A 110,117-nucleotide genomic window follows, 5' to 3' on the forward strand; every position below is an offset into this window, starting at 1 on the left:
GACGGCCCCTGCAAGACCTGTCCACGACAGGTCGTTCCAGCGGAGACCTGGATGTTGGGGAGCCGTCCGACGAGGCCCTGGAGGGTTGTCATCAGCCCAGTGGCTGCGGAGCCAGAGCCCCCCGGACCCGGCCAGGGCGCTCCCAGAGCCCGTGGAGGCGCGGCGGGCGCGGGCTTTGTCTCCCCTGGTTCTCTCCACAGCCTCTCCGACCCCCAGCGCTGTTCCTTCTTTGACCCCGAATAACTTGTTGGTCCCCCCCGGGCTTTGTTTCCGGGGGTCAACGCCCCCGAGACGCCAGGCAGCCGCCCCGGGCCCTCGTGGGTCCTGCATCTGACACCCCTGCTGGCCCCCGCCCCCTACCCGCTCGGAGACCGGGGTCAAAGGCAGCCCCGCGTCACGTGGTCGCGGAGCAGCACCGACTCGGCCGGGAGAGCCGAGGGAGAATCCGGGTGGAAGCCGAGAAATCCAACCCCGATAGCAGCTCGGGGGCCCGCCCCGGCCCCCGCCCCGGGGCGCTCGCCTCTCGCGGACCGCCGCCCGGGCCTCGGAGCCGCTCTCGGGCTGGCACCCACGCCGCATCACGGGATCGAGCCCCGCTCCCACGGCCGCGATTCGGGGCGGTAGGCGCCGCAGCCAGCGGGGGTAAGGGGAGATGGGGGGGCTCCGCCCGCGGACTCGCCCCTTTGTGCTCCGCGGGCCCGCAGGCGGCGACGCGGCGCGCCCCAGCTTCCAGGCTGCAGGGAGACCCCCACCTCGCGGCCGCGGGAGGGGGGAGCCTGCGAGCTGCCCCAGGGCAGCACCGGGGGCCGCCGGGACTGGGGGCTGGGCGCCGGCAGGGAGGGCCGGGGAGGAGAGCGAGCCGGGGGCGGGGCGGGCGGCGGCGCCGGGGTGGGAGCGGCGGCGGCGACCGCGAAAGGGTTAACCCGGTCCCGGCCGGAGCAGCGGCGCACGCCCCGCCGAGGGACCCAGGCGTCCGGCGGCCCGCAGGGAGCGCCCCCTCCCCCGCGTAGCGCCCATCCGTGGCAGGTAAGAGGCGGGCAGGGCCGAGGCCGGCCAGTCCCCTGTCGCGGAGCCGGCGGGGCCCGAGCCCGGCGTGCAGGCCGCGCGGGGCCCAGGCGGCCGCCGGCGCAAGTTTGGTGCGGGCGGGCGCCGGGCGGGCGAGGAGAGTCTGCCGGGCCCCGCGCTGGGGGTGGGAGGACAAAGGGGTGGGGGACCGCGCGCGGGCCGGGGGCAGGCCGGGGTGCGGGCGAGGGCAGCGCGGCAGCTGTAGGTCACGGATAATGTCACTCACGAGGAATGCCCCCTCCCCCTCCCCACTCCCGAACAGGGGAAACTTTTGTCTGGCGAGGGAGGGGGTTAGAGGCCGGTCCCCGCTTCGGGTAGGGTAAGGCAGCCGGACCGGTTTTCTCCCTGCTGAGAGCGGCCTGGCCTATAGCTCCCCTCCTCCCTCAGGTTCTCGGGAGCCAGAACCCCTGCTTTGAACGCTGCCCTTTAAGCCCCTGGGACAGGGTGAGGAGGGGGCGCCCATGGACTCGTGGGTCTGGGGCAGGCTGGGAATCCGGGGACTGGCCTCCTGGCTCTTTCTCAGATTCAAACACCTGGGTCAGCCAGGAGCTATGCCAGGGCCAGGGGATACAGAACCCCAGCTCCCTTCATGCCCTAGTGCTGCTACGCCCCCCACACCCCCCAAAAAGCATAGGGAATGGCCTGGGGCAGTATTGGCTCCTGGTCTGAGGTTCAGACTGACCTGGGCGTCTGTCACTTTCCAGCTGGCTGACCTTGGACTGATTCTTTACCTTCTAGCCTCAGTTTCCTCACCTGTGAAATGGGCAAAATATAATATCTGCCAGAATAAGGATGAAATGAGAACCCGTGGGACCTCAGTAAACAGTGGCATGTTTGTATTGAGCAAGTATTTATTGCATGTTTACTATGGGCCAGGCACTGAGCTAATTGCTTTACATATACGATTTCATTTAATTCTTCGACGTTACTGTTAACCACATTTTACAGAGGGGGAAGCTGAGGCAAAGAATAGCAAAGGTCACACAGGTGGGAAGTGGATTTGACTCCCTCCCCCAGCCTGAGTTTCAACTAACAGGGCTCTACAAGATCCTGTTGTGACTAAGCTCACAATTTCATGTTCAGTTGAAATTATGAGGACACCTGCCCCCTCTCCCCAGTACCCTTACCCCCAAGTGATGCTCCTGCCTGGCACTGGTGCCAGTCACGTCTTGTGCCCTGGCTCTTGTTGTGGGAGGCTGGAGCAGGAGGGGACGTCGGTTGGAGCCTGGGCCTGGAGCTCTGTGATGGTCCAATTTCTGTTGCTGGCTGGGCCCATGGCAGAAACGCTCTCCCAGTGCGGGTGGTACAGGGAGGAGCCCGTCTCCCTGGCTTCAGCTAGGGACAGCTGGTGGCTTTGTCAACAGACCTCTCCCCAGCACCCAGGGGAGGACAGTGCCTTGCATCTCCATTAGACCAGGTCACTTTCAGATTAGCAGGGAGCAGAGGTAGGGCCCAGAAGCAGAGCCCGTGGGGTGATGAGAGATCTAAGGCCACGGGATTGCTCTCTCAGCTGTCCTCTTGTGTGACTCATCAGCAGGGTCCTCTGTGCTAAGCTTACAGGTGGCTCTAGGTGCCCCAGCCCCAAAGGTCCTTGAGGATCCTAATGGGGGGTGGGCTTGGAGCCAGCATCAGGCCTGCAGAATCCTGATGGAAAATGCATGCGTGTGTGGGTTTCTGAACCTAGAGCACACTACGGGCTCTCCGTAAATAACCTGCGAGTGAATGTGGCGTGGGCCAGACTTGCACTGGCGTGGGTGCCCTGTGCTGGCCCAGTCTCTTGGTGGAGGTACCATCTCATGGCTGTTGATCAAGCTTTCATTGGGGGCTTTGAGTAATTTTTTTTAAGGAATAGAGAGCAAATTATTGGCTCATAAATCCCATCTTAAAACAATGGAGTGGAGTAGATAATGAATGAAAGAAGTACGTACTTGGGAGAGGAAAGTTTGTGCATTGCTGTTCTAACTGCTCTGAGGGCTGTTCCAGCCCTGCACCTGGGATTTGCAGGGTCTGGAGGCTTTTCCTGAGCCCTGGGAATAGGGGCCTCATGCGCCGACAGTTCACTTTCAGCTTGTAGGAATATGAGTGGAAATTCCACTAGCTGGATTTTGACGGAACTCAGGAGTGTGGGGGAATGAGCAGAGGGAGCAGAAGGCAGAAAGGAGTGTTAAGGGATGGGGATGACCCTTAGCATGTGGTCATACTGTCCTTGTCATCATGATCAGAGTAGGGGGGAGGCCTCAGGGAACATCAACAGGTGAAGGGAAGGAGCCAGAAAGCAAGACAAGATGGGTAGTGAGCCTCCTGTCAACAAGAGGTATGCAAGAACAGTTTTACAATCACAAGTGGAAGTCGAGAATATGAAATCATAGGTTGCCAGTTGGCCTACGGGCCACCTGAGAAAGTCTACATCTGAGAAACTTAGAAATGGGCCCTGGTCTCTGTCCTGGGCTGTGGACCTGCTTGACCCATCTTCCATACTTAGGGACCAAAGCCAGACCTGAAGGTCCCTAGAGACTGGGCAGCCTTCTGCTGGTTTAGAATTTGCTTTGGGGTATGGCTTGAAATATCCGGAGTGTTTTGAGGACTTGGACATTCTTTACTTGAAATGGAACGTTAGGGTAATTTGTTAAATATGTATGGAAAATGTGGACAGGGGTGATGTACACGAAATGGGCTAAAGGTGCTGCTGGTTTCTGACTGGAGAGGCTGCAGATCTGATGGGGGAGGGAAGAGGAGGATCAAGTGATTGTGAAGAGGCAGGATGTGATCAGTGATAGATGGGCTTTGGAAGGTCGGTGGAGGGGAAAGCTCCTCGGTTATTAATGTCGGTTGTTAATGTCGGCAGGGTTTCCTGGGGGAGGAAGTGTTGGTGGGGCTGCAGGCTGTGGTAAGAGGGGCAGGGGGAGACAAGATCTGTTGTGGGGAGCTCGCCGTATCTGCTCAGGAGTTTGGATTTTATCCTGCAGCCAGTGGAGAGGACAGAGGGTTGTAAGCAGCTCATTGAGTCCATGCCTGTTACTGTGCCTTGTGCCAGGCTTCTCACAGACGCTCCATTGAAATCGTACAATACCCCTGCAAAGTAGCTGCTGGTGCTGGTAACCCCACCCCCGCCCCATTTTCAGATGGGGAAATGGAGGCTCAGAGTGCTCAAGTCACTTACAGAGCTGTGTTTGAACGCAGGCCCAAACTGCTTCTGCCCTATGGTGTTGCTCTTCGCAGGTCATTTGGCCAAAGATGGTGGCAAGGCGGGCTGGGTTGCAACCAGCTCAGAGATGATGCTCATTGTGCTCCAGCAGAGAGCTGACCAAAGTCTGACTCAGGCCATGGGACTGAGAGGGAAGAAGAGAGGGGCTGCAGGACTTGGTAGCTGCCTTGGGGAATCAAGGTCGTCACAGGTGGCCTAAGACTTGGGGAAGGACCCTTCAGTGGCAGTGTCACTACTTTCAAGTCCCTGCAGGGCTCTCTATAGGCAGAGGGCATAGTCATGTCCTGTGTGGCTTTTGAGGGCAGAGACAGCACCAAGGGTTACAGGGAAGCTAACGGGAATAAACTACTTGGCCAGGAAGCAAGGGCCCCATTACTGAAGGAATGCAAAAAGGCTGGAGAGTTGGAGAGGGTGTCGAGGGTCTGTACCAGGAGGGGCAGGCCTGGGTGAACTCTGTCAGTTCTCATTCTACCCTAGAATCTCAGCATTTGGTGTCGGGGGGTGGTGCCTGGCCCACTTCCACCCTGTTTTTCTCATAGCTTTTTGGAACTTCCCCTTCTTGTACATCTTGGGAAGTTCCCCTTACATGCCAGGGTCCGCCTGGGAGTGTCCTTGCCCCATGGACTACACTCAGCCCAGCTGACCTTCAAGGGGCCCCTTCGGATGTCTGGATCAGCCACCAGAACCTGGGCTGCTGGGAGCTGTGGTTTGACAGAGGACTGGAGCCTTCTTCCATTTCGCAGTCTGTGAAATGGGTTCGGCCTCTCTTTCCTCAAATAGGAGGAAATAAGGCTGAATCGTGAATCAGGCTGAGTCAGTAGGGGTTGGAGGAAAGGGCTGGTGGGTTTAAAAGTGAGGAGTGGGAGGGGTGGGATGAGTGGGAGGGCAGGGTAATCTCCTTCCTTCCCCAAAGTAGAGGTTAAAGCAGGGTCTCCTGGTGTTGGGGTCCACCAGCAAAGGCGCTTTCTCCCGCCTGCGGGGCTGATAACAAAGCTCTGTTCATCAGCTTTCGCTTAGAGGTTTAGAGCTTGGTAAAAGGAGTGGACCTGAATGCCTGGGACTGTGGCCTCAGGGCTAGAGCCAGTCTGTCACCAAGGGAGTCACAGAGGTGACGAAGCTCTTATCTAGATGGAAGAGAGTGTGTGTTAAGTTGTTCATGGCCCTTTTGATTCCTACCTGTTTTATTTCTTAATACGGATTGGAGTAATCTAATTTTAAAACATTAATGAACATTCGTTTTTTGGAGAGCAAGGTATGGAAGGTGGCTGGCTATGTGACTGCAGGGCCCTTTTCTATTTCCCCTCAGCCGTCAAACAGAGCCTGCCACTTTTCCCTCCCTGTGGGCGTCCCATCCCTTCCTGCCTCCACATCTGCTCATGGCAAGGACACTGCATCCCAGAGACAGCCCCTCACCTGCCCCCAAATCCTCTCCCCTGCCCCGCCAGTGCCCAGCTTCAGTGGCATTCTTAATTCCTCAGAGCTGGTGTTGCCTCCTCCCTGCTTTATGTGTGCAGAGCCTATTATCTGGCCCTTTCACGGGCCCTTCACACACCTGACTTTGAATTTTGGTTTCTTAAGCATATATCTCATCTCCCCCAGAATCTGTGCCCCAGAAACAGGGGCTGCGTGTGGCCCCTTTTTGCACCAGTGGAGGTAGGCAACATTGCAGAGCAGAGTCAAAAGTCCTGGGTTCAAATCTCAGCTCTGCCACCATTGGCTGTGGGAGCCAGAGCAAGTTACCTAACTCTCTCTGGGCACCAATTTCCTCAACTGACAAAGGAAGAGAGTAAGAATCCTATTTTGCTAGGGAGATTGAGTAGATCATAGTAAGAGCCCAGTAAGCAGGAACTTTTCAAGGATACCATGGGTATTATTGTTGTTTATGCCTGGGAGGTGATCTGTCCTTTCAGAGATGGAGGGAAGAAGACTCTGGGGAGTTTGAGTTCCTGAACTTCCTGTCTCATGGCCTCTGAAGGCTTGTTCAGATGATGAAACTGAGGCCGAGAGATAGGGCAATTGGCATGGGGTGCAGGAGCTGCTGGTCTTATCCAGGAAGCCTGGCAGGATTTCCTCTCGTTGTTACACCTGTTTTTCCTCTTCCCTTCTTTCATCAAGGTTAAGGTGCTCAAGTTCTGTAGACCCAGCCTGGCAGCCATGTTGGGCAGTATCTAAAACATGTGCCAGATAAGATGGCTTGGCTGGCAGGCCCTGTGGCTGCCCTCACGACCAGGGACCCAAGGCCCAGACTGTGTGCACTGTGGCCTGGATCCTCCAGAGGCTTCCTGGCCAGCCTCCCTGTGCCCTGGGAAGGGGGAGAGGACGATGGCAGGGAGAAGTGACCTGGGCCAGGGCTTGGGGCAGGTGGCTAGGACACAGAGCAGGGGCTGGGAGGCAGGCTCTGGAGCCAGACTATCTGGGTTCAAATCCCTGCTGAGCCACTTCCTACTTGGGGGACCTTGGGCAAGCTGTTTAGTTTCTTCATCTGTACAAAAAGGATCATGATTGTCCCCATCTCACAGCATTTAGAGCGTAACGCAGGGAAGGTGCTTAACGACAAGCTCCTTGGCAATTGTTACAGTCGGTGATGTTATTGACTAAGGTGCTCATCTCACCCTCCCACCAGCAGATGGAGATAGATACGTATCATCCCCGTTTAGCAGATGCGGTAACTGAGGCTTGGCGAGGTGTACAGCTTTGCCCAGAGAGGTTCCGACTCGGGGGAAGAGGGGTCTCCTGATTTCTGAGGGGCTGCTCCGGCCAGATGAAGCACCAGAAATGAGGAAACTTCATCAGAAGTATCCAAGAGGGAGGGGCTGTGTCCGGAGGTGTGGACCAGCATCCTGGCGCTCACGTGGCTGACATGTGGTGAGGACTCTGGCCTCCTTCAGACCTGAGGTCTGGCTTCATGAGGCAGGGCGTGGATTCCCATCACCCTCAGGCTGGCCAAGGATCAGCCTGTCCAGGCAGGTCCAGGGTGGCATTCGGTGAAGGTTTGCTATAGTCATTGCGCAGGGCACCTCTGGTTTACCCTACCTGCCCAGGCAGAGGCCAGGTGAGGAAAAAGGAATGTCGTCATCGCAGGGCCTTCACTCACGCTGCACACTCTGCCCGGATCCCTTCCTCCTCTCCTCACACCTGGGCAGCTCCTGCTTTTACAGGAGTGTCAGCATCACCTGTTCACGGAAGCTCTTCCTGATTCACCTGGAGGTGAACCACCCCAGATACACTGAGTCAGAAACGGGGGTAGGGGTTTGGTGGAGGAATGGGAGCTAGCAGTCTGTTTTAAGAAGCCCTCCAGGTAATGTCAATGCATGCTTAAGTTTGAGAAACACTCGGTTAGGTATGCATAATTAAAAAAAAAAATGATGCTTCTCTCCTTGGGCTGTCAGCATATCCAGACATCCAGCAAACGTGGGGGAGCCAGAGGAAAGCCCAGTTTCTCTCCATCCTATCTTCAAGGAGCCACCATCTTGTAACAGCTTTCTAACCCCAGGGAACAATCTTGTGATACAGTGATGGGGTTCAATAGAACCGCAACTGGATTACAGGAGACAGTGCTGGGGCTACTTGAGGGAGGCAGTATTAGGTGCTGGGGGGGCTGTACAGGTGACAAGGATGGGTGCCAGGAGCAAGCCAGCTGTGTTCTGGGGCTGGGGCCAGGGCTGGGGTCCTGCTGCAGAGAAGGGTATGTTCTAGATGTGCGGGTGCATGGGTGGGTGATTACAGTGGCCAAATGTCATCTGAGAGGGCCCAGTGGTTTCGAGCATCGATAATTTTAATGAAGATGATCATATAACTGCCACTTCCACTTACTGGGAGCTTAGAGATGCTTGTTAGACACTTCTGTGTCATCCCCAGAATAATCCTGTAAAGGAGGCACTAGTATTGTCCCCATTTGTAGGTGAAACCACTGAGGCCATACAGCCCTAAGGTGATTGATCTAGGAATTCTATAGGATTCTGTAGGAGGGACTAGAAGCGTGATCTCATTGGAAAAGGGCAGCAGGGGGTAGTCCTGGAGTGTTTGTGTAGCAGGCACAACTGAGACTGGCTTTCTAAAGATGCAGAAATGTACATTTTCTCTAATGCGTGACTACGGCTTTGGACGGCGGCAGTGACGGGATTGTGTTGGGGTGGTTAGGGCTCAGGCCCCCAAGTTAGGGCTTTTACTGCAGTCGCTGCTACTCTCCCTGTCTTATGGATGGGCCACTCGAGGCACAGATAATCAGTGCTACGTTCCAGGTCCCACAACGAGGGCAAGAGGTACAATCAGAGAGACAAAAGGGGGGTTTCCTCTAGTTCTAGCACAAGGGATGGAGGTCAGGATCGGAGCCCACTGTCTACCCTGCTGTTCTTTTCTGCCTCAGTGTCCCCAAGGTACTGCCCAGGAGCTCAAGGGCTTTCCTGACGCAGCGTTCCCTATATTTCTCAGTGGGAAACCGAGAGCTGGGGAGGACCAGGGACTTGCCCGCACAGGCCCACACACTGACAGCGGAGACCAGATCCCAGAGCTGTCTCTGTTCTGACCAGGGAAGGCTTTGTTTCCCGCAAACGGCCCCCCCTCACCTTTGGCAGGCTGGGTAGCTGGAGCCCTGAGGCTGGCCCAGAGCAATGCTGGGGGGCAGAGATGGGTGTGTGCTGGGGAGAAAGCTGCCAAGGAGGGGTGGGGCAGCTTCCAAGGGGAAGAATGCCGAGAAGCCCAAACCCCAGACGGAAACCAAATGTATTTTCTAGGTCCTGAGAGGATATTTAGAACAATGGAAGTAGGATGGGGGAAGTTGGACTACAAAAAAGTCTTCTTGATATCCTTAAAAAAAAAGAAAAAAAAAAGTAAAGTCTTTAGGTTTGACTTTTGTTTTTCTGAAGGATGTTTATGTAACTTCCTGAAGCAGGATCCCAGGGCCCCTCAAAGTTTGTCAGATGCGGTTGTGTCTCGACTCAGGCCTTTGGAGCTAGGAAGGACTTGATTGGGTAGTTTCCCCATTTTAGAGTTGGTGGAACTGAGGCCCTCAGAGGAGGGAGGTGCCTGCTTGAGGTTGCACAGTGAGGCAGCAGAAGACTTGGGACTAGAGTGTGGGTCTTCCAGTGCCTTGCAAGGGGCTGTTGGCTTGACTTACCTCTCCCAGGGTCCCAGCTGGCATGGAGGTTGGACAGGAGCTGTGGTGGGGTCCCCCTTGGAAACACTGAGAGCTGCTGGATTCGGGACAAGGCCAGGTCTGGTCTGGAATGAGCTGGGCCCACTGGATGGTGTCTCGCATGGTTGGGAGGAGGCTGGGATGGTTTGCATGGTGATGCCACCCCTGTCCAGATGCTGGGCCCAGCTGTGCGCCTTCTGCCCAGCAGCTGGGAGCTGTGAGTCATACCCAGTGGGTGCCGAGGCGAGGGTTATTGTATGTCGTGATTCATTCCGTTCTCCCAGCCCTGAAGGGATGACTAGGCCCTGAGCCTGATTCATGCTCAGGCCTGTGGACTTAAGCGCCTATGCGTTTGGGCTCCACATTTACAGATATGAGGGGGACCAGAGGGACTGGGGAAGCCCCTGTCCTCTGCCACCTCCTATCTCTGGATCCCATGTATCCCACGATCTTGACCCATCCGTTCTCATTGATGCAGGCATCTATAAGTCCCCGAAATCATAAGCAACGTTTTGGAGGCATTTCTGTGTATTCTTTTTCTGCAGAGAGGAGTCCACAGGTTTCATCAGGTTGTCAGAGGACTCAGCGTCCCCTGCAGTGCTGACAAGAGGGCAAGGGGCTGCATCGTGCACCGCAGGCTTGAGAGAAGGCCGGTGAAGAAGCAGTGTGTAGTAGAAAGTAGCCTGTGGGCAGTGCAGGTTCAGAGTGGTCTCAGAGGCCACGGACAGTACCTCTAAGCCGGTACTGTCACTTGTGAGCTGCATGACTATGAGTGAGTTACTGTGTCTGCTTCAGTTCCCCAGTTATACAACGGGAAGAATAAGAATAGTTATCTCACGGTGTGATAGGCTTTTAAATAAGATAATGCACATAAAGAACCTATCCCAGTGCCTGGTACAAAGCAATCACTTGGTAAAAGTTTGCTATCATTATCAGTTCCAGTTCTCTGTTAATTTGCGGTGTGATCCTGTTAAGTGTCTTGTTTTGGGGTCTTAGTCTCCCCATCCAGCTCTGCACTCTGTGTTGGGCTTTCCAGGACTCTCTGTAGAACAAGGTTGGAGAGTGGGGTGGATGGGAGGGAGGGGGAACCCCTCTGCATTCTGGGATTCCCTAGCCCAAACCCCTTCCCTCCACCCTGCCTTTGTCCTGAAGCAGGGTTATGTAACCAGCCGGGCCTGGCCAGGCAAGACACGGTTCTCAACCTTATTTTTTTTTTTTTTTGTCTCCATTGTCTCTTCCTCTCCCTTCCCCCAATGGAGCTGTTGCATTAACTGACCTGTTCTTCAAGCTCTGGGGATGAAATCGAACCTGTGCTATTCTGCCACCAATTGATTTAGTCCGGAGGTTTGCTGGGCAGGTGGCCCCTCCTGGGGACAGACAGAGCTGATGCCTTTGTGCCTGCTTTGGGGACAGAGACAGGGATTCCTTTATAGGAGGAAAGGCAGGTCATAGGCAGGGGGTGGGGGACTTGTTCCAGCAAGTACACCCACCCCCTCCCCCTGACTCCCTCCCCAGGCGTGCTCTCCCTATCCTTTCAGCCCAGCACCAATGCCTCCTCTTCCAGGAAGCCTTCCCTGGTATCACAGCTGCAGGGAAATCGACCTCTGCTGAGTTCCACAGCATGTTCTCTGTCCCTTTTAAGCAAACAGAGGCCACAAACTGGCAGGCCACATCCGCCCCACAGGCACATTTTGCTTGGCCCATGCCAAAAGTTGCCTACAGGAGATTTTACATAAATAACCCTATTTCTGGCTTTACTTCAAAAATTGGAAGATCAGAAAACTTTGAGCTTCCATTCTCCAGTGGTCACTACTAGAGATGAAGCACACACCCTCCACTTTGCCCCAGCCCCACCTGCCACTTTGCACATGATCTTTCTGGCCCTCTAGGCATGAATTTGCAATCCTGCTCTGATGGCAGGGACTGCTTTCTCTCCTGCGCTGTAGTGTGGTACCTCTTCTGTCTGCTCTGTAGGCATTTTGAGGGTGGTGCAGGGTGAGGGACTGACTCATCTCTGCATCCCTTAAAGCACTGTGCGCAGGCTCAGGGCCGTGTATACAGCAGGAGGATAATAAGTGCTCCCTTTATGAACGAAGGGGTGGCAGTGGTGCTCCCCACCTGCTGTGAAGGTTCCATTTAATACAGGCTCTGGATCTGCCTGCCCCGTGGCCTTTGAATCCTCTCCCACATAAGCTGTGGCTGCTTAGCCACTGACCCAGACACCTTCTTAAGCTGCGGATAAACAGTCACTGAAAGTGTCCCCAAGCTGCAATACGACCAAGGAGAGGAACATTTCACCTGCAGCTGTCCCCACGGTTCACTGTCCCAGAGGAATTGGAGGAGTGCTCAGGGAGAAGGGAGGACCTCTGCATCCTGCGGGGATGGGGGACAGGGACGAGAGGGTCATTTCAGGTGTTTGCTAGACTGGGCTTCCTCTCCTTGGGGCCTTTCTCTGCTTTGTTCTCCTTCTGGAGTAGTGCTTTATCCATTAGCTCCTTTATCCAGCTGTCTGTCCAGCTAAGGTTTATTTCACTCTTTTAATTGAAATCCTAACCATCCCCTGAGGCCAGCTAAGACATCTCCTCCTGGAAGAGGTCTTAGTTGAAAGGCTGCAATTGCTCTGGGTACAAGAAAAACCTGGGAAGCTTCTAAAAAAATGCATATAGATTTCTGTCCCCTGTCTTTGATCGCTTCAGTTTTGGGAATAGTCTCCCTCTCCTTTCAGACATGAGGGTCCGTAGATACGCTTTGAGGACCCCCAGGGCTGCTAGGGAGGACCCCTGGGTGGCAGTTGTACTCTGTGACATCTACATGCCCCTTTCCCTCTCTGGGCTCCTCCTTCACCTCGGCACTAACATGCTGGGCTCTTCGTGATGGCTGAAAGTTCCTTGTGAGCCACGAAAAGGGATGGAGCAGGTGCCAGTGTCTGGGTGGGGTGAGGACCCCACTCCTGGCCCCACCCTGGCCAGGCTGAGGAGGATTTCAGAGTCTTCAGGCACCAGCTCAGGAGAAGAATCACCTGACGTCAGGGGAGGAGGCAGGCTGAGAGCCAGGGTCAGAGTGGGCAGGGACTGGGTCCCTGGTGTCAGGCCCCGCAGGGAGGGCCTGAGCCCGGGGAGGGTGGAGGACTGACCTGGCCACAGGCCGAAGGGCATTGTGTTATGTGATTCTGTGGCAGGTAGGCTGAGGCTTCAAGTGCAGGCCTGGACAAGCCGTTTACAGATGGGTAAACTGAGGTACATAGAGGAAGGGACCCTCCGAACGTCACCTATGAGTACATGGGAAGTCGGGCCTGGACTCCAAGTCTTCTGACTCCCAGGCAAGGCCACACGCCTTTGTTTCCACCCCCCTCTGCAGGGTCAGTGCCCGATCACTCAGCTGGGATAATCATCTGATTGTCTATGATGACCTCGAGGCTCGGGCCTGGAAAAGTGAAGCCACCACCCTCACAGCTTCCCTGGAGGCATGAAACCAGTTGGGTGTGCAAATTACCCCTCAAACAGCATCCATTCCCCCCTCCTTTTTTCCCCGTAAACTGTTGCCGATGGGCCAGCTGCCTCTGTGCCCATTTCCGCCTGGCACTGGGCTTCACACTCTTTATTCGGAGAACAAAGCTTCCTTCTGATGGTCCTGCTGACAACAGGAAAAGGGCAGGCGTGGCACTGGGCCTCCCTCCTCCACCTCCTCTTGCTGGGAGCATGGGGCAGCCTTCGTCCAGGGGGCTGGGAGAGAGGAGAGCAGCAGCCCAGTCTGTGTTTCTGCTAGTGGCTGCAGCTGCCGTGTGGGCCCAGCTGTCAGGCCCAGAAGTTCTCCTTCAGTGGCCAAAAGGGTGGGCAAAGGCATCGGACAGGGACCAATGTAATTGCCCTGTTCTGATCTAAGCCGTCAATGGTCCCAAGACAGGATGGGGATTTGGCCGGGCACAGTTCCTATGACAACCCTCTGGGTTTCAGCCAGCGTAGGTGGGGTACCAAATTGGCTTCAAGTCACCCAGGTATCTTAGGGGGCTGCAGAAACTGTAAGGTGTGTCCAAATGAGGAAGGCAGTGGTTGCTCATGCAATGGTCCTTTAAAACATCTCTCTTGTTCCAGGCACTGGGGCACAGCCGTGAACAAAACAGACCGAGTCCCTGTTTTGGATGTGGGACTGACTTTCTAGTAGTGGGGATAGAATCAACAAACCAACAAATACTAACTCAGCACTAGCTATTTGTCAGGTCGTGAGAAGTACCTGCAAGCACGGTAAAACTAGTTGGGGGTTAAAAGTGTGACTTGAGGGAGTGGCTCTGCTGTGTTGGGTGGTGGTCTTGGAAAGTCTGGTAAGTAGACTTCAGGAGGGAGAGGGGGAGCCATGGGTTACCTGGGGAAGAACATTCCAGGTAGAGGGAACAGCATCCCAAAGACTCTGAGGCAGGAGGGTACGGGATGTGCTTGAGAAATGTCAAGGAGGTTGGTGTGGCTGGGGCGGGAAGACTAAGCGCCATCCTGGTGGGAGATGGGCCTCCTGACCCACCAAGAAGACTTGACTGTTTCGTCTGAGTAAAGGGGAAGATGCTGAGGGGTTGGGCCAAGGTCAGACTTGTTTCAACCTCCATTTGAGAGGGATGGTGTGGGCTGTTGCATGGGGAAGAGACTGGAGGTGGAAGCTGGAATCTGACCAGGAGACTGCTGCTGTCATGTGGATGAGGGAGAAACGCAGCGTGGGGTTGGTCAGGGAGGCAACCCGGGGTTGGCTTCTGGATTGATTTTGCAGGATGAACCGATGGATTCGATGGGGGTGTGAGAGAAAGAGGGTGTCAGTGGCAAGGTTTCTGGCCTGAGGACAGTTGTTGGCCTTTATTAAGGCAGGGAAGGTTGCAGGGCAGCCGGCTTGGGGAGAGAAATGGAGATTCCGGGTCAGAGGTGTTAGGTTGGCGCTTATACGGTGGTGGGGGCACATGGGTAGAGACTGGTCCTGTGCCTTGGTTTCCCCTCTTGTACATAGAAGTGTTGAGCTGGCCCAGGGTTCTGAGGGTGGCAGGGAGCACTTCAGGAGGCTGCACGTAGCACAGTGCTTAACCTCCTGCATTTGGAGCTCAGGCGTAGAGGCGAATCCTTTCTCTGCCAGTGGCGTAACCTCTTGGCCGTGGGACTCTGGGCGACCTAACCTCTCTGAGCCTCAATTTTCTCATCTGTGAAGATGGGCAAACCATAGTACCTGCATCACATCATGGGGTTCCTGTGAGGGTTCAATGAGAAAATGTGCACAAAGCACTTAGGAAAGGCCCTGTGCACATACCGCATCCAGTTAACGGGCTGTTAGTAACAGACCTGTGTAATGGGTCAGGTTAAGGGGTTTTGCCTGGTGGGTGGCAGGAGCCATGGAAGATTGTTGAGTGGGAGCATGTTACACATGTGGTTTGAAGGGACAGCTGTGAGTGTGGAGACTTGGGCTGGGTCCTCTTGGCAAGTCCCTGAGCCCCTTCCACTGAGGGCTGGCCCTGATGGACTCCATCACCCTTCCCCACCCGAGGGTCTTCACTGACTTGGTGTGGGTAGCCTCTGCCTTGCACAGGTCCCTCAGGATGGGTCATTTTCCCTAAGGTTTCCTACAGGGCCCCTTGTCTCTGCGTCCCAGTGGCTGACCTGAGGGGCATTGAGGGGCAGATGACGTTGAGGGGACTTGAGTTGCATGTAGGGCTCTGGACAGGGCTGGCAGGGGCAGGGCAGGCGTGTTGTGGCATTCCACTGGGCACTTGCATATGACCTCGGCTCCTGATCTGGGTCCAGGCTGGATGGCGCTTGCTGCTGTGGAGCCATGGAGAGGTTGACAGAGGCGGAATGTGGCCTCCTGAGGACCCACACTTCAGTGGTGCCCAGGCATGCCAGCCCGGCCCTGTGCTTTTGCAAGCCCGTTTCCCAGCAGTTGAGTCGTGCCAGGACAGCCAAGGACATTTTAGAGTCCCCCAGGGCTCCCAGCCAGGCTGTCACCGAGCATTGCTTGTTTTCCCAGGATCCCAGCATTTTTAGGGATGGACGGGGCTCTGGAGATATTCCAGGGACTTTTCTCAACAGCTGGGTAAATTGAGAGAGAGAGCAAGGCACTTGACCAAGGTCTCACAAGGCCGCCTTCCTCCTATCTGTCACCTCCCTGTGTTCCCCTGTCCCTTGCTCAGACTCCTGGCTTCCTGCCCGGACCTTTGTACCAACCTCCGTCTTGTGGGCTCTCCGAGAGCTTTGTTTGTCCTGCTATTATCATAATCTTCCTATAACCTGCCAGGCACTCACACTATTTGAGTGAGTCTGGTCTCCTGGCCCCTCTCGTCCCAGACAGAGCAGTGCAGCACAGAGGTTCTGAGCTCAGCCCCCAGAGCCAGACTGATCTCGGTTCCAATCTCAGCTCTGCCCCTTCATAGCTTGGCGACCTGGGGCAAGATGCATCACGTTTCTGAGCCTCAGTGTGAAATGAAAACAGTAGCAATACTTAATTTAGGAGGACAGTCTGATGGTTAAATGAGATAACATCTGAAGTCCTGGGTATAATACCCGGCCCAGAGTGAAGCTCTCAACAATGGCCATTGTTGTTATAATATAAAGGCCCATCAATGCCGATTTCACTGGAAAGATAAGGGCCTGGAGGGAAGACAAAGCCCTGGGCCAGGAGGCAGGAGATGTGGGTTCTAACTTCACTCTGCAACACCGTCTCACTGTGTGCTTTTTGGGAAGTCACTCCTCCGCTGGGAACGCCACTTTCCTCATTTGAGAAAGAAGTCCCTGTTATGTTCCTATAAAGTTGTCATGTGATGCCCAAGCAACGTCTGTGAAAAAGCTTTGCAACTGTGTAGTGATTTAAAAACGGCATGGCGGTGGCTGTGGTGTGCTGGTGGTGATGAGGACGTTGTAGCCACAGCAGTGGATAACTGGCTTGGCTGGAGGCTGGTCAGCCTGCCAATGCTCAACGCCCACACAGGCGTCCCATCCCCGCCTGCTGCAGACCTCCGCCAGCCTGCCTTTCCCATCAGCCCCAGCATTGGACATTCAAAGATGTGGGAGGTGCAAAGACCCGAGGGCTCCCTCCAGGCTCGAGTGGGTTTTGGGTGACCTGTGGCTGATGAAATGTAGGGATTAAAGCCAGACCCAGGTTTGAATCTCAGCTAAGCCCTTCCCAACCGGGAGCTTGAGCAAGTTGCTAAATTTCCACGAGCCTCAGTTTCCACATTTGTAAGATGAGGCCCTGCTGACGCGGAGCCTAGTATTTAGCACAGGGCCCAGCATCAGTTACGTAGTTGAGGTTGTATAATATGTTTTCCGCCTGGAGTGTAGTGACTGATGGATTTATGGATGTGGGGAGTTGGGGGCCATTGTGCTTGGGATGAGCTATGGTGGTTGGTTATGCTCCCTATGGAACTGCCCAGCTTAGAGTGAGGAGGACCCTTGGAGCACCTGGCACTCTTCCATTTTACAGGTGAGCAAAGCAAGACCCAGAAAGGAGCAGTGAGAGGGGCTTGCCTGAAGTCACTTGCAGGTGGGATTAGGTTGTTGGGACTAGGGTGACACTAGTGAGGCTCTTGGAGCCACCTTGGAGGAGAGTTCGCCCTCAGGTGCTGCTGTGGGGTGGCACTCGGGCCCAGCCTCATGCAGCTATAATAGCACCTGAGAGGGTTAGCATCGTGCCTGCGGCCTTGCTTGCCTTACTGGAGCCTGTCTAGGACTAGAAGTGTGATGTTCTGATCCCATGGACTGTTCTCTGATCCTTGGGGTGCTGGGACACCTGCGAGGCTCACCAAGGAACCTGCAATCCGTAGACCACCCGCACTGTCTCTGCTCTCTAACTGTCTGTGCTCCAGAGAAAGCAAGGACCTCCTGCCCACTGCCCCCGCCTCCCGCTCCTTCCCCGCCGGCAGTGCTTCCGTGGAAGCTTATTGAGCCCCTCACTGCCGAGGCATGTTGGCGGTGACTCCTGTGGCAGGGACAAGCATCAGGGAGTCTGGAGGGACGAGGCTACTTTCTCATGGACCTTGGGTCTCAGCAGGCCCCCGTGTGGTGCCCTCCAGGCCTCCAGAAGATTAGGGGGCTTCTGCAGCTCCAAGGGCCTCAAAGCTTTCCCTCTCTCTGCATCGCCCCCAGCACACCTGGCTTCCCTCCACCCTTCACGGGGCCTGGAGCTTTTCAGTTTCCTCCAAGGCTTTCGTGTCTTCCTGGCAGCCTGGTCTTGGGTCATCCATGTGGGTCAGTCTCTCCATCACCACCCTCGGGCCTGCTGGCTGGGCCTCAGGGGACTTGTTAAGAGGTGGCCAAGGCTGCATGCTCATCCCTGCAGAGGTTCCTAGGATTTACCTGGGGCTGACAGCATCCTAGGCCACCCTCATGGTGTGACGTGAGGGGGCCTGGGACAGTCGCCCCAGTCTTCATACCCCACCCCCATGCCTACAGGCATACCATCTTTTGTTTCTCCTGCTGCTCTTGGGGCCTGACATTCTGCCCTTAGCAAGCTGCCTTGTGCTCTTGTTGGCGTCCTCTAAAAAGGCAAATACCCTTGCAGGTGGACACTCCTCCATGTTTGCTGCTGAGAAGTGAAGCCAGGTCAGCCTGGCCCTTTTCCAGACGCCTGTGTGACCGTGGCCAGGTTGCTTCTTCTCTCTGGGCTGTGGAAGGCCCTTTTTAGCTCTAAGCCCGGACTCTCTGGCATGGATCCTGCCCCCTCCACACTGGCAGTCCCCCTCCTTCCTCCTGTGCAGGTGTGGAGGGGGCCGGAGCTGAGGCAATGGGAACGGCCTGGCAGCTGGGCTGTAGTGGGGTGGGAGCCAAAAGCTAGTGTCACAGATGCCTTGATCACCGGCTGGCCCCAATAAGTCCCTCTTCCTCCTTGTCTCAGGACAGGTGGGGAAACTGAGGCCAGGAGTGGGGGAGGGACTTGCTTAAGATCACTTAGGAAGTCAGGCAGAATTGCAGCCAGAGCCAGGTTACGGTTGCTGCCAGTGAGGTTTCCTCCACTCCCGGCTGCTGTCATCTTGAGGGGAACCAGGGCCCCGTCGGCAGGAGGGTTGGGGACATGCTTTCTCTTCTGTGGAAGACGCCGCCAAGGCAGGAGTCCCTGCCTGTTGTGGGGATCCCTGGGCGGAGGGCTGAAGTGGACAGGACATTCTCTTCCTGATATCCTGGAGGTAGAGGCTGCTGACCTCTGACAAGGGACATGGGGTGGGGGCTGGAAGCTTCCAGGAATGTGGTTGGTGGCTCAGGGTGCCCTAGGGCCACCTCCTCTCCTTTCCTCCCGGGGAGAGGGCTGGGCCAACAGTAATGCCATTTGTCCTGGCTCTGGGATTAGGTGCGGCCGTGCTAAGTGAGGAGTGTGGAGCCATGGAGAGGACGCGGTGAAGTGAAGCGGAGCTGAGCGGCTGCTGCCTGGAGCTCTGGTGGGTCTTGGCATTGTCTCCCCAGCGTCCCCGTCCCTCTGACCGCAGCCCCTGCGGCTCTCCCTCCTGTCCAGTCCTCCCGGGTCTGTCTGCATGTACGCATACAGGCAGTGTACGCGCGTTCATACCCACGCAGGCAGGGCCCGGGGCGCAGAGGTGGGGCAGGCTGGCCCGGAGCCTGGTGTGGGATCCTGTCTGCCTTCAGGACCAGAAGTGGGTTCCTCCAGTGTTCCCCGGGGCCACCCCAGGCTGACCTGGCAGATTGGAGGAGAAGGAGGCTGTGGCTGAGGGATGGAAGGAAGGAAGAGCTCAGTGTCTTTTGCAGCTTCTCCTGACAGCTCGGCAAGTCCACCAATCTGCCTGAAGCCAACAGGTCTGAAGTTAGAGATTTACGGCAGGACCGTAGGGAGAGTTGGAATGGTAAGGTCCCCAGGTGCTCAGATGTTACATTCGTGGCCTCAGTGCTGTCTAGACCTTGAGCACCACCCTGAGCACCTTGAGCACCTCCCTGGAGCCGGAGGGTCCTCTAGAGGGTTTCCATGTCTGTAACTTGGGGACTAGTCCCAATCACCCTGAATTTGGCACCTGTCTGGGGTAGAGTCCACTAGCAGCCTTCATTGTATTCTCAAAGGGTTCTGTAACCCCAGGAGGTCACAAACGCCCGGTCTAGTCCACTCCCCTTATTGTCCAGTTGAGGAAACGGAGGCTCAGAGACGGGAAGGATCGCGCTCAGAGGCGCACAGTGAACGAGTTGGAGGCACTGGGAAGCTGATATGGGCTTCAGACCCACGTAGATTTTGGTTTCTGCATCCGTCAGAGGAGGCCCCCAAATATGCCTGCTTCTCAGAATCTCTCAGGGGGCTTCTGGCGACTTGGGTGGGCGTGTGGGAAGGCAGGCGCTGGGTCTGACTGGTGTTTTGCGGCTCCTCTGCAGGGGTGTCAGACCGGTGAGAAGTTCCGGGCATGATAAACTTGTTTCTACTTCATTAGGAATACATGGCAAATAAATGAGGTCATCAGGGGGAAGTGCTTGCTATAATACCTGGTGTGCAGCAGACACGTGAGGCAGGCTGCTCAACATTGCCCTTCTTGTCGGCTCTTACCTGAGATCTCCTGTTTCTGACCCCCACTCCTGTATCTCTTTGCTCTTCCTTAGCACAGAGGCAGCCCCCCTTTCTCATGTGGGGTACCTGCCTGCCTGCCTGCCTGGGATGACAGAGGCCCCTGGGTCAGGGGAAGGTGAGGATCTGCTGGCTGAGGTCCTGCCTTCCTGGGGACCTGGGGCGCCGCTTGTGCCAGTGCAGGCTTTCCGGTTGCAAGAGAAGCTGGGCCAACCTGCCTTTAGCAGCCGGGGCTGGTCACCTGCAGGAAGCTTCTCTCTGGATACTGTCTGGGCTGCAGAACTAGCTTAAGAATGGTGTGGAACGCTGGACAGCAGGTCCCTATAAGGGTTACAAGAAGCCTGGGCTCCAAGGTAGGCTGGCTTGGGGCTCTCCTAGCTCCACCTCTGCCCAGCTGTGTGACTCTGAGTCAGTTGTACATCCTCTCTGAGCCTACGTTTCCTCATCTGTCATGTGCACACATCAGTGACACCACCTTCTCAGGCATGAGGAGTGGGTGTAATAAGGGAAAGCTCTTAGCATAGCCGGGGTGTGGGGCTGGTCACTGCTGGCTGCTATCAGTGAGGGCGGTTGTGATATTTGTAAGGAAATATCATCCTCTTCTTTTCAAGTGCCTAGGATCTGAGCCTAAGAAAAACAGAGATGGATTTGGCTATGTTCATAGGCAGGTTTGGGGGTTGGGTGGAGAGAGCCCTATTCTGGGAAACTGCATGAGCTAATGAGGAGCGTGCCCTGTGATGGGCCTGCCCAGCTAGGTCTGTGTTGGGAGCTTCAGGGACAGGAGGGCAGCTGGTCCTGATCTGCTTGTTCCCCGCTCCTTTCCCCTCCCCCAAGCTGTCTTGTTTGTTTACTCGGTCAACCCTTTCTTCAGAGCTGGTGCAAAGGTAAACTCTCAACTCGAGCAGTGCCCGCCCATTGGAAGAAAGACAGATTCTCAACAAGCGGGTCTAAGTTCCTGAGGTTTCTTGCTGGGCATCCCCTGTGGGGGGGAACCCACAACAAATCCCGGGTTGAGAACCTGGGAGTGAATCAGGGCTTTATGCTTTGTTTGCTTGTTGATTGATGGATGATTTGTGGGTCTGCTTCCAAGAAGGATCTTTAGAAGCTGCTTTTATGTTAAAATACACATAAAATGGATAAAAACAAAAGCAGAAAGAACACCATTCAAAGGGAGCCATGAATGGGATGTGTGGGGCACTGCTGTGCCCTGGGAGAGCACGGAGGACCCGTGGTCCAGAAGGATGATTGAGCCCTAGCTGCTGAGCTAGGAGGGTCTGTGCTGAGATTCCAGTCATCCCCTCGTAAGCCTTGATCACTGTGGCACCTCATGGCCTCCTCTGGGCCTCAGTTTCCTCATCGGTAGAGTGAGTGAAAAGTAGGTCATGGTGCTGTCATAAGGGTGAAATAATCACATGCAGTACAAGCGTATCAGGTCTAATAAAAGGAAGTTCATATTATTAATGCGTTTAGCTTGGAGATACTTCATAGCAGATTCAAAAAGGGAAGGTGATTGGCAAGGGCACATGGCTCCTGGGCACCTACTATGGGTAGGAAAGCACTTCTGCCTTGGAAAGCTTCTGGTGAAATTGGGGGACCTGTGTTCTAGTTGCGAGAGCAGCTGTCATGTGGCAGCGCAAATCCGGCATTGCACGGTGGGATGCAGAGCAGCAGAGCTCCTGGAGGACTTTTGAAATCCAGGCTGGCCGAATCCAACTCCCGGCTGAGGCTGACCTTGCAGTGGGATGGGCAGGGTTTTCATGGACAAGAAAATGGGCCAAGGTAGGTGGTGGTGGGGCAGGCCTGGCCGGCACAACCCTCGGGGTTCCTTTTCTCTCCCTGGGCCTCAGTGTTCCTGTGTGCCCATTGCAGGGTGGACTGCACACTCTGTGTCCCTGAGACTCTGGGCCAGACTGCTGACAGTCCCTTGGTGGCGGCCCTGGACTCCAGGGTGACTGATGGGCAGCAGCTTGGCCCCCAGCCAGGCAGCACTGCAGAGCTGTGGGGGATGGGGTGTGCAGCACATTCCAGCAGAGGAGGGATTTGCTTCTGGCCTGGCCTCCCAGGAGTGTAATTGCGCTGGAGAAACTCCCGCACAGCTGGGAAGCAAATGTGGAGGATTTTCTAGGCTGTGCTATCTATACTTGCTGGGTGGGACAGGCTGGGGCAGGGTGGCTGGGTAGCTATGAGGTGTGGCTGGGTAGTGGGTGGTAGCATGACTGTGCTGGGGGTGTGACAGGCTGGGAGGGGCTGGGTCAGCTGTGGGGAGTGGCCCTGGGTTTGCATGTGGGGCTACCAGAGCCTGGCGTGCAAGCACCTCTCCTCCCCCAAGCCCAGTGCCCATTTACATACTTTCTAGCCTGCTTGCAGGGCTCTCCCTGCACTTCCTCTCAGCTCCCCAACCCGTACTTCTGCCTGTGGTCCAGATGCCTGTGATGGTACCATGTGGACATGTCAGCACCATGTGAGTTTGCCTGTGCATTCGTGTGCATGTACTACGTTCAGGGGACATTGTCAGGAATGATCCCGGAAATCAAATCTGGGCTGGGTGAGCATGCAAGGCTGTGGCAATCTTCCTCCATTCACCCACCTGCAGCAAGATCACACCTGAGACAAAAACCTGCAGAGGCCTGCATTTTCAGTGCCCAGGGCCAAGCTTGTCCTCCTAGCGGTCATCTGCTTGTCCCTGAATCCCAGGGTGCTCCCAAACCCGACCATCCTTCCTCTTTTTCTGGATTTTTAGTTTGATATGTGTCCTTGGGCCAGTTCCTTCCTGAGCCTCAATTTCCAAATCTGTTAAATGGATCATCATTTTATTAACCTATAACACTGTGTGCCGGGCCCTGAGCTGTTTTATACATATCCTCTCAGTCTTGGCAGCAGCCCTTTGAGATAGATAAGTAGTATAAACCCTATTTTATACTTGGGCAAACTGAGGCTCGGAGAGGTTGAGAGATTTGCTCAAAGGTCACAGGGCTAGTAAATAATGGAGGCCAGATTCAAGCCCAGGCAGGCTGAGCCCAGTCTGAGCCCTTCACTGCCATGTTAGCAGCCGCTGCATTGCTGTGTCAGATTGTTGGGGTGAAATGACATGAGGCATACAGCCTGTCACAGGGGGCCTGCTGCACATCGCAATAACCAAGTATATGCAAGTTACACATTAGCTGCACTTCACCACACAAAGCACAGAAAGTGCAGTCTCAGGGAGCTCTTGGTTGCATTTCTGGAGCCCACCTGTCCATCCAGGGCAGAGCTGGACCCCCTCCCCTCCCCTGATCTCCAGACAGCTGGGTCTCTGAGAAGACCCATGCACCTCTGCCTCCTTTCTCTTTGGGTCCCAGAGACTCACGGGGCAACCAGAGCATTTTTGAATGGGGGGTGGGGTAAGGAGTGACTTTCAACTCCAGAGCAGTGGCCACGGTTACTGTGGTATTTCCCGAAAGTGCGGCGTTGCCATGGAGTCTCCATGACGACCAGAGCATCTCATTCATTATCCCCAGCACCTTGGCAGGGAAAGCTGGGCCTAGGGCTGGGAAAGCTCAATGGGAGTCTGGCTGAGGGCTGGAGACCTCTGGTGGCTGAGGCCCCTCATGCTGTTCCCCATCCCAGCCAAAGTTCCCCTGAAGGAGGAGAAGGAGAAGGCGGCTCCTTCTCATGGGGTCTGGGTTCAAATTTCAGCTCTGCTACTGACTAGCTGTGTGATTTGGGGCAAGTGACTTAATGTCTCTGAGCCTCATTTTTCTCACAATTGTAAATGTGAATAATGACAGTATTGGTTGTATGGAATAAATGAGATAAGGTATGTAAAAGTGCTTAGCCCAGGGCCCGGCTCATGGTAAATTCTCTCAATATGTGATAGCAATTAAAATAACAATGATGATAATTAAATGGTATTATTGATGTGATTTTTATTATAGAAACCCCTGAGTTTCATGGAGGAATGACAGACCAAATTTGAAGTTAGGAAGGAAACCTGTTTAAGATTTAGCGGTTTCCTATGTGACTGTGGCAAGTCATTTTACCTTGGAACCTCAGTCTCCTTATCTGTAAATTGGGAATAATAATATGTGCTCATTCATTCATCTCTTAAGGACTTAATAAGGACCTATGCCTGGGGAAAGTCATGGGAGCTTCCAGGATACATCAGACTTGTCCCCGGCCTTCAGGACACCCAGGCATGTGGAGAAGGGGAAGAAAGGAAATGGGTATTTGGGGAGGGCCTCTGTGTGCCAGCTGCCAGGCAGGGCCTGCCCACGCAGAGGGCAGTAAGTCTTGATCCAGCTCTGGGATCTCCAGGCAACAGGCCCCAGGGCCGTGTGTAGGGATGTCCCGAGTCCACTGTGCATGGACCACACACTCAGGTGCGCCCAGGGGCTGGGTAGGAAGCCAGCTGAGGGAAGGAGGTGGCCTGTGGCACTGTATTAACTAGAGAATACACCGGTGAGAGCTGTAAGTGCCTCAGCTGATGGTGGCCGGTGGGGATGCGTGCCCCGTGTCACCAGAGCATGATCTTTTTTTAAAAAAAAGTTAGAAGCTCTGACTTTTATGTGAAATCTCCCGGTTTTAAAATGTTGATAAGTAACCTCAGATGAAAGAAAAATGGTGTGCAAGTCAAAAAACCACACCTCTCTGTCCTGTTCGGGCCTGAGGGTGCTGGTTTTCAGCCTCATCTATGGAATGGGAATGGGGCAGGAGCCTGAGGAATGGGACGTGGGGGCAGGAAGGGTGGCGGTGCATGGGGATGGCTTCGGAGAGGTGATGACACTGGAGCTAGGGTCTTGAAGGGTGAGTAAGTGTCCCAAGGGGCAAGGGGGGGGGCATTCCAGGCAACGGGAACTCATTAGAAAGGCCTAGATGCATGACCAAGATTGATGGCTGGTTGGGTGAGGCTGGAGTTTGGGTGATGCCTGCAAGTCCCACACAGGCCCAGGGTGCTAGGGGTTGTTGGGGCCTCAGCCCCCCACCTGCTGTCCTTGAGGCCTTGGTGGCTGTAGGGGGATTAGAAGCCCCCCAGTTCCCCATGTCTTGATCCACAGAGGTTCTGCAATGCAGACGGGTATGAGGGCATTGAAGGGGTAGCAGCACCCGGCCTTTGAGGGGATTGTGGTGGGGGCAGTGCTGGAGGCCCCCCTAGGCAGCACACTGGTGGCCAGCGCTTTGTTTATAAAGCAACTGGCTCTCCCCCCACCCCCACCCTAGGGTATTTGGACTTCTTTGGATTCAGAGGCTGGTTGGCTCACTCTCTTGCTCCCTTTACCCTCTCTCAGACCTGGGTTTGGGCTTTGCTATGACCTCCCTAGCCTTCTGGCCTCTAACCATCTGGACCCATCCAGTTCCTGGGAAAGGCCACAACTTCTGAAAATGGGGATTCAGGATTCCAAGGGCTATTAGAGACGAGAGAGAGAGAGAGAGAGAGAGAGAGAGAGAGAGAGAGAGAGAGAGAGAGAGAGAGAAAAACAGAGCGCCAGTGTCTTGCGGGCTCAGTTACCCACATGGTGAGTACATTAAATAAACAGAACTGCATGATAATAGAGCTGACCCTTACTCAGCGTTGCGTGGCAGGCATGATTCTGAGTGCTTATATCAACTCATTTAATTTTCACAACTTTGGAAAGTATGTCAAGTTTTCCCATTTTACAGATTAGGAAACTGGGGGCACTGAGAAGTTAAATAACTTGCCCAGGATTATACAACTACCGAGTGATGGGGATAGGTTTGAACGAAGCCACCTGGCTCCAGTTTGAACATGTAACCATTAGGCTGTATTGGTCTAAGACTTTAGTTCCATGGATGGGTTTGGGGACATGGGGTCTGGACTTCTCAAAATCGTTACAATATTTTCTAGTGTATGTGCATTTTTCTGATGGGAAAATGTTATCAGATTCCCACAAGGGTCCATGACCCCCAATGCCTGACTCTGCTGGTTGCATCATTACCACATATGCAGGAAGGCTGTTAGTACAATAGATGAAGAGCCAATGACCACAGCACCCAGAACTGCAGGGGAAGGGGGGTTGGCTGGTCGGATTGCGCAGGTGCCCTCAGGCGTCAGTGGCAGCAGGGCACCACCCTCAGGGCAGCTCGACCTCTGAACCCCACTGTGCTCCTATCCTGGCCCCTGGCCAACGGGTGGGGCTCGCTGTGGCTGAAGGGCAGAGGGCTGCTCTTATCAGTGGGAAACGGGACACAAATGCAGCCTGGGTACAAACAGGACCCCAGCCCTCCTGCCTCCACCCCGGAAACTTGCTCCTTTTTGGCTGCTCTCAGCTGGAGCTGTGGAGTCCCTGGGAAGCTCTGCACGCTCCTTCTTCTCCAAACTTGGTATATGCCCCTCCCTCTTCCTACCCTTGGTCAATCTTGTTCTTCTGGTCAGTGCAGGTACCACACTTCCTCCAGGAAACTTTCCTCTGTTCTCCCCACTTCAGGGGTGTTAGGTGTCCTCAGGTCTCTCAAACACCCTCCTCTCCCCACTGTCACAATTGTCCCCCTGTATCATAGGTGTCTGTTTTCTTGGTGGACTCGGGTTCCCCATGGTGCTGGCACATAGGAGGTACTGGATTGTACACTATCAGAGGTGGAAGAGCCCCCAGGGATCATCTGGCCCCAACCCCCCCTCTAACAGGCAGGAAGCCCAGAGAGGGGCAGGGTATGCTGGGGGGTCACACAGCATGTCATGGCAGAACTGGGAGCAGACCTGGTGTCCAAAACTTGTTCTCATTTTACACCTCTGCCTCTTGCTTCTGAGCACATCTTTTAATGACATTTATTTTCTTATTTTTCACAAAAATAATAAATGATGATTATAGAAACTTTAGGAAACAAACAAAACAAGAAAATAAAAGTCACTCTGAGATAATCATTAACTTTTTTTGTTCTGTTTTTGGATTTATGGCCTGTTGCTGGCCTATGCATAAAAATTTTTACCAAAAATATGACCATGCCCACTGTTTTATACAAGTTTTCCGCTTTAACAATCTATATGGTAATTCTATTTCTGTGTCAGTAACCGTTCTTCTTAGACGTACTGTAAATGACTGCCTGGGACGCCATCACATGCGTGCATTATAATTGCTAAAGACAGTCCCCTATTGTTGGGCCTTTGCTGTTGTAAGCTCCTCTGCTGTTATAAATAGCAGTGGAGTTCAGCACTGGGGTTGTCTTTTTGTGGGGAAATCTTTACGCACTTCTGCAATTACTACCTCTAGGGTAAGTTCCTAGAAGTGTAATTGTTGGGTCTCTGGTGTGTCCTCGCGCTAAACACACCATAGAGTCTTGGAGCTGAGAGGGACTGGGAAGGTCTTCACCTCCAAGTCCAGGTCTGAGGCTTCTATTTCCTCCCTGGCTTCACCACCCGAGTCCCTCACACCGGCTGTCCCATCCCCAGCGCCATCGCCCTCGCCCTGGGGAGCCCACCTGCTACCGTGTTTCCTGGAAAATAAGCCCCGGTCTTATATTAAGGTTTGCTCTACAAGACGCATTTGGGCTTATGGTCAGGGGATGTCATCCTGCAAAATCATGCCAGGGCTTATTTTCCGGTTAGGTCTTATTTTGGGGAAACACGGTAACTTTCAGCAGCTGCTTTCACTCATGTTGAAGGGAGATGGCAGGGCAGTGGTAGGGCTGCGATTTGGAGTGAGGATATTGGGGCTTTGGTGTTGTAGGTGTGGGTGTATGGTCTTCGTTCACTCTCCAGGAGACCAACACAGGTGGCATGCTCTGGGCTGGGGTCAGCTGAGGGAGAGGCGGGAATCCAGAGTGTGTGGGCACGTGGCCAGTGAGGGAGGTGCCGCCCCACCTGCTGGGCCCTCCACAGGCTCAGGATCCCAGGGTGTGCACCTGTGGGCGGGTGCCCTGAAGATGAGAGATGCCTCTTATGTTGGGGCAGATCGTGACAGCTGCCATTTCTTAAGTGTTGCTTGTGCTAAGCTCCTTGGACTGATTCACTCAGTTGTCCCTCAGCCCTAACCCTATGCTATCAGGGTGGTTATTTCACAGATAAGGTCACTGATGTGTGAGAGGGGCATCCTAGGACAGCCATACCACAGGCGCCTCACAGCCCTAGGTTTGAATCCTGGCTTGTCTGCTCTGCCTGAGCCTTAGTCTTTTCATCTGTCAGATGGGGCTCTGGACGCATTCAGAAAGAGAAACGGGTGAGGAAGTACTGCGAGTAAGTGAGGGGAAGACGGGCGAGGACATGGTGTTCAGGCATGATATAGAATTCCACCTCCAGCTCTCAGGCCTTGTAAATGTTTACTGTGTCACTTCTTCCTGCTTCCGGAAGTTTTCTTCGTCTAGTCTTGGAGTCTAATAATTATAATAAATAGCAACTGTCATTGAAGACACCAGATGCTATGTGCTACTCTAAGCGATTTATACACATTACTGGACTTAATCACCCAGCCTTTCTTGTGTGGTAGGTACTGTTGTCAGCCCCATTTCACAAATGGGGAAACCGAGGCTCGGAGAGATTAAGGAGCTTGCCCCAAATAACGCAACCGGGTCGGGCAGCAGTACTTGAACTTGAGCCTACTTAGGTCAGGTCCTATGCAGCCAGTCAGCAGACACCCGAAGCCCACACTCTGACTGTTTCCCTTCTGACTCTTCTCTCCACAGCCTTGGTCCCAGGGGCCCCACCAAGCAAGCGGCATGCGGCACCCCCGGACCTGCCCAGTGTCATCTGGTCCGCTGCCCGGCCCCCGCAGGAGGCCCTGACGCCCTGGGGCACTTCTGTTGTGCACAGGACCACGTGGGGGTTTGCCATGGTGACATAAAGGGGCGCGGAGGAAGGAAGGAGCGCAACCAGCCTGTGGACTGCGCCCCTGGCTGGGAGGAAGGGCCGGTGGCCCGGAACCTCCGCTCCTGCTGCCCACTGAAGGCCTCGCCTGCTACGTGTCTGTGAATTTGTTGGTCAGCGGACGACTGCAGTGTTTCCTCCTGTGTGGGGCCTTGGGGTGGCCAGGGCAGGCAGGGCCTCTGGTGGCCGAGGTCTTGGGGACCAGGATGCCCACCCTGGCGCGCCTCCGCAGGCTGTGTCGGCACGTGTCCCCACAGGCTGTGCTTTTCCTGCTGTTTGTCTTCTGCCTGTTCAGCGTTTTTGTCTCCGCCTACTACCTATATGGCTGGAAGCGGGGCCTGGAGCCCTCAGCGGATGTCCCCGAGCCTGACTGTGGGGATCCACCGCCCATGGCCCCCAGCCGCCTGCTACCGCTCAAGCCCATGCAGGCAGCCGCCCCTTCCCGCACGGACCCGCTGGTGCTGGTGTTTGTGGAGAGCCTCTACTCGCAGCTGGGCCAGGAGGTGGTGGCCATCCTGGAGTCCAGCCGCTTTAAGTACCGCACGGAGATTGCACCGGGCAAGGGGGATATGCCCACGCTCACCGACAAGGGCCGTGGCCGCTTTGCTCTCATCATCTATGAGAACATCCTCAAGTATGTCAACCTGGACGCCTGGAACCGGGAGCTGCTGGACAAGTACTGTGTGGCCTATGGCGTGGGTATCATCGGTTTCTTTAAGGTACGCAGGGAGCAGGGCTTCTGAGCAGTTAAGAGCTCCACTTAAGTTTGAATCCCATCTCCACCCTCGTTAGCTGAGTGCCCGACTTTTCTTATCTGTAAAATGGGTGTAATGGTAGCACCTACTTCCCAGAGTTGTTGTGAAGGTTAAATGGGTGAGTATATATAAAGCACCATACCTGGTGCCTAAAGGATTAGCTTTTATTAGGAGCACATGGCAGGGGATTGCTTGCCATGCATGGGACCTGGAACACAGCAGGCACTTGCCTGAAGGAGGCCCCGGGGATGGGTGCGAGGAAGGAGAGGATATGCTCTGCTAGGTCTCTCAAAACTTGTCATGGCAGTCCTCCTAAGGGACGGGGTGTGTCCCCATTTTGCAGATGGAAAAACCAAAGCTCAGGAGAGTTAAGTTATGTATATGAAACTGAGCAGCCTATAAGTGGGAGAGCCAGGATTTGAACCCAGACTTAGCTAGTTTGGGCTCTGAATCCTGTGCTCTTTCTTGTTGGCTGTGGTGGGGTGTGGAATGCACGTGCCTGCCGAATCAACCAGTTTGCATTGGAAGAGAGAGGAGAAAGAAAGAGAGGAGAAAGAAATCCCAGTGGGCAGGTGAGCTGCTCTGGGCTCTGTGGGGCAGCCAGAACGACTACTTGGATCAGAGTCTTCTCTGAATGTCATAGAGAAGCTGTCTTTGGAGAGGGGAGGTTGGGGACAGCTGGCTCAGGGATCCAGAGGCTCTGGCCAGAGAACTCTGACCTGCCAGATGAAAGCTGGTTGACACTCCAGTTGGGTGCTTGGGGAGCATTTGTTCCTTTATTCAGCAAATATTTACTGAGCGCTTACTACGTTCCAGGTCCTGTGCTAGGCAGTGGGGACACAGTGATGATCGAAATGTGCAAAGTCTCTTCTGTCATGGAGCTGACATTTCAGTGCTGTGGGCTAGGGTTGGTGACAAACAATGAACAAATAAACATGCAATGTGTGTCACATGGTGGTAACTTCAAAAAGAAATAAAGCAGGGAAAAGACACAGGGGGAGTTGGTGTGGCAGTTGAGGCTGTTTGAATGGCCAGTGGCGTCGTTTTTTGATGAAAGTGACTGAAAGGAAGTGAGGGAAGGAGTTGCGGGGCTCTCTGTGCTAAGGGCCTTCTGGGCAGAAGGGACAGTAGAGTGCACAGGTCCTGAAGCACGTTTTTGCTTGGCCCGAGCAAGGAGAGGAGCAGGAGGTAAGTCAGAAGTGGCCCATGTCCACTGTTGGGTGACCATTCACCCCAGGCACTCAGTGAGCATCTGTGTGCCCTGGCCCTTTGCTTGGTGCTGGGAGGAACCTAGTCTAGTGATGGGTCTCCCACAGGGTGTTCTTTCATGTGCTAATGCAGCAGGAGGCCCTGCCAATCAGAAAGGTTCTGTGGGCCGAGGAATTGAAGGCCCTTAGAAGTCCTGCACTAGAGCAACCTGGTGAGATTTGTTCTCCAACTGGCTTGATCACAAAACCCTTTACTTCACAGAGCACCCCTCTGGGAAACACTGGCCTGGTTTATGGCTTTATAGTGGCATAAAGTAGACTGTCTTCATTGTCTGTTTTTTCTTTCCTCCTGGACTCTGGTCCCTTTCCTGCCATGAACTTCATTAAGTTCGACTCAGAGCCCCAGGCCTGAAAAACATCAGAATGGCTGACATTTATTGAGTGCTCACCCAGCGCCGTGCCCTGTCCTATATATTTTATATGAATTAACTCATTTAACACTCATAAAGCATCCTCCAATGCAGGTAGATATCCTGATTTAAGAGAGAAGGAGAAAGGGGCAAAGGGGGGGTGAAGGAACGTGCCCATACTCACATTAAGTACCAATCTAGGAGTTAAACCCAAGCAGTCTGGCTCTCGAGGCCTAGTTGTGACCATTGTGCAATGAGTCCAGGAGCCTCAGATGCCATTTATGTAGTAGAATGTAGCATCAGAGGCCACATCCAGTGCACAGCTCCCATCTCTGAAAACTGGGCAGTGGGCTGGGGTCATGGGACACAATGGGTACAACAGAGCTTAGACCTTAGCTAGCCCCAATTCCTTGCTCTACAGAAGGTGAACACGAGGCGCAGGGAGGGGTAGAGGTCTGCTCAGTCTCCCTGTGGGGTGGCAATTCCAGGCCTTCGTTCTCTTCCTACCCTATTGCATAAGACAAGACCCCTCTTTGGTTTTGAGCAGAAAGGCCTGTGACTTTCTGCTCTTACGGGTGCCCCCTGGCGGTCAACCTGCACTTTTGCGCTCTTTCTGCAAGGCCAGCTTGTGTGCTGTGCATTGGCTTTGCTAAACCCAGAGGACTGTGAACCCCAGGGATTTGGAGACTCATTTTCCAATTCCTACTGGTGCTGGATTCCTAGGTCAGTGTGAGAGTGAGATCAGGGGCTGAAAAGACCAGATCCAGGTTCAAATATTTCTGTCACTTAAAAGCAGTGACCTTGGACAGGGTATTCAACTATCTGTAAAGTGGGGCCAATCACAGCTCCTGCTTCAGTGGGCCATGTTGCAGATAGAAAAAGGCAGTCGCTGGGAAGCACTAGCACAGTGCCTGGTACCTGTAGCTACCTAATAAATGGCAGTTGCCATGCTTTGTCATCTCTGTGTCCAGCAAACAGCTGGTGGTAACACATAGTCTTGTGGCTCTGACCAAGATGTGGTCATGTGAGGTCCTCGAGGGTGAGAGCTGGTCTTTATTAGTAGCCCTGCTTCCTGGCACTGTCATGCCTCAATCTTGCACCTCCAGGAGCCTTGGGGCTGAACACATCCTGGCAGAGGACTGACAAGGGCTACCCGACTTCTTTTTTTGCACATTTACTATGTGCCAGGTAACTGAGCTCATTGCTTTGCAAGCCTTACCCTGTGTAATTCTCATAACTACCCTGTGAAGTAGCTTTCTTTACAGGGAAGGACATAAGGCTCCAACGTTAAATGGTGGTCTAAGGTGACATAGCTAATAAGACAGAGTCAAGATTTGACAACCACACTCATGGGTTCTAACCCATCCATAGGTGAGCAAGCTGACCTGCGGCCTGGACAGGAGATGTGGGGTCCCCAAGGTCATCAGCTAGTCACTGTCTCAATCTGTGCTGGGCCTTCCAGTTCCCAGATCAGGGCTTCCTTCCTCTGCCTGGATGACCCCACTGGAAGATTTGGTGTCTCCTGAGTGAGTCCTCAGTGCTGAGGAATGGGGGGGGTTCCCTTCTCATGGGGGTCAGCCTCTGTGAGACTGAGGCTTACTCTCCATTCCCTTCCCCAGCGGTTTCTTTTATTGCGGCCTGGAATGGACGGCCAGCAACTTGGCTTTCTCCCTTCCTCAATGTCTCCCAGCTGAGCAACTGGCTGAACTGCCAACGCCTGGCAGTCAGCTCGGAGTCGGGGCTTTGAAATGGGATCCCCGAGTACCTGTGGTCCAGCGTGGCCTCCCAGGCCACAGCAGATGATGGACAGGGCCTGAAATGTCGCCGGCCTCCACCGTCTTTGCAGTTCTAATCCTTGGCCAGTGCTGGCTTAGGGGAATGGGGAACCTGGCGCTGAGAGAAGTGGCCTCAGGATGAGGCTCTGCCTTGTGGCTGGGTCAGGACTGAGTGCGGAGTTGGCAGGGACGCCTAGGGAATCGAATGTGGGCTCCTTATCACAGTTTACAAGGTCAGGGCCCTGCAGAACCTTAGGAAAATTAGTAAAAACCACTTCTGCATGGAGGATAAAAGGCACCCTTCTGGGCAGATGCAGCCCCACCTTGGGGCACAGCTGAGAGTGCTTTTGTGCAGTGCTTACCTGGCCAGCTTTCCAGGGTGGCCTTGTACACCACCTTGCCTCCTTCTCTAACCTCATTTGGTCCCCTTTGTCCCCTGTTGCTTTGCCCCACCCTATCCATTCTCTGCACTGCAGCCAGATGGGTCTTTTAAAAATACAAATTGGAACCTGTCATGCCTCCATGCAGAACTCTTTGATGGAGTCTTTGATGGCTTCCCACAGCCACTTCAAGCCTCCAGGGTTCTGCAGGTCTGGCCCCAGCTAACCTTTCTGCCTCATCACCTCTCTCTCTCTCTCTCACTCTGCTAGCCTCTTGCTGTTCCTTGACTGTGCTGAGCCCTCTCCTACCTCAGGGCCTTTGCACTTGCTGTTCTTTGAACTTGACCTCTACCTCTCTCCTAGTTGATGCTTACTCATTCTTTAAGTCCCTTTCCCTCAGAAAGTCCCTTTCTCCAGGAAGCCTTTCCTGAGCCAACTGACTATGCCCAGTTATCTACTGTTCGAGAACTACGAACCTCTTCTGTGGAAGTTTTATGTTTATCTCCGCACTTTTGATTGCTGTCTCTCTTCCTTGCTCAACTTGAAGATTCACGAGGGCAGGGACCCTTTTTACTCACCGTATCCCTAACTCAAAACAATGCCTGATGTGGTGAATAGGTGTGAAATGAACCAGTGAAACCTGTGTTGAACAGCTGTGCAGTGCCAGGTGATGGAGAGCTGTCTGTTCCTCTTTCATTCTTTCAAAAAATCCGCTTACTCATCTCAAATACAGAGCGTGCCAAAAAAATGTGTACACATTTTAAGAAAGGAAAAAACTGTATTAATTGTAATACTCAATATATACTGATAACAAAAGATGAATACCAGTCACGTTTGACTTCTGCAATGACAAGAGGTGCTCAAAGTGGTTCCTGTCAGCATCCAGACACTTCTGATTATGGTGAACTACTGCTTGAGCATAGATAACATCTCTTAAAATGTGTATAGATTTTTTTGGTACCCCCGGTATGTATTTGCTCCCATATGGTGTCAAGCCTATGCTGGGCGCCAGGAATCCAGAGGTGAAAATGACAGAGCCTCTGCCCTCAAGGGGGTGCAGACTGGTGAGAGAGAGACCTTGAACAGAGGTGTAGCAGCCAAGGTAAAAAGTGCTATAGCTGCTGAGGCTTAAATGGCCTCCCTCCTAGGGAGGCCAGTGCAGAGAAGAGGATATATGCAATGGGTTTTGAAGGATGAGCAGGAGTTTGCCAAGCCAAGAAGACAGAATGGAATTGGCACAGAGAGTAGGCCACATTATACCATATCCAAAGGCAGGTGGCTGGGTGGGTAAGGGATGGTATGACGGAGTAGGGGCTGTGAGCCTAGGGGAGAGGAGAAGCGGAAGCTGTGGGTACTGTTTGTGGATCGCAGGGAGCTGGGCAGTAGCAGACCCTGGGAGGAGAAGGGTGATACAGGGAGCTGGATTTCTGTGAGGGGGTGACCTTGGAGGTGTCTGGGGGTTGGGAACGCCGTGGGGTGGAGTGTCTCTCATCTATACTGGTGTCACTTCACATTTCTCCTGAAAAAAGGGTGGTGTGGCAAAAACAGTTTGAAAACCCGAGGCAATAGAGCCTGGTGTGTGGGCCCCAGAGCCAGACCGCCTGGCTGCAAATGGTGGCTCCTCTTAACCTCTGTGCAACTGAGGGCCACACTCCCTTCAAAACCTCAGTTTCCTCACCTGTGAAGTGGGATAACAAAGGAACCTGCCTCCTAAGGCTGATGTGTGGACTGAGTGAGCAATGCGTGATGCCACTGGCCCTCTTCCAAACACTTTGCCAGCATCAGCTCCCATCATCTTCTACCTCCCCTTGAGGTATTTACCAAATTCTCAGCCACAATGTACAGCAGAGGGAACTGAGGCACAGAAAATTTTCATAACTTGCTCAAGGCCAGCCAATCTGGTGGTGGAGTCCATGCTCTCATTGACAAGTGTGATTTCAGGCAAGTTATCTACTTCTCTGGGCCTCATTTTCCTCATCTATAAAATGGGAATGATAGCAATGCCTCCATCCCAGGGTCACTGTGAAGCTTAACAGCACCCTGCAGGCCAAGTGCATGAACCCGGTAAGTACGTCTTACGTGTTAACTCATATAGGTGACGCTAAGTTTGCGAGGCCAGGTTAGCACAGGGCCAGGGACGCAGCACGTCCTTCACGAAGGCTAGTGAATCTGTTGACACTGCTGTTATCAGTGCACACACGATATTCCATGATCCCTTGGGGTTCTGGATCTGACGGATCTGTTCTTCCCTCCCTGCCTCCCCGCCGCTGCAGGCCAATGAGAACAGCCTGCTGAGTGCACAGCTCAAAGGCTTCCCCCTGTTCCTGCACTCGAACCTGGGCCTGAAGGACTGCAGCATTAACCCCAGGTCCCCGCTGCTCTACGTGACGCGGCCCAGCGAGGTGGAGAAGGGGGTGCTGCCCGGCGAGGACTGGACCGTGTTCCAGTCCAACCACTCCACCTACGAGCCAGTGCTGCTGGCCAAGACGCGCTCGTCTGAGTCCATCTCACACCTGGGCGCCGACGCCGGCCTGCATGCCGCGCTGCACGCCACCGTGGTCCAGGACCTGGGCCTCCACGACGGCATCCAGCGCGTGCTGTTCGGAAACAACCTCAACTTCTGGCTGCACAAGCTCGTCTTTGTGGACGCTGTGGCCTTCCTCACTGGCAAGCGCCTCTCGCTGCCTTTGGACCGCTATATCCTGGTGGATATTGATGACATCTTCGTGGGCAAGGAGGGCACGCGCATGAAGGTGGAGGACGTGAAGGTAGGGCCGGGGCCCCAGACTGGGTGGGGCGGGGTCGCCCCACCTTCAGATCTTCCTGTACCCCATCAGGACTGTGCTGTCTGCATCTCCTCTGCGCTGAGTCCCCCTCCCTCAGCCAGCCGATTTTATTCATTGCCTTATTAGAAGCCACTGTCATTTAAAATTCCAGTCAAGTATTCAATCTAGAGGAATTTTGCGTCTGGAGTGTGGAGCTCAGGAATGTATGTATGGAGGCAGAGACCCATTCACCGAAATACAGACATGGGAGCTATGCCGGGGTTGTTTCCCCGCCTTTTAATCTAGAAATGATTTTTAACTCTCAAAAATGTTTATGTCAGTACTAGAGCACCTACAAAACACTTGAAACAAGACCTAGAGCTTCAACCATACACAAGACACATTTTAACTAAGATTTATATAGATGGTTATGTGTTTACCAAACTAAACTCCGTGTAAAAACTTTTTGCATACTATGAAATTTTACACATGTCTCATTACTAAAGAGAAGCCTGCACATTAAGACCATTAAGCCATCTTTAAAATACAGTTTTCATCTATGTACTGTTTTTACTCAGTCATTTGCAAAGGAAGCGACCTCACTAGTGTAAGTGGGGAAATCAGTATCCATAAATACAGGGCAACCTAACAATAGCTTTAGGGAAAACAAAACCGAGGGATTAAATTCTAAAAGCAGCAGATACTGCTGCTTCTGATCACCGGTCCTCTCTTCTACAGGATTAGCAAGTGTCAAAAACATATTAGAACCAAACCAAGACTTCTTTTTGATGTTAGGAGGATTGAAAACGAGAGTCCCAGAGGAATGCTTTCTCCCCCAGTGCCTCAGTGTCTGTGCTGTGCCTCCATCCTCCTGAAATCACTGTTGGGACTGGCCCTGGGACCTGGAAGGAAGGCTGGGGGGCTGGCGTTCACGCGCCGCCTTAGTCAAGAGTGAATTCTCTCCTCTTTCTCACACTTCCCAAGGAGAAGGGCAGACCGGATGGTGTTGGGGAGCAGGCACTATCTGGCGAGTTAAGATTTGGGTTCAAGTTGCAATTTGCCCCTCACTGGGTGACTTGGGCAAGTCCCTTCCCAGCTCTGAGGCTCAGCTGTAGAATGACAAGATGGGGTGGATGGGAGGATTTCAGGCGACTTCCTGATATCCCAGGGTTTCACAGAGGTGCCCTGGATAGCTGATGTGAGGGATGAGGGGGGCGTGTGCCGATAGGCAGGCTCTGAGCCCTCTTGGGCTGTGATCTGCTTTACCCACTGTGTCTCCTCCTGAAGTTTCATTTAGGACCGTCTTCTTGTAGCCCAGCCTAACTCTCTCCTGCTGTAACCTACATCTTTGCTGCCAATCCAAAATTAACCCCAGGAGGAAACCACTGCATACCCCATGAGCCCTGGGGTTGCCCTTCTTGGTTCTTACCTTCCCCATTTTTAGAGTGAGAGGAATGCTAGCAGGTTGGAGCCATTTCTGGAGAAGAATAATGGAGGCGCCCTCTGTGTATACTCAGCTCAGCGCAGACTGCAGAGTGCCTACCGGCCAGGGTCCTATTTGCCTTAAATGTCCTTGTGAGTCAAAAAAGGCAGAGTTTTTTTTTCCTCTCTTTTTTTTCCCCCCTTTAATCCCAAGCACAGGCTACAACTGAGCCTTTCTTTCGGAGACATGAATGTCGCCTCATTCACTGGTACAGGACTGGCTGTGCAGTGCAATTTAAATAATACCAACAGCAGCTGCTTATTCAGGGCTTGGCAAGGGCCAGGCTCTGTGCTCAGCCCTTTCTGTGTGTTGCCTCATCTAATCCTCGCAGCAGCCCTGCGAAGTGGGTATTGTCGTGAGTCCCATTTTATAGAGCAGGGCACTGAGGCTCAGAGAGAGCTGAAGTCACTTGCCCGAGGCCACACAACCGGCATGCGTGTCTATCAGTTAGTCTATCATCAGGCCTTGGGAAGATGCTAGTGGTGGCTCCAATATGTTCAGAGAGCAGGTTTCTTAGCAGCCTTATGCGTCCTGCTGGGATGTTTTTGAGTCTTGACCCCAGAGTACAACTGTACATTTGTTTTCACAAGTGTCAACATCCCTTGATTGATTTGCAAAGCACTGGGTGTGCCATGCATGGGAACATTGCATTGCTGGGTGCCGAGTACATCTTTGGAAAGGTCATGGTCCTTTGACATCAGCCTTGCCTTCATCTATGAGGAGAAATCTTCCGTATTTGACAGGTGGCGACATGAAACTCACAGTGGCAGTGACCACAGACATAGGACACCACCATTTTCATCACTTACCAAATGTCAGGCCATTCAACGTGCAATATCTTATTTAATTCCCCAAGAGCCCTATTTTTTTGCTCATCTCACCATGAGGGAGATAATATTAGCCCCATTTTACACGTAGGGAAACTGAGGCCTAGAAAAGTTACACAGCCCTCTCAAGGACACGCAGCAGAGCCAGGCTAGGGTCTAGGACTTCTCTTGTCAGAGGCCTGGTGGAGGTGGCCTCCCAGTGCTGGCTTCATACATGTGGTACCTATGCAGTCACACAGGGTCCCATGCTCAGAACAGCCCATATGAGGTTTAACACTCTGCTATTGCTTTCTTGACAGTCTTAATTTTGGGGCCGAGGTCCCACACTTTTCACTGGGCCCCACAATCTTTGTAGCTGGTCCTGTAGTAGCAGGACACTTCCGGGCCCTCAGTGGGAGGAGTGGAGCTCCTGGCTTTCCCCTCACCCCTTTTTCCTCTGCCCATCCTAGGCCCTGTTTGATACACAGAATGAACTACGCACACATATCCCAAACTTCACCTTCAACCTGGGCTACTCAGGGAAATTCTTCCACACAGGTAAGTGGGCCTGGCTCTGCCCCCACTAGCAACTTCCCGAGGCCCTCACATCCAAACCCTCAGAGCACTGTGCCACGGGGGCATCAGGTGGGCTGGGGGGCTGCATTAGGGGTCACTGGACCCCTGTGACACTTCTGAGCCAAGAGCCCGCATAGAAGACAGCCCCAGGCAGAGGACATTTGGGGACAGCAATAGCACGATGACAGCTCCCACTCGCATCTCCCTGACCTGTAGGCTGTGTTATCCTGGGGAGACATCTTCTCCCTCTCATTACCCTCTCATACTCACCTTTTACAATTATTTGTACTCTTTTTGCTTTAAAAAGTAACTGAATTTTAAGGAATTATAGAACTCTCTGAGTTTATTTTTAAGTTCTAAGGGTTGAGGTTGAGGGCCGAGGGCTGCCTGCTTGTTGCCTTCCCTCCTCTTTCCGGCTCTCACATTCCTCCCATGCTGCCCTTTGGGGACGGGGCCAGAGGAAATACCCCTGAGTGTCACCTGCCCTGAGCATTTTCTCTGGCTGCCTTCTGCTTGGGCTGCAGTAAGGACAGCCTCTCCTGAACTCTGGGCCAAACCCGATTAGTCTGCGATTCTGGGGGAGAAGTATACAGGATAGCCCCAAAGCCACAGAAGAGTGAGACTGGGTTGTCTGTCTGCACTTTTGATATTCTCAATCCTTAGCATAGCAGAGATTGTTGTCGTAATACACATGAGACAGAGAATTAAACATTTGGCAGATATACAAAGAGCTTCTACAAATCAATAATAAGTAAAAGACGAATGGCTCGATAGAAAAATAGGAATAGGATTGGAGCAGACATGTCAGAGCTGGAAGAAGCCCTTGGGATCATGGCCTCGGAACCCTGCGTTTCACAAAGAGTTAGAAGGACTTGGCCAAGGTCACAAATTGCATCAGAGCCGCAGTCTAGACTAGGGCTCCGTCTGCTCCTGTGCTGTACCTCAGACACCTGTTCCAGGCAGCTCTTGGCGGGCCATGGCCGTGTGCTCCCATCCCTGTGCCCCAACCCAGCGTGGAGGACGTCATGGCGGGTGGGCCAGGCTGAGCTGCCTGTGCTTGGGCTGCAGGTACTGATGCTGAGGACGCTGGGGACGACCTGCTGCTGTCGTACGTGAAGGAGTTCTGGTGGTTCCCCCACATGTGGAGCCACATGCAGCCCCACCTTTTCCACAACCAGTCTGTGCTGGCCGAGCAGATGGCCCTGAACAAGAAGTTCGCTGTCGTGAGTAAGATTGCCTACGGGGCAGAGCCGGGCGGGCTAGGGGCTGGGCTGGGGGTCCAACCGCGGGCCTCTGGCTGCTTTCACGGTTCAGTCTGACAACTTTTTGTTAACATCTTTGTAGCGCATTGAATCCTCACAGAGACCCCCAAAGGCAGGTGTTGCTAGCATAGCGTTTAGACAAGACACCGGAGCTCGGGGAGGCCACATCAGCTAATGAGAGGCCAGCCGGCACTTACACGTGGACCTGTTTTCTCCTTGAGCCCAAGCTCTTCTCTTCGGGCTAGACTGGGAGCTCCAGACAGCTGGAGAGGGTGCTTAGCTCCTGGGGAATGAGGCCTGGTGCTACCTCAGCCTAGGCCCACCAGCCACTTAGAGGCCCCAAAAGGCAGGAAGAGCCCTGTCTTGCTCCTCACTCTTGGCTGCTAGAGGGCATGACACAGAGCCAAGAGTTAGAGTCCCAGCTCAGCCAGTGCCTCACATGGAGACTGGGTATGTCCCCTTCCCTCCCGGGCCTCAGCTGCCCCGTCTGTACCCCGAGGGCCTGGACCCACGGCCCTGCCGATCCAGCCTCTGATTTCTCTCTCCCGTTGTTCAAAGGGGAAATAAGGCTCAGCGGGGAAGGAGCCCCGTGCTCACGCTGCGCTGGCCCTCCTCTCCCCAGGAGCATGGCATTCCCACGGACATGGGGTATGCGGTGGCGCCCCACCACTCGGGCGTGTACCCTGTGCACGTGCAGCTGTATGAGGCCTGGAAGCAGGTGTGGAGCATTCGCGTGACCAGCACGGAGGAGTACCCGCACCTGAAGCCGGCCCGCTACCGCCGAGGCTTCATCCACAATGGCATCATGGTGAGTGGGCCCCCGGCAGGCGGGACCCGGCTGTGCATATGCTGTCCTGGGAAGCGTGGCTTCGGTGAGCTGGTTAAGGGTTTCAGGCCAGTTTCTGCCGCCCCCTCTGGCATCTGAGGCTCTCCATCCCCCGGAAGGTGGGCTGCCAGTCTGCTCCTTTCATGAGCTCCTAACCTTACCTTTCATGTTAGGGGATCAAGGGTGAACATTCTTCAAAGGGACCTCTCCTGAGGCCTCGGGACAGGCCTCTGTCTTATTCATTTGTTTGCACATTTAAAATTCTCTGATGAGTTTTTCATGAGCTTCATGAGAGTATATAATGGTCAGATGGTGGTAAGTGCTGTGGAGAAAAGTCAGGCAGGACAGGGACGTAGGGAGTGCTAGGGGAGAGGAGAAGAGAAGCTGGTTTAAAGAAGGTGGTTAGAGAGCGCCTTCCTGGGCATGAGCATGGCTGGAAGAACGTTCAAGGCAGAGAAAGCAACAGGTGCACAGGCCCTGGAGCAGGTTTGTGTGCGGTGTGTTTGAGGACCAACGAGGAGGCCAGTGTGGCTGAAGGGGAGCGAGCGAGGGGCAGGGGGGAAGAGATGAGGTCAGAGGGGTGATGGCCCTTACATGTAGGGCCATGTGAGGCCATTGGATGCACTTTAGCGTTTAGTCTGAGATGGCAAGGTTTTGAATGGGGTGCTACTAGCATCTGACTCATATTTTACAAGGATTTCCATCTTTCTGGCTGCTGTGTGGAGCAGAGACTGTTGGAGACAAAGTGGGAAGCAGGAGACCAGTTAGGGGGCTACTGTAGTCTTCCAGACAAGAAATGGTGGTGGCTTGGATCAGGATGCAATGTGGGGACGTGATCAGATTCTGGACTTATTTGGAAGTTAGAGCCAGCAGGATCTGCTGCTGAGTTGGATGTAGGGGGTGGGAGACAGAGATGAGTCAAGGATGATTAGAGGGTTTTTGGCCTGAGCCACTGGAAGAATGACTTGTCAGCACAGATGGGGCAGCTGTGGGAAGGCCAGGTTCATGCATCCATCCATCCATCCACCTGTCCATCCATCCATCCACCCGTCCATCCATCCATCCACCCATCCATCCATCCATCCATCCACCCGTCCATCCATCCATCCATCCATCCATCCACCCGTCCATCCATCCATCCATCCATCCATCCACCCGTCCATCCATCCATCCATCCATCCACCCGTCCATCCATCCATCCATCCATCCATCCATCCATCCATCCATCCATCCACCCGTCCATCCATCCATCCATCCATCCATCCATCCATCCATCCATCCATCCACCCGTCCATCCATCCATCCATCCACCCATCCATCCATCCATCCATCCATCCATCCATCCATCCATCCATCCATCCATCCATCCACCCGTCCATCCATCCGTCCATCCATCCATCCATCCATCCATCCATCCATCCATCCATCCACCCGTCCATCCGTCCGTCCATCCGTCCACCCGTCCATCCATCCATCCATCCATCCACCCATCCGTCCGTCCGTCCGTCCATCCATCCATCCATCCATCCATCCATCCATCCATCCATCCATCCATCCACCCGTCCATCCATCCATCCATCCATCCATCCATCCATCCATCCATCCATCCATCCATCCACCCGTCCATCCATCCATACATACACCAAATTCTTCGGTACCAGGCACTCATATTAACTCCAGGATGAGGTGGTGACAAGACAGGCAAGTTCTCTGCTGTCTTGGAGCCCAGAGTTTCACAAGGAGAGACAGATAATAAACAGTTAAACCAATGCAGGACCAGTACCAGGCAGGTTCTCATGCTGCGAGACGAGTTGCAGAGTGTGCCTGGGAGAGCTGCTCTAGAGAGGGTCAGGGTCCCTCGCGGGGCAGACGGTCCACGTCTCCAGAAACATTCTCACTCGCCCCTCTCTGTTACTTTTGGGTCTGCTCATCTCATACAGAGAAGTAGCCAGGGCCAGTGGGCTCACTTGGGGAAGGGTCGCAGGCTATAGAAGGTCTTGGCAGCAGAAGACTCTCAAGGGTGTGAGGGGCTGTGAGGTCACACAGGAGGCTGCCTTTCCCAGGAGACACACTGGCTGTTCTGAGGAAAGGTCCTTGCACCACCATCCATGCCTGGAGACACCACGGCTCCTCTCTTCCCCCATCCCCAGGTCCTCCCACGGCAGACCTGCGGCCTCTTCACGCACACCATCTTCTATAATGAGTACCCTGGTGGCTCCAGCGAGCTGGACAAGATCATCAACGGAGGCGAGCTCTTCCTCACTGTGCTCCTCAATCCTGTGAGTGGCCCACAGTCCTCGGCTGGTGGTGAGGAGGGGTGGCCAGCCAGCCTGCGTGTCCCGGGGCAGGCCTCCCTGGGAAGTGGGAGGAGGGCATAGAGCAGGTGTGAGGGCTGGGAATTGGGAAACCCACTGTGCAGCCCTGGCTCTGTTCCAGCCATGCTGCGTAACCCTGGGCAGAGAATCCGAGCTGTCTTCTATTTCCCTTTTTTCATCTTGTGCTTTAGTACAGTAGTATTAGCATTTTTGTCCATGTTCTCTTTCCAGTCTTTGCATGTGTGTATAAATATGTGAATATATGTTAATGTACAGAAACTATTAATATATATAATTATAAATATAGCATATGTATTTTAAGCTATTCACCTGAGCTTTCTGAGTCTCTCTTTCCTTATCTATAAAATGGAAATAATCACTCATGTTTTAATATAGATATCAAGTGGTGGTGTTGTTTAGCTTTGTGGGATAACCGAGTGCTCCTTCTCTTCTATGCACCCCCTTCCCCAGAAAAAATACAACAGAGCACCCAAATAACTGCACAGTAGGTCAGCCTCCCATTTCAGGGCCGTGATAGTTGGTGGTCAGTCAGACCTGCATTCACCCGGCTGTGCCCAGCCCAAGGTCACACAGCGAGTTTGTTGACGACCTCGGTGAACCTGTCAGTTGAAGCAAGACCAGAGGGTCAGGAGTGGGGTGAAGGCGGCTCAGAGGCTGACCGGCCTGTTCCCACCTCCTTCCTCTGGAACAGATCAGCATCTTCATGACGCACCTGTCCAACTATGGGAATGACCGCCTGGGCCTGTACACCTTCAAGCACCTGGTGCGCTTCCTGCACTCCTGGACCAACCTCCGGCTGCAGACACTGCCCCCTGTTCAGCTGGCCCAGAAGTACTTCCAGATCTTCTCTGAGGAGAAGGACCCACTCTGGCAGGTGGGTGGGGGGAATAGGGGCCTGGAGGCCTTGTTGCAGGGATGGAATGCCCACGGCTCACAGGCACATGCTCCAGACGTGGGCTCCGGGTCTCAGCCCTCATGCCCTCTGAGTCTCCCTTGAGTGGAAACTCAGGTGCACACTTGCTGACCAGTGTGGGCACACTCGCTTGTTCTCGTGTGTACATATGTACACACCTCCCTCCTAGACTTGCAGGCATGTACTCTCATACACAGCCTCTGTTAAAACCTCAGTACAGAACTGTAAGTGAACATGGTGTAGATGAAGTGTAGAAAGCAGCGGCCTGGACTGCTTACCCTCAGAGAGCCTTTATGCCCTTTTCATTCCAGCAGGCCCTGAGCCACAGGGAAGGGGGCTAATGGGAGAGTTTTGGGGAAGAGTTCTTAGGGAAGTTTGCCACTGGGGCTGTCAGAAACTGGAAGCAGAAGCTGGAATTGATGGCAATCTTCATAGTTTAAACCAGAGGTCCACAAACCATGGCTCATGGGCCAAATCTGGCCTGCAGTCTGTTTTTGTAAATAAAGTTTTATTGAAACCCAGCCATGCTCATTCTTGTATGGACTGTCTGCAGCTGTTTTCAAGCTGCAACAACAGAGTTAAGTAGTTGTGACAGAGACCAGAGAGTACCCATGCCTAAAATATTTACTAAAAATTTCAAAAGATTTACTACAGAAAAAGTTTTCTGACCCTCTGATTCAGACACAGCCCAGCCAGTTAATTTCAACAGGCACTCGTGAGCTCCTGTTACGGGCCAAGCCCTGGGCTATTTTGCTAGGATTGACCAGAAATGGCCCCTGCCTGCCAGCGTCCAGTGTCCCGAGATGGGGATGTGACAGTAAAGTCTATCAGTCAGGGCTATAAGAGCCACATATCAATGTGCAATGGGAGTCCACTCCCCGGGTTCTTGGGCCCACCTAACATCCTGTCCACTGTTGTTTCAGGACCCTTGTGAGGACAAACGCCACAAAGACATCTGGTCCAAGGAGAAGACATGTGACCGCTTCCCAAAGCTCCTCATCATTGGTCCCCAGAAAACAGGCAGGTCTTTCCACTCTTGACCAGCCTCCCCCAACCCCTGCTGTCTCAGCCACAGAATTCTGGGGACACCTTACCCTGGCCCCACTCCCCAATAATCTGCCCCCTCTTTCCCAGGAAGTAGAGATGAAGTTGGGGTGAACATGAATTGCCTATCAATGTGGAAGTGGGAACTGGGTGGAGGGTGGGAATGGAATTCTTCATTCTGTCCTGAACCATCGCCTCAGGGAGCTCTTCCTGTGTTCTCCTGGGAGCCTCCAAGTCGAGGCAGAGAAGCCCAGATCAGCTACTCTGCAAGTTTGAGCAGTGCCAGGCAAAAAGCGGACTACGACAGTTAGTCATGTCTGCCAGACATGCAGGAAAGAGCAGTGATGAAATAATTGCTAAGTATTTGCCATCCACAGTCTATAAGGCACTAATGGGTACTCCCATTTCATAGCAAAAAACTCGAGGCTCAGAGAAGTTAAATGACTTCCTCTAACACATTCAGTTGGGAAATGGCAGATCTAGGTCTTGAACCCTGGTCTCTGTAACCCTAAAACTTACACTCTTAAGCATCAAACTCTATGGTCCCCTTCCCTGCTGGGACCTGTCATGGTGTATCAACCATAGACTCACACGAAAGAAAGGAATGAGCTCTCTGAAGGAGGAGGGGGTATGAGTGAGGGAAGGGCACCCAGAAGAAGAGGCAGATTTCTTAGCCTTTCAAGAATTTCGCAAAAACAGACTAGAGGGTCTGGAGCTCCATTTTCTCTGAGCTCCTCCCGAGTGTCAGAGAGGACAGAGGCCCAAGGCTAGAGGGGCCCAGCAGAAACCATCTAGCTCTAGGACTTTCAGGTGACAGTAATCAGTTGGATGTAGCTGTTGGAGTACAGTGGTAAGAAGGATTCTGAGGCTAAGGCCTTATTTAGTGGGGAAGAATGCTGTGATGGATTAGTGATGTCTGCAATGGGTACAGGAGTTGGGTGCTCACATGCCTGCCATGTATTTCCTTCATTGTATAGATGTGGAAACTACGTCCCAGAGAAGAGAAGGGACTTTCCCAGGATCTCGCAGTGAAAAATGGGAGCTAGGACCAGAACCTAGGATTGTAGGCTCCATCTTCATGTTGGGGGCTGGGCGCTGGTCTCAGCTGCCTTCTGTCTCCATAGGTACGACGGCCCTCTACCTGTTCCTGGGCATGCACCCGGACCTCAGCAGCAACTATCCCAGCTCGGAGACCTTTGAGGAGATCCAGTTTTTTAACGGCCACAACTATCACAAAGGCATCGACTGGTGAGTGGACCTTTCTGTCCACAGTGGGACAGCAAGGCTGTCATAGAGCCTTGCCCAAGAGAAGGTCTGCTGTGGCCGCAGCAGGAAGCAGCTGGCGCTTGCTGACATGCAGCTAAAGTTCCTGTAAACAGGGACAAAGTGCAGTGACCCTGGAGTCATGGTGTTGGAGCCTTGTCACAGATGGGACACTCGATGAGGAAGCCCTTTGCCCCTTTGCATTATTGCCCCCGTTCAGAGGCTGTCCCTCCTTTGGTTGCACAGAAACATCCTGATTCCCAGAGGAGGACAGGGACTCGCCAGAGGTCCTGAGAGCGAGGGACAGAGAAGAGGCTAAAATCCAAGTCTTCTGACCCAAGAGCTGGCCCTCCCTGCTGTGTTTTGCTGACAATGGAGCAGGAGGTCTTCTTTGGGCCCTTCAGAGGCAGCTAGCTTTCAAGGAGTCGCCCGGGGAGGTGGTTGACATTGTAGCTTCCCACCAGAACCTGTCACCAGAGGTTACCTTGGAGTGTGGGGGTCGCATGGGGATGTTTTTACGCTCCGATTTTTCAATTTACATCATTCTCTATTGCTTTCTTACATATTAGGCCTTTTTCTGTGTCTCTCTCTCTCTCTCTCTCTCTCTCTCTCTCTCTCTCTCTCTCTCTCTCTAATAAACTGAAAACATAGACTTGATTGGAAGTCTGTTTTTTTAATTGGGAATATTGGGGAACAGTGTGTTTCTCCAGGGCCCATCAGCTCCAAGTCGTTGTCCTTCAATCTTGTTGTGGAGGGCGCAGCTCAGCTCCAAGTCCAGTCGCCGTTTTCAATCTTAGTTGCAGGGGGCGCAGCCCACCATCCCATGTGGGAATTGAACAGGCAGCTCTGTTGTTCAGAGCTCGTGTGCTAACCAACTGAGCCATCCGGCCGCCCCTCTCTTTCTCTTTTGTCTGTCTATTGTCTCTCTGTCTGTCTGCCTATCTACCTACCTACCTTCCTCCCTCCTTTCCTGTCTGTCTATCTATCTTGCTGTCATGTCCACCACCTCTTATCTAAAACCCATTGTAGCCAGATGTATTATGGGAAGTCAGCATTTTTCAGATTGCAGAGAGGTAATGTACTGTGACACCATATATGTAACGACATCTTCAGCAGGGTTTCAGACAGCACCCCATTAGCAAATACATCAATATGTCTGTAGCAAAGTATGGGAATATTTACACTAAGTAAAATTCATAAGTCAGGTTTTGCTGCCAAGTGGCTTTGCTACAAACTTAGGGGAAAAAGCTTCTGTTGTCAGAGCTTTCTCAATTTAGGTATTACAATGGATTGTGGACAGATAGATGCATTTTATAAAGAAAATTCAGAAAGATGAGAGAGAGAGAGAGAGAGAGAGAGATTCCTCAGCTCCATTCCCAAGATTTGGATTTTGTAGGGAGGTGCAGGAATCTCACAAGCCCCAAGTGGTTCTGATAAAGGGGCCCCTGGAACCCCCCTGGAGAGCCCCTGTCTCACAGGACAGAGTGGGGATCCTACACCTTAACTAGGATGGACCTTGTAGGCTTTGGTTCCCACGAACCCCCGAAGTTGTGCCTCTATTTTGCATGAGTAGGAGTCCCTGGGGGTAGAGGGGATCTGGTGTGTTCATTTAGTTATCGGAGGGGTCCTCAATCTAGAAGTGGTCCCAAAGGACTGGTATGGGTGGTCCCCCCGGTGGGATATGGGAGGTTCATGTGGAAAGCTTGAGTCTCAGATTGCCCCTAGAGGCGTGAGAATGAGAGCTTGGTCAGTTTCATGCTGGGAGCATTGGTTTAGGATGGATAGAAAGACACCGGGCCCCGCACGTCTTCACACCCGTAAGTCTTCAGATCCTCCTGACCCCAAGGTCTCCCATGAAAAAGGATGAGTTCTAAAAAAGGAGTCTGTGAAGTGGCTATTTGTGTAGAATCCTTGCCAGAAGTGAGTCCTTATTTGTCTGGGAGTGATATGCTGTGCTTGCTTTCAGAAGTCCTACCCCCAGCAACCCTTGCCCTCTCATGCTGCATCCCTCAGGCCCCTTCCTCAGGAATCTTGTTTGTGAGCCTCCCCTCTGGGTTTCCTGCAGGTACATGGAGTTCTTCCCCATCCCCTCCAACACCACCTCCGACTTCTACTTTGAAAAAAGCGCCAACTACTTTGATTCGGAAGTGGCACCCCGGCGAGCAGCTGCCCTGTTGCCTAAGGCCAAGGTCCTAACCATCCTCATCAACCCAGCGGACCGGGCCTATTCCTGGTACCAGGTGAGCTGGGCTGGGGCAGGTGCCCGGGGGTGCAGGGCTCTGTCTCCCACTCGGCTACTCAACCATTCATTCCGCAGATATCTACTAAACACCTACTATGTGCCAGCCCCAAGCTAGGCTCCTGGGATGGTAGGTAAGAATAGAGTCCCACCTCTATAGCACTTCTAGCCTGGTGGGGAGACCGCCAACAGTTCCTTGCCCACCCTCCTAGCTTTGCCTGGGGTCCTGCCACTCATTCTGACATCAGTAAGTGGTGGAGGCTGGTTCCACTTTGATGTGGGAGAGATCTGGGCTGACACTGACTCTGGCAGTGGGTGGCGTGGGGTGGGAATTCAGAAGGACAAGACATAAGCCCTGCCATTCTTAGGGGAGCATGCAAAGCCTGCTCAGAAGGAAGGTACCTGGACTGCATCCATGCCAGACAATGTATGACTCCTAGTCCCTACTTGGCTAAGTAAGAACTAGAACTTTCTTTAATTTCGATGACCTGGCACTGTCTTCTAAGCACCCTTCTCCTGGGCTTGCAGGAATGCTTAGGCTCAGGTCTTTCAGGGGGGTTTCTTTCCCTGCCTGCCACGTGCTGGGGTGTTGGGGATACCTGGCCTACTGGCTAGTCCAGGAAGGCCTCGTCAGGCCACTTTTGACAGCTCCCTGACACCCTATGAACCTGTTCACTGAGGTGCCATCTCCCCCCTGGGGCCTCATTGTATCCACAGTATTGGCCGGGGGTAGTAGACCCCCTTTACTCTCTTCTGCCAAGACCTCTCCCCTCCCTGCGCTGTATGTGATCCTTCGTGGAAATATGGGGGCTGTTGAGTGTTACCCCATGGTCGGCAGGTTCCTGAGCTCTGGACTGTGGGCATTCTGCGGATGCCGACAGCCCATGGCATTATGTTAGGTGGTTCAAACCTGGGGTTTTCCCCTTTCCAATTCTTTCCAAGTCCTGTTCTAGTTCGCTCGGGCTGCCATAACCAGGTGGCTTCTACAACAGACTTTTATTTCTCACAGTTCTGGAGGCTAGAAGGGCAGGCTCAAGGTGCCGTCAATACAGTTCCTGGTGAGAGTGCTTCCTGGTGTTTAGACAATTGCCTTTTCACTGCGTCCTCACATGGCAGAGAGACAGTGAGAGAGAGCCAGTGTACTCTCTGGTGTCTCTTCTTAGAGACACGGCCCCACTCTCATGACCTCACCTAAACCTTATTACCTCTTAAAGACCCCATCTCAAATGTCGTCGCATTGCGGGGGTTAAGGCTTCAACATGTGAATTTGCAACACAGGCTGGCACTCTTTTGGAGAAGGCATTCTAAGTGCACTTGCATTGGGTTCTGAATGCATGGGATTATTAGCCATTGAAAATACTTTTCAAAAAAAAAAAGAAAAAAGAAAATACTTTTCCTGAAATTATAGTTAAGTCATAATCTAATGCTGAGAAACGCTTGTGGGAATTGGGGCTGTTCATTATTGGTCTACAGCACCTTCTGATTTCTGTAAAGGAGAAATTCTTAATTTGACATAATGGCACTTAAGTCCTTTCTAACACTGCTAAACTCTGTTTTCAACAAAGAGAGTGCAAGCTTTGGGTTCAGGCCTGTAGCAAACGTTTGTATCTGGCTGGCATTTGAAAACATTGTTTTATTTTTATTGTATTTATGAACAATTACCTTCTATATGTGACAACTATTCTAGTTTTCCATTTATGGAGGTGATAGTGAGTTTCATTTTGAAATAAATTTATGTGACTAAGAAAGATGGGTCAATGTACAGAAAAGTAGGTTGACATTGGCACATGCACTCTTATACTCTTAAGCGCCAAACTCTACGGTTTGTGGATATTACAGAAATCGCAGAGATGGTGTGCAGATGACCAACATTTGGAAACGCTGATCTTGCCCAACTAACGTCTTGCAAGATGGGGAACCTAGGCTCAGAGGGGCCAGTGACTTCCCTGAGGTGAGACGATAATGTGAGACAGAGCCAGGACTTGAACGCAGGACTCCTTATTTCAACCCAGGGCCTTCTGGCCACCTTGTGGCTGCTGTTCCACAAAAGCATCTTCCTTTGTGCCCTCCGGGTGACATGCTGACCCTCTCCCCTTGCCCACAGCACCAGCGAGCCCATGACGACCCAGTGGCCCTGAAGTACACCTTCCACGAGGTGATCACAGCTGGGCCTGACGCTTCCTTGAAGCTGCGTGCTCTCCAGAACCGCTGCCTGGTCCCAGGCTGGTACGCCATCCACATTGAGCACTGGCTCAGCGCCTTTCACGCCAACCAGGTAGCTACCTGTCCTTGACCCGTGGGAGGGCAATTGTAGTACTGCCTTGTTGCAGTTAGCAAAGAGGCTCAAAGTCTCTTTCACTAGTCATGGGGCTGGAAATGCTGTCGCTGGAGTGTTAGACCTTTGAAGTCTTCAAAGGTTTCAATCAAATTTACCCAAGGGTTGATGTGTAAGAATTCCCCAAGCTATTGTCCCATCACAACAGGCTCTGTGTCCCTAAGGGGACCCAGAAAGCTCTGGGGTAGGACCCTGGAAAGGGGTGGTGGTGGAGGGAGAGCTTGGCTGGAGAGATAGGCAGCACCAGATTGCACAAGGAGTTTTAGGAAAACTTTGAAGATTGAGACAGGAGAGTGACCAGAAGGCTGGGGAGAGGCCAGAGAGGAATGTTGTTGAAGTAGGAAGATTAGGCCGGGTTTGGTGATAGCTTGCATTCTAGGAAAGGATGACATCAGTCAGGGGAAGGTGGCAGAGAGCAGGCAGTTAGGCAGCAGAGGGTTGAGATTTGAGGTCACCTGCCATTCAAACGTGGAGGAGGAAGCAGATTCCACAGAGTGCAGGGACCCCACTTTGTCACGTGGCTGCTGACCAAGAAGACGGGGGACTGCTTGCCCCTGGAATGAAAATAGGTTCAGATCACGCTTCTCTCTTTTCTTTTTTTCCAGATTCTGGTCTTGGATGGCAAATTGCTGCGAACAGAACCTGCCAAAGTGATGGACACAGTGCAAAAATTCCTTGGGGTGACCAACACCATTGACTACCATAAAACCTTGGCGTGAGTGTCGCATTGGCCTTTCAACAGGGGGATTTCCTGAGCAGGCACCTGGCCCAAAAGCCAGTCTTGGATGATTATAGGAGAGACATGGACTAATTAGCATCAGCAAGTGTGAGAAAGTATGCATGTCCCTGATGGCAGGTTAGCAGAAAAGCTAATATTAATATGACTTGAGTCATATTTATAAAGGTATCAACTGAAGAAAAAGGGAGATGATGAATCTGCTGTACTCTGGTCAGTCCCACTCCTGGAGTGCTTTTTTTCAGTCTGGGCTGAATACTTTCAGAGTGTTTTATCTTACAGTAAGTTAGACCAACAATGAGAAGCCCCAATGCCCACAAGAGTTTCTTAGCATTAGATTATGACTTAACTATAATTTCAGGAAAAATATTTCAATGGCTAATAATCTCACTCACTCAGAAGCCAATGCAAGTGCACTGAGAATGCCCTCCCCAAATGAGTAAGTGCCAGCCTGTGCTGCAGGCACGTAAGGCTGGGGAAAGGCTGTCTCCCAGGGCTATGTCACAGCCAAGTGACACACTCAGTTGGTGGAGGGGGTCTCAAGAGAAGGAAGACTAAGGCCAGCTTTCCTGGCTACCTTCTTAGGAAAGTCTCGCAGCAAAAATGATCCCTTCTCACTGTCTTGGCAGTTGAAGGTGGGAAAGGGACTTCGGTCCTTTACTTGGAGACAGAAAGGAGCAGCAGCTGAGGGTGTGGGCTGTGGCATCAGAGATTCCTAGGTTAGGAGCCCAGAGCCATGACTTCTTTGGCTGTGTGACCTTGGACCAATGTCTTACCTCCTTCAAGCCTCCCTTTCCTCATCTGGAAGTTGGGGAGAAAGGTAACAATTCCTACCTCCCGAGGGTCACTGTGTTGAATGAAAGCACGCATGTGGATCTCTCAGCTCAGTGCCTGGCATGTACTCTAAACAGTAGCTGCTATCATTGTCATCATCTATGCCCACCCTGTGGCCCATTCAGAAACCCGTTTCCCTCACCTGCCAACTGTGAATCCTGTTTTCCTACCATTCTCATGCCCAATAATCCCCTAAGGGTTCCTGATCTGGGGCTGAATTCTGATGCCAACATTCCGCCCCTCCCCATGACAGCTTCAGATCTCATCGCCCAAAAATGCCCTTGAAGGCCCAGCGTGATTTTGAATCCCCAAAGCGGTTCTCTGTCATTTCTGAAAGTTACTCCAAAACATAAAACTTTCCAGTGATTGACATGCTTAAGTGCTATGGCAGATACTGCATTTCTTAATAAAAATACAATGTATTAAAAACCAAAAGAACTTCACTGAACTTTCCCCCCCCCAATTGGGTTCTTGGGTAAAAAAAAAAAAAAAAAAAAAAAAAGTTGCTCACCCCTGAGTTGGAGAATGCTCAGAAGAGGTTTCCCGGAACCATGAAGGTGGGAAGTGTCATGGATTGCCTTAGGAACTGGGGCTGCCAGCCAAGAGAAGAGGCGGCTCAGGGCATGTGAACCTCCCTCTGCTGGGAAGAAGGGGCAGGCGGGTCTAGGGGAGGCCAGGGACAAAACATGGGCCAACACATGCAAATATCAGCCCACGCCATCTGTGTGCTCCAGAGTGTGCATAGGGGAGAGGATTCTGTAGTCTCCTAGGCTCTGCCATTCCTGGGGTCTGTGAACACTGCCTTAAAGTTAGAAGGACGTGGGCTGGGCCAGCTCCCACCCACAGGCTTTCCCCACCTCCACAGGTTTGATCCAAAGAAAGGATTTTGGTGCCAACTGCTCGAAGGAGGAAAAACCAAGTGTCTGGGCAAAAGCAAAGGCCGAAAATACCCAGAGATGGACTTGGATGTAAGTGGTGGACATGCTGCCTGTGGCAGCTGGGTAAATAATCCCTGTATCAGAGGGAACCTTCTCTCCCCTTTACCTCCCACCCAGCACGTTAGTAGTGACCTTGGTGCTTTTTGGACAGTGCTCTTAAGAGGAGCACATGTGGGCTGGGATATGGTGAGTCAGAACTGACTCAGTCAGATGAGTATTCATTACCCTCTACTGGGGGCTGAATGCTGGGGGGCTTTGAGGATGAATCAGACTTGTTCTTTGCCTTCAAGGAACTCCTAGTCTAGGAGGGAAATGAGTCACACACACACCCCTAAGGAGAATACAAGGCAGGAAGTGCTTTGTGTAGTAGGAGAAGTGTGCACCCAAGTGCCATGGGAATTCAGAACAAGAAGACGGCACTTGAAGTTGGGAGAGGGAAACAGGTTTCTCAAAGTAGGGGAGAGGTCTCTGGAGTTGGGCCTGGAAGGAGGGGGCATATTTGCAAGAGAGAAGGGCGTGTACAGAGTATATAGGGGAAAGGTCACACACTGTGACTTTTGGTATGTTTGCCTTTTCCTGTTCACCCTGGTTTTGATTAATTCTCTCTCTTTTCTGTCTATCACAAGAATTTTGACCTTGTGTGCTATATTTTGGTACTCTTATTATATAGGAGCTTTCTTTTGGAGGCTACCATTTTGAAGAAGACTGTGAATAAATTATAGGCCTATGGGATGGTGCCAACAGAATGGTGGTTTTAAAGAGGAGGGGTCACTCTTGAGTCAACCCATCACCAAGATCTGAGCTTTCCTTCCTGTTACAGTCCCGTGTCTTCCTGAAGAACTATTATCGGGATCACAACATCGAGCTTTCCAAGCTGCTGTACAAGATGGGCCAGACACTGCCCACGTGGCTGCGGGAGGACCTCCAGAACACCAGGTAGCCGTGGCCACCACAGCCAGACTGAACGTTTCTGACGGCAGGGGTGTCCCGCCACACGCTGAGCCAGACTGACCTGCAGAATGGGGAGCTGGGCCCGGGCTGGCCAAGCACTTATGAGCAATATTCTGCCGAGGCCCAGGCAGAGCCGGGAGAAGAGCCCAGGCAAGCCCACAAGCGCCTCAGAGCACCCAGTGCTGCTGGGTCTGTGGCCTCTGGGACCGCCCTAACCACCCGAGGTTCATTCCGCTCACAGCCTTTCATGGGGAGGCCACTTCCTGTTGGTGGAAGGCCACTTCCTGGTAGGAGAGAGTCCATGAGACTCTTTTCTGTCCCTCACTGTGTTCTACCAACCATACCCTCTCCTTCATCCCATTACTCCCTGCCCCAGCAGGGTATCCCCTCAGTATTAGCTGTCATATTTTCCCTGTCCTCCAGACAATGAGGGAGAAGTGCCCAGCTGGACCTTTTGCCAAACCAGGGAGAGAGACTGGATGCTTCCCTGACTATTTCGAGCCAGGCCCTTCAGAGGGGTCAGCTGGGTCCCCAGAGTTGGTTACTAGGCTGGATGTGAGGGTGGCGCCTCGAGAGAGTGCTCAAGTTCCACACATTCTGGTTAATACCTTCACATCTCACCTTCCCTATTTGGGGAAAGGATCGCTGGGTCCTACAGTGTCCCCCCAGGCCTGAACGCCTCCTCCAGGGCCCTGGGGCACTGGCATGCCATTTGGACCTGGAGACCCAGGCCTCAATCCCACCCCCTTTGTTCACCCTGGGATATGACATGTGTGGTGTTTCCTGTGGTAAAAGACTGAGGTGGTTCAGGAGTCTGCCAGTATACATGTTCCCATGTACATACATTGTCCCCATGCCAACCCAGCCTTGGCCCCTGGCAGACACTGGGCAGAGCTGATGAGACTGCCATCCACGGCTTTGCCCCAGCGACCTGTGGCCGAGGGTTCCTAGAGACCCCTTTAACCTCCCCAATACTAAGCTAAAGTATTTTAATATTTTGTTTTTTTCTTGGTGCCAGAGTTTATACCCTGGGTGCTGGGGTCGCACTGTGTTATATATATATATATATATATATATATATATATATATATATATATATATATATAATTTGTATATATATATTATATTTTTTTTGGTTGGGTTTGTTTTTAATTCAGTCATACAAAAGGGTGGCAAGCCCCAGTCCCACAGGGTGTCCCATCTACGTGCATGAAAAAATGAGATGGAAGGGAGGGGGCAGGCATGTCTTTGTGTGTCCGGGCCTCGAGGAGACAGAATGAAGGTGCCCTGGGAGAGGTCTCCGTTCCCTCTCCCAAGTGCCTCAGCTGTCCTGGGGCTGCCCTAGGTGAACTGAGCTGGTTAGATGCACAGGGAAAACCTCCTCTCTCCAGGAAATCTGGCTTCGTGAAGCGCAGTGACCCTGGGGGAATTTTGGCCAAAGGAAACAGACGGGCTGGGGTGAGCGACCTGGGCCAAAGCCTGGCCTGTTCCCCTCCCCTCACATGGTGCTAGGTGGGGAGCTGCCCTGGGAGCAGGAGGCCCTGCAGACACTGGGTCTCTGGGCTATTTTCTGGTTGGGGTCTGCTCCTACCCTCCTTTTAACAATGTGAAGTGACTAAGCTGGGGCACTCTCCCCAGCCCCTCCCACTGCCAGTTCAGCTTTGAATTGACACCCAGGAAGTCCTTTCTGGAGAGCCTTGTCTTATTCAGAAGACTCTAGTATCTTGGGGCTGGATGGGTTCTTTGATGGGTATGGAAATAGACCTAGAGAGGGGAGGTGGACTCCTTGGCCGATGTCACATTGCTGGTTGGGCGTAGGGCCGAGATTGAACTTGGAGCTCCTGATCCTGAGTCCAGTGCTCTTCTTCCAATGCCACACTGCCTCTGAACCCCTCCTTGGAACCCTACTCTGTGCCAGGCTCCTGTCCCTCCCTCAGTCATACCCTTGGTCATTCCAGGACATAGGGACAAACCACTCCTTCCCAGCCAGGGTGCCTTTGAGTCTTCTCAGTTCCAGAACTGGATTTGCATCGCTCTCTTGCTCTCTCAACCTCGAAAAGTCCTTCCCCGCCTGCAGAGCCTGGGTCTGTCTTAGCTCTGAACTGATTCCCTTTTCCCGAGTTCTTCACTGGGATGGAGAAGATGTTGGATACTCAACAGGACCAGCTGCATGTGGTTTCATTGTCTACCCAGAGAAGCATTCCCATCCTGCTTCTCCTCGGGGCCTTTGAGCCTGGGAGCACTGGGCATTGTGAGCGCTGCAGGAGATGAAGAGCAGAGTGTCTGAGGACGGGGCATGCCTGCTTGTATGTTCCATGGAACCAGACTCCCAGAGCGGGGCAGTGGCTTCCCTCGTGCAAGTCCTAGGCCTCACGTCCCATCTGTCAGCAAAGGGCTCGGGCTCCGTGAACTGTGATGCACCCACATTCTGAAATCTACCTTCTGGGCCTGGGTGCCGGCTCCCGCCCCTTGGAGTTCTGAATGCCTGGTGGGATGGCAGCTCCACTTCTTTGTGCCTCTGGCCTGAGGAAGGAGCAGGCAGATGTGAGGTCTGTGGGAGCAGAGGAGATTCGGGATTTTGTCCAGGCCCTTCTGGTAGGCTGGGGACTTGACCTGCCACATGCTAATTCTGGTCACTGCTATGACTTCCCTTCCTACTAATGAATTTCTTGAGGACCCTCATGAGAAGAGAAAATCAGAGGTCAGTGGGTACAGGAGCATCAATTCTTCCATGTTCACTAATGTACTAAGCCTTTGCACCACCACCCCCCGCCACCCCATAAAAAAGTGAGAAATAGCCTAAATCATGTCGCTGGCTCCAGCATCTATTCTGCTGTGGGAGGCTTTGCCCCATAGGGTGGGAGCAGGTGGGAGATCAGCTGAAGCTGCCTCAGTCACTTAGGGTTCTGTGGTGTGGGCATCTTGTGCTGAGTGAATGAGTCTGAAGTTTAAAGCTAGGCCTTTTCCGAGCCCCTAAGTGGCCGCAGCCAGTGCCTCTGGGGCCCAGCCAGGGCGCAAGCGGTCTGTCCCCAGCAGCAGAAAACCGCTGGGCTGACCCACAGACAGTGGCAGTCCATGTGGAACTGACCTCATGGGTTTTTGAGTGGACAGAGCAAGTGAAAAATGGTTTTATGAACACCACTACCCACTATCTAGATTTAAAATGAACACTTTTACCACATTTGGTTTTTTTTTCTCTCAACGTAGATTTTTTTTTTATTAGTTTCAAAACAATGTAATAGTTAGACATTTATCATTTATACCCCTCACAAAGTGATAACCTCCTTCCCCCAATAGCTGTTTTTTTCTGAACTACCTTAAAAGTAAAAATCATGAGACTTCACCCCAAAATGCAGCCTGCATCTGCTAAGAGGCCATTCTCCTACGTAGTGGCCCAGTATCATACTGGAGACAACAGTAATTTTCTAACATCTGCTCTCCAATCCACATTCCGATTTCCCCCAAGTAACTTATACCTGGTTTTGGAATTTGAATCCAAATGCACACATTGCATTTTGTTATCTGTGTTTTAAAATTTCTTTGCTGAAAAGTCTTCCGTCTGCTCACTTTGATTTTTTAAATGGCATTATTTCTGAGGTCATTTGGCCTGCTGTCTTGGAGAAGTCCCATGTTCTAGATTGGTCTGTTTTCTCCTGGTATCATAGGAGAAGTTCCTCTAGGCCCTGTATTGTCAAGAATAATTTAGGCTGTATGGATTTTTGCCTTTTGTGCTGACTTGACAACTTTCCTCTAGCCTAAGGTGCTCCTCTACTGTCACCTGTATCAAGTGCCAAACCAGCAGAGGGGCTAGCTGGAGCTCCAGGAGCTCAGAGGTGGGCAATGGGAGGAGCCCTGCAGCTGGGCCTGGGAGGAAGGGCTGAGCCTCTAGGAGGAATAGGCTGCATGCATGGAGGCCGAACCGAGCAGTGTTGGGCCTGTTGGAACTGAGACGTCTCTGGCTCAAAAGAGCCTGTGCTGCTCCATTTGATCTTGGTAATGGATCATAGAACACCAAACATCTCTCTCTCTCTCTCTGTCTCTCTGTCTCTCTGTCTCTCTGTCTCTCTCTCTCTCTCTCTCTCTCTCTCTCTCTCTCTCTCTCGTGGTCTCTGGGTCTTCGCTTCCTGGAGGCCCATGGTCTGTGCACTGGAGCAGAGCCAGGCCCCTGGAATGTACCAGGGAAGGGCCTAGCTGGGGAACTGGCCTCCCCCAAGTTGTGGTGTAAGAAGAGCACTGGGCTGGAGGCAGGAGATAGGAAATTTCATCCCAACTGGGTATATTTAGTAGCTGTGTGACAGTTTTCTTCCTAGGGCCTCAATTTCCCCATTTATAGAATGAGCAGATGGGGCTACAGCAGGGGTTTTCAAATGTCAAAAAAGGAAGTAAGTCTGCTCTAGTTAAAATGAGGATGGAAAACCCAGGCATGCCCTCATCCTCACTTTCCAGGTTTGCTATCCCTGGGTTGGCTACCCCCCAGACTTACTCTTGCCAGCTCAGATGGCTGGAGATTTTTTTTAGCTCCCACAAGGGACAGGCATGGGTTTTGTGTGTGGTCAATGTCAAGGGCCTGGAGAGACTGGCTGTGTTTTGCCCTAATAAGTTCATCCCTCCCTCTCCTTCCTCTCTGTGGCCCTTGAGGAGAATGAGGGAGGAAAGGGTTTTCTATGACTGTGCTAGCTTTTATTATCAGCAAGAGGGCTCCTTTTATAATTTGTGCATGAAATTCATGTCATTTCCTAGGAAGAAAGGAGGGCTGACTGGAGAGGGTGGGGGGCAAGTTGGGGGAGCAGGCAGAGGTTTCCTTCCCTTGTGGGGGTGGGGAGAGGTGTGGAGAGGGGGTACTACCCAGCTCACCTGATCAGGGCTCTCGAACCAGCCGTTTTGGGTTGTGTTAAAAGTGGGAACCTTCCTCCATTAATGTACAATCTCGAACTAACTACTAATAAAGTGGGGTTCTGTTTGTACACATTGGTCATGTCTGTCTGTCTGACCTTCTAGCAAGGCCTGCAGGGGAGGGTAGCAATATGGACGTTTGCATGCATAACCACTCTGGCCACTTCCTCCTCCCGCCACCCCCCTAACCGCCCACCCCACATACAGTGACTTGGTAAAATCAAAGGTCATTTCCATTGGGTTGTAAACTGAAGCTTTTCTAGATAGCAGAGGCCTGTCTCAGATGAGGAAGAGCCTTCAGAACCCCCTAGATCACAGAAGTGCTGGGGATTGCGCACTGCCCTATGAGGAGACTCGGACTATAGAACCAATTCTGCCACAAATGTGTCTTGTGACTGGGGACAAGTCACTTTTTAATTTTTGATCCTGTTTCCCTCATCTTTCAGGGATGTGGAGGTGAATTGGACTCAGTGGTTGTTCCTGGAGAATTTGCTTAAAATACCAGATTCCCAGGCCACATTTCAGAGATTCCTCCCTGGCAGATGTGGGGTGGGGCCCAAGCACCTGCATTTTAACAACCTACCGGGCACACAGAGTCACCCCACATCGATAAACCCTAGCTCAGGTCATTGGTACCTATGGGCTTTAATTAATTCAGTTCCTCTGTCCAAGGAATGAAAACTTCAGGTAAAAGAAATGACTTCCTAGCCCTCCCAACCTGACTGACATTTAATGGTGAGGGTCCCCAGCCAGCTGTTGCAATGCCGGTGCCTGGACCTGCTCCCTCAAAACGCCGTGTGAAGCTTCACAGAATGCACATTTCCAGGCTCCCCCAAATCCATTCAATCAGAACCTCCGGGAGTGAGACCCAACAATTGCATTTTAACAGAGTCCCTGATACGCAGGAAGGTCTGGGGACACTGAACCAGGGCTACCAAATATGAGCCAGAGAAAGTCGCAGAAATGTGGACCACTGCCGAGGGGCATGCTGGGGCCCAGTTGGGAACACACCAAAACACCAACCCCAGTGGCACAAGGGTTGCACTTGCAGAGACCACTTTGGGGTTTGTCATCTGGGAACTCGGTACGGGTCATGGCATCGCCAACAAAAACATGGCCGGAGGCTGCACGAATGGGAGCAGACCCAGAAGGCATAATACAGAAGGGATTCCTGTGGCAGGTAAGGGGTTGGGCTACACCAGAGATCTTGAATGTTGAAACAGCCAAGATGATTAAGAAATTTAATTAGCAACAAGGTAAAGGCAGTGTCCTCTGGTTGGAGTGGAGGTGAGGGTTTGGACTCTCACCAGCTCAACTCCTCCTCCCTGTCCCGCATCCTATCTGGAGCCCTATGATTCTTGGAATACATTGTGTAAACCCAGCCCAGCTGCTCTCAGAGGTCCGAGGAGTCCTGCAATTCCAATAGGTCGAGGGAACAAAGACACATTAGACCTTCCTCATCCACTACAGTGAGGAGTCCGCGCTGGGACTCTGGTACCCTCGGAGCAGTCCAGGCTCTGGCGGTGGGCACGTCCCTTAGAAAAAGCCCTGGAATGTGTGCACAGGGCTGTGTGTTTCATTATAGCAAAGCCCTGGAAACAACCTTGAGGCCCATCCAAAGGGGATCAGCTAAATAGCCTCAAGTGTAGCCACACGCTGGAACATGATGCAATTGAAAACATTCAGTCCTGCCAGGGAAATTTCTACAAGAATGGCCTAGACAGGATGACCATTTGTGGAAGGAGACTGCTATAGAGTACATATTTTTTTCTGGGAATATAGACATATATCTTTCACACCACACTGATAACAGCAGGGGGTGAGCACAGGGAAGAAGGGATTCCCAAGAGGACTTTACCTTTGGATGAAACATTTTTTAAAAAATTAAGATAATGTATTCATGTATCATTTGTGGAATGAAAAAGTCTTAATTAAAAAAAAAATGACTAGAAATGGGTGAAGCAGAAAGGAGGGGGCCCCAGGCAGCTGGACTATTGTGGGATGATGTCCCGAAGGCAACATTGCTGTCCTTCACCCAGCCTTAGGCTCCCATCAGAGTTCAGGGCCTGAGAAGGCCCAGGGCAATGGGGAGACGTTCTTGCCTTGCTGCAGTTACTCTGCACTTGTCAAGACCCTGAGCTGAGGATCCGGACTGGCCGTGAGACTATCGGGAAGTCTCTACTCCCCTCTGGCCCTCAGAGCTGAGCTCCCACAGGTTCACAGATGGGGCACTGAGTTAACATCATCAGTCTTGGGACAAACTGACATTGTGTGAAGAGGAACCAGCCTGACCCCGGTGACATTCCTGACAAAACCAGGTAACATGAATCTAGCCAAGAGGAAACAGCAGACGCAGCCATGTTGAGGGACATTTTGCAAAACAACTGGCTTGAACTCTAAAAACGTCAAGGTCATGAAATATAAAGAAAGGCCGAGGAATGGTTCAAGATTAAAGGATAGTCAAGGGACTGGGCAATCAAATGTCACGTGTGATCCTGGAGGGGTCCTGGAACAAGAAACAATTAGTTATACAGGACACCCATGGGGCAATGGGCAAAATGTGAATATGGATTGTGTGGGTTGGATAATAGTATTGTATCGGAATTTACTTCCTGATTTTGATTATTGTACTGTTACATAAGAGTATATCATTGTTCTGAAGACGTACACGCGGAAATATTTACAAATAAATGGGAAGAAATGGAGCTGAATTTTGACTCACGCTCGTTCCCTAGTGGGTCAGACATAGCTGGTGCAGTTTAGAATATGTCCACCAGAGGGCAATATCACCCCAGCCTCTCAAGACGGGTCAGTGTGAACCTCCCCACAAAAGACCGGGCTGGTGGTTAATAGTGGTGGGGTAACAATACTATAAATAAGAATAGCAATACATTACTATGAATAATAAAAAGTATTTCTCACTCTGAGTCAGGCAGGTCCTCTGATAGTCAAGTAATATTTCTTAATCCTCGTAACAGCTCTTTAAGGTAGGTATTATCATCATTCCCATTGTACATATGCAAAACCTGGAATTCACATACAGAAGTTTGAGGTTGGACCTTTACCTCACACCATATACAAAAGGTAACTCACAATGGTTCAAAGACCTAAATTTAAGAGCTAACCTATAAAACTATTAGAAGAAAACGTAGGTGAACATCCCCGTGACCTTGAATTTAGTAATGGTTTCTTAACTCTGACACAAAAGCACAGGCAACAAAGGAATAAATAGTAAATTGGTCTTCATTAAACTTAAAAACTTTTGTTCATGAAAGGACACTATCAAGAGGGTTAAAAGACCATACACAGAATTGGAAACAATATTTGCAAACCATATGTCTGGTAAGGGTTTACTATCCAGAATATATATGAAGAACCCCAACTACTCAATTCAAAAATGGGCAAAGAATCTGAATAGACATTTCTCCATACATATACAATGGCCAAAATGAAAAGATGCCCAACATAATTAGTCATCAGGGAAATGTAAATTAAAACCACTTCATACCTATTAGGATGGCTATAATTTTTTAAAAAAGGAAAATTAGCTTCAGTGAGGATGTAGGGAAATTGGAACACTTATACATTGCTAGTGGGTCTGTAAATGGTGAAACTTCTGTGGAAAACAGTTCCTCAGAAAGTTAAACATTGGGGCCGGCCAGGTGGCTCAGGTGGTTAGAGCTCCGTGCTCCTAATTCCTAAGGCCGGTGGTTCGATTCCCACATGGGCCAGTTAGTTGGGCTCTCAATCACAATGTTGCCAGTTCAATTCCTCCAGTCCCGCAAGGGTTAGGGCCAAAGGATGGTGGGTCACGCCCCCTGCAGCTAAGATTGAACACGGCACCTTGAGCTGAGCTGCTGCTGAGCTCCCGATGGCTCAGTTGGTTGGAGCGCGTCCTCTCAACCACAAGGTTGCCAGTTCGACTCCCGCAAGGGATGGTGGGCTGCGCCCCCTGCAACTAGCAACAGCAACCTGATCTGGAACTGAGCTGTGCCCTCCACAACTAAGACTGAAAGGACAGCAACTTGACTTGGAAAAAAGTCCTAGAAGTACACACTGTTCCCCAATAAAGAACTGTTCCCCTTCCCACTCACCCCCCAAAAAAAGGATCCCCCCAAAAAAAGTTAAACATTATTCGCAATAGCCAAAACTGGGAAGAGCCTAAGTGTCCATCAGCAGATGAATGGATAAACAAAATGTGATATATACGTACATGGAGTGGAATAGTATTCAGTCAAAAAAAGTAATGACACAATATGAATTAACCTTCAAAATATTATACTAAGTGAAATAAGCCAAAAGACAAATATTGTATGATTCCACTTATATGAAATATCTAGAATAGGCAAATTCATAGAGACAGAAAGTAGATTAGAGGTTAGCAGGGGTGAGGGGGAGAGAGAGTAGGGAGTTATTGCTTAATGGGTCCAGGGTTTTTGCTTGGGGTGGTAGAAAATGTTGGAAATAGATAGTAGTGATGGTTGCACAACAATGTGAATGTACTTAACGCCACTGAATTGTACACTTAAAAATGGTTAAAATGGCACATTTTACGTTATATGTATATTTACCACAATGAAAAATACATATACAACATTAAAGGCAGCTCTGATTTTTAAAATTTGAGATATAATTCACATATTGTAAAGTAATGCTTTCAAGTGTACAATCCAGTATTGTATATTTAGTATATTCACAAAGTTATGCAACTATCACCACTATCTAATTCCAAAACATTTTATCACCTCAAAAGGAAAGCTCAGACCGATTAGCAGTCATTCCCTGTTCTTCCTTCTTCTCAGCCTCTGGTGAACTCTAAACTACTTTCTGTTTCTATGGATTGCTTATTCTGGACATGTCACATAAATGGAATCCTGCAATATGTGACCTTTTGTGTCTGGTTTCTTTCACTTACCATAATGTTTTCAAGGTTCATCCATGTTGTGGCATGAATCAGTACTTCAAACTGTGTTCCACAGTGGCCAAACCATTTTACACTCTCACCAGCAATGTAAGAAGGTTCCAATTTCTCCACATCCGTGCCAGAAGTCGTCATTTTTCATTTTTTTATTCTATCTATCCTAGTAGGTGGAGGCAGTATCTCACTGTGGTTTTTAATTTGCATTTCCCTGATAACTAATGACACTGAGCATCTTTTCATGTGTTGGTTGGCCATTTGTGTATTTTCTTTGGAGAAATGTCTATCCGGGTTCTTTGTCCATTTTTGAATTGGGTTGTTTGTCTTTTTGTTGTTGACATGTGAGAGTTCTTTATATATTCTGGATACTAGACTCTTATCAGGTAGGCCATTTAGGTCTTTGATCCATTTTGAGTTTGTTTTTGTATATACTGTGGGGTTGGGGTACAATTTCATTCTTTTTCATGTGGAAGCCAGTTGTCCCAGAATTGTTTTTTGAGAAGACTCTTCTTTCCCTCCATTGAATTGTCACGGCACCCTTGTCAAAAGACAATTGACCATAAATACAAGTATATACTTATATCTTCAATTCTGTTCCATTGATCTATATGTCAATCCTCAAGCCAGTTTCACACAGTCTTAATTACTACAACTCTGTAGTAATTATCGAAATCAGAAATGATTCCTCTAGCTTTGTTTTCTTTTCAAAATAGTTTTTGGCTATTTGGATTTACATGTACATTTTGCATTTGCATTTACATGTACATTTTAGGATCAGCTTGTCAATTTCTACAAAAAAGCTGGGTGATGATAGGGATTGTGTAGGTCATTGGGGAGCTGCCATCTTACCAATTTTAAGTTTTCACTCTCTGCCATGCCAGGTTGTGTGTTTATGTGGTGGGAGATAGGCACTGATTCCTTCCCTGGATGACCCCCACACACAACCCCACAAATCCCCTCTCCCTCAAGCCGCTCCCTTTCCCTCCATCATGACATTTTGGGAGACTGATTTCCTGTCAGATTCATAACCCTTAAGTCTCTCTTCTTACAGGAAGTTTTCCTAGCTTGCCTCTATATACTTTTTGATCACAGATATCATGGTCATTAAAAAATATAAAAATATAATATTAAAGAGTATGACAATAATATACAATATTATATATGGATTATATTACAGATAATTTTATTATAGCATATGTTTATATTATCACAAGGTATATATTTTTATCATATTACAGATAGGGATTATAGTCATTTAGTCCCAATGCATAAATTTATGAGTTAAGCATAATATGGTGGAGCTGAGAAGGCCCATCTATTCTCTTAGTTCCTATCTAACCCATTTTAGAGATAGGTAAGTTGAGGCCCAAGTACATAGGTAATGGGGCTCAAGTGACTTTGAGGATCCTTGACCTCCGTATCCCCTTCTCATTTGAATATAAGAGCACTTAAGTTTGAGTCACCCAATTCTCTAGCTGTCCAGCTAATTGCAGCTTGTGGTCTAAGGATGGGAGGCAGAGGCCAATCCTCAGTGGCCAGTCCAGCCCTCCATCCAGCCCCCAGGCAGCCCTGGGCATGAATGAGGGCTGGGCCATCTGCACAGCTGGAGGTGGTTACCCAGCTGTTTATGGGTCTTTGCCTCTGGTGTTTATAGTTCCGCCTTTGGTTCTGCTTTGTGTCCCCACTAATTAGAACAATACTCCAGGAGGCAGTGTGGGGTGGTGGGGGATCACAGGGTGGGGAGCAGTGGGCTGGACCTGCACCCTGGCTTCTGCCTTGCCTCGTTCCAAAAAGGATTTCAGGCCTTTTACAAGGACACAGGAAGGAAAGCAAGATGGCACCAATTAACAGCAGGTGAGAAAATAGGCACACAGGGGTGGGGAGCAAGTGGAGGCAAGAAAAAGGCTAAAAATATTGTCTGCTGTGACTTAGACACTTAATGTAAGGCAAAATGTTGGTCCAAACTTCTCTTTATAAGAAAAAATATATATATTTTTTATCAAAAAAGTAATAGATGTCCATTGTGGGAAATTGAGAACCCACAGACAATTGAAAAGAAAATGAAAATGTCTATGTCCCATTATTCTGGGATAACCATTTTTCATATTTTAGGACTTCTCCTTTCTGTCTGATGTATAAAGTCATTCTTATAGAAATGACATTCTATTTTGCTAACTTCTTTTTAATCATAATAAATTGTCAACATCTTTATGTGTTATTAGATAATTTTCTACTACACCAAATTATATCATTTCCATTTTTATTGTGATATAAGATTATTGTGGGGAAAATTGCAATCATCAGTGAAGTGCACAAAATCTAAAGCTCAAGTGTCCCTCTTGCCCTGGTCCCTATGGTAACATTTCTAACTCTTTAGTGGAATTTCTCAACTCGTTCTCCTATGCACATTGTACAGTGGGGTCATAGTTTATTTAAATGATCCCCTTGCATTGGACATTGAGGTTAGGTACATAGCTGTGGCTTGAAGCCCACAGGCAGCCAATGTAATCAGGAAAAAGTCCTGGTACCAAGAGCAGATTGGTTTCTCCCAGAAAAATCTCATGAGTGCGTCATACACGTAATAAGCTATGGCCTCAACAACATGCTGAGGACTGCCACATAGGAGTGCCACACTGGAGATGTGACATGTCCTCTCTCCCTCCCTTCTGTTCTCAAATACTCAGGAGCCTCCTCCTCTCTGTGCCCAAGTTCCACTGGGCTGCTTCCTTGTGAAGTCATATTTGTTTTTATTTTTAAAATTAATACAAATAATACACCTTCATTGCAGAAATTTTTTAGAAATACAAATAAGCAAACCTAAGAAAATAAACATCACTCATAACACAGGGATGAGTACTGCCCACACTTTGGTGCTTATAATCATAAAAGCTAATGCTTACTGGTTGCTTGTTCTGTGCCAATCTCACTGTGCTAAGTGCCTGGTACACATCCTAGGAGCAGTGTCCTCCCCACCTCACAGATGATGCAATGACGGAGTTTAGGACGGCGTTTAGGTTCGGTGACTTGTCTTTTATCTCCTGGCTACAGGGTGACAGAGCCTGCCTTTGGACGTGGCCCCTCTAGCTTCCGAATCTACACTCTGACAAGGCACCCCTGCTTCTTTCACCTATCTGCCTGGAGGTTTCACTCATCCAACATAATATTTTCTACTCTGCTGTTTTTTCCTCTTAAAGATAAAATTGTGACCATCTCTTGGATGTCATTAAATATTCGTTTTAGGATTCCGTTTGGTGAATGTACCACATTTCATTTAACTGTTGGACGTCTGAGTTATTTTACGTTGTTTGTTTAATAAACAAAGCCATGCTGAACATTTTTGCAGCTGATCCTGTGAACGTGTCCATAGTCATTTCCACAGGGCTGCTGTCTCTAACAGCCCATACTGACCCATCACACCAGAAGGCAAGGGGGTCCGGGTGACACCCAGTGAGATGTGCACACCCAGCTCTTGGCTGAGCTGTCTCAACTTGAGGGAGACACCCTAGTCTGTGCAAAAGACAGCAGGGATGGCGTGTTCTTTTTACGGTCCTCCAGAAATGGTTTGTCAGCGAAGCTCACTGAAAGGCTAGGAGCTAGCCCACTCAGCTAATGACTCCCATGTGGGTACAGCCCCCTTGACTCGACAGATGGTTGAGTTAGAAGACAAATAAGAGAAAATCAGTCTGAAAAGGTGGCGTCCCGTCTCCAACACAGGGAGAGAAAGCATCTCCTTCTTCCACAGACATAGATGCTGAATTTGGGGTAGTCTCAGAGAAAGGCCCACAAGGTCCCCAGGGCTCTGCTCCTGGAAGCATTGCCAGGGTTGGGGGGTGCTCTGGAGTCCAGTGGGGCAGGCAGGACATTCTGGTACATGGGGTGCTTGGCTGAGTCTTGGAGGATGCGTTAGCCAGGGTGGAAAACGAGAGGGTTCCAGACAGGTGAAAGCATGAGCAAAGCCTGGAGGTGAAGGACAGAGGACCAAGGGCTGCAGAGAACCTGGAGGCCTTAGCCTGGAGAGCGGAGGTTGGGGCAGGGGTGAGGGAAGAGGGCTGGAGATTTTGCTGGGTCCTTGCGGCCTTGTGCAAGGGGTAAGGATTCAGCCCTTTATCACGATTGTAATAGGACTGCCACACTGGAGATGTGCCATGTCCTCTCTCCCTCCCTTCTGTTCTCAAATATTCAGGAGCCCCCTCCTCTCTGTGCCAGGCTGTGCAGGGTGCTGGGAGGGAGGCAGGGAGAACGTGGGTTCTCCAGACTAGGCTTTAGGAAGCTCTGGGGGCAGGAAAATTGACCGAGCAGAGATTCTGGGGAGTACAGCTGCTCGCCAAGAGACCCGTGCACCGGAGACCCTCAGAGAAGGATGTCTTAGCTCCCTCAGGCAGGCTGACGGTGCCGACCACTCATGTAGCAGGTGGGGTAGAGGCAAGAGCTGGGCTTCAGCTGCGTCCTTCAGCTTCACACCCCAGCTCTCTCTCCCCTCAGCTGTGTGGCTTGTGACCTGGTTGCTTACCCTTTCTGAGTCATAGTTTTGTTATATGTAAAATAGAAACATTAATAGGAAGAGGAAGACTAAGAGATGGTGTGTGTAAGGCTAAGTGCAGCCCCCGCCCAGTAAGTGCTCAGCAGACATTAGTTATTACTGTCTGGTCTCACCCAAAGCTCTAGTGCTGCAATAGAGGCAAGCCCCCCTGGTCTGCCACCTTCAGGGAGCTGCGTCCTGCTGCTAAAGCTCCCTTTGTGAGGCCCCTTTGAAGTGTGAACCACAGAGTTGATGGCAACCGTATCTCCTCTTCACAAATGAAGTCACAATAAAGGTCAGCACCCCTGCTCCAAGCTGGGGGCCTCTCCCCCATTAAATTGAGTTTGTGAGCAGCCTGGGCCCCTGCCAGGCTGGGCTGGACTCTAGGTACAAAGTGCATACTGTGTGCCAGGCTCACACTACATGCTAAACATCACATTACTGAAATCTCACAGCCCCCTGAAGGGGCTGTTACGCCCCTGCACATGGAGGGTGGAGGGAGGTTCTGCAAGTTGCCCAGACAGTGCATGGCAGGGTCAGGACCCCATTCTTTTCTCTTCGCGGGCTGTGGCTCCTAACTGTTGTGCTGTCTTATCCCCCACAGCCCATCCCCCACCGGAGGTCCCCTCACACTCCTCCCTGCCAGAGGCTGCCCACCTGCCCCATCCTGTGCGGAGGTGAGCCCAGCAGCACTCTCACAAGGCACCATTCATCGGGCAGGCTGCTGATTGAAACCATGTGTGGTGAGGCCAGCCAAGGCCAAGGTGGCGGCAGCTCCGGAAGCCAGGCCTGGCCCGGGGCCTGTGGGTGCTGGGAGGATGGGGGGGGGCGGCCGCAGACCCACAGGCCTGCCGGGCTGGGGGAACCTCCAGGGCAGGATGACCTCCCCCTGCCACACGCACACACCCAGGGAACGCTGAGTTGGGGCCCCGACTCCTACGCGCAGGTTGAGGATGCAGGCGGCAGAGGCCCTCTCCAGGTACGGGCGGGGAACCGGGCCTGGAACACCTCAGGGCCCTTTCCAACGCTGTTCTTAGCAGGGTTTGGCTGCTAAGATGTGCATGTGTGTGCCTGGTGTGTGTGTGTGTGTGTGTGTGCGCACACGTGCACGCTGAACTCTATACACGGTGTCCTGAGCCCTTGGACTCCTGATCTCTGCTGGGTTTCCAAAGTACAGTTTGGTGCAGTGGTTAAGACCGTGGACTTTGGAGGCTCACAGACCTGGCTCTGAGTCCACCTCTGCTACTTTCAGTGTGTGTGACGAGGCAAGCTGCCCAACCTCCTCTCCTCCTTTACCAGATGAGGACTGAGGCCTGGTCAAAGGGCCTGAGCAAAAGTGGAGCCACATTGGCTGGGCTTGGGTTTTGGGTGCTCATGGCTGCCCTACTGGAGAGCCGTCCCTATTCCCAGCCCCAGGGCCCCTGACTCCTGACTGCTGAGTTGTGGCCTACGAGTTTGGAGGGTGCTAAGAAAGGGGTGGGTTTCCTCTGGTGCCTAAAGGTGCCAAGTAGTGGGGGAGAACAGGAGCATTAGATCCCGGCGGGTGTGAGGTGTGGCTGAATTAGCTACCCTTTCCCGGGCCAAGAACAGAGCAGGGCTTTGTTCACACGGCCGCCTCCCTGGCACTGAGGCCCCCACAGGAAGGGGTGGGCGGGCCAGGCCATGGCCAGCACTGACCACAATCTTGGCTGAGCTGGGACCCTTCAGGGGTCTGAGGCCTCAGGAGGCTTCCCAAGGAATGCACATTCTACTGGGCACCTCAGACTTTGTCCAGTCTGAGGCTGGGGAGAGAGACGCTTTGAGGGCATCTTGTCCTGCTTAGGTATCTCCGATGGGATGCCCTTGGGATATTTCCAAGGGTGGGACTAGCCTCAGAATAGCAGCTCCCTTGAGGCAGGGGTCCCCGTACTCCACCGTGGGCTCCAAGGCCAAGCCCTCTAACATCAAACCTGGAAGAGTCCTGCCCCTCCTGTTACAGAACAACGCTGAAGCTAGAAGAAGGGGGTACCCATGTCACACCGAGCGTCCAGGAGCAGAAGCTTAGCGTTTTCCTTTGGAATGAGCAGCCGAGGTAACTGGGAGCAAACAGATTGCTGTTGTGAGAAGTGGAACCTGAGCTGACGTGGAACAGCCCTCTGCTTCCTGGCTGAGTAACAAGGGCAGCCATTTACCCTCTCTGAGCCTTCACCTGCTTCTAAACCAGAGAAGAGAATCCACCACAGAGGGCTGTATGAGAGCTGACAAGGATCAGGTCGTGAAGCAGAACCTGAGAGTGGGCAAGAGCATGTCCTGGAGGCAACCTGGGCTCAAACCCCAGCTCCTCCATTCTCAGCTATGTGACCTTGGGCAAGTCACTTGTTTCTAGAAAAAAAAAGTTTAGAAAAAAGTCTTCCTCACGGAATAGTTGGAGAAGCAAACTCTCCGGTCTGTAGTCACGGGCTTGGCATCACATTTGCCCCATGCTGTGATGGTCGGTGTTATGTGCCAACTTATTCAGGCTGCAGTGTCTGTTATTCAGTCAAACACTGACCTAGGTGTTGCATGGAAGGTGTCTTGTAGATGTGATTAAAGTCCAAAATCAGTCGACTTTAAATAAGGAAGATTATCCTACATACTCGGGTGGTCCTGATTGAATCAGTTGGAAGGCCTTAAAAGCAGAGCTGAGGTTTCCCTGAGGAAGATATTCCACCTGTGCCTGAGAGTTTCTTCCTGATAGCCAGCCCTACTTTAGGCAGGGCTCTCCAGGGAAATGGAGAAATGAACCCATGGAGTGTGTGTGTGTGTGTGTGTATCTTTTCAAACACACACACACACACACACACACACACACACACACACACACACACACAGAGGATGAGTTGGCAAGCTGGATACCCAGGAGAACTGATGGTATGATTTCAGTTTGAGTCCCAAAGCCCAACAACCAGGAAAGCTGATGTTTCAGTTTGGGTCTGAAGGCAGGAAAAAGCTAATGTCTCAGTTCAGATGCATCAGGCAGAAAGAATCCTCCCTTACTCATGGAAGGATCAGCCTTTTTGTTCTATTCAGGCCTTCAGCTGATTGGATGAGGCCCACCCATATTAGGAAGGGCAATCTGTGTTACTCAATCTACTGATTCAATAGTTAATCTGATCCAAAATCACTGTCACAGACACAGCCAGAATGTTTCAGCAAATATCTGGGCACCTCGTGGCTGAGTCAAGGTGACACGTAAAATTAACCATCACCTGTGGATTTCAGTTGAGTAAGCTAATTCCTTGCAATAAATCTCTTAATGTGTATCTCCTAATGCCTTCTGTCTGAGCCCTGACAGATATACCCAGTAAGCTAAAATAAGAATAATTGGGTGGCGGTTGGCTCAGTTGGTTAGAGCGCAGTGCTCATAGCACCCAGGTCGCCGGTTCGATTCCCACATGGGCCAGTGAGCTACGCCCTCCACAACTAGATTGAAAAAAAAAAAAAACACAACGACTTGACTTGGAGCTGATGGGTCCTGAAAAAACACAGTTCCCCAATATTCCCCAATAAAATTTTTTAAAAAAGAATATCAATCATCATCATCTTCTCTGAGAAGCCCCCAGCAGTGGGCCTGCACGTAGTAAGTCCTTGACAAATGCACAGAAGCCCTGTCCTATAAGAGGGCAGAAATCATGTCAGTTTCTTATGACCCCATAGGGGTCCAAGCAGCAAGGACAAGTCCCTTCCCAAGCTCCCAGCATGGGCAGCCGCAAGGCCCCATACCATAACCTGGCGGATACCTACAGATGCCAAATAAGCAGAGGAACCATGCACATAACTACATTGCACACCAGGCCCTCCACTAAACACTTCACATATTAACTAATCTAATCCTCACAACAGCTCGCGGAATTCTCCCCATTTTACAGAAGGGGAAACTAAGTCACAGGGAAGTCACCGAAGGGTCTTGGCGCCTTTGTCGAAAGTCAGTTGAGCACAGGTGTCAGGAGTACCTTCTGGACTCAGTGCTACTCCATTGATCTGAATGTCTAGCCTTTTGCTGGTACCATGCTGCCTTGGTCAGTGGCTCTGTAGTAAGTTTTAAGGTTGGGAAGTACGGGTCCTCCTACTTCATTCTGTTATTTTTTCAATGTTGTTTTGACTATTCCAGATCCCTAGAAATTCCATATGAACTTTAGAATCAGCTTGTCAGTTTGTACAAAAAAGGCAGCTGGGATTGTGATAAGGATTGCATTGAATCTGTAGGTCAGTTTGGGGAGTACTGCCATCTTAGTCATGTTAACAGTCTTCCAATCTGTGAACATACGATGTGTTTCCATTTATTCAGCTCTTTAATTTATTTCAACACTGTTTTGTAGCTTTCAGAGATAAGGTTTGCATTTCTTTTGTTAAATTTATTCTTGTGTATTTTATTCTTTTGGATAGTGTTGTGAATGGAATTGTTCTCTTAATTTTGTTTTCAGATTGTTCATTGCACATGTATGGAAATCAACCGATTGTTGTCTATTGATCTTTTATCCTCCAGACTTGCTGAACTCATTTATTAGTCCTAAGAGTTTTGTAGTGGATTCCTTGGTATATTCTTATATAAGATCATGTCATCTGCAAGGAGAGATTAGATTTACCTCTTCCTTTTCAATCTGGATCCAGCCTTTTATATATTTTTTTTCTTGCCTAGTTATCCTGACTAGAATTTCCAGTTCAATGTTGAGAGAAGAGTTAAGTATAGATATCTTTGACTTAGCCCTTCCCTTCAACAATAAGAGAAGAGCATGGAAAGGGATCAGGCAAGAATCTGCTATCATCTTGCTGTGTGACTCTAAGCAAGTGACTTAACCTCTCTGAGCCTGAGTTTCTCATTTGTTAACATGAGGTTAATGAGAGTGGTCATGTCACAGCTATGGATACATGAGACCTGGCCTCTTGAGCAAACCCATGGACAGGGTGGAAGAACAGGATGGGATACACCAGTGAGGGTTAGAGCGTGATGCTCCTTCCAGGTCCCCCTTTTCCCCAGGAAAAGGCAGGGCTGGTGGGGCTTGAATCTGCAGACGGGGTTTGGTAGAACTCTGTGGGTTGGTAATAAATGGACAGGACAAAAGATTCCATTACGCAGGAATGTCTGGGGAGGGTGTGGGGAAGGAGCCGGCTCCCCCCCCAGCACCAGCCAGCCCTGCAGCCTTGATTGATGTGCCTTGTAGTGCAGCAGCGTCTGGGCCTGGCGGAAGGAGGCCCCTCTGCCGCTCACCCCTGCTGGAGCCAGGCCAGCAGCCAGATGTTCCTGGCCTTTGGGGAGCTGGGATGGGGGCAGGGAAGGCCGGCAGTGGGCCAGGGAGCAGCCGCCCAGATGTCAAGCCTCTACCTCCTTCTTCTCAGCAGCTGGGCTCAGGTGGCATTGGTTCTGCTGTTGACCTTGGACCAGTGGCCCATCTGCCTGAGCCTTGACTCTGTTCCGAATTGGGGATGGTGATCCTCAGCCACCCTGTCCTGATGTGGGAGGCACGGAGCTACCCAGGAAAGGGCTTTAAGCTCCAAAAAGGAAAATGTCCCACCTGCCCAAGGCTCTTGTGTTATTCTGGCCAGAGCCACAGGGAGAGGTGTGAAGAGGGCCTGAGCCTTCCATGGGGTGGGGAGAGCCAGGGGTCCCCTGGATTTGTGACTGGGGGCGGGGGTCTGTAGGCAGGTTCTGGGCAAGCACATGGTAACCCCCCAGCTCTTACTGCTCATATGCTCCTCGTAGGCCCCATGGTTGTAGCAAAGAGTTGCACAGCATCATCTCTGGGCCTTCTAATGATTTTTAACGTGAAACACATAATAATTAGAAGAGAACAGGAAAAATGTATATATGTGTGTGTGTGTATGTAAGGAACAACAAAAAAAAAGAACTAAACATCACCCCGAGATTCACCGTAGAATGACTAAGTGCTAACATGGCCGTGTACATTCTTCTGTTGTTTATATTCTGGGTCTATGGATATAAATACTTGTGGATACAGATTTTCCCCAAAGTGGGCTTATCGTGGACGTCTGGCTTTGCAGCCTGCCTTCCTCCACGCATGTTCAGAAGGGTGGACCCCCACCCAGCTTGCTGGTGCCTCCATCGTGCAGCTGGCCCATGTTGCTACCTTTTGGGGGATTTTCACAATTTCCCTAATATGGACAATGCAGAACTAAATCTCTTTGTACCTACACCTTTGTACACATGTAGATTATTTCCTTAGAATAAATTCCAAGAAGTAAAATTGGTCAAAGTTTCTTGTATGGAGGCTTTGGAGGGCACATGATCAAACTGACTTCCTAAAGGCCTGAACCGATTTAACTCGCATTTGCAGACCCTTGTTCCTTCATTCCGCCAATGCGGCTCACCTGCTTACCCTGGAGCCTGCCCACAGTGTCTATGGTGTCCTGGCCCCACCTTTGGAGGCAGGTGGTTGGTGGTGCCTGCCGTGGGCAGCTGGGGTCACTGGCCAGCACAGAAATCCTTCCCAGCACTATGAGACGGGGAAGTCCTAGACTGGAACTGAGACCTTGGGTTAAGTCCTGTCTGGGCCCACTTTGCCCATCTGCAAAATGGGGAAGCTGGCTTCATAGTTCTCTTCCAATTCATATGGTGTGAAAGACAGCGGCTTCTCTGTAACCCTAACTGCTGCCAGGGACTTCTGCAACATGTGCGGGGATTGTGGCGGACACAAGAGCGGGACATAATTTCCTGAGCCCTCCCCCGAGGCACTGGCCTGTGCAGTGACAAGCCTGCTTACCAGTGAATGGATATGGGAAGACCAGGCCCTAGTGAGCAGTGCAGCCTTAGAGGGGGCTACGAAGGAGGGCTTGGCGGCCTCCTTGGGACCTTGGGGAGAAGTGTGTGTGACAATGCAGCCAGAGCTGTGACCTCTCTAAGATGCGTCAGAGGAGGGGAATGGAGGTGACCTCACAGAGGTTCCTGGAACCCAAGAATCTGCATTCTCTTCCTTTCACCAGTGCACATATGCACACAAACTAAAGCCGACACTTTCATTGCCTCACGCACACGGTCAGACTTAGACATACAATAATGCTAATACAACAATAATAATTTTAATGCCACACTGATCGAGCATTTACTATGTGCCAAGCACGTCCCAGGCCTTGTTGAATCCTCCCCACAACGGGCGCTGTCATTAGCTCCCTTGCACAGATGAGGTGAAGTCACTTGCCTAAGGTCACAGAAGTGGAAAGCAGAACGCCTTGCCCTCCTCACCACACACATTCCTCCAGGCCTCACCCAGCCTTTGGTACACAGTTGAACAGACCCGGCTTGTCCAGACTTAGGCAGCTGGACACCCTGTGAATCCAGGCTGTAAACCACTTTCTTGGCTTCCTCACAGACCCGGAGTTTTCCCAGACCTGCTCTGAAGTGGAAGGAGGCAGCACCCCACCGCCCTCCCCACGTCCCTGAGTCCTTTGCTGAGTCCTTCACTTTTCCATATGTCCCCCTCCTTCTTCCTCCCTCCTTCTCTCTTTTGCCATCTTATTTACTCTCAAGCCAGCCTTGAGGACCTACTTACTGTGTGCCCAGCGCTGAGGTCAACACGGCAATAGAGGCGCCCATCCTGGAGAGGCTGAGAGCTCAGATAGTCATCTGAGGCCCCGAGGACCGGCTTGCTCAAGGTCACACAAGGCACAAGGACAGAGCCAGGCCCAGTGCCAAGTCTCCCTACGCCCAGGTCAGGGAAACAGCACAGGCCCACCAAGAAAACTAATGGTTGTGCTGGATTCCAAATACGCGGCTCAGCCGTGGGGTGCCGAGTTCAGGGGTTCACAGCAGCACAGACACTAACTGTAGCACCAATGTATCGGGTGCTTGTGTACACCAGGCACTTTATAGGCCTTCTCTTATTTACTCTTCTGAGGTAGATACTATTATTACCATCTTTCTCCCATTTACAGATAAAGAAAGCAAGTCTCGCAGTTCACGAGGACTCAAACCCAGGACTGTTTCTCCAAAACCCCAGCTCTCCCACCAGGTTACACTCACTGCCTCGAATGAGGAAGAGACTGGGGCACCCAACAGGTGAAGGCTTCGGCAAGAAGGCCTCTGCAAGGATGGGAGGAGAGAGGGGAGCATTCTAGGAAGGGGGCATGGCTGCAGCCAAGGTACGGAGGCTGGAATGCCCTTGTGAGCCCCAGCACCAGCAAGGGGACAGACCGATCCAAGGGGAGACTTGTGGCTAAGGGGGCCGCCGTGCTTTTGGCACTCCTCAGATCTTTTCTTGAAGGAGGGGCTGACAGGTCTGGGGTGATCCAGGGATTCTGCCAGGTTTGGCCCCAGAGGAGCCAGGGGAGGCCATCAGCTGGGCAAAGGTCTCCCTGTTGTCACTAATGAGGCCCGGTGGAGGGTGGAGCCAAGAAGCCCTAGTGGCTGTGCCACCCCAGAGAGGGACGCTGCCCGCTGGGCACAGGTACCAGGCTCTGAAGGTCCTCGAAATGCATCGGTTTCAAGCTCCCTGGCATATGGGGCAATGGCAGGCCAGTATGCCAGGCTGGCAGAGGTGAGTGCCCTGCAGAGGCTAGAAAATGGAGGAGGGAGAAATGGCACCCTAGTGGCACTGGCTGTCTCTGTCTAAGGTGAGGCAGCGGAGACCAGCATTGTGACGTGCTCAGGCAAATCCCCAAATCACAGAGGTTAGAATCAATCGCAGGGCAGCAGACCCAGTGAGGGATTCCGGCAGGAACCTCCTAAACCACAGCCCGCGGGTTCACTTTCCACCCCAATTTCCCATCTCTGAGTTAACTGCCAAGCTCAGGTTAACCCCTCCTCAGGGAAGCCGTCTCTGAGACCTGCCCCATGACTGGCATCACACACTGGGGGTGCCACCAAACTCCTCTGGAATAGCACTATTAGAAATGGGGCTTCTACAATTACAGTTTGCAGTTATGCTCTCATTTGTAGGGTTATTTGATTGATATTGTGCACCTTCTAGCTGCCAGCTCTGAGAGGGCAGGAAGAGTGTCTGTCATGTTCACCAGAGTATCTGCAGGTCCTAGCATGTAGTAAAACCCAAGATATTTGTTGAGCAGATAAATGGGTGGATGGGTAGATGTGTGTATGTATGAATAGATGGCTGGCTGGCTGGCTGGCTGGGTGGGTGGATGTATGTATGGATGAAGGAGTACTGGATGGGTAGGTAGATGAATGCGCGGTTGAGTAGATAAATCGATACGTGGATGGGTGAATGCATGAGTGGAAAGATGGATAGTTGAAACTTTGGAATGTTAGAGTGTTAAAATATTAATGATCATGAAACTCTAGATGCAGAGTCAGAAAAGTGAAGTAGATTTGTCCACGATCACATAACAAGCTAGGTGACCCCAAATCCCTGGAAATGGGGTCAGGTTCTCCTGTTTCAGTCCAGTGTCTTCCATGATTTCTGTGTGACCTGGGACAAGTCAGTGGGCCTCCATGTTCTCTTTAAAAGAAAAGGTTGTAAAATCTAGGGTTTCCCTTGCATTCTTGGGATGGCCAGCCTCACTGGGCTTTGTCAGGCCTCTTACAAATATCCTTCCCGCATTTTTCTCAAATCCCAGTGGAGGTGGATGCCAGGCCCCTGGGGTGGGAGGTGAGGCCCCAGGTCTGGAGGGGGAGGACCAGGCTCCCCCTCTCTGGAGCCAACCTGGCTGTCAGCCCCACCTTAGTGTAGGATTTCCCACTCTCAGGTGTGCCCCAGGGGTGAAGTGATGCAGGCTGTGGAAGGGCCCCTTGGGTCAGTTTCTGGCTCCACAGTTCTGCCTAGAAGTTTCTCATCTATTTGTGCAACACCAGCCCCTGAAGCTGGGGGGTGGGGAGGTGGAGGGAAGTATGTTTAAGAGGTGCGAACTCTGCTACAGTCAAGGCCAAGAAAAAGGGGCTCCACAGGTTGGCAAGCAAGGAGACTTTGTGGCAACCCCAGAAGAAAGTAGGTCCTACGTGTACTCAGAGGCCCCAGACACAGGACCGTGGGAGACACAAGAGGAAGGGCTCTCATTCTGTGTGTGTGTGTGTGTGTGTGTGTGTGTGTGTGTGAGAGAGAGAGAGAGAGAGAGAGAGAGAGAGAGAGAGAGCACGAGAGAGCAGCCCAATACCCCATGACAGATGTGTGGGGTGGGGTGCAGGAAAAAGGCAGAGAAGCAGAGTCTGGGGCAGCAGTCACAAGGGCTCCTGGGGCCATAAAGTCATGCGAGGCCTTTGGACTCTATCCTCTAGAGTAAGGAACCATTTTTTTCCAAAGACTTTCACTTTTTTTTTTTTTTGACACCAAAAAAATCATACTGCACGCTCATTGTAAGGAAAAAGAACAAATAGTACAACTGAATGCTCAATAAAAAAAATAAATTTCCCTTCTTTCCCCAGTTCCCTCCCTAGAAGACACCCCTATTGCCAGGTCTTTCATACCCTTCAAGAGATATTCTAGGCTGGAGTTATTCAGTGTGTCCAGCCCTCCTTTTGACACAGTGGGCGCATGTCCTACACACTATGTTGTTGCATTGTACGCTTTGCAGATCATTTCTTAGCATTGACGTTACCGCCACGTGCCGTCCAGCTGTATGAACGCTCTGCACTTCATTAGCGAGTTTCTCCTGATGGACAGTGACTTTTTTTTTTTCTAGCCTTTTGCTTCCACGAACAATCCTGCAATGAATATGTCCTTGTTCATCCACTTTTGAGCACATGGGTTGGTACAGATGTCAGATAAATAGCCTAGAAGTGGTACTGCCGGATCAAAGGCTACATGAACCCAACATTCACCAGACGTCACCAAATTGCCCGCTGGGAAAGTTTTGAGCAGGGGAGTGACAGGCCTGAAAGTCCTGTCAACTGCTCCTGATGCATCTGGCAGGGGCGGAGAGAGGAAGGTATCTGATGACGAGCCCCCCAGTCCTGAGGTCTGAGGCAGCTCAAGGATCTTCACATGAGGGTTCACTTAAAGTGTCTGTGAGCTCCCAGCTCTGGTGCCCCCTGGAGCACAGGTTCCTTTGCTGGAACCTGTGGGAGGAAGGGGCCCCCCATGCACAGGTTCCTTTGCTGTGGGGAGAGGCCCCAGCCCCGCAGCCATGCATAGGACCCCCATCCTCCAGGGTGGCTGCAAGCAGCCTGGAGGGGAGAGGACAGGCCGAGGCAGCTGTGAGGGACTCGAGTTCAGCCAAAGCCCGTGCAGAGGGCTGCCAAGAGATTCTTCTTTTCATTTTCCCAAGTCTTGCCTTGGGGCTGGGGCACAGTGTCATCCTCATGTTTCCTATTACTTTACAAGGCTCCCATGAAAGCGCCAGCGGCTCAGGTCCTTTGATGTCTGGGCTGAGCCTGCCTCTGCCTTGGGGCGAAGCTTCTTTGCTGAGGATCAGAGGGGAGTCAAGCTGAGATGGTCCCCAGGCCTTACCCACACCCATTGCTCCCCTGGCTCCACTCCAGCTGGAGCTGCAGGCTCCTAGAGGGGGCAGAGGGACCATCTCAACATGGCCGCGTAGAGTTCAAAGGAGGACACAATGGCCCAGAGAGGGCAAGGGTCTGTCCCAGGCCACACCGGGAATTAGTGAAGTGCTCCCTCTCAGGTGGTGAGCAGATGTTGGGGGCTGTGGGGGAGGGGATTCCTGCTGGGATCACATGGAGCCTGGCAGCCTTTGGTTGTGGGTCTCTCAGTTTCCCCACCTCGCTTCCTAGTGTCAGATCCTTTCTGATACTGACACCCTGCAGCTGAGGCAGGGGGTTCAGCGAGGGTGTCTGCAACACCCTGCCTGGGTGCAAATCCTAGGCTCTGTCCTCTTTAGCTGTATGACCTTGGTCAAATTACTCAGCACCCTTGAGTCTCAACTTTCTCTTCTCTAAAATAGTATAATGACAATTCCCACCTCAGAGGGTCTTCATGAGGGTGAAATGAGAAGACTCAGGAAAATACTTAGCACAGTGCCTGATACATGGAGTGTCTCAACAAGAATAGCTCTTATCATTGTTGCTGTTGATGATGATAAAAAGGAGTAGGGAAGGGTTTCTAAGAAGGAGAAGCTCCTGTGCAGTAGACTTGCTAATACGGGTCCCCACCCCCTCCCATCATGTTGTAAGGAGGGGCTGGGCTCAGCACTGCAATAAGGGAATTAGATGCTTTTCTGCTCCTCTCCCATCTCCCCATCTCTAATTGCAAGGCTCTCTTCTGAGCCTCGGCTGGAGGGGGTGGGGAGCAGATAAGGAGAGAGTGCCAGGCCTGGGGTGAGGGCACCAGTGGAGTCTGGGCTGGGAGTCAGGGGTGGGGCGTCTGGGAGGCCATGGCCCTGCGGCCCTGACTCCCGCCCTGACTCCCGGAGGCAGCAGGAGTGGGGAAGGGGGGTGGTTTCCTGGCAAAGCTGAAAAGGTTTGGATTTGACTTGGAAACACATTGAGAAGTCCCTGGCGGCTGCCTCCTCAGAAACAGCCTCTCTGAAGTTAAGCCCGGGCTGGGGAGGCTGTTTTGTATAAAGGGGCTCCGGGGACCTCAGTGATGGAGGACGGGCTGAAACCTTTCCCCCAGAATTGCAACACTTGCAGCCAGAGAGCCTCTGCACTTCCCTCGGGCCTGCCCTGGGGGCTGGAGAATTCCAGCCACTGTGCCTGTGTGGATAGGAGACCACGACTGGGGAGGAAGGGCTCCTGCCCCTAGGAGCTCACAGGTCAGGGAGGTGGGATCACCTTCTCAGGTAGCCCCACGTCTGTCCTGTGGGCTCCACCTTTCTGGGTTTTTTTTGTCACATCTGGTGTTTAGCCTGTGATTTTATTTATATAACATATTTCTTTAAATTGACCCACTTTTAAAAACTTGAATGCATTTCTTTAAAAAGGAACTTTATGTTGCTACTGTAAATGGAAGACTTGAGTCCCTTGCCATGCAGAGTAGCCACATAAATTAAATATCATGAAAACAAAACAATGTTAATTCTACCTAGACCCTGAGATTTGCTCTCTCTTTGATTTAAGAGAGAGAGAGAGAGAGAGAGAGAGAGAGAGAGAGAGAGAGAGAGAGAGAGAGAGAGAGAGATTAGCAAGTATGAGAGAAAGACAGGCTAGCACCCAGCTAAGACTTTTTCCTTGATTAGAGCTACCAGATAAAATACAAGATGCCCAGTTCATTTACATTTCAGACAAACAATGAATGATGTTTTAGTACAAGCCTATCTTAAATATTACATAGGCCATATTTATATTGAAAAAAATTACTGTTGTTTATCTGAAATTCAGATTTAACTGGGCAGCCTGTATTTTTATTTGCTAAATCTAGCCACCCTATCCTTGGTGAATGAAAAACAGTTTTTCAAAGGACAACTTTCTCAGTGCTAAGAGATTAGATGTTTGCATGCAGTGTCCCTGTGCCACCAAAAATAATCTTGAGAAAAGCTGTTCTGATTCAAGGTGGAATTAAACCAACAAAACACACGAGTGTGGCAATTTGGAGGGGGAAGAGCACTGCGGTTGGGGAACTCTGAAAGGCTCCATGGAGAAGGAGACTTTGGGGCTGGACCCTGGGCCAGTGAGTGCAGGGCAGCGACCTTGGAGTTCTGAGTACCCTTCCCCCCTTCAACCCCAGAGCTGGAGGGACTGAGGACATGCCTGGGGATAAAGTCTTGACCCTGCTCTCGGAGGACAGAGGGCTTGTGTTAGAGGACTGTGGCTTGTGAGCATGAGTGACTGCGTGTGTTTGCCCAAATCACACCCTCTCAGGACACAAAAGGGCTTTTGAGGGCATCTCCTCTAACACCTCCTCCAGGCCCTGCCCACCCCATGTAGGAATCTGAAACTTGCTTGCACTTCTCCAGTAACGGGGTGCTCACTACCTCCCAAGGTATCTCTTTCCATTGTTGGAAAGATTGACCGTGAGAAAGCCCTTCTTTAGACCTAGAACAGAAATCTGCCTTCCTGTAGCATTCCATCTCTGTAGATTCCTTCCTCCCATCTCTGTAGATTCACTTGGTCCCAACACAGTCTTTCAGAGATTTGTCCACCATGGGGGTAGCGCCCTGGAGACTGCACAGATCCATTTCTTTGAACGGTACCTCTTAGGACTTGGTTTCTGGCTTCCTCACTTGCAGGGAAACCAGCTTAGGGGCGGGGACTGGGGACACTACCTGGGATGGGCCTGACTTGTGTACTATCTTGAGGCAGGGAACAGGGAAAAGGTTGCCCCTGGGGAATGCTGGGAGCTGAGGTGAGGATAGAACCAGGACAGTGAAGGAAGTGCCTTTCTTGCAGATGCGCAGCCAGTAGGAGTTGCAGAAACAGCCCTGAAGATTGGGGCTCTGTTCCCTGTTCAGTCCTTAATTTGCGGTGGCTTCAAGCATGTCCCCTCCCCTTTCAGACCTTAGCTCTACTTTATGTACTGTGAGTGGCTTGGCCTATTCTTATCGGTAAAAATATTTTTCTGCCTGTTCGGATTGATTGGTTCTGGCTAGCCCAAGTCTGTACCGGCTGGATTCTGTGTTGAGAAGGATTCTGAGGCAGTGTCTGGGTTCAGTGGGAAAACAGGCAGTGTGTGGACAGTGAAATGGTGATCCCAGAACTGCATTTGTGCCACTCATGGCCTGGAGAGGGCTGCCAGCTCTGACAGTACTTGTCTCTGGAATGACAAAGCCGAGGAAACCAGATGATGAGTGAAGTCAGGTATGGGGTAGGGGCTGTCCTTGCTGGGAGGAGGGAGGTTTCCTGCATGGTTATGGCGGCCTGGCCCTGTTTTCTCCAGCCTGCAGACTATCACACGTGTGTTTGCCCATGCGCTGCCACCCAGACAGCCAGAGGACAGAGGTACTCTGTGGAATCCTGTGAGCAGGCCAAGAGGCATGGCTTGAGGGTGGTGTGGAAGGTGGCAGGGGAAGCTGGCTGGGTAGGGCTGGGGGAGTGCAGCTGGGGCTTCTCTGCCAGAAGGAAGGTCTTTAGGAAAAAAAAAAATACGGGTCAGAGCTGGGGCTTGGCTGCTACACAAAAGAGCTTTTTCTCTATTCCTGCCCTGCAGGGCTGGGAGGCTGAAAAGGGGAAAGCCCAGACTCTGAGTATTTCAGAGGGCTAATATGGAATACCCAAGCTGAGCAGAATCCCTAAAAATCCTCCCCATCCTATGGACAGGCCTTCCTAACAGATGGCATCTCTTACTTTTGAACTTGGCCACAGAGGGTGGTCCCACTGCCTCCCCAGCTCTCTCCTTCACTCCTGGTTCTGCTGCTGTCTTACTGTGTGAACTTTGCCAAATCCCTCCCATCCCTGTGGGCCTCAGTTTCCCCAACTGCATGAGGAACGACTTGGACAGGCCGTCTCTAAAAACCCTCCCAGGTCTGACATTTGGAACTCCAAGTCCTACATGCTAATATTATAATAATAAGCTCTTACTGTTTGCAGAGCACTTTCCTATTTTCTACTTAGTTTATCTCTCAATAACCTGGTGGTTAGTGCTATCCTTCCAATTTTTTTCCCAGATGATAAAATTGAGGCTCAGAGAGGAAAGGCTCTTGCAAGTTCATACAGCAAGGCAGTGGCTGAGCTGGGGCTCCCACAGCTTCGTCCCAACCTCCATCCACTGCGTCCACGGCGTGCACACCCCCAGAGTGTGGGGGAAAGGGCAGCGGGTGGCGCAACCCAATTGCTTTACTTGCCTGTTTTCTATATGTATTTCCATGTAGGAAGTGTTTTGAGAAAAACACTTGGGTCCCCAAATTTGCAAGTCTTATGTTCTTCTTCCAGCACTTCTTAGATGGGAGCTGAGAAGGACCCTCTTCTCAGCTGCACAAGCTCTGAGTTAGGTAGCTTTACCCGGGGTTGAGGCAAGAGCTTCAAGGGTCCAATGGCAATGAAGGGGATTTGCACATTTGTGATCAGAAACATTTAGCATGTGATGACTTTTGAGTGAAGGTTGGAAATTTTTACAACACGGAAACACGAAGCATGAAAATGTCAACATCACAAAGTGTTAATCCTGGAAGTATCTTTAGAAACCATCCAGACCATCCATCCCTCCCTCCCTGCCCTTAACTGAGGGGAAACTGAGGCCCAGGAAGAAGAAGGGATTTGGCCCATTTCACACAGCGTCAGTAACAGAAACAGGACTAGAGCTTGGGTCTCCTGACTTTCCAGGCAGTTTTGGACCAGGCCACTTTCTGGGGAAAGAACATGGTAGGAGGACAGGGGAAGTAAAAGAGAGGGTTGGGGGCCTGGGCATAGTCAGACAAGAGGTATGTGGGGCCCAGCTGACTGCTGATAAGAGACCCACAATGCCATTCCAAAGGGATATTTTATCAAGATGTAATTTTTCCCGCTGCAGACACTATTTTCTTTCTCATGCAGACTACGCTGGCCTTCGCGATAAGGCACCTAGACATGTTCACACTAAGGCAGCCAAAACATGAGGCAGGAGGGAAAAAATTCCCTTCTTAATCTCCCCCCACCCTAGCCCACTCCCCCCTCATTTCCTCTCATTCTCTCCAAGTTCTCATGTGCCCCCCACCCCCACCTCCCCGGGGTTGGCTGGCCTCTTCCTGCCTTCCAGTAAGTCAGCCCAAAGGAGCCAGGAAGGTATGTGGCCTAGAGGGGGCCAAAGGAGAGAAGCGTGGAGCGGTCTCCCCTGGGAACAGAGGCCCAAGCCACAGGCTCTCCCACGATGTGCAAGGGAGGGCAGCAGTGGGGACGTGTTTTTATGGGCTTCCCCTGGAATCTTCTCTCCCCACACCCACAATCCCTGCGAATGGAACACAGAGCTCTCACTGGTTTGGATGTGATTAGAGCTTCCAGCACCGGCAGATTCCCTATTCACTGACCCCCACACCTGACCTCCCAATCCAAGGCCTGATGGGAATTTCTGGGGAAGGGGCTACCTTGCCTGCTTCCATCTAAACACCCCCAGCCTTAAGAGATTTGGCCAGGGAGGAGAGCTGGAATCCCTGTTATTGTTGGACCAGTCTCTTCTGCTCTCTAGGCTCTCTTGGCCTCAGTTTCCCCATCTTCCCACTAAGGAAGTTGGACTCAGATGTCCTGGCCCTGAAATTCTCCCTTTGGCTTTTTCAGAAGGTGACATTCTAGCCGAGGCCGCCTGGGTGCTTGGCAAGTTGGCTGCATGGCCCCCATGTATCAGGACCCCCCCCTTCTTTACTCAGGAAGTCTACCCCGCCCTTCACATCTGGATGGAATTTACCCCCCAAAGCAACTCAGTTACCGGTGATCTGATCAGGACGGCTCATATGTCAGCGGAGGCCCTGGTGAAGGTTGTTCTGCCAGAGATGAGGGTGCCTAGGCCTGTGCGCCACACCTCTCACGGCCAGGGTGCCTTCCTGAGGTCCCTGGGAAGACAGGGCCTGGTCACCGGTGTCCTGCTGAGCCGGGGGTGGGAACCCAGAAGGGGCTGCCACCTCCTGCCCTATCTCAGACTCCCTGTTTATTCGAGACCTGAATCAGCACATAGAAGCCAGAGGGAGGAGGAAGATGGTATATGACTTTTTACACCAACTGGCCTAGCCAAGTGCCCAGCCAGTGGAGTCTGTGAGGGTGGTAACCTCATGACTCCTCCTTGCATTTTGATCCCTAGCAGGGGAGCCTGGAAGGGAAAGGCTGGTGCTTCCTTGCCAGCCTGTGAGAGTGAGGGTTTGGGGACAGTGTGCAGTGTCTTACTGCACTCTCCTGGGGAAACAAAATCATCCCTGCTGTCTTCCTGTAGCTTCTGCTATGTTGGCAACTGGGGGGCAGTGGGCTTTGGGGTTTCCTGTTTCTTTAAGTCTGCATTTATCATCTCTTACTCTGAGCCCATTGCTCAAGAACTGTTTTCCCACCCCTCACGATCCACACACACAAAAGGGTCCCTGAGCCCAGGAGTTCTGGGCTGGAGTGCGCTGTGCACGTCAATACAGTTACTTCTTGGGTGCAGGGGACCACCAAGCTGCCTAAGGAGGGGTGAGTCGGGCCGGATTAGAAACTAACGGGTCAAAACCCTCATGCACACCAGCAGCGGGATCACACCTATGAATAGCACACATGGTCATGGGCTCCGCAAGGGCCAGGCAAGCCTCGCCAGGCTGAGAAAGCAGTGTGCATGTACGTGCACACACACACGCGCACACACACGTGCGCACACATGCACACGCACAAATGCACACACGTGCATGCACACATGCACACACACGCACACATGCACACACGTGCACATGCACAAATGCGCACACATGCACACACGTGCTCACACATGCACACACGCGCGCACACATGTGCACACGCACAAACGCACACACATGCACACATGCACACACGTGCTCACACATGCACACATGTGCATGCACACACACACACCCCACTCCCACCACCACCACCTCCTTCCATCAGAGACTCTCACCAGGGCCACTCTAGTATTCATTCCAGCAAATATTCATTAATACCAATTAAGAACAAAAGCACTGTGCTCAGCCCCGAGGTGGGGAGAATAGAAAGTATGGGGCTGAATCTCACCTCTCCAGGGACTCAGTCTCATCCCTCCAGGGGCTCACACTGACCCTGCGGATCAGTGTGGGGAAAACACTGACCTAAGGGCCAGTTAAGAGTGTGGGCTGGAGCCTGGCGGGCTCGGGCATGTTGAGGCTGGGGGCGTCAGGCCAACGAGCCCAGCCTCCCTACCAGCCTTGTACGGTTGTCAGGTGTTCAGGAATGAGCAGGTGATACACGTGAGACACTAGCACAGTGTCTGGCCCAGAGTATGTGCTCCACGAATGGCTGTTTTATTATTATCTTATGAAACAATTAGCATTGAGAAATCACCTCTCACTTCCCTGGAAACCTTCCTAATGCAGAACCCAGCCCGCTTCATGTCCTTGATACCACGTAATCACCATAATTCAGTGAAATGGTTATCTCCACTTTGCAGAGGAGAAAGACTATATCCTTAAAGAGGGGACCTCACACAGCCACTACTGGCAGAATGAGGCCAAGCGCCCAGTTCTCCAACGCCTGCATCAAAGCCCCCTTTTCATGGAGAGTTTGGGGTGCTCTGCCTGTCTACTCTCATAAAACATAGACACTCAGTGGTAACATGGTGATGGCAGTTTTGGCTCCAGGGCGGGGGCCAAGTGGTGAACGAGCCTCCAGAAGATTCTGAGCACTTACTCTGACATTAAGAAGTCCTCGTTGGAAGACCAGCCACATTACCTACCACCAGGTGGCCTGGGGAAGCTTCTGGACCTCTGAAGCTTCTGAGCCTCAGTTTCTCCCAAATGGGGAGAAGAGGTCTGCCAAGAGGGAGGCTCTTTCTGTACCGTGCGCCCCATGAGGGTGTGGGTTTGTCTCACAGTAACTGATGCAGCCACCATGCCTGCACGGGGCTTGGTGCATGGCAGAAACTCAGCCAACATCATCACCATAAATTGTTCACATTTATTACGGGCACTTACTATGCGTCAAGCACTGCGTTAACTAAATGAATGGTTGGACAGTTGGTGAGAAGGGACTAAATTCTAACTGAAAGGGGGAGCTGTGGGCACTGCTGGGGGAGTGCAGTGGGGGAAACTGCGACCAGGAGGAAGGCTCCCTGACTGGAGGGAATTGGGGAACCAAGTGTGCTAGCAATGCATGCCAGCAGGCAGGCTCTGAAGACCCAAGTTCAATTTTCTGCTCTGCCATCGTCTTGCTGTGTGACTTTGACCATAGCCCTCTCTGGACTTCAGGTTTTCCTCCCGGAGGACAGATAGAGGGCACAAGGGACCTAAGTCAAACTATCAGGGAGGGAGGCTCCAACACCTGAGGCCTCCAGGCCTGTTGGGATCTGCCGGCCTGAAGGGGATTTCCTGGGGCCGGCCCAGTTCCCAGCCCTGCTGACGTCTCCCCTGGATGGGTGCCCAGAGCGGCCGTCTAGTGGGAAAGACAGGCGGGCACTCTCCCAGACCACACCTCAGCCCTCCCTCTGGGGCCCTAGGGTCTCCCCTCCCCCAACCCTGAGGTGGGGAAGTGGGAGATCCCTCCTGTTGAAAGAAGAAGGCACTGCCCGTTGGCTCAAGTTCCTGATTTGCTGTGTGACCTCAGGCAAGTCCCTGCCCCTTTCTGGGCCTTGGTCTCCAGTTTCTGAAATGAGGAGGGCAAAGATTTTCAAGTTCTTTCAGAACTCTGACACTCTGGGATCCTGCCGGGCGTTGGGGGTCCTGGGAAAGAGAATTGGAATGGGGGGCTTGATTCTAGGGGCTTGCTTTTCCTGCTATATAGCGGAAGGCAGAAGGGGTGGAGGGAGGGCAGTGAGAGAAAAGGAACCTCAGGGCCTCCAGGTGGCTGTTACAGGGGGCAAGGCGAGCCTGAGTTTTTGGAAACATATTTATTTTTAAGTGTCCAGTGTCACTGGGGGCTTTTTCTTTGGATTTTGAAATGCTCCAGAAGTCAGCACTCTGCATGTGCGTGTGTGCCGAGCAGAACATGGGCTGTATTTATTCATCCTTTAGCCCGAGCCCTTAAAAATATAGACGGCTAATGTCTTCAGTATGTATGAAATATCCCATATGCTCGGAAACAAAAGGGGCTCTGTTATTAAAGTTTCATTTCCACACGCCCCCTCCCCTCCCTCCCGCCCGCCCCCCTGACACCCTGCCCTCCTCCCATCCCGCTCAGCCTGCTGGAGACAGAGCAAGAGAGAGGAGGTAGGCGGGCAGCCGTGGCCAGAGTCTGGGCACAGCGGGCCCTGCGAGAGCGGGTGCGGATTCTGGCTCCAGGTGAGGGGGGGCCTCGGAAGAGGAGAGCAGGGTCTTCCAGGGGAGAGGGGTCTCTGGGTTCCCGGGATGGCCAGTGGAGGTGTGGGGGGCGAGGTGGCCCTTCGTGCAGGGCGCCGGTGGGGCCGAGGCCCTGGCAGGGCCTGGCTGTCTGGGACGGAAATGCCCGCTCTCTTGCTAACTGAAACCACATGTGTCTCCAGGCAGCGGGACAGAGACGCCGCCAAGCCTGGGACTTGGGGCTGGGGGGAGGAGAGATGTAGGCTGGCCCTGCTGTGTGTCCCAGGGTGTATGTGTATGTGTGTGTGAGGGGATGCCCTTCAGGAAGGGTTGGGGTCTTTCGTATCTGCACAAGTGAGAGCGTGTCAGAGAAAGTGAGTGAATGCCTGAGTTCTGTGTGTGGGTACATGTAGCATGGATGAGTGTGTGTGTCAACACGTCAGAGTATCTGCAGGTCAGTAAAGTGTCCTGCTCACAGGGCTAAATTGGCCTCTCTCTCTTGGCCTCCTATGACCCAAGTCCTGGGCAGACTTCTACCTGTCACCCAGGGCCTGGGAGTCTGCTGGCTGCCTCCTGGGAGGGTCGTCTGGGATGAGGAGACACCCCAGCTGAGTTGGTGGCAGCCCCTCTGTGCTGGGACTCCTCTGTGGCCACCATCCTCCTTCATTCCATTTCCTCCAGCCCAGTTCAGTCTTCTCACACCTGCCAAACTTCTACCCATTTCTCAGAGAGAAAGGCTGAGACAGAGTAAGGGGCTGATAACAATCTTTGCTCCCTCATCTGTTTTCATCTTTTTCAGAATGCTTGCCTCCAGGAGTGTGGCATATTCACGATAGCCCTAGAAGGTGAGGAAAGCAAGAGAAGGGACAGGTTGCCCACGGCATCAGGGAGACAGTGGGGGAAGGGGGGGTCAGAGGATTGCTGGGCCATGGGCTCAGCCTTGGGAAAAAGGCTGTAGGCTGCACTCTGATTGTGTGGCAAGTGGGGGCACCCCAGGAACCCCAGGGGCATCTGAGTCCTGGGTCTTCTTTCCTTAAGGAGCAAGGCTGGCTAGGATCTGGGCTCTTGGGGTTGTGGCCCTTCCACTGCCTTGCTGTGGATGTTGGACAGATTTTCTCCTGTCTCCTAGCCTCTGTTTCCCCATTCTCACAATGGCAAGGTGGGGCCAAGATAGCATTTCCCAAAGTGCAGTGCACACCGCTCTGGCCGCTCATGAAATGGTGCCACGTGGACTGCCAGTTTCCATTTAACAAGGATTGTGTGTTATTTTCACCTACGTTAGAGAAAAATATATAAAAGCACATCAAACCAGCGAGTGGATTTAAATAAAAGTGTAAACTATCCAAATGAATGAAGACTGGGGAGAGCTAGGAGATCCCTAGGGTCCTATCCATTTTGGGACCAGGCTTTCTTTATGCTTCTACCATTTGAAATACTCATGAGTGTTGGTTTTGGCTGTTTAGGACCCTAATATGATCTGCTGATCTGCTGTGCAGATTATCCTTTGGTCCCCACAAATTAGCAGCCCTGTAATTCTGTGATTAGAGTGAAAAGCTCAGTTGTCACCTTTGAATGTGTGTGTGTGTGTGTGTGTGTGTGTGTGTGTGCTGTGTGGAAAGGGACTGGGGATGGGAATAGGCAGAGGTGGGAAAAGATCGACCCATTCAGATCAGGGCTGGGTGCCCAAGGTCAAAGGCAAGGATTTCGGAAAAGTGATTGTTCCCTGACTGACAGGTTCAAGTGCTTTGTCCGGCGTCAGCCTTGCTTTGTGTTGCCAGGGTGGGCTGGTAGGCGAGGGGCCACCCTGGCTTCAGCCTTTCCTGCCATTCAGCCCCAGCTCCCTGGCCACTTGGCTGTATTTTATGTGCCAACATGGGAGCGGCCTGGGAGGGGTGCACTGAGAGGTGACGGGGGTGTGGGGAGTCAGAGCCTCGTGGTCACTTCACCAGGCTGGGCTGGTTGGAGCTGGAATCATTGAGGACAGGCCCGGGGATGCCTCCCCCTTACTGAGTGTCTCTCTGTCGCTGCTATTGTTATTCACGACGATGATCATTTTTCCGTGGCTATTCACTGATGATTTGTCTCATCCCCAGCTCTCTAGAAAAGCATGACCCTGCCCTCCTGCGGGAGGTATAGCTTCCTAGATGGTCCTTTCCTGTCTCATCCTGCAACAGGCAGAGGGTACCAAACTTTGGCTCAAGGGTGTGGATGGCATCCTGGGGTGAGGATGAATTCATGGCTCCTTCTTGGGGAGACAGCAGGCGCAGAGGAAGGAGCCCAGGGCACGCTCCTTGCCCTCTTGGGGTCTCAGTGTCCCCACCAGCCCCAGGAGACATTCTCCTCAGTGAGACTGAAGTAATTCTCTAGATGAAACATTCCTAAGATGACACATCTGTCTACTTCTAAGTGGTTCTTGTTTCTCTAGAAGGGTGCCTTCCTTGGGGGAAGAATCCTGTGAGTTTTAGGTCAGGCTTCCTGGATCGGGAATGGAGTCATCTACACTCGTTGGGCCCAGGTTCAAAGCTTTTCCAAATCCTGGGGAAGCAGCTGTCCAGGGTCAGGGGCACATTCCCTGCTTGCAGAATTTATCACATCCTACTGGCCTTGTGGGTCTTGTATCTACACCCAAGTCCAAGGGCAAACAGAGACGGACCAGCTTTATGATACACTGAGCAGCTTTGTGTTCGTCTTATAGTGAGATATGCCTGCCCAGGACGTGGGAGGTGGCACTGCTTCGTGGGAAGGATGTGGTCTTAAAGAGGAACCTCTTCCTAATGAAACGTTCTCATTTAGAAAATGAAACCGGTTCATGTAACCATGAGGTCCCCTTAAATATGTCACGCTTGGTGGGCTAAGCCACGGGTTCAGACGGAGGCTGGAGATTCTAGCTAAGCTTAGCTTACCCACCCACAATGACGCCCTAGGGCATCACTCTCTTAAATTTCACCTTGATTTCTTTTTCCTGGGTTTGGGAAAGGCTGAGTGTGGAGTAGTGACAGAGCAGTTTACCTATAGAGACACATCTGGGTCTAGTGGTGACAATATGGCCTTCAGGCAAAAGGAAGCTGAAGTTTGCTGTTGGATTGGGGGAGCAAAAAAAAGAAAGGAAGGAAGGAAGAAAGAAAGAAAGGTAGGAAGGAAGGAAGGAAGAAAGGAAGGAAGGAAGAAAGGAAGGAGGAAGAAAGGAAGGAAGGAAGGAAGAAGGAAGGAAGGAAGAAGGAAGGAAGGAAGGAAGGAGGAAGGAAGGAAGGAAGGAAGGAAGGAAGGAAGGAAAGAAGGAAGGAAGGAAGGAAGGAAGGAAGGAAAGAAAGAAAGAAAAAAAGAAAGAAAGAAAGGAATTAAAAAATAAAAAGAAAGAAAGGAAGGAAGGAAGGAAGAAAGAAAAGGAAGAAAAAAAAAAAAAGCAGTCAGGTGGACCTGTGCTCTGCTCCTGCTACAGCTATGGGACCTTGCCAGGTCGCTGCATCTCTCTCAGCTCTACTTTCCTGATCTGTAAAATGGGTTGTCATGAAGATTCAGGAGATGATGGTACACAAGCCCTGGCACACACTGCATCTGGCACTTGATAAACAGTAGGTCAAAGGTATCGAGCCCATCACTAACTCTGCTGACTTAAGCAGAGTGTCATCATTGCTTTACATAAGGAAGGACACACACTGAGTGATGTGCCCCGAGGTGAGGAAACAGGACCAGGTCACTGTGGGTATTAAATGAGTCAACCTAAAGCTCTTGGCACATAGTAGGTGCTCAGTGAATGCTACCCAGCTAGGTAGGAACCTGGAGGCCGGAGGCCTAGCCCTGGACTGACTCCAGAAGACTTTGTCCCTCAAATTCCTCTCCTCAAATAGTCCTTCTAGTCCCGGGTCAGGGCCAGAGCCTTTGTAGAGAGTAAGGCCAGAGATGGGAGGCTCAAAGAGCCCCAGGAGGGCTTCTCCCCCAGGGACTGGTTTCAGATCTTGCCACAAATACCTCCTGGGGGAACGCTGTGCCCCAGTCCCCGGGCAGAGCATGCGCAGTGACCGTGCTATTCATTCTCATTGCGGCAAGGAGTAGTCAATGATTTCCTACTGGAGGAAACCAGGAAACTGAGGCTCAGAGAGGAGAAGGGGCCTGTGTGGGGTGAACGTGGCAATGAGGCGGGACCGGAGGGTGGAGGCAAGAAGGTGGGAAACGTGTGAGAAGGGAGGAAGGGGAGGCCTCGCACCTACCCTGCCAGGGCCTCTCTCCCAGCTGCACTCACTGGAAGCAGGAACTGGTTAAAGGGGAGCTGGAAAGGAGAGAAAGAAAGCAAACAGAGTCAGAGGAAAGCCTGGAGCTCGAAGTGCTGGGATTGTTTGGTCTGGCGGAGCCACCTCCTGGGCCACTCCCGACAACTCTGCAGACAGATTCCAACAACCCCCCCCACATGTGTGCATGCACACACATGCTCACATACGTGCACACATACACAACTACACTCAGGCACACACAGGCACACAGTCAGACATGCACATATACACACACACACGACACAGACGTGTACATACAGACACCTATGCAGACGTACAGCACGGAAGGCCCAAGCTGGAGGGCAGGTGCTAGGATGGAGGATTTCTGTGGCTCCTTCTAGCTCAGCCTCCTTGCTTCCGTCCTTCCAACAGCTTACAGGCCCTCACTGCAATCACCATAACACTCACCACCCATTGCACACGTTACCACTGAGCTCTAAGCTCTTTACTTATACGAACTTGTTTAATCCTCACAGCAGCCCTAGGAGGCAGGCACTGTAATTAGCCCTGATTTGCAGATGGAAAAACAGGCTGGGAGAGGTAGAGACATTCTCTCAAGGTCACGCAGTTTGTTCAGCGGCCACTGCAAAGCCGGCAGAGCACAGAGCCCACTGGCTGATCACTGTCCCCCACTGTTTCCAAGGGCACTGGGCTCCGGCTCTGTGCCAGACACAGGGGTCAGCACCACCACCCTCACTGTCCCTGCCATAGGAAGCGACATGATGTTGCCCTTTTCTCAGGCTCAGAGGACGGAAGTGACCTGCCCATGGTCAGCATGGCGGAGCAGGCCTGGCTATCTTAGTGCTTACAGAGCCAAGGTTTCAGCGGCGAAGAGAGGCAAGGGTTGGGGTTGGACAAACCATTGTCTCTGCAGACTTAGGCTCAGTGCCCTCCAGCTTCCTCTTTCAGGTTCCCCTGCCATAGCTTCCTTTCCTCACCTGCTCCGACCCCTGAGACTGTACCTCAATCCCCTGGACCTGGCGTGTCCGGTGTCTCATACACTCACTTGTTTATCCAGCCAGCCATTACCTCAACAAGTGTGTCCTAAGCGTCCTTAATAACAGCTTTGGATAACTGTTGACAAAACATCTTTCCCTTTCATTATTTTATTTCATCCTGTATGTGTGCGTGTCAGGGAGTAGTGATTATTATTTTCTTTTATCTTGGTTCCACCACTCACTGAGAGTCCTTTCTACTGAGGACTTTCTAACTGAATACATACCAGAGTCCTCCATTGAGCTCAAAACTGCTTGCTGAATGAATGAATGGTGAGCAAAACTGATGCGATGCCAGGCCTCGTGGAACCCGAATAACAATCAGTGCTTCCTGAGCCCATCCGTGTGCCTGGCACCGGGCCAGTCCTTCTCCGTCATCACCTCATTTAATCCTCACAACAGTGCCTAGGAGACGGTGCTATCATTGGTCCCATTTTACAGATGAGGAAATTGAGGCTTAGTGAGGTGAAGTCACCCCTCATGGCCCTTGTCTTCCCCCACCTTGTGTTGTAGATATTCAAGTCCCTGTCTTATACCCTTCTGCCCACACTAGACTCCTTGATGGCAGGAGCCACATCTGTTTTCCCTCTGTTCTCCCCACACTGTCCTGTATGACGCTGCCCCCAGTGGCACCTATAGGTGTTTATTACTTTCAGTTGTTTTGAATGAAAATTTGGGAAAGGAAAGGAGGACATGGTGAGGAAGAGAACGCGTGGAAAACACCAAGCAAGGGGCAGACAGGAGCATAATGCTTGGTCAGCGGTGGGAGCTATCTTCAAAGCCCATTTCATCTAATGCCTCCCCTATCCACATTCAATTTTTGGAGCCTGCCAAGGAGTTTCTCAGACTCTGCTTGTTCACCACCAGTGACGGGGAGCTCAGGACCTATTGAGGCATGAGATAATCCAATGAAATCACTTAGCCCAGTGCCAAATGATAGCTCATCTTTACTGAGTGCTTTCTCTGTGCCAGGTACATTAAATCCACACAAAAGCCAGGAGACGTAGGTACTATTATTATCCTAGTTTGATAGATGAGGAAACTGAGACACAGAGAGTTATATAATTTGCCCAAGGTCTCACAGCTGGTAAGTGGCAGAATACAGAATGCCACTCCAAGCCGGGGATGTGGCACTGGAAAGCATGCCCTCCTGACCTTAGGCCAGCACTGTCCATCGAAATAAAAGCAAGCACATATGTAATTTTAAATTTTCTAGCAGCCACATTAAAAAAGAAACAGGTGAAAAAAGGAGCCTGTGAAATTTATTTTAATAATACATTTCTGTAAATTCAAAATAGCATCATTTTAACATATAATACATCTAAAGAAAGTTATTAATGAGACATCTTACACGCTTCTTTGGATACTAAGTCTTTGCAGTCTGGTGTGTATTCTTTATTTAGAGCACATCCCAGTTTGAACTGGCCACATTTCAAGTGCTTAGTGGCACATGTGGCTACTGGCCACCATATTGGGTAGCACAGTTCTAGACTAGACAACCTTTAAGATGCTTACTGGGGTCTATCCTAGTGCAGAAGGAGAATGCAATACATGTTAGCTACTATTATGATTATTGTCATTACCAGGGGTCCAGGGGGAAGCTGGGCTGAGGCCCCAAGCCCTTGTCATCAACACTGATATTTCTATTCTTAATCTGAGTCCGTCAAGCCAGCAGCTTGATGTTTCCCAGGCTGAGCCAAGCTGTGAGCCTCTGGCCTGTGGGTTGAGAAGAACCAGCCTAACTCTCTCTAGGAGGAAAGGCAGAGACGAGGCTGAAGTCTCTCCGGCTCCCCAGCCAGCCAGCTGAGCACCACATGAAGTGAGGCCTCCTGGGACCCATCTGCCCTGGAGTGTGTGGGGCAGCCAGGCACACATCTGGAAGGGAGGGGGCAAAGGCCCCCTCCTTCTGGGGTCCCTGGAAGTAGCACCTCCTGCCATGCATTAGGCAGATTAAGCCTTTAAACAGAGCAAACCAACAAAAATATCCCCATCACTCTTTTAATACAAAATTTGTTTTCCATGAAACTCCATTAATTAAATGAAGCAGGAATGAGGGGTTTGCACTTCCCCCTATCTCTCTGTGGTTCCTGGACAGCTATTGAGGGCTTTCAATGTGAGCCAGTGGTTCCCAAACCTGTCTGCATACTGGAATCACCTGGGAAATTTCAAAATATAGTGGTGCCCCCACAGGTTGCGATGGAATGGTCTGCAGTGTGGCCGGCGTTTTGAAATGTATAAAAGATCCTCGAGTGATCTAATATGCAGGCAAGTTTGGGAACTGTGGTGCTCACTTTTAGGGGCACAAGCTTATTTAGCCCTCATAGTACCCTGTTTCCCTGAAAATAAGACCTAGCTGGACAATCAGCTCTAATGCATCTTTTGCAGCAAAAATTAATGTAAGACCCGGTATTATATTGCATATTATATTATATTAATTACATTATATTATACTATGTTATATTATATAAGACCCGGTAAAATAAGACGGGGACTTATATTAATTTTTGCTTCAAAGGACGCATTAGAGCTGATGGTCCGGCGAGGTCTTATTTTCGGGGAAACACAGTAGCTATGACACAGGTGTGGTTAAGGTTCCCACTTTCCAGATGGAAGAGTGGAGGTAAAATAACTGGCCCAAGTTCAGCCAGCCAGGAAGCAGACATGGTAGGGATTCAATAGCCAAGGACTTACCCAGTGGTGTGCTGGTAAATGTTTAACAACTGGTTCTCTGGGAGGAGGGAAGGGGAGAGAAAACCCTGCTTTGTAGCATTTGCCCATCTCCACGGTGTAACGACCCTCATCATGGCCGATTTCAAACTACCAGAGTGATGTCACTGAGGACAGAGTTGGAAGTGATTCACACAATTGGCTGCTGGGTCAGTATGGGGGCTCCAGCACGTGGCTGGGCCACTCTGCATGGTGAAAAGAGGGTCCTATTGAGTGGGAGTCAGATACGGTTAGTAATTTTCTGTAGTTTTAGTCATAGAACTCTCTCAAATGAAAACATTGAGAACCCCAATATACACAACAGATAAAAAGCAGTATGTATCGGTAGAGGTTTATTTTATAAACGTAAATCATAATATCTTGCTCTTGTCCAAACTGGGCCGGGCCATGTTGGCCCCTCAAGTTAGGGTGAGAAGGATTTGTGAGCAATAGGAGCCATGGGAAGCATGTGCTGTGCCCCGGCCCACCTCTAAACCTCACCGTCCATGTGACCTTGGGCAAGTCCCTGTCCTCTGGGCTGCCATTTTCTTATGTGTCCAGAAAGAGCCCAGATAGCACACAGGCCGGCTGGGGTGTGATTTCTCAGGCTAGCCTTGGCCCTGCCATCCCCCCTGCCCGACCCTGTATTTGGCCCTATATTTATAGCCATGACTTCAGTCTCTCCAATTCTGCTGAAGCTGGTTCCCTGGCCCACATATTTATAAACCTAGCAGGGCAGAAATAGATGTGACGTGCAGGGGATTTGGCTGATTTTGTGAGCAGGCTGGATTCAGGGTATCCATTTGGAAAGGGCTCACGTGCCTCTACATGCTGGGTGCAGCGACTCACGGGCAATCCAGAACTGGAAGGGCACTTAGAGATCCCAAGCCCAGACCTGTCATTGTGTGGCTGGTGGTCACCAAGGCCTAGGAGAGGAAGAATATGGCCAAAGTCACAGAGGGCATGGCAGAGCCAGGGCCAGAATGAAGGGTTCTTTGGGCTGTGCGAAATGGCCTCTCCTCAGACACTCAAGAGAATGCCCCAGTAACTCCCCCAAATTCAGGCACCCATCAGGTCCTGGTTTGGTTGTTTTCCTGCTCTGGGAAGATGGGCAGAGATTACCCTCCCTGAACTTCTGCTTCCCCGTCTGTTGAATGGGGATAGTAATAGGTGCCTGGCCTCATGAGGTTATTTTGGGAGAATAAACAAGATCACACTTGAGGTAATGTACAGTACAGTGCTCAGCATACAGTACAGTGTTTAATAAACTGTCACTCTCGTTCTGATTATATCTTCAATCACCCTTTAGAAAACGTAACTTATTTAATTCTCACAACAACTATATGATAGCATTATTATTATCCTCAAACTCATTTTATAGTATGTGTTTTACACTGAGGAGACACACTATCAATTTAATGAACTTGGAAGAGAAAGTTCTCTATGAAATAAGGTTAATGTGTGAAATCATATTTTTACATATTGGATCATAAAAAATACTCAGTCTTAAATGGCAGGCATGGTCATAGTGCAACATGAAGGTTCTGAAATGGTGGCAATTGAATAATCAGATTATTAGCATAAGAAATATACCTCCCAGGGTTTTTGCTCCCGAGTTTGCCACCTAATGTTCATTTTCTGTATTTATAATTGCATATGAGAAGTTAACATAATAATGAACTGGAAATACATACGCCATCCAAAACACAGGATGGCGTCTGTCAAGGTTTTTTGTATTAATGCCACTGTTTTCTCTGTCCTAATGATACACTGCATTCCCTGGTCCCCTTTCCTGCTTAATTATTTTTCCATTGCACTTATCACCATCTGACACACTTTCTTATTTATTTATTATCTATCCACTCCAACTAACATGTGAGCTTCACGTGGGCAGGGTTTCTTTCTCTTTTGTTCACTGTGTACCGCCAGCACTTAAAATAGAGAATGGCACATAACAGGCATTCTGTGAATATGTGTTGAATGAATGAATAAGTGAATGACTGAGTCTGAGTCTCCATTCTACCAAGAAGGCAAATGAAATTCAGTGAGACGAGTGACTGGTCCAAAGTTACCCTCTTGTGAGGCTACATGGAGGCCTGGCTGACATTTATCTCTCCTGAGACCACCCCGTGTTCCAGCTTGGGGAGCTCTTCCCAGCCCCTCACAACCACCTCTCACCAAGGGATAGTTTCCTGATGCTTCCAGAGCTCCTCCAAGCTTCACGTGCCAGTCCAACACTGGTCCCTTTTTCCCCAGGAGGTAGACTGAACCCGAGGAGAGGAGTGAAGTAGGGAGGAAGGAGGAGAGGTAAAAGCAGGCTGGGCAGCCAAGGCAGTGATGGCGGGAGGCTAAGACAGGAAGGAAGGAGGCCAGGATTACTCAGTTTGTGCTGTAGGACTCGAAGGAGGGATAGGTAACCTGGGGTTATACTTGCACATCCCTGTGGGACTGACTCTGCCCCCTGGAAATGCTAGGACAGGGCAGGTCCAAAAGGATTCAGGAATAGCTTCAACCTTGGCTGCTGTCAATCCCACCAACCACTCTGCCCAAGGCCTTTTTCGGCTGGGGAAACTGAAGCCCATTGAAAGGAAGTGACTCTTCCAAGAACACATAGCAAAGTCATCACGGCTTCCTCATGCTCACCAGTTCTGGAGGTTGGAAGAGCTTGGGATTCCCCCTTCAGAGCCATGGGGAAGAGACCCTCACCTTAGCTCCCATCCTCTCTGTGGAGAGAAGCACTAGGCAGGAACATACTCTCAGCTTAGTTTCTTGGTGACAACGGAAGCTTTCTTCCTAGTGGCAGGGAGAACTCAGCCCTGGACAGCCCAGACACTACTACCCCCCCACCGCCTACCCCAACTCACTGCTGATGCTGAGATGCTGCCAGATGGGGGTGGGGTCAGTAGGTACACCTTGAGCCGTCTGGACCAATTCTGAGTTAGTTACCCCTTTTCCCAGGGGAACTCCATTTTTATCCCTGGTTTATATATCCAGTTAATGCTTCAGTCACCCCACATACATTATTCCACTTGCTACATATTTATTGAGTGACTATTATGTGCCAGCAGTGTTCCAAGCATTAGAGATAATCTCCTCCGTCTGTCCCTTCCATCCTCCCAGTCTCACATTCTCCAACCTCCCCATCCTCCCATCTTTCCTTCTCATCCCTCATTCATTCATTCATTCATTCATTCACTCATTCATTCAGTAACTACTTAAATTATTGAGGCAGTACAGCCTTATGAACAAGAGTGATATTTGGAGCTAGACCATCAGGATATGAACCCTGACTCAGTCACTTACTGGCTGTGTGAGCTTGGCAAGTCACGTAAGCTTGATTTCCTATCTGTAAAATGGTGATAATAATAGCACCTTCCTTATAGGGTTGTGATGAGGATAAAATGATGCATGCAAAGTGTCTAGAATAGCACCTGACATAGTAAACACTTCATAAACATCAGCTATTATCAGTTATTGTTATTGTGTGCCTGGCACTGTGCCAGATGCTGAGGAAATTGCTCGAAAACACTCCTCTCGCAGGGATCCCTGCATACCAGCCCTTTTTCAGCCTACATCTTCTGCCCTGGTCTTCTTGCCTCCAGCCCCTCAGCTAGGCCTCTGGTCCTGGGGGCCCTGCCTGGACTCATGGAAGGTCAGGGGAGGTGAGGGGGGAGGCTGACCACTCAGAGGGAGCAGGGCTTACGGGGGAGCTGGTGCAGGTGTCTGAGCTCCTGGGTTCCAGCGCCAGGCCTGCCTGTGACTTGCTGTGCCACCTGGGTGAGCCCTTCCCCGTTCTAGGCTCAGAGTCCCCGTCGCTGAGATTTGGACAGTGTGTTGGCTGGATTCTATCAGCTCTCCTTGCTGAGGCTCGGCATCTAGAGCCTGTGGCCAGATACGGGGTGTGGATTAGGGCGCGCTGGCATCAGAGGACCCCCACTCCCACTTCTGCTGAGGCTGGGGCAGGCTCTCTGCTGCCCACGAGGAAGAGATGCCCACACAGACGGGTGTGCTATGCCTGAGCTTGCAGCCTCAGGGGCTGTGGCGGCCCCAGAGTCCGTCTGCTGCCACTGAGCACATGGGGCCCAGCAGCTCAATTCACATCCTGCTCTATACTCACCATCAATTTGACCCTGGATGCGGAATTTACTTCTCTGCACCTCAGTTTCCCCATCTTTAGACAGCACTCACACCCTGACCCATAGGAAGTTTAGGTAAAAGGCTCGGCTTAGCACTAGCCGATGCTCAGCAGAAAGTGGCAGCTGCCATTATTGTTATGGGTCCTGACACCCCACCCCCACCCCCAACTCCATCTGGGCTTCACCCCCACCTCTCTCCTTCTGCTCCTGAGCAGGGTGGGTGTTCCAGGCCTCAGGCCCACATGGGGCATGCCCAAGACCCCTGGCTGGGTTGGAAGTCCTCCCTCCCTGGGAGGGAGACTTGAATTGGAGTGCTCCTGCCAACCCCTCCCTCCTGGCTTGGCAGCATGAAGACAACGCCAGCCAAAAATATTTGTGTGGGTGGTGGAAAGTTAACTTTTCCGCCTCTCTCTTCTTTCCTGGAAACCGTGGCCACTGTCAAATACAGCAAAACAGAAGCAGGGATGGAGCGAGGCGAGGCCCCTGCAGGGCGTCAGAGGAGCCCTGCTCCCCATGCCCACTCCTTCTGCCTCCTGCCATCCGGCCCTATAGTGGTGCGGGTGGCGGGGTGGGGGGCTCCAGGTGCTTAGAATCATGGCATCCTGCAATGCCAGGACTGGAAGGACCCTTAGCCCGCTCTGGTTCAATCCCACCATTGTGCCTTTGGGTGAACTGACTCCAAAGTGCAGAAGGCACCTACCCAGGGTCACAGCCAATTCGAGCTCTTCAGAATTCTACTGGCCCTTCGTGAGATTCTAAGATTCTTTGAAACTCTAGTGGCAGAAATCTGGCAGCAGCCGGTGAGTGAGAAAGAATTTGGAGAGTAATAATGTCCTGAAGTCATCTCTTCTCTGTCTTTATGCCCACCATCATGGGCAAGGTGTCAGATCCTGGCCCTGTTGCTTCCTAGCTGTGTGACTTAGGCCAGAAGTCACTTGGCCTCTCCGAGTCTCAATTTCCTCACCTCTGAAATGGGATAATAACAATAGTACCTCTCTCACCGGGTTGTTGTAAGAGTTTCTTTGGATAAGTGAATAACCCACACGGAACAGATGTTCAATCTCGTGAATGCCCTTCTTCTCCAGACAGAAGGTTGGCTTCTTTGTGCTGATTTCTCTGTCATTGAAGCTTCTGTAACAGGTGCCTGTGATCCTTCTGATCCCGGTACCTGTTTGTCTTCCCCTGGCTGGTGCTGATTTGCCTTAGGACCTGGTAATGTGCTTATCTTTCCTCTTGCCTAGCAGACTCTCCTGGCACAGCTCCAACCAGAAGTGGAGGCCTTGACCCAGACTGTTGGGGTGGGGTGGGGTGGGGTGAGGATGCCTGACCCTGCCTGGGGTTGGAAGCACGGCCTCCAGGTCAAGTACCACAGCAGCTGAGGTCAGCCCAGGCCCTGAAGTCACCAATATCCACAGACTTGCGCAATTCTCAGGATTCTCATTGCCCAGGGGGCAGCCAGTGCCTGTGTGAGGCTCTCTCTCCCCATTTGCAGTCAGGTAAGTGAGATCCTAAGAGTTCACACTCCCCGGAGTTCACACGGCTAAGTAGTGGTAGAATCAAGATTTGCAAATTCCAAGGTTTCCTCCCGAGTGTAATTGGCCATGGGCCCTGTCTTAAGCTCTCCCTGCCCATCTTGGGGCATCTCATCCCCCTCTGCCCTGTGCCTCCACAAATGATTTTCAAATCTCTGTCTCCAGCCTGGAACTCTCCCTTGCTCCCCAGTCCCCCACGTGGAGTTGACTGTTCTCATCTCCCCCAGAAATCCCAAATCAAACTCATCTTCCTGCTCCCTTGAACACCTGCTCCTTCCCATTTATTTCTGATCTCTATTAATGAAATCACGAAACCACACTCACCAGAGCTGCATCCTAGACTCCTCCCCCTTCCTCCACACCCACTCTCCATCTGCCTCCCAGCCTAGCCAGTTCTTCCGCCCAAGTTTCTCTCCCATCCATTCCCTCCTCACATCCCTATAGGAAGCCTCCTGGATTATCATCGCAGTTACCATTTCTAAATCATCACTGTTGTTATTATTCTCCCTGTTATCATTCACAGCTCCTCCTGCCACCAGATTTTAAGCCTTCAGGAGCCACAGTACCCTATCTTCTTTATCCCCACTGCATCCCCCATACCTTTTATAGTGTCTGAAATGTGATAGGAGTGCAAGACATTTTTGTGGAAGGAAAGAATAGCCAATGCGTATTAAGCTACATCTCATAAACTGTGCTGAGCCCTCTGAATGCATTTTCTCACTTCCTCTTCAGGGCAACACTATGTTGGAGATACTACAGTTCCCATTTTACAGATGGGGAAGCTGAGGCTCAGAGAGGTCACGTGACTTGCTGCCCATCACACAAGTGGCAGAACTGGGATTCTAGCTCAAAGCCCATCTCCCTGGGTGCATAGCCTTCTCAGGGGTCCCTGTGCCCAGTCTTGTGCTCTCTGCCCCACCATTCCTGTGATGCCTGTGGCTCATGTACCTTTGATGGCATGTGAGAGAATTCTTTCTAGGCGGTGTCCAGATATTTTTAAATAACTACATATTTATTTAATATGTATTGGGAAAAAACGACTTAGCACAACATACTTGTGGTTTTCCTGCAATTATTGCTTAAGTCTGAAGTAATAGAAGTAAGTTATTTAAAGTTGATTTACGGGAAAATATCAAGCAAATAAAGTGTCAAGTGGCATAACAATATAGCAAAAGTTGGGAATGTCAAGTGACTAAAGCTTGAGACTTTCTCATGGATGTGGGGATCTGGACCTCAAACCCTAGCCAGTTCTCAGGGCCACCCTAAGGTGGACAGGTCTCAGAATTCAACCCAGAACAACCCGAGAGCTGTCTCATATGCTGTTTCTTTTCTCCCTATACAAACAGATCATCTTGAAGGAAGCCTCACTGACCAGCCAGGTTAAGAAGGAGGGTTTGGGGGCCCACCAGCCCACCCAGCCCAGGAAGGCCTGCAGTGGGACCTTGCCCCTGTCCTGTGAGTCGCTAAGGAAGGAAAGCTGCAGAGAGCCAGAGGAGGCCTGGAGAGAAGCAAAGACCAGGGCTTCCACAGGTGGACCAGTCCCCAGCCCAGGCGCCAGCTGATTGGCATCGCTGAGAAGAGGCAGCACCATGCTCGGCTCCCACCTCCCATCTCCACCCCTTGGACCCAGTGAAGGCAGACCTACTCCCTGCACCTTCCGGATCCCTGATGGGAACTACAGGTGTCTGGCCCTGGAGGCTGAGGAGAGTGGCGGCGAGGAGGGCCCGCAGGGGGAAGCAGGGCTCAGGGACTTGGAGGACAGAGTGGTCAGCAGAAGCGGGGACAACTCTGCCTGCAGAGACACCCAAGGAGCAGCAGAGCTGCCCAAAGCTCTGGGCATCCAGCCACCCAGCTGCTCCAGGGAGGCACGAAGGGGACTTCAGCATGACAACAGGATCAGCCACGACTGGGACATAGTGAAGGCCCGGCAGGTGATGACAGTCAGCCCCAGCCCCAGCTCAGGGCCCAGGATTCCCCAGAAACCAGGTAAGCTCACGTCCCTTTTCCCTGGACTGCCAGAGTCACAGGGGACTGCACAGGTCATTAACACAGGGGCTCCTGACCATATTTTCTCGTGATGCCTGACAGTCCATCACAGTCCCGCGGGCATGCCCAGATTAACAGCTGTGGAGACACAAGCTATATGCAGTTCCAGCTGTACCACATCTAAGCCCACTTTGTTCTCTGCCAAAGAGGGCATGTGAGAAGGCAGGGAGAGAAAGCCACGCTATCATGCTTGGTTGAAAAAAAGGCCCTCTCTTACTCTTGTCTGCCCTTTATTCATTCGTGGCAACAAATGACCACTGAGTGTGAGCATCTGATGGGGCGGGACCACCCCGTGGAGCATACTGAGTGCCAGCTCCTTGAGAGTGCTAGGAACGCAGCATGGGGCAAAGCCGATGTGGTTGGTGCCCTCATGGAGCTTACGAGTAGAGACGGAAGCCTTTGATTTTCATTGGACCTCCTAATTTTACAGGTGGGAAAGTGAGGCCCAGAGTGAGAAAGAAGTGCTCCCGGTTACTAGGCCTGTCAGTGGCTGATTTGGGCCCACATTCCTCATCCAGGCCTCAGTTTCCCAACTGTTAGAAACGGCAGGGGCAGGATCCACATCATCTGAGCTGCAGGGAGGACCCAACCACAGCATGTAGGGGAGAGTTTCATGTGTACTGTACCGATGGAAAGAAACAAGGAAGGAAGGAAGGAAGGAAGGAATGATAATTTTCTCACAGGCGGCAGGAGTTGGCAGAGCAGGGAAACCCACATTGAATCACCTCCACCGCTGGGCCCATGGAAACACTGAAGTGGGTCCAGATGGGAGGACATAAGCCGGGCCCTGCTGGCTCAGGCAGGAGCCGCTGCCAGCACCTCCTGGGGGCTCAGGGCATGCAGAGGACACCAGCCTGGGAGGGCTGGTGCATCAGCAAACTGAAGGGACATTTATTTCATTTCTCTGCAAGCATTGCTGACGCCCTTGTTGGCATCTCACCAGCCATCCTGCCCACTCTCTTTTCTGAAATAATCCTTTCCAGGCTCTGACCACCCCCAGTAGCCACCCCCTCCACCCCACCATGCTTGGGTCACTCAGGGAGCTGGGCAGGAGCAAGGAGGGGCCTTCAATGAATCTGGGGCAGGAAGAAGGAGGACCCCAGGAGGGCCCCAGTAGCTGAACTTGGAGGTGGGCCCTCACCCCAGAGTCAGCCCAAATTCAATTCCCCTAGAGCCTAAAATTCCAGTGCCTGCTTCCTTTTCTTCTCACAGCCCATGATGGCTGGGGGTCAGGAGACATGGGTGTTGGTTCTGGAACCGATGCCAACCAGCCAAACCCAGGAAATCCCTTCCCCCTGGTGAGCTTCAATTTCTTCATCTGTGAAAAAAATAAAAATATGAACCCTGTCTACCTCATAGAGCTGTTGTGAGGTTGCAGTGATTTTAGATGGGGAGTGTTTTGGAGATTTTTGAATAATCTAGGTAGGCATGTGAACGTGTTGATAATAATTAAAATGCTCACCATCAGCTCAATAATACAACAACTCTTACTTGTTAAGCCCTTATGTGCCAAGCCCACTGTGCTAAGAGCTTTACATATCATTTTATTTAATCTCATAATGACCCTTATGAGGAACATACTGTTATTACCTCCAATATACAGATAAGAAGAGTGAGGCTCAGAAAATATAACTGATTTGTCCAAGACTCATGACTAGCAAGCTGCTAAGACATGAATAAATCACTGGTTTCTTTGAATAGGGGGCTTTGCCCTGAACTACCACTGTATTCTGGATTTATAAGGGGAGTGTTGTCTCCTGATATGTGGAGTGGAAGAGACCATGGATGGAGAGGGGAGAAGCAGGGACTACATTTAATAAATCCTGTCGGCTTCTCACATGGAGCTAGGTCATTTCATAGTATCTCAATTTCGTTGATCTTACTATAGATAGCCTTTCAAGGCAGGTATTCCACCCATTGTACAGGTGAGGCAACTGAGGCTCAGAGACTGAAGTCCATTGTCCAAAGTCACATAATCAGTGTTGGAACTGAGACTATGATTGTATTCTTCTTGCCTCACAGTTTGGTTCATTCCTCTTTTAAATGTCCAGTCAGTTGGTTATCCAGTTCTGTCCTAAACATTTCTAGGGACAGAGGAAACAGTGACTTTAGGAGGACGGAATGGGCAGGAAAGACTTCTCAGAAGTAAAAGCAGGAAGGAAGCTGGGTCTTGCAGAAGTGTAGAAATCAGGTGGTCTTGGGTTAGAGCCCGCACTGGCCTTTCTGCTCCCTTGGGAAAGGGAGTGGCCAGAGTCCCTTCTCTCTGCCCGGAGATCCGGAGGGAAGAGGTCTATGGAACTGCCAGGTTATTAGTGGATTAGGGCTTCCTTTTAAAGCTTCCTCCCATTACCGCCAGAGGATTATAAGCGTCTTCAGACAATTACACCCATCCTTCTGCAATTATAACTGCCTCTCTTGAGTGTTCCCTGGCAGCTTTAAGTATGGGTCATGACATCTTCTGCTTTGGACACCCATCACTTGGGGTGGGTGGGTACCAGTACCACTTCTCTAAGGCCTGAGTACCAGCTGAGCAGGGCAGAATGGGGTCCTTGACAGGCTGGAGGGTCACGGGATGCAGAGAGATGAGGTGGGCAGCAGCTCAAGTTCCCTGCCATCAGTTGCTGCCAATTTGGGAGAATATATGTGGGAAGAAAGGTGTCATGTAGGGCTCATAATCAGGCCTCAGCCAGCACTGCTTAGTCCACAGCTCACCAAGAGAGTCCTACGCTCCAGCTGTCCTCTCCACAAAGTCAGCTGGTCATAACTGGAAGGACTTATTGAGATTACTGTGGAGATAATCTTGTAGGAGACTCTGAAGTCCAGACATGGCAAGCAATTTGTCCAAGGGCACACAGTAAGTTGGTGGCAAAGCAAGATCTAGAACCCAGAGTTTCTTCTGCCTCCCAGTTCAGCTGCCAGGTACTATGCTAAATGCCTTGTATGGGTTACTTGTTTCATCCTCTAAATAACCGTAGGACGTTCATAGTTTTCTTATCTCTGTTTCACAGATGAGGAAACTAAGACATAAGAAGTTTAAGTGACTTGTCAAAGTCTCAGGCCTGTGGGTGGAGGAGCTGAAATTTGAACCCAGGAAGGTCTGGCCCCTGCTTTCCACCATCCTCTGTACTGCCTTGTCTCCATGGAGACGAGGCAGCAGGCTCTGTTCTTCCACCCACCTGAGGCTGGGAAAAGGTTGTTCAGTCTCTGGAGAATGGAGGGGGATTCTTTCAAGCCATCTTTCCACCCTCTTAGAGACACTCAGGGAGACCTGGGACACTGCCCCTCCTTCACTCATGGCTTTGGGAGACCCACCTCTCTCCTCTCCAGGCCATTTGTTATTGGGGATCTGGGACATCTGTAGGACCTGGAGGCCTTGCCAACTCTAGTGGTCACTGCTTAAGCCACTTGGGTGGGGACGGGGGTGTGGATCTGGGTTATCAGAGGAGCCCTGCCCCTGGCCACGTCTATCTAGTTGAGGCAGAGGAATCCACGTGCATGACAAGAGCTGGCAGTGGTCCCTGGGCCAAGGACAAGCCCCTGCTCCTCAGGCCTGTGGGAGAGGGCACACAAAAAGGCAGGGCACCCCCACTCCTCCTCCCACCCCGCCCCCACACGGTGATGACTGTAATAGGAGGGTGAGGGTGGCGGAGCAGGGCTCACAGGTTCACATGTGCCTCACGCGCACTCCCACATACATGCTCACACCCCACACATGTAAACACACATGTAAACAAACATGATGAATGCACACCATATTTTTATGCAAACACATGTGTATACTCACATCTGCACATACGTGCACACCTCTGCATGCCCTTAGACAGCCACACATCCAAGCATGGGGCATACATTGGCACACACCCTCCCACAGACTCCCCCATGCATGACTAACTTTCACGTGTACCAGGTTTGTATACGCAGCTACAATCTCACCGGAAACATACAAGCACACAGATCCCCTCCTTAGATACAAGTTAAAAGCATGGTCCTTTCTCCTTTTTCTCTTGCTGACACACCTACACTTTGAAATCTCTCTCGTATGCACACATTTTCCTCTACAGGCATATCCACTTTTACACACCCACTGTCACACACCTACATACAGCTCGAACCACTTTCTGTTCTCCTTCCTTTTCCCCATCTCTTTCTCTTTTATACCCACCCACACAGTAATCCTAGCCTTTCTCTTCTCTCTCTCTCTCTCACCCACACAGTTTGTTTCCTGCTTTTCCACAGGCTGGGCTGTAGCCACTTTCCTAGGCATGGACTCACAGGGCAGGCAATACCCTGCCTGAGCCAATCTCCCCTACCCTCACTGGGACAGCCTCAGCACAAGGGCAGCTACAGGGTCAAAGGAATGCTCTGTGGTCCATAAGCCAAGCAGAGGGATAGGAGCAGCCAGGGAGTGTTAGTCCCCTGTCACCTGACCTCCTGCACTCTGAGCCTGCCCACTGACGACAGGGAAATGTCCCCAAACCAGGCCACCCGCAGCTCTGCATTTCACAGAACCTCAGGTGGGGTGGGCTCACGTCAGCACATTTCTGACTTCCTTTAGCAGAAATCTAAACATAGAATCTTGACATAAAAGACAGAGGAGGGGTGGCTGGTTAGCTCAGTTGGTTAGAATGCGGTGCAAATAACACCAACGTTGCCGGTTCGATCCCTGCATGGTCCATTGTGAGCTGCACCCTCCTCTAAAAAAAAATGATGAAAGTGGAACCACTCTGGTTGAAGGGGTGGGGTACTTGGAACCCAGGGAATCTTTGGTGAAAACCCAGGCCGGCATTTTTCCAAGTGTGGTTTTGTTTCCAAATTGTTGGGAGTGTGAAGGGTGCTTGTTATCAGTCCTCTTCCCTAGCCCACCTCATCCCCCCTACACTGGGGAGGGGGCTCCAAATTGT

At 51.5% G+C, this 110,117-nt stretch overlaps 1 protein-coding gene across 4 annotated transcripts; it reads left to right on the top strand.

The window, feature by feature from the left end:
- The first annotated feature begins 400 nt into the window (after positions 1–400).
- Positions 401–67,699, top strand: NDST1 (N-deacetylase and N-sulfotransferase 1). Of its 4 annotated transcripts, XM_081034966.1 has the most exons (17): positions 401–642; positions 18,708–18,795; positions 28,527–29,426; positions 35,509–36,003; positions 38,760–38,847; positions 39,934–40,088; positions 40,750–40,935; positions 43,104–43,232; positions 43,981–44,163; positions 45,126–45,222; positions 46,371–46,494; positions 48,575–48,749; positions 50,853–51,023; positions 51,689–51,798; positions 53,519–53,621; positions 54,412–54,527; positions 67,402–67,699. In XM_081034966.1, exons 3-17 carry the CDS (start codon positions 28,914–28,916, stop codon positions 67,664–67,666), a joined length of 2,910 nt encoding a protein of 969 aa, XP_080891092.1. In that variant the 5' UTR covers positions 401–642; positions 18,708–18,795; positions 28,527–28,913; the 3' UTR covers positions 67,667–67,699. The 4 variants fall into 4 exon arrangements, with proteins under 4 accessions (XP_080891092.1, XP_080891095.1, XP_080891093.1 ...); XM_081034967.1 differs by lacking the exon at positions 18,708–18,795 and having other exon boundaries at positions 423–642; XM_081034968.1 differs by lacking the exon at positions 67,402–67,699 and having other exon boundaries at positions 438–642; positions 54,412–55,533.
- The last annotated feature ends 42,418 nt before the right edge of the window (positions 67,700–110,117 follow it).

This window comes from Rhinolophus hipposideros (assembly GCF_964194185.1).
Source record: "Rhinolophus hipposideros genome assembly, chromosome: 23".
Taxonomy (NCBI): Eukaryota; Metazoa; Chordata; class Mammalia; order Chiroptera; family Rhinolophidae; genus Rhinolophus; species Rhinolophus hipposideros.

What these genes read in the sequence shown, in the direction of transcription:
- NDST1 (XM_081034966.1), top strand. Translation starts at nt 28,914, where the DNA reads ATGCCCACCCTGGCGCGCCTCCGCAGGCTGTGTCGGCACGTGTCCCCA. An exon ending in GCGCCTTTCACGCCAACCAG is followed by an intron (nt 51,024 to 51,688) that starts GTAGCTACCTGT and finishes CTTTTTTTCCAG; the next exon opens with ATTCTGGTCTTGGATGGCAA. An exon ending in GACTACCATAAAACCTTGGC is followed by an intron (nt 51,799 to 53,518) that starts GTGAGTGTCGCA and finishes CCACCTCCACAG; the next exon opens with GTTTGATCCAAAGAAAGGAT.